Here is a 117,664-nt window from a genome sequence, read left to right as displayed (position 1 = left end):
ACAGTTAGGACAAGTTGCTTTCTGCTTAAGGAAGGTCTTGTTTTTGTCCATTTTACTATCATAGCCCAGCTCATCTCCTTTCCCCTCCGTCCTCCTATATATGACTATCTGTAAAACTTGAAGGATTTATGTCATATTGAATAGAAGTTCATCATGAGATAATAAAATACACTGATAAAGAAGATATGGAATATATAAAGCTATACAAAAATGAGAAATGAGAAGTGGGGATTGTTATGGCCTACTGGGATAATTAGTGGAACTGAGCCATATTTAATGCTCCTATGCTTTTCCTGAGAAGCCAAAATGTCTAATACTTTGACCGCATTACAATAATTTGGGCAGAATGAACACTATTACACATTATGAACAGGTTGTGTGTGCACTATGGTGTGTGTTGCTTGAGTAAGTTAGGTTATTTTAGTACTTATGAAGATTATTAACAGAGAATGGCACAAATTAAGAAAAATCATCAAAAGCAAATTAGTTTTAGAACAAGAAGTTTCACACTCGGCTGCTTTTCATTTGGTTCAAACATAGACTGTAAACTCCACTGACTTGGGAAATACACTAACATACAGTAAACTGTGACAACAACACTGCTAGACAACTGTTGCCGTCTAGAAAGCGTTGAGGCTAAAATGTATAACAGTCTAACTCAATATAAGATACGCAAAGGCACAGTGAAATTCGATTTAAATATGAATAGTTTTCTTAGGTATATTATAAAATTATTATTTGAGACAACTCTATGCAAGTAAAGTCACAACTTATGAACTCTTAGACGTAAGACGTCTTGAACACCACAAGAGGGAGACGTTCATATGGGTTTTTCAGGGTAAAACCACAGTCTATGGCCGTATACAGGCCTGTTTCATCTCACAACCTAGAAACAACAACAGCTCCAAATATTTGTCTTTGTTATAACGCAAAGAAGAACATTATGAAAATGCCAATAAAATGTTAATCATGAAAAAGGACTGATAGTTACTTTTATTGGAAAATAATTTGCAATATTTTTTGCACTTTTTTTGTATGTTTGACACTCGTGGTCTATGGGCTAAACACGATTAGAGGTGTCAAACTCTTTTAGTTTAAAACTTTTAGTTAGGGGGGCCACATACAGCACAAACGATCTCAAAAGGGCCGGAGCAGTAACATAACAGAAAAATCCATAAGTTATGACAACTCCAGTTTGTTTCTATTTGTATTAGTGCAAAGAAGAACGAGTAAATTAGGAGAATCAAACCTGATAAAGCTGTGTAAAGTGTTGAACTTTGCATCTGTTGTGTGCGGTGAAACTCATTTTTCCTGACATCGCCTGCACCAACAGTGGGAGGATCTGAGCTTTACACGTTTAAATTAGGAGAATGAATATCCTTTAAAAAAAATAAATGTCATGAGAAACGTAAGTGCAATTTGGGCACATTGCTGTTTGCTGTTTAGTCCTGGGCCTCAGTGTTGTTTTCTTTCCACTTCTCCTTTCCAAAACAGTCGACAAATTAGGGCTGACAGTTATTTTCATGGAAAAACTGCAGTCTTCTATGCAATTTTCGCACTTTGCAAATTCACGCACGCCTGGCGTGTGTTTGACACCTGTGAATTAGAAGCCAGCGTCTGCGCCTGAAACCCTGCATTCATTAATTATTTAATATTTAAGTAAATACCCTGCTATTCATGCTTGTAACGCTTGGAGCGGTACGTTACTGCGCAATACTACTTTAACGGCGAGCTTAAATGTGAAACTTTTAGTCTGAATGTTGACGAGGACGCGTTAAGGACTTCACTTTGTAGGTTTTTTGTAAAAGAAGCACGTTTTTGGTTTTTCTTTTTTTTTTTTCCTGGTTGGTTTTGAAAGCTACAGGGGGCGTGCCGTGACCCCGAGGCGGTGGGTGATGCTCTGCCAGGAAAGTAAACACACCATTCCGCCAAGATGGCCCCGCAGTCCGTGCTCCGAGCGGCGCTCCTGGTGTCGTTTTCAGTTTTCCTCACTGTTCTGCTGGGCTTCGGGCTGCCTGTCCTCCTGAACGCCGTCATGAGGATGTTGGGTTTGCCGGAGACGAGCGTGACTGAGTGCATCGTGGTGCTCTATGTCATTTTTGTGCTGTACGTGGCGACGCCTCGAATCCCAAGAGGACTGGTGGAGGTAATGTTACAGTACGGAGCGGAAACGAGCCTTTGTCCTACATGAAGCCACGACATATAGTAGTATGCAGATGTTAGTTTAGTCAAGTATGAAATGCAACGTAGAAAAGTTAAAGGGTCGGAACTGGCAGAGTAGCCGATAGAGGCTACAAAGGTTATGCATTAGCGATATAAATATTGCTGTAAAAAGTGCTTTTCCGTTAACAAGCTACTAACCTGTTGATTATCATGTATACTGTGATATACAAACCATGCATATTATGTCGTCTTAAATGAATTCATTGTCCTTATTTAGCCTTTCTGCATTGTCCTCTTTGTAGGTGAAAGGGAAAGCTGTGCTTATTACAGGCAGTGACACTGGATTTGGACATGAACTTGCAAAGCATCTGCACAAGCTTGGCTTCACTGTCTTTGCTGGATGCCTTCTTAAGGTAAGGTTTATAATAGCATGCTGTAGCCTCTGTGTACATACCATGAGGGCATTTTCACAGCCCTGTACTCTGCATTTCCTGGATTTATCCAAAGCACACAGGCGAAACATTTCACAAAACCTCTCCCTTGGAGAGAAAGCGTCCATTCCAAAGATAAGGCAGCTAAAGCCAACAGAATATGACTCAACAGGCCTACAAATCCCACACACATGAGTGTCAGAAAGTCCCGTCCATGCTCGGTCTGTTCTAGAGGGGTACAGAGTCTACTTGGCTGCAGCCTGCAGGATGCAGGTTTTACACTTCCTTAATTTCTTTCCTTCCTTAATTCTGTTGATCATTTCATCAAAACATTGTTGGACAAAGTTTAATAAATGTGTCTCACATTAATGGCTCAGCATCACTGATGTCTTTCATCCCTTTAAGGATAAAGGCGGAGAGGGAGCAAAGGAGCTTGAGGAGTTTCATTCAGATCGCATGAAAGTAGTGCAGCTGGACGTCTGCAGCGAAGAGCAGGTCAACAAGGCTGTGGAGTACATAAAGGACAACCTGGGGGACTCTGAAAGAGGTAGTGCACGTTGCATATTTTGGTTAAAAATTCTTGGCCCCTGTTCAGCAGGTCAAAACAGACCAGCAGTCATCAATTCACACTTCTTAACAGTAGGTGGCGCCTGCCATTTCACACCATAGAGGATCCACAAAAGTTGTTTACATATGCTAATTTAGCATAGTAAAACACAGGTATATGAGATGTGGATTTCATCTGTTGTGCATGGAAACAACAACTGAGTCTGTTAAAAATGGCTGTTGCCATGTTGCCGGAATTTCCTGATTGTCATGTCAACCTTATGATGTGACTGAATAGTTTTAATAGGATATATATATTCAATGAGTGGGTACTCAAGTAAAGCTACATATTTTGAGTCTTTATGAAACTACTTCTCAGTCATTTTTTTTTTATTTCATGTTTGAGCATGAAAGCACTGTTGAGTTTGTTTAAAAAAGGTTGAAATTACTGAAGTAAAGAGTTCTGTTTTGAATTAAAATGCATACACAGGGAGAACATGCAAACTTTACACAGAAAAGCCCCAAACCCGGATGCTGTGAGGCATCAGTGCTAACCACCACAGTACTGACACATTTTTATTGCTTATTTATAGATTTTTTTGTTTTCCCATTTTATTTTTATTACTTGTTTTAGTTAGTTTATTATTATTATTATCATCATCATCATCATCATCATCATTATTATTATTGTATCGTATGCGGATTACCTGTACATTGCTGCTGCAACAGTGAAATTTCCCAGTTTGGGATTAATAAAATATCCATTTATCTTATTAACTCCGCCCCTCGCCCCGGGAGACACGCCCACAGGCGGAAATGGGTAGTGTTGCCCCGGCAACCATTCAGCATATCGGTTAATTTACTGTTCCAATAAAAAACTTTGGAAAACATAAATGACAAAACCACTACAGCTAAACCACTTCAGTCGGTTAGCATACATACTAACATAGTGACGCACTGAAGGAGTCCGTCATCCAAATAATAGCGGCATGTTTAACACGGCCTTAGCATGCTAACTTAGCCCCGTGGTTAGCTCCGCTCACCACCGCATAGTAAACCACCACGTTAGCAACGCTAGTCTCGTTTTATTCTGTCGTCAATTCAAAGTGTCCACACAGCAAACTCATACAACACGCAAATGACATTAGGAAACCATTCTGCGGAGTGTAAACTATTAACATCATGCAATATTAGCGTTAGCCGGTCCGGTTATAGTTAGTACCTCGGATGGTTGTGTTTGCAAAGAGTTAACCGAAAGAAACTTTTTTAAATAATACTTACATCTCTTGTGAGGCGGATGGATGTCTCGGGTCTATCCTTTCAGCACAACGTGGATACGTATTGGCCCCATTTTCGTAAAACAGTCCGTTTAAAAGTGAAAGTTTTTGCCCACTCTGCGGGAACATTTCCCTGATGAATAAAACCCAAAAAAACCCAGCTTTCTCTTTCGGTGTAAAGATGCCACTGATACGCCGCCTTTATATCTGAGCTTCACTGGTGATGTGAAACCAAATGTGGTGTGGTGTGGCGTGTCTTCCCTTGGTTAGCATCATAGCTACCTGCGCACATGGAAGTAGGGGGCGTGTGAAACCGTAACCATAGGGATAAGGCTCAGGGGCGTGGTCTTATGTTCGGAGCCAACTTTTTACGTCACAGGTTCGTCGAATGCCTGGCTGGACATGTTTTAACTCCCACATCACTCATACCAAACTATTTTCTGAAATGGCAGACATGATGAACACCCTGCTGAATAAGGTTAAAACTCTCAAGTAAATTAAAGACGATGTGCTCTCTCTCTCTCTCTCTCTGACTTTCTGTCCCTGTCCATGATTCAGGTCTGTGGGCCGTGGTGAACAATGCCGGCGTGTCAACCTTTGGAGAGGTAGAGTTTACCTCCATGGACACCTACAAACAGGTGTCGGAGGTCAACCTCTGGGGAGCCATCAGGGTCACAAAAGCTGTTCTGCCGCTAATCCGCAGGGCGAAAGGTAAGCCACTGGAAAATACAACTGTTATTATATTACACATTACCTCTATGCGACATCTAAACTCAGTTACACAGTGTCCAAAAATCTGAAAGGGACAAACACCTACAACTCTACAAAGCTGAGTTTCTCTTTGTGGAGGATTATGAACATTGTTAGAATTCCTTCCTGAAAGGAAACAGAGCAGCTAACTAATAACTTGTGTCTCATGATTTCTGTGAAGAAGCATAACAAGCAGGGCATTGAAAGAACATTTGAAGGCCTTTTAGTGTAATTTCAAATTAAGCTACTAGGCTTAATAGGATAAAAGGCTAAATAGAAAGAAATGGTGAAATTATGAATGAATTCTAGTCATCGAGATTCAGATTGTATTTTTAGTTGACATTTAAAGGAAAATACAAATGGGCCAATCATTCACGCAGCTTTGGTGTGATAACAGCTCCATCATAAACAGGAAAAGAAAGAGCATGGAGAAAAAAAAGCTAATCAGTAGCCAACAAAACAGCCAGTGTGATGCAAGACTGCATACAAGTTCATAACAAGTGACTCATCAACAGTAATGTAGTTAAATTATTACTTAGAAAGCAAAGATCCAGGTTATTTAGGGATGTTGCTGATCTGAAAGCTCAACGGCTTTAAAACAGCAGCAGTTGCATTTTACATTATGTCATTACTGATGTTGCTGATAGGACATTTATTCAAAGAGACATATCCTTAGAGCGTTGGAGTATTAAATCCTGGTGCCTTATGTCTCCGACTGCAGGCCGTGTGGTGAACCTGGCCAGCATGTACGGGAGGATGGGTAATGTACTGCGGTCACCCTACTGCGTATCTAAATTTGCCTTGGAAGCTTTTTCCGACTGCCTCCGCTACGAGATGAAGGCGTGGGGCGTGAAAGTGTCCATAATTGAACCGGGAAACTTCATTGTGGCGACCGGCATCCTTACCCGTGACATTGTGGCCACCACGGCCAATAAGCTGTGGAATGAGGCGCCCTCAGACGTGAAGGAGGATTATGGGAAAACCCACTTCGAGCACCACATGGCTCTGATGCGCTCTTACTGCAACAGTGGGCAGAAGGATGTGGTCTCGGTTCTGGAAGACATCACCGATGCCATCATGTCCAAGCGTCCCTACACGCGTTACAACCCCATGGAGCCGCACTGGTGGATCAGAATGCAGGTCATGACCCATCTGCCCGGCGCCATATCCGACCTTCTCTACTTCTAAAGCTCTTTGCGTACTAGCTCCCTCTGTTATATATCCGATAGCAGCGCATTCTACGTAGTTACGCAGATCTACAGACTCTCTGCTATGTTTTCCTCAGCACTTGAAATCATTCACTGATTGCGCCTTAAAATGTAATGTTTTTTTTAAAACTGTAAGTAAATTATTGAACTGTTGCTTTTCCTGTTTCAGATAAGCCACTTTATCTATACAGCTATTTCCTCTGATGAGTAGAAACTACTTAGTGTTATCAGCGGGGCTAAGATAGCGCTTGTTGCTGTATATACCACATCACCTTTTTGTCTTTTTACTTCCCGACGCTGGTGACTTGTGGGGGAACTTCTGGAGCTCAAGAGAAGGCTCCTGCTGTTCTGTTGTGGCCGTCGCCGGAAACAAACCAAGGTCAGCTACTGTAAGACCGTGGTGAGAGTTTGGCCCGGCTCGCCCCAAAGTTACGCAACACCAGCACAATCCCACTTTGTCTCGCATGCTCCACAAAATCCTGCGTGCCACTGTGACACCGAGGTCCGGTGATGCGATTAACGGCACAAAGCGCTTGTCCCCGCCGCAAGTCTTTGCCAGTGTTTTTGTACATACGCGACACTACGAATGAATAGAGCATTATATTTTAAAAATATTACACTATCGTTTTATCAAGAGTGACTTGAAATAAAGTGACCGAAATGTGTTTTTTTTTTTTTTTTTTTGGTTGAAGGTGTCCTTTTGAGACCGGCTTAGCCGTTTCCAGTAAATGCAGCTTTACAAATAGCCACCAGGTGGCACACACACATCACACAAAGCTTTCAGATAACCTTCACGTCTCAGTTTCAGTTCTTGTTAGCCATTACAAAAAGAGAATGAAAACCACCTTTGTTTTAAAGAAATATTAATAGCATCAACATACAGGTTTAAGAAAAAAAAGAAAGAAAGAAAAGTACCGCTTAATAATTCACAGCGAGTGTGCATTCAAGCAGCTAATATTCAAACCCGGTGACAGATTAAAAACAACAGACATCCGTCCTTTTTATGCCGTTTATTACGTCTTTTGAACACTCTAATAAACTCTTCTAAATTATTACACCTGAAGACGATCTCCCCTCCATAAAAACAGTATTAAGAGCATGACATTAAATTTTCACAGCACTGCCTTTATCATTCCACAGCATGAATTCTTCACTCTCTCATACAGACAGGAAACAAAAGAAAAAAAAAAAAAACAAAGACAAAAAAAAAAAAGCGTTGTGAGACAAAGAACACCATAGAAATGTAAGCAGCACAAAAGCACCAAAGTTGAAACACGGACCACTTGCTCTGAACATCATCAAGAAATCTGCAGAGATCAATCTCAGGCTCGTTTCGCGCTCGGCCACAGTGCAGCTCACGAATCGGTTTCTCAAACAAATCTCTTGATAATATCAGTCACAACTGGCTGCAGTGTCTTTCTTTTTTTTTTTTTTTTAAATGCAGATTCAAATTTCTGTACAGCTACAAGGCTCTGCTCATGCGGCCTCCGTTCGTTTGTAAAAATGAAAAAAAGATCCCAGTAACAATATCTATGCAGGGGAGAGATACTGTAGTTCTGTATGTGGATATCAAGTAAAACATTTAAAAGGACTTCTTTTATATATTTAAGTGGCTAAACTGCAAAAGTGAATGTCTTACACTAGTTTTACATACAGACATTAAAAAAAAAAAAAAAAAACTATCCTCAGAAACCATGACAGTTTCTTCACAACCAACAATATGTGATACCGTTACTTGATGTGCTCATACATGAGATTCAGGTCATGATTACATCACACCTGGGGTTATGTTTCTGAATGAACATCAGCACATATATATATATTTTTTTTTATTATATACTGTACATGTAGGCATTCACTGTTCACTGAAGAAGGTATACTTTATGAACTCGGCTATGGTAAGGTCACTTGAGACTACACACGAGAGCAACTTATGGACATTTTGTGCATGAGGATGAAAAATAAATAAATAAGTCGGCCTATGTCAACGTGAGCGTTAGATGAGGAAATACGCTTCCCTACGAGGATGTTTTCACATGTCACTCACTAATCACTCAACTGACGCGCATGCAAAGCTTTAACCAAATGGCTGCGCAGCACCGGCGAGAGAAGTGGGAAGCGCGGGGGTTTAAAAAAAAAAAAAAAAAAAAACGGAAATAAATGGGACACTAAACCTTTGGTTGACAAAAAGCTGTGAAGGCACGTTAAAATCTCCTCCTAAATCCTTCAAACTGGGGCACATTGTCACTTTAATGCTGCAGAGGTGGAAGTCGGGGGAGGAAATTTTTCACCAGATTACAACTGTAGGCAAACGAGAACTCAACGTGAAGTGGCAGCAAAAATGGCAACAGCACAACAGCCGGGGCCGACTGAGGGGCGTAAGGTAAACGTTAATCTGGTGGGTGGAGATGAACGCAGGCACGGGTAGAAATTAAGATCTGGGACCCAGAATTCACAAAATAATAATAATGATAAAAAAGTAATAATAAGTCACTCAAGCCATGCTGATGAACAATCCTGTGGTTTACACTTTCAGCCATGCATTTAGAAATCTAAATATTCCTAATCCTGGAATGTCGTTTTTTAATCCCGTTTAATAAGATCTCGCTTCGGTTCAGATTTCAGCTCGGTGCCGTCAGGGGTAAAATTAGCACTTGGCCTTTTCACCCCCCGTAAATCAAACTGAAAAGCAATTGTTTCACCGTTTATGTAATTGTCCGTCACCTGGGGAATGGAGGGCGAAAAAGGTTCACACCCATTTCTTTCTTTTTTTTTTTTCCATCCTTTGTGGCATGAGATATTTTTTTTTAATGCTTGTATTACATTAAAACCCCCCTCCAACACACTCCCATCTAAAAATCCGTTACTCCGATGCTGAATAAGACGTGGGGCTCCTCCAAGTCTCCTCCCCCTTCAGTTTTTTTTTTTTTGTTGTTTTTTGTTTTTTGAATTTCCATCTTTTCCTTTCCTCTTCTGTGAAATCCCTCTTTCTTTCTGCGCTCCGTTCCAACTGGCCACAGCTGGAGAACTCATCATCGCAGCCGTCGTGATCATCGTCTCCCTGAGCCCACTGCTCCGGTGGCTCCACGCCAACGCTGCTGCTGCTGCTGCAGCTCTGATTGCTGCACTTCAACATTCAAACGCTACTTTCACCAAATAACCATTAGCTACAGACCCTTACTGTAAATATAAGCTGCTGATAACTACTCTATTAACACTCGCCATACATTTAGACTCATGGAAATAAACGGCCCGAACCGCCGGTTTTCCTCGGGAGATCTCTTGCCATTAGGAATTGTTTTGTGAAAATCCCCCCGTGCCTGCTTAAGGAAGAAGGGCGTCTCCTGACGTGATCTACGCGACTCGCAACCGCACAAACACGACCCCCGGGCGACCTCTGAGTCCTCCGCTCCCTCCAGTGATCACTAATTCAGGAGGAGTGACATCATCCTCTCGACCGGTCCTCCATTTCCCCTCCGAGCTCCGCAGAATTTGTTTGTCTGGAAGCTTTTCTGTTGTCGGCGAACGCCCCCCCCTTCCTCATTCCCGCTCTCCTCCTCCTCCTCCTCCTCCTCCTCCTCTCCCTCTTGACTCGCCTCCATCCTGAGAATCATCCCCTTTGGCAACATTGGGAAGACACATCAGCTGTAACCCACACACACACACGCTGGGGCTGGAGGGAAACGGGATGGAAAAATACTTTTTGACTCTTCACATGACCTCGGCACGAACAAATAAACTCCCCGTCGCCCGTGTGGACCGGCAGTGTCCCTTCTGGTGAGTGGAGAGTGGAGAGTGGAGAGTGGAGGGGGTGCGGGGAAGGTGTTAGGACACGATCCGAAGTCATGGGACCGTCTGCGGACGCCCCGGCTTTGTAACATTCACATGATGTGGATACAGCAATATGTGAGACAAGCAGTTCTGTTGAAAGGAAGATGAATATCTTAGCTTGACCTTGCACAAGAAGAGGAATTCTCTGAGAAAAAATAAAAATAAAAAATAAAATAAAATACTAATAAGAGAGATAAAGATGCACAGTGTCGTATTCCAATCTCTACAAACCTAACAGAATCATCAATAAATATATTTTGGTCACTTAATTTTTATTCATGATTAGCAGAGAGTCGTGGATTAGTGTGTCCACAGCGACGACAGAACGCGTTAAGACAGACAACACAGAAAAAAAAAAAGGTTTGAAATGTAGACCTCTAGGCTCTGAAATTTGCTAACATCTGAAAAAAAAAAAAAAATATCTCAGTCAGGTGTTTGTGTACAGTTAAAAAAAAAAAAAATCACATTTTAAAAGAAACTGTTAAAAAAAGATTATATATTATCAACAGAAAAAGAGAAAACTAAATGCAACTCTAATAGATATCAAGGTGGAAATACATGGCATTGCCTATGACCTAACACATCTGGATAATTTAAAATAGGCGACCAAGAGGTCTGTAGTCAACTCTCAGGAGTCCATAGTCTTTTGTCTCCCCCCTCCAAGTCTCTCCCATGCTTTTTCCATACCTCCTCTTGGAATGCTCACAAATCAGCCATTTAAGTCCTGATGATGTGTTAAGTTCTCAGGCTTGGAGTTGAAATGTTAGTGTGAGTATCTGTGTTATATATGGATGCCATTAAGAACGTGTAGGTGTGTGCGTGTGTGTCGGTGTGTTTATGTGTGTGTTGGTGTGTGTGTGTGTGTGTGCGTGTTTGTGAGAGTCGGATCAGGAGGCGGCCAGGGCCTTGATCAGGTACAGTTTGTCTCCCTGCTCACTGGTGAAGATGGGGGCCTTTTTGTAGTGTTCGACAAGCTCTTCCATAGAGTTGAACTTGCGCTGTCCGATGCAGTAAAGGTTTTCCTTCAGCTGCACTTTGAAATGCTTGTTCTTGCTCTGCGCCTTCAGGGAGATGGAGAAGTCGTTTGGCTGAAAAGGGGAAAAACGGTGATTACTTAGAGAATTTCAAAGCAAACACGGATGCCAACGGATAAGAAACGAGGTGGTGTAGGCCACACTCACCGATGACTCGCTGTCTCGGATGAGGAAGTCTCCCTCGGTGCCTCTCTGGTTGAGGGCCACCTCTGCTTGGTGGCGCGTCACCTTTCCGTAGTACCACTCCTTCCCCGCGAAGCGCCCGCTGGCCGAAGGCGAGATGTAGTCACAGTCCGGCGTGGGCGGCCCAGCGGGCCCCGCCGCGGGTTTATGGGAGGTGGAGTCCAGCACAGTGACGTAGTTCTTGGGCACCAAGCCCAGCTGTCCGTCCCCTTTGCGGCACTTCCACCACTCCGGGTCGTTCTCCGGCTTCTCCACCACCTCCATTATCTCCCCCTTCTCGAAGTTCAGTTCCTCCACGTTGTCTGAGCTGAAGGGGTAGAGCGCCTGCACCGTGTGCAGCACCCGGTTTCCGTTCGCCGTGCTGTTCACCACGGCGGCCAGCTTCTCCGTCAGCGATCCGGCCGGGTCCCCGAGACCCCCCATGCCCCCGCCCCCCGCCGTCCCGTCCACGTCCTCCGTCACGTAGTTGGACGGGAACCAGCCAGACCGTCCGTTGTAGCTCCCCCTCCACCAGCCGTCGCTGCACTTCTCCATGACCACCACCCGCGTGCCCTTCACCAGAGACAGCTCGTCCTCCCGCTCCGCCGTGTAGCTGAACTTCACCAGCGCCGGCAGGTTGAGGTCGTACAGCCGCTCGTCTGTGTACGGGTCGGTGTCGGCGTTTGAGGCGGTGTCTCTCATCCCTCCTTTTCTGCTCTTCACCTTCCCGATTCCTAAAAACAGAAGCGAGGAAAAGGTGTTAAAGTTTGCAGAGCCAAAGTGGATTTTTTTTATTATCACGTACGGATAATTTCACTTGAAACAAAAGGATTTTTCTCACAGTCTTGCATTGAGGTAGAACAAGTCCCAACAACACGCACACCATTACCTCAGAAATTTTAAGGGAAGAAAAAAAAAATCCCAGACAAATACCAGGAAGCAATAATAAGCATTATGGGCTGTGCTGAAATACAGCGAGAGTGGGTAATCAGGGCTAAATATCACTCCTTTTCCACATTAAAGTGGCCCAACCAAAATCCAAATACATTCTTGGGGATTAGGTCTAGGTGCTGAGGAAACAAAAAAAAGCAAGGGTGGCATGTTGAAAAAAAAAAAAAAAAAAAAGGAGAAAAAAAAAAAGAAGGTGAGATGAAAACTTGTTTTGGCATGATCTTATAATCCTGTGGACACTAAAAAATGTGAAGTAGTGCTACTGGCGAACAAACCACACTTCCCTTTAACTCTGCAGGCAACGAGCCTCGGCCCCTAATCACGTCGGACTAATCACCTCAGCTGCCCCGAGGCCTGCAGCTCCCGACCAAACCCCGTCCCGTTCCTGCCAACCCTCGGTGCAGAATGACGGGAGGAATGAGCATTGTACGAACTCCAGTCCCTCCCAGTCCCATCGCTCTCCAAGCCTCTGACCCCAAACTTCATCAACCGCGTCAGAAAACTAGCTTTTCCTCAGCCGTGGACATGAACACGAGTGACCACCGTCGACCTGGCATCGTTTTAAAAAAAAAAAAAAAAAAAAAAAAAACCTGCGCCCCGTGACGCCGCCTCTCAAACAGCAGAAGGATTACCGTGCCCTTGAGCCTTTTTCGTGGGTTGCGGGGCCCTGAGGCCGAGCGCTGGAAGCTCTGTGGTCATCGTCTTACTGGGCAGGAATTTCCACTTGGCAGCCTGGCATGCTAACAGTTGTAGGGGAGACATGTGTAAGCCAGCCAGTGGATGCCTTGTTGAGATCATATGTTCTTCCAACTTTCTAAGAAGCTCTCAACCGTCTATACATCACTGTCAACTGTTTTTTTTTTTTTTTTTTTTTTTTTTACTTCTTCCAAAGCTACATTACTGTAATCATCACAGCCCTTACTGATGATGTAGGCAAACCAGGCTAAAGCCAAGACCGTTACTAGACACTGAGCAGACCGAAGCAGGGACCCTAGTTCTGATTACGTTCGCAGGGTATTGTTTGCATAATCAAAAGACAGCTGGGTGAAATTATACAGTCAAACAGGGTGTAGTCTCCGGGACGGAGAGAGGGGACATGACTAATGTGTCGCAGCTTCGCGCTGGATGCGCTTCGCCTCGGATAAATTGTCACTGAAGGGTGTCTCTGACTCAAAAAAGGCGCAGACAAATTTCACGGCGGCGCACAGAGTCCGACGTCAGATCGCTTCCAGGTAGACCCTGTTATTAGTCACACCACCGTACATAACTACAGACTCCAGACGGGGTGTTAAGCGTTAAGGTGGAGGTTAGGCGCATCCATAACTAGCATCTGCGCAGACTTAATAACTAAAAAGGCAGAACTGCAAAAAGACACGGCGCGTATATTGGGGGGGGGAATTGAAGGAGCGAACACGGTGAAACTGAATCCACATCCACAAACATGACACGCTTTTTTGGGAGGGGAAAAGGAAAACAGCGATGATGCAGGTGTACGCTCCAGGATGTGTCTCTGCGCAGCTGGAAACGGCCTAGTTAGCTCCAAACGAAGGACAAGGGTCAGCTCTGTATAAATAATCTTTTAGCTCCAGCTGAGGACGGACACAAGTGAGAGTTTATATTTTATCTCTCAGGTAACGCGGCCCTTATCGGTGTCCCCGTCAGGGTTTTTTTATTTGCTGCTTCCTGCTCCAGTCAACGCTTTGCATTAAGAAAGCAGAGGAGGCGCATTTGACTAGATGCTCAATCTGTGCCCGGGCATTAAGGGGAAGTTGGGATTTGCCTGCACAGCCACAGGTAGATCATACTCGGAGAAGATAAGGGGGTTGTTATTGAGGGCATCTGCTTCTCTACGGGCCCATCTGTCATGGTGCTGCAGGTTAATTACAAGAATACACTCGTGCGGCTGTGAGCTCGCGCTTCCTTTTTCTGTTCGCCGTCGTCTTTTCCACACGCACGCACACACACGCAAACACAAGGCCACTGTTTTCAGAGGTGGACACAGCTGCATTCTGAATAACTGACAATAACTGGGTTTGTCGAGCGTTTCTTTGATAATCCGCCAGGTTTTCTGTTTGGGTTTTTGAACTTTAAATACACTGACTTCTGTAAGTTATTTCCAGTTGAGTAAAGACATATGAATTTTCTAAACCTGTAGAAATAACTAACTCTGCTCTCATTTGACAGACAACAGATATTTTCCCATTTGGACCCATGTAAAGAACAGATAAGGAGCAGAAAACTACAAATAAACCCCATCCTCAGAAGCTTTGTCTTCCTCTCACTGCAGATGTGCACACTCTCCAACTGAAGTTTACCACAAATACTATACCAGCTACATGAGCTTTTCATCTACATATGCAATGTGGTACTTCCGACCTCCCTTGAAAACCATGCTGCTACCGGGGAAAAGGGCTTTACAAGAGAAATTACAAAAACGTAGTGTGCAATGGAAGAAATGTTTCTCTTTTTGGACGTCACGCGCTTTTTCCTGTGTATTTCCTGAGAGAAGGATACGGGAAGGAAACCATATTGCATCAGATCAGGCAGCAAATACCTGCTTACAGTGACGCATATGTTAAACCCTTCTGAAGAAGGTACTTTCTGTTTACAGGCCAAGCACATGAGGGGGGGGGGGGAGAGAAGAAAGTGAACGGGTGTTTGTTCGGCCACCAGTGACAGACCGGAATCAGTTTGTTTTTTAACTCTGGCCTCCCTACGCCGGCCTGCTGTCCATTGTCTGCTCGGGCCCTTTCGACCTCTTGGCTTCCCTCCATTCCACGGCTCTTCCTCTGTGGACGACAACACCCCGCGTCAGCCTGTCTGACAGCGTCTGAACATCCCCTCCGCTTCGACACCGCACACATTTGCTAGCGGCCTAAATATGGTATTAGTCAGTTCGGTTTCGAATTAGGTTACTACCGCGGCTTAATCTGCAATTCTAGTAAATTTAGCGGTTCCCAATGCCTGACCAGACAGGTGGTGCCAACCAGCAACCCTCAGCCACACTGATTGGCACGAGACTTTCACATTATATGTAATGACAGCAATGCACAGTCAACGCGTGAGTCAATGTAAACTGAAGGGAACGCACACAATGAGTGAGTTGGCGTGTTCTTCAGAGGAGGAGACGTCTGGGAGACACGGCTTCAATCGAGCTGCTAACGTGGTTGACTGATAGCTACGCAGGAAACGTGCAAAGTTCTTTCAACTTCAGCCGCCCGAGACATCAAAAGGAAGCAGACAGCCATCGATCTCTGTGATGGAGCAGGGTTCACGAATAGCCCTGGACGGTTTGGTGTTACCGTCTGGGGCCACGTCAAGTAGAACCACCCCCTCCTCCTCCTTCAGCACACACACCTACGCGACTGTACATCCAAACAATGTTTAATTTCTTTCCACATCCCCAATTATTGTGATTTTATGCGCATCGGTGCAGCAACGTCGAAATGATCAGCTCATCCTCAAGCGAAGCATTTCACGCCAACATAAAATAAATCTACATTAGAATAAGAGTCATTTATAAACTCTATTTAACGTGGCCTCTGTTATTTTCCTCCATTGACCCAAATGTAAATTCTCAATTTTCTATCAGTGCACTCTTATCGTAAAACAAGCCAGCTTTGCCAAGTGGCTGGGATTCCCCTCATTCAATAACTTTCCACAACCACACGCTTGGTCGTGTTGTATTCGGGGACACCAGCGAAGCAGCTCGTTCCTGGTGCGGGACATAATGATTAACCTTTGTGTCCTATTCAGAAAACTCGACATTCAAATTGATTGAAAACGCGGAGGAAGATACAAAAGTTTGAGATGATGATGCCAACGTTCTACTTCTGTACTATGACACACAAACCACCGTCATGATTCTCTACCTAAAGCAAAGTCTTTAATCTCGATAGAGTCTCATACTCAATACAACTTTTGATCAATAAAACTGCAGCACGCTGTTATATTCTACATGAACTAATCGCCACTTATTAGAAATCTGAGCAGACGCGAGATGAAAAGGGGAAATTTCACAGTTCCTTCCTTGTGAAACGGGTGAATTGTCTGGTTTTCCTCTTACTTAATACTAGAAAACACAGAATGTGAGCGGCTGTTCCCTGGTATTCAAGGTGGCAAAGCGTTTGCATTTAGAAAATAACCTGCACATTATCGGATAATGTAAGGGGTCATTTGCAGGAGCTGTGTTGTAGATGTGCTATAAGCTGTTATCTACCAACATATTTACAGCCCTGGCAACTCTTCAACAAACTCACACCATTATTCACTCCATTCACTCCCTTCTAGGTCACTGGTAGGGGAAAAAGAAGCAGGAACACAAAGAAGAGACATCTCAGGCCCGAGCTGCCAATTTCTTAATCACGATTACGTCTTTTTTTTTTCCTTTTTTTTTTTTTTTTGCTTTCGCTGTCAGGAAAGAGTGATTACTGGTTTGGAGAAAAGAAGTTGGAAAAGAGGGAGCAGGAGAGGAGGGTGGGGGGGGGGGGGGACTGCCAGAAAGTCCAACGGACAGACCCCGACACAATGATTCAACTTCCTTCTTACTTCTCACTTCCTCCCTGGCTCGCACTTCTCCAATGCTCAGGGAGAAATGTGGCTCAAATTAGAGTTTCCGCTCGCTGGGGAGGCTGAGAAACAGGAAAACGGAGGGAGGGGACAGAGGGAAAGAGCAAAGAAGACTAACAGCTCTCAGTTTACACAAGCAAAAGTTTTGTTAGCTCATCTCTGTGTTCCTCTCGCCCCCTTTGACGGTCCCTGGATCGGTCGGTGGACACGTAAGGAGGGAGGGAGGGAGGGAGGGAGGGCGGACAAAGACGGGAGATACCACTCAGCGGTTACAAGGTGAGATTACAGCGGGGCCTTTTGAGGGAGGGTGTCGGCGTGGCTGTAAAGTGTCCGCGGCCCCACGGAGCTGCCCGGGCACTGGCATTCTTCTGATAACTGAGCGAGGTGCAGGGGATGGGAGCCTGGGTCCCATCTATCAGCGAAGACCCCTTCCTCCTCTCAGCACAATGACTACAGTGTTCTACATGAGCACCCCACATCACAACTGTAGCTCATGAGTGGCAGTGTGTATGGGGTGGAGGGGGTGGTGGAGGGGGGGGGGGGACCCTCCCAGAAAGAGTGAGCTCGCCCTGAGGGTAGCATAAAAGAAAACACTCGACTATATCCTGAGATATTCCTAAAACAGGGTGGAAAAGAGGGGGAGGGTGGGGGGGGTCTTTAAGTGAAATAATGTCATCCACCAAGTTGCAGCTCACTCGTGTAGACTAGAAAAAACTAAGAGCAGGATCACCGTGTGTGTGTCTGTGTGTGTTTAAAAGAAACAGACAGAGTAGGATTGCTGAGGCAATTACAGGCTTGGGCTCAGCAGAAGGCTTTTCAAACAGCATATCCACCCAGTCTCCTCAGCCGCTCACACAGACACAACCCTCAAAAGCTGTTGAGACACCCTCTCACCCTCTCTCCCTGCCAGCGCAACATGTTAGCACAAAAAAAAAAAAAAAAAAATCACTTTCTGCCTGCTCTAAACATGACACATTCATTTGGCTGAATTCATTCGCTGAAGCAAAGTGAAAAATCAGAAGGATGAGGAGGAAAGAAAGAAAGAGAAGAGAAAAAAAAAACCCTCACAACCGCTCCGCCACAGGAAAAAAGAAAAAAAAAAAAAAGAGAGACGCTTAAACTTTAAACAAAAGACCACTTGCACAACAGCCAACAAGTCGTAGCAACGACAGGGAGCTTCGGAAGAAACGGGCGGGGAAGTTAGAAAACTCACGAAAGAAGTGTTTGAATAGGTTAGCCATGTCCATTTTGGGCTCGCCGTCTCTCCCCGTCTTTCCCGGCCCCTGCTCTCTTCCCACTGCAGCTGTAGAGTTATTCCATGTGAACACCCAGAGAGCTGGGCGGGTAGGAGAGCAGGGGGGCGGCCCACTCGTTTGACCATGTGGTCACGTTTAGCCAATCGGAGAGCGGGACAGAGAGGCCTTCAGTCCAGCTCTGGAAGGCAGCGCACAGAGGCCTCATGGAGAGAGAGGGGGGGTGAGAGAGAGGGAGAGAGGGAAAGAGGAGGAGGAGAGGGGGGAGGTAGAAGCTTAAGACTTAGAGAGAAAATGAAAGAAAGATAAAAGTGAAGCAGCAATTTCCTCAACGCACAGCGGCATATTTAAGAGGGTCTTTTTAGAAGTCTGCAGGAAAAAAAAAGATCTGTGGGGACAGACGGCAATGGCCGAGTCAGTGTCACATGACTGCAGTTGTTTGTAGAGACACACTCATAACTTTACAACAAACCCAGGAAACATGAGTCTCCAAACACACACACACACGCTCTTCGCGAGGCAAAACACAGCCATCTGCAGACAGATCATACCCTCACGCATTCTTTCAAACGATGACACCGCTCCACGCCCAGCAACGGGCCCGTTTAAGAAAGAAAAGAAATAGATTTCCCTCCCACGTAACATATGAAAGTGTGGTGCTGCTGCTCTCGACGCGACTCCCACACGTACGCATGCAAAAAAACAAAAAACATCACAACCACCCACAACGTCCCGGTTATAATGCGTTAAATGTATTAAGGGATCAGAACGATTGTTGGGCGTTTACTAGATTTCTGCGGCCGCGTTTGTGTTTGTTTTTTTATTTTTTTTACGAGACACAACTTGTGTTTGTGTCATCCGTGCAGCTGTTCACCTGAGCCCCCCCCCCCCTCCCCTCCCCTCTGATCAGTGGTTGTAGTGACAGCTCAGACAAATGTCATGCTCTTGACAAATACATGCAACCTACAGCTGGGAGCAAGACAGAGCAAAAAAAAAAAAGTTAAATCCTTGTTAGTTGAAGTCAATTCAACATAGTTTGGAAACGGAAAAACAAACAAAAAAACAAAACGAGAGACCCCTCTTCCTGTTTTCCATTTTCAAAGTATTTTAGTAACAAGCGTTACACAAAAAATGTCTTGCACTGTGCAGCAGGACAGGAAAAAGCAGATCACATGTCCGACAGATAAGTGTTTTGCAAACACTGCAGCGTGTGATACGGTTATAAGCCGATGACACACTTGTGTTTAGAAGTACCGAAAACATCCCCCTCGCTCTTTCTCTCCTTTCTGCAGGGAAATGCCGCATTGGGGTTAAGGGCTTCCTCGCAGAGACCTCCCCACGCACGGGCGCATCGCTGTCACCACACGAGCGCCAAGAAAAAGACATCAGGTTGCCTTTTATTGCAAGTTTAAAGTTTGCAATAAATAGATCAGCACAGCCACGGTCTTTCGTAACAAAAATAGATATAGCATCGTGCATTTGACCGAGATTTGAGACTAAAATATGAAAAGCATTAGAAACCAAAGGCAAGACACTTAATGAAAACACATACGTGAAATAATCAAACGGTGAAATCACGGGTGAAGCAAACGCCGAGCTATCTGGATGCGTTCCAGGCGGGATACCAGCGGTCAGCGGGCGCATCGCAAATTATCATGACTATCTGTCATCGAGGAGAATTAAGCTAAAACAAACGGTAACCTTGGCTTACATACACGGTTACATTTGGCTTGTTCCCGGCAGCGCAAGGCCCCCGGTGAGTGGCAGTGCCCAGAAATATTACTGCGGCGCTGACGGAGCACACGACACCTGTGCTGTATCAATTCCAGCCACAATAAAAAGGCAAGAGACAGATTTTCTATTGTGTGGAAAAAAAAATAAAATAAAATAAAAAAGTATTGAAGCTATAACTGAATGTCATAAAAAAATAAATAGCCTTACCTGAGTAAATGCTTCAAGGTAAACCTGAAAACGCTGGGTCAGAGAGTATGCTACACGCACTCCGATCCGAAGTTTCAGTCTAAGTGCACAGTGAGAAGAAAGTCTCCGTCTAGTGTTGAGCCAATCACACGTCTGTCTGAGACCACCTTCCTGTGGTGACTTTCATATAATTCGTTACATACCACAACTGCGCGGTTTAAGAAAAACAAACAAAGTGAGGTGGCCTAGTTAAAAGATGTCGCTTCGTTTCTCAAGAACAAAGAACAAAAAAACAAAACCCGTCAGGAAAATGATGCAAAGGCCCATAGATATATAAATGTTTAGGCTGCAAATAGCTCTACTGCTCAACGACATTTTGCATAAAAATAGACCAGGATGTGCATCATATCAAACCACCAAATGCAGAACTTGTAAATTGAAGGAACCATAAAGTTTTTTTTTTGTTTGTTTCTTTTTTTTACCAAGTGTGTCTTTGAGGTTCTTGACGATGGACGCTTTCCTCGCGCTGTTCTTCCTCTCCACGTAGTTGGACGGCACGAAGCCCGTTTTGTTGGTGGCGTTTCGAACCCTCCACCAGGACTTGGAGTCGTCGAGGAGCCAGAGGCGCTCGTTCTTCTTGATGTCCAGCTCCTGGTCCTGCTGGGCCATGTAGTCAAACTTGGCGATGACAATCACCTCTTCCGTCATCTTGCACTAGGTTCACTGGCAAGAGAGAATCATCATAAATCATCATCATAAAGACAACTTCAACTCACTTTGAGTCTTAAAAAAAATAAGAAAATAAGATCAAAACGACTGTTAGGTAATCACACGACGTCTACGGCTGCATTTGCACCAGAAGGAGAATAATTCATCATGGTGCCTTCAGGACTAGTGGCGCCTTAGATGCTGCAGTAATAGCAACTTATTTGGAACGCACTTTTCACAGAGCATCCCTCTGAACTGACATATCTTGCCCAAGTATGGATCATGAGTATCTGTTTCCTGTGCCTGCTCAGACTTCACACACATTGTGCTCTCCGGCTGCGCTGTTTGCTCCGGGCACTGAGATAGAAGACGCGCCAAGAGTAAATTTGGAATCTGTCAGAGACCGAAATAGACAGTCGTACCTGTACTGCATCAAAGCTGAGAACTTGAAGGGCTCTGATGCTTCTGTTGACCTGTTAAAAAAAAAAAAAAAGAGAGAGTCACAAAGCGAATCTCCTGACAATGTTTCCCAGAAATGACATTCTCATTTTTTATGTAACAAACCTAACGCCGTCCATTAGTGCATTCATGCCAATTTACGTACAATCTTATCCCAATAAACTAATGTAATGCAGCCAGGCCAGAAACCATTTCCACAGTTTAGTCTCTTCGGGCAGAATTTCCCTCCACCAATTGTATTCTTGAAATAACGGACACAAATGACTATTCTGTTCTCTATTAAACACCGGGTGCTGTTGAAGCGTACAACTTATCTCTCAGTATCTGCATTCTTCAGACATTTACACGGGATGATTTCCTCTCAGTAGCGCGCGATTGTCCTTTGTGTTATGTGTCAAATGTAAACCTGGGAGCAAGGAGGACGGCGAAGATTACTGTATCGGGGCAGCGGAGAAGAATCCCGCCGTACGTCAGCGGAGCCGCTACGTCAGCGAAGCGCTAATGAGGCAGATAATGTTTGAAGTTTAGCACTATAAATATTCTTACGGCTGCAGTCTATGATTTGCTTATGCGAACTACATCACAAGCATGGCTCCATTGTTTACAACGCTGCGCTGGTTTCTCCGGGCCATCTACAATTATGATTTGAGGAGCACTGTGATCCACTGTGAAGACTTCGTGCTCAACAATGAGCACATTCACAACAACTGGTCTTATGACCCTTATGGCCATCAGCACAGTCAGGCTCTGCTTAGGTTAATGCTGCAGATACTTGGGTCGGCGCTGAGGGAGTGAGGCACCGTTGAAGCGGCTGCTCTGATGTCATGGGAGTGGATGGAGTTTCACCTTCCTCCCCTCCCCCCCTCCCCCCTCCACCACCACCTTCGACTGACTTCAGGGACCAGACGCTGACCTCACAGACAGGGAGCTTTGGTTTTTTATTTGAAGCAGCAGCAGCGGCGTCTAAGTTTCAGCTACAGCTGGTCGTGAGACAGGCCCAGAACCTGATCTTAGGCAAACACCGGGAGAGGCGGCCGAGCCAATTTGATTAACAGAGAGGAGCAGAATAAACAATAAATAAAGTATAAGCTGAGAGCGAGGAGCGATGTCGCTCGAGCAGTTCTCAGAAAGACGAAGTGTAAATATGGAACTGGAGGTGATGGCTTCAGCTTGTCCTGGTCTTGATGAGGCTCTGAGAGGTGCGACTGAAACATCCGGCTCAAACTTTTTGACGGGATTGCGTTTCCCCATGTGGGGCGTAGCTGACTTAATTTACAAAAGAAAAACATTTGGGTGTATGCTGCGGTTATATCTCATAGCAAGTTATTGCCTGCTCCTTTTCCATCGTTAATTAAATTAATGAACACTGACATGTTAGGGAGCGGCGCACAGAAACAAAGAGTTGATTTACTCTCCTCAAGTGGCTCTTTCGCCGAGACAAAAGCAACAATCTCTCCACTCCCTGGGCTGGGCTGGATTGCTGCTCTGCCAAAGAGGCGAGCATATATATGCTGCTCCTTCTCCGTTTACAACAGCCCTCCCTCATTATCCTTTTTCCACTTTCTGCTCTCCCCACCACTGCAACGACAGACTCATCGGTGTGGGACCATCTCTTTCCCAGTTATCTCCCGTTTTCAGAAAGCACACTGCAGCCCAGGCTCTCTTTTAGCCGGCTAACACTCCCCCGCCCCCCCCTCACCCACCCCACATCTGAGGTGGCTGAGCACTGAGTGCACATTAACACCGCAGTGACTTACGACGGTGCAGATGTGAGGGAGGATCAAAAAGTTAGGCGACAGATGCTCCGAGCTAATCGCGCAGCCACAGACCGAGCCGAGGCCAGTCGCCACCGCACAACTCGAAACCTGAGGTCAGACGGGTCAAACTGCTCGAACGGTGTCGCGTTCACGTCCACCGTGGACCTCGGTTTACCACGCCGCCCGGCGCGATTAACAGACAGGGACAATCAATCCCAACCCCCGTAGAATAATCTTTATCCATTTGTTTTTTAACAAGAGACTTGTTTTAATCACAAAAACAGACCAAAGATGCAACAAGCTGCGTTTCCATTATAGTTTTTCGCAAAATAAAAGCGATATTTCTGAAATTTTTGAGAAAGTATGTGTACGTGTTTCCATTGAAAGGTGTTTTGGGAATGAGCTGTGATTCTCGTTAAGTCTATTCTGGTGATATCCCACAATTCTCTTAAATTCTCATCACGTGAGACTTCTCTTTGAGGAAGATGGACTTCAAATTAACTAGTCACATGACCTCCTGCATCATCTCCGGTGACAGAGAAATGTAAAAAAAAAAACCTTTATATCGTTACATCTGAAAAAGCACCTCATGAGAGCATAAAAATGTTTTAGCGATGTAAATGTACCAGTTTTTTATTGCAATACTTTTGCGGTTACGGTTTTGCGTATTTCTATGGGTAATGGAAACGAAGCAACAGGTGAGGGAAAAACATCTGCAGGATCCTCAGTAGTTTGACGATTCTGAAAGTTAATATTAAATTTCTGTCTTCTAACATGTTCTCTGATTATTCAGAAAGGCATGTGGAGGAGAGAGGCCTATGCACAAACCGAAGGTATGAAGGGCAAAAGGCCGCTGATCTGGAAATATTTTGTGGAAGAGATCGTCAAACGCAGTGACGTAATGCATCACCACTCCTTGTCAAATAGCCCGTGACCTTTTTATAATGACTAACCAGTTGCGTACGGGTGTTTTGAAGAAGCCAAGGAGTCTGAAAATAACACGGGTGCCAGACACAAAGCAAAAACAAAAAATCTTCATGCACAAGACTCGCGGTTGTCAACAAAGGCACCCAGACTGCATGGAATGGTGGAGAGGTGGTCAGATGCGGTGGTCTGTGGTGAGCGCAGGGTTTTCCCAGCTCGCCGCGACTACTTTTTTTGGTACCATTCCTCGTTTGCATCATTAGAAACCTATCTGCTGACAAAGAGGGAAAAAATTCCTACATTCGCATATTAATTTCATATTTTTAACCAAACAAACACCAAGCCACCCTTTGTTGGTCTGCTGCTACTTCCTATGTTGCTATAAATATTCAGTCAGACTCTCAGAAAGTTGCAGTCCTCTGGTTGGTGGTCAGCGGGTCAGTCAGGAGGCCAACAAAGGGTTAAATTAACACAATGCTTCCTGTATCTGTTTCAAAATAAAAGCCCGTTGGATCAATACTACGATTACAGCAAATTATTTCATCACAGCTCCTGCAATACAGCAAATGAGTCACTACATGAGGTGAACGTCAAATCAAGCAACTTAATACGACTTTAAATGATCGGTTGCGACTAATCGTTATTTTTTAATATCGATTAAAGCTCGGATAGTAATTTAGATTATTCAGGCAGTGGTTTATTTGAATGGTTAAGGTGTGTTTTGCACACTCCTAACATGAGAGCCTGAGAATCTTTGGCAATCTGTGTGTGCTAAAAATGTATTGCATTCACGAGTCGTAGCACAACACAGAATTCTGCAAACTCTGCAGGGTAAAATTACCACAGGTGTGAGAATAGGTTTCCAGAATAGGAGCGTGTATTTGTGCCATCCATATATATAGTATTGTAACACTGGGCGAGCGTTATCTACAGTCATACCAGCAGTGGGTCAGTGACGGGTCAAAATGTGGTTCTATCATTACCACTTATGCTCTCAAGAGGACCAACACTTGTCTCACAGCTGTTTCCCTATCAGCAACACACAACTGACACGAACCTGGCACCTGGCATCACCGCCTTATTCAATCAAGCAAAAGGTTGGTGATGCTATAGTTAGATTTTCAGAAAATACCTTTTAACTAGTCAATAAAATTTGAAGAGGTTTAAGTGATACTGTAAACCGCAAACCACGACAACTGCATGCCAGCGGGGTGATGGAGATGCAGCATGCAACTTTGCGAGGTTCTCATGTTACTATGAAACAAAAGTGACATGAGTTCACCACATCCTGCTGTCTACAGCTGCTGCCATAACCACTTGCGCCTTTGCAAGAGAGAGAGAGAGAGAGGCGACGCGAGCGAGGACCCAGGCGAAGAGCACACCCAGTGGCCGCCGCGGCAACGCACGTCGCCGGGATGCTTTTACAGAAGACGGCACAGGATACAGACAAATCGAATCTGTATTGATGTTTAGAATAAGTGTTTCGGAAAAAAAAAAAAAAAAAAGGGAAGTCATAACAGCTTTAAAAAAAAAAAAAAGACACAAAAAGCATCAATTCATCCATTATACGACGAGCCTACTTTTGCGTTTGTCCATTTCGTTTTATTCTCGTTCGAGAGCCCTTTTTGAATTTGCGTCTACGTTTGAAAGCAAAATAAAAGTTTAAAAAAAAAAAAGAAGCCCGCGACTCCCTTTCTGTCTTGCACTGTGGGAGTAAATAGTGTACCGCTGCACGGCAAGACTGCTGAGGCACTGAGACGGCAACAGCATGAGCTCACAGAGGCGGACAGAGTAACCTAATCCCTGTGACAGCCTGCTAAAATCACAGGGCTCTGCTGCCTTCTGGAATGTGCTCTGTGTGCTCTCTCAGCCCCTCTAGCGCTGCTGCACTTCCTCCCGACTTACACCAAAACTCGCCTTTTAGCCACAGGGCAGCTTCGCAAACTGACCATGCAGGACAGCGTCGGACCCACAGTTGCATACTCTCTTTTTTTTTTTTTCTCCCCTCCCCTCCCCTCTCCTCCCCTCTCCTTCCACACCGAGCCACGGCTACTAAAAACCCATGGGATCGCATCTCATCCCAGCTGTCCCAGATTCTCTCAAAACAAAGCAGTGGCACAGCAGCAAAGGGTCATGGGAGACTTGGCAGGCCAGCTGTGAGACAGGAAGCGCGGACACAAGGGTGACCGGATGATGGGAAAGTGATGCAATCTGACAGAGTGCAGGCTCGACCCCGAGTTCAGATAACTTATCTTCGCGTAGCGTCGGTGCGTGTAATACACCTCGTTAAAAGAGATTGAGCTGAGGACTAGTTTAAACTTTAACACCGGCGCTGTTGAGAAAACGTGCAACTTTCCACATTAAGACGTCCGCAGTATCCTAGTGTCATATTCAGATTTAATCAGGAGGGGCCTCCGGTGTTTTGGGCCGAGCGTTTTACTGTAGGCTGCACTCATGACTGTGTGAAAGCAGTTGGTTATCCACCCCTCGGGATCACTCTCGGCAGTTGGGAATGGCCCAAAAATAGACCGTGGCTCTTGTCCTTTGAGAGAGATTTACTCTTGTAGCAAGAACCGATTGCCAAAGTTCCGAGCGCAACTTTTAAACTAATTTCACATCAAAGGGCTCGTCCTGCGTCCTACACAAATCTTTGAAGAGTGCACACAAATGGCAATCTTTGAAGCAAGTTGCTTTAGCAGTTTACTGAGAAAATGCAAAAGTCCCACGCAAAAAAATCGAGCGTCACAACTCACGTCGTAATTTTAAATGTTCAACAAGTGCAATCAAGTACACAGCTGCATGTTCGTTGAAATACACATCAATCAGGCATAACATTATGACCACTGACAGGAGAAGTGAATAACACTGATTTTCTTGTGACAACTCATGTGACAACATGTTCTGCTGGGAAACTTTTGGACCTGGTATTTATGTGGATGTTACTTAGACATGTAGTACCCACCTAGACCAGACCAGACCATGCGCCCCCCACCCCATAGCCATCTCCAGCAGGATGCAGCCTGACACACACACACAAATGCTTTAGGAACAACCCAAAAAAAAACACGAAGGTGATGAAGAACAGCAAAAGTTGTTCACCTGGTCTCCAAATTCCCTGGATCCCAACTGATCCATCATCCGTGGGATGATCCACAGAGGCCCCTCCCCTCAACACATAGGACCCATAGGCCCTCATTAACAACTTCTTGTTTCAAGACACCACAGGACAACGTCAGAAGGCCCATGTCTATTCTCTGATCAGTCACAACTGTCTAGGAGGCACGTTATTAGGTGGGTGGTCATAATGTTACGCCTGATTGGTTTATAGTATCACTATTTTAATAAACTGAAATATTTTGACATTTAGTGGCCCAGAGGATATTCATCACTAAATTTGATGGTTTTATCTTAGTCGAGGAAAATTAACAACCCCACTCCACGGTTTTCACTTCCCCATGTCACTCGACGGCTCATTTTTTAATGCTGCGTATCCTCCAGTCTGGACTTTACCGTGTAGACCACAAAGAGACGGTAATGGTGAAATTACTTCCTTTTTGAGGAAGAGACGATGCAACGCCAAACACTGTAACAGTGCCTTGGCGTGCAGGACTAACGCGCACATTTTTTTGTTTTGTTTTTGTTTTGTTTTTTTTAAATACGAATACCTCCAAATTTTACCATGCAAGAATCAGAATCAGTGTTCATAGCAAATCAGTATGGCTTAGATAAAGACTGGCACCTCTGGAGTGATGAAAAATGAGCTCAACGGAAAGAGTGATGAAAGAAAGGTGACTTCCTCGGGGTCTCTCATGTGGGCGCTTGCTAAAAAAAATACTCAAAGGAAACCTATCACAATGAAGTATATCAGTGATCTGTATCAGCACTGAAAGGCTTGATGAAAGTATCCTTATCACAAACCACATAATATCAACATATTGCACACAGATAGTCTGTTCTACAACAGTGCAGGCTAAATATAGAAATAATATCACTGCAGAACCACAGAATGTAAGCCAGACTCACACATTATCTAATTAACATTAATTATTTAGAGTTAACAGATAGCATGCAGATGGCCTTAGCAGGAGGAGTTTCAACAGGAGGATGCTTTTGTTCCATCTGCACGGAGAGAACACAACACTAGAACGCAAGACATCCTTTAAGAAAGGAGCCATTTCCTCACACACCTCCTAGATCCTCAACCACACCCCCGGGGGCTGCCGGTTCTCGTTCTGGGTGGCCTGTCCGCCAGGTCCAATGATGACCACATTCAAGCAAACTGGGATCGAGGCGACAGCAAAAATAAACCTTCAGGTTACCTCACGAATTCAGAGAACTCCAGGGGATTTCCCAACGACTAATCCAAGTTTACAAAGCAGAAGGACTCTTAACATCGTTGCGGTTTGTTTTTCCGTGCTACCAGGCTACTTCAGATGAGAAGTAGTAGTAGTATTAAGGAGTCAATAAGAGGGAATCTGTAGCTGTATACCTTGTTGGTGCTGTAGCTTTCAGGATAAAGGGTAATGGGTGCAGACAGGTTATTTTGTAAACTGCAAAAAAAAAAAAAAAAAAAAAAGCCGGTGTCAGAAAGATGAAATGGATACACAGATTTCCTCTCCCTACATCCTGGTAAACGTGAGCCCTAGGGTGCCGTCACAATAGCACCGAACGAGCTACTTGGGACGGAGGCCACGTGTCTGAACTCGTGTACGAGCGTTTTGGGAGCAGGAGGCATTCCAGATTGCATGGCGATGCCACAAAAATCTGGGGTCAGCACAAAATGAGGATCTACAAGATCTTTGATAGGAGACCGACAAGAAAGAAAACATTTACCGCAGAAAGCCTCACCTCTGCGCTGTCGGCCTACACACATCTGAAACACTGGGAAGACTGTTTCCTAATGAAAATGGGTCCTTTTATAATATTATCCAAGTGACTAAAATGTATGTTTTCGTGTCATTTTTTATGAAAAGCCAGTGTCTGAGGAACACAGATGAACAACTGTCTATGTACCTCCAAAAAAATCCAACCCTGATCCAGCACTGAAGGTGAATGTGGCCATGGAGGACATACTAAAACCAATTTGGACTATTTTCAGTTGAAATAACCTTTGAAACTAAAAGCTAATAGATCAATTACAACTAATAGATCAGTTGGTATCTGATGTCCAGTTTGTGGGGGACCAAAACAACGCATTGTCAGAGATTTCGTTCATTATAAACTGTAGTCAGTTTGTTTTAACATGACTAGAGAGGTATGTAGGTAGTGTTTTGGCAAGACCCTGGACCCAAAATTAAACTTTGCTGCAGAGCACAGCATAGACACCACAGAATACTCGGTGGTCATTCTACTGCTACAGAAAAATATTGCCCTTAAGTAGGTTTTAATTATAATAATGTCTCGAAATAGAGCTCGGTTCTTAACATCGCACCACTCGCGCGTGAACCTTGAGTGACGCTGGCGTGTGATGAGGTATATGATTTAGTTTAAGTTGATTGGTCGAACACGTGAAGGCAGCGTCGGCAACTGACGTCTAAAAAAAGAAACATTAGTGTGATGAGGAGGCAGTAGCCCCTACATTTGCCATAAAATGAACAAAGTAAACCATAGCAACGAGACGACAGTACAAGACTTATTACATCTGTACGCTACTCGCTGTAAAACATCAGCCCTGAGGAAAACCAAAGTGAGATGGATCCACAGGAAGTCCAAGCTCTATTGAGCCTCTGACGCTGATGCATGTTGTTTTATGTTGTAGCACGTTGCACACAACTTAGCGACACTGCTATGCAAACTGAGAGTCAGCGCGTTCGGTGCGTTATTTCAGCGTTTCCTATCCGCAGAGTGAAGGCAAATAGGAAAAAACTTGGACCACGTGCAGTTTTCTGGCGAGATGTTCCCGGTGAATAGTTACTTTCCTAGACCACCTGCTGTCTGCATGTGGGATAGTAGCTTCCAATAACAGAATTAGAGAACGCAGGGAATGATCTGAAAGTGATGAGCAACAGGGTCACATCAGAAGAACTTGAATTCAAAGCTTTATGAGGCCAGAGGGCGCACACTGCTGCTGTCTCACTTGGTAAGTCTGGTGAGAACATTGTGGTTGAGAACAGGGCAGCACCTATGATTAGATGAGCAAATTCACACCGAATCTGCAGAGGTGGAAAGACCAGACACCGCCTCAGTGCTTCTTCAAAATGATTGCACCTGAAAAGTCTTTCCTCTCCTTATGAGCGATACGTGAATTTCACAGAACGCGTTATGACACTTTAGCATTTTCAATCATGGACACACAACAACTGCTGTCATAACGATTTGCGGTTTCACAAAGACACACATCCTCTTTTTTCTCTCAGCCTTACCCACTGAGAGAAACCCCCGAACCATAATGAACTAAGAAAGAAAAACACCACTGAAACTGCCCACTTCTTTTCTCCTGTAACAGGAAGTAAAATCACTTACTCCTGATAAAAACCAAACAAAAAAACAACACCATATACCTTGGTTTCACATAGCCCCATGGTTTCCCACAAGTGGGGAGAGTTACATCACACCGACACCTTTAGCAGTGCAATGTTTAAGATTAAGAAACGGTTTGAGGTGCACTCCCGGTGTCAGGAAACAGTGATATTATCTTGAAAACGCAGTTTATCTCCATTTGCACTTTCTCTGAGCAAAAGGAGCAGGTCACGCTTTTCCACAGCTGACCTCAGTTAAAATATAAAAAAGTAGCTCTTTTCTATTGTCTGTTCAAACGCTCCTTAATGCATGGGTAATCACATGAAAACATGTCAGACAGACAAAGAAATGCTAAACGATTAAAAAAAAAAAAAAAAGGAGGAAATGGAAGAGAAATTATGTAGAAGAAAGTCAAGGGGTGGAAAAAAAAATCCCATTTCTCAATTTCATTTGAAACCTCATCATTTGACAAGAGACATTTTCAGCCTCTTTAGTTTTTGGCTATCATGAAATGCACAGTTGGTATTTTCCCTCCAGGCCGAGAGAACAGATTTTTTGCTCCTGGAGGCCACTGGTGGCACAAAATCGGGCACCGGGAAAAGTGGCGAGGGCAAGATGTTACATAAAAAAAAATGGGTCCATCACCTCTTATTCGTTTGATTTATCTGACGTAACGTTCAAATCCGGGTGTCGTTAGCGGGTATGTGAGTCAACAGGAGCTATGAATAGGACGAATCAAAAGCAGAGCCACTTCGCTGCAATATGAAGATGTAAAGCTTTAGTTTAGAGCGAGGAAAGGAGGGAGGGAGGGAGGAGGGACCTCGATCCTGCACATAAGCTCAAAACCTCCCAGCTGACAGGTGCGAATTTTCCACACAAGTCGTCTGATGGCCTCTTTTGTAAATCGAATATGAAAATAAATAGGAAGTCGGGCTTCAAGGTTAAAACGCTCAGATGCATGACAGCTCCATATTTCCCCAGCAAAACTGCAACCATCCTCCCGGTGACTCCCACTCAGGCCGAGCAGACTGTTCTTTTTCTCCTCCCTGAAAACATTAAGCGCGAACAACAACTACCGAAACCACGTTATTGAATAGCCACACGTAAATCCTTCAGATGCAAGCAGACGCACATCATCAGATTAATACACGCGGGGACACAATACTCGAGCTGCAGCAATCTCGCAAACTGTAGCACAGTGTGGCGCTACGATTTTTTTTTTGCAAAAGGCCACAAAAACATAAGGCGAGAGGGAGCCTGCCAACAGTCATACAGCTGCATTACCCATTGTGCTACTACCAAAGCATGACATTTAGTCTGGCTGCAGTTGTGTAAGGTAGAAAAACAATGTCGGGAGATAAACGAGGTGTGCAATCATCTAAGAAAATCTTACACAAAAGCATTTGTCTTCCTGTTACTGCTCTCTATAGGTAGATATTAATTTTCCAGCCTAGTGTGCGGTTGTTTTTATTGTTTGAACCCAGTTTGCCTCATTGATTTTCTTTAAAGTTAAAGCACAGGTTCCCCCCCATATCCCCCCCATATTTTAAGGCATATCAAGAGTTTGGGGGAATGAATAAAAACACTGACATCTCGCAGAAAATGAACCAAAATGAATACTTCAAACAGTGAGTAAACCAGTGGTGATGTTAAAATGGGTACAGGATGAGAGGATGGGCTGTCTGCAATAGCCATTTAGGGCTATTTAAAACCACTCATTAATGTTGGGGAATGATGCCTCCATCGTGACCATGACGAAGCTGGGTTGAAATCACTACACAACTTCAACTTGAGCTATAGCTACACAACGGGGGTTAAAAAAAAACACATACGTATACGATTAAACAATAAACAAGAGGCTACATATAATTAAAATGCAAACATTACAGCCATTTTTTTTTTTTTTAAATCGTCCTCTCCGTTTTCTAACCTGAGAAATGTAATGGTGCAATGCCCGGACGGAATGAAGTGTGGGTACATGTTTTTTAAAAAAAAAAAAGAAAGAAAGAAAAGAAAGAAAGAAAGAAAAAACTCGACTGTGCAGCAGTTTTATTTGCAGCTTTTATCTCACAACTTTAACTGGACGCCGCGTCACGCCAACTGGTTAAAGGGTGTGGGTGTGGGAAAAATAAATAAATAAGCAAATAAACAATCCCGGTAATGCTTTTTTTTTTTTTTTTTAACGGTTACGTTAGCATTTGGGTTACCGTGTGTTGGCATGGCGACATGTCTGGGGTTGAGGTTTAGCCGCTAGCCTACGTGTGCCGTTAACGCTGAATGGAAGGCTAGCAGCGGGAGCTAGTCTGGACGTAGCAGAGCTTCACCATCAGCCTCAGATTTACAGACTGCTCGGTCATACCACGTCTTACCTGACACCGGTGGCCACCTCTTCTTATATCTCCCTCCTGGAAATTTTGTTAAAGCGTCGCGGGTACTGCCACGGGATGCACTCAAATGGTATCCAGAATCCGAGCTAGCGGCCAGCTTTTTTTTTTTTTTTTTTTTCTCGCCACTCCGCGAAGCTAGCCTAGCCCCGTTCAGACGCGGTGCCCCGTTGGAGTAGCATTTCTATATCAAAGCATGTCATTCCTCGGCAGCGCTGCTAGGCTAGGCAGGCAGGCAGGCTAACTAGCCGCAGCTACACGGGGGTAGTTCAGACCAGCGCAGGCCCCGCCCACCGGCTTGCGATTGGCTGAAGGAGACGACGCTCTCTTTTGATTGGACGGCAGCGCTGTCACTCAATCACACTGCAGCTGTTGATTTTTGCTTTCCCACAAGCATCTGTCATGTTTTTTTTGCCTCATACAGACAATGAATCAGGATAATTACTACCATAAAATAAATAAAATAAAATGTTAAGAAGAGAGACTGAGAACAGCATCCTATTACTTCGCTTATGCATTATTTATTAATTAGTAATCTGGCAGAGATTAGACGTCCATAAGAGAAGCTGCAAGAATATTTATCAATGACTAAGACTTCTCCACCAGCCTCACACTGTATAATTTAACATAGCTCACATTATATGTGGCAATCTGGATCAGTTTGGCATCTTTTCACAATTCACGTAAACTTAAGCAGTCAATTTTTGGGGGCCAAATCTGCGCCTCTGCAAGCGAGGCCTTGAACGATTAGTAAGTGACTGTATTTGTCCTGGTGTCGACGAGGGTTTGATACAAACGTGATGTCAACTGCGGCGCACGTAACGTAAAACAGCACTTCATTAAATTCCATTTAAGCCCCTCCTGGGAAATAATGATACATCTAATAAACACGCGTCTGCGGTGAAGAGAGTTGCAGAGTAATTTGGAAGGTTTTGCACGTCTCTGCAGGATGCAATCTGTTTCCTGCTCAAACAGATGGGCCTCCTCTACATGTATTCTCATTTCAGCACCCAAAACCCCATCGCAAAAAACACGACTACAATGCAGCATGCACAGTGTAGTTCACAGTTATTGAAAGCCACACCACCCTCAGTTTGTTTAAAAATGACTGACGAGGTGTGACTTCAAGAATGTCTTCACAAAGTTAAGGGTAAATTCACATCCGTAATGAGTTTATCATGGTAGGAGTCCACATTTTGGATGTAAACAAACAGGACCTGTTGTTTACTAACCATTTTATTCACTGCGATTGTCACTACAATGATTTGACTTCTGCAGCCTTTTTGAGTGTGATAAAACATTTTCTCTGTATATATATCTTGAACATTCAACACAGTGCCATCGGATCTCAACATTTAATCAGGTGCGTGCGATGACCAAGTAAAAAAGGGGATTCGAAAACTGCTCTGTCAAACTGTTTAAATCCCTCCACAGCAACCTCGCATGAATTACAATGAAACTTGTGATGCCGTCTGAGGGAGGGAGCAGACCGTGAATGCCACCTGCTGGGCCGACGGTGCAGCATCCACAGTGTGTCATGTTTCCCCCCTTTTTCACCCGCTTCTCCCTCATCATTGCGTCCTCGTTTCATTCCGTCAGAAGCTTTTCTAAACGGAGACGGGAGACGTCAATGGTGAGTCACTACAGCGCAGACGGATGGTCTCGCGTAGTTAAAGGGGATTTTAATTGAATTCAATGCACCTGCCTGTGGCCATTAGATCGATTTGCATCTGAAAGTAAACAGGAGCAACTCCCAGAGATGTGATCAACTGTTTTTTTTAAAATATCACACGAGGCTGGAAAATACACCAGAGGCAGTGAGAGGAGACGCAGTTGTGCAGAGAATATTATACAGGGCTGACTCTTTTTCCTTTATGTATATAAAAAAAATAACATTTAGTCTTCTATAAACTTGGTTTGTACTTGTAACTTTACATTACATTTGACAGAGCCTTTGTCCCAACACATAAAGACTATTATGTCCTCGTTCGCTTGGAGAAACTGTTTTTTTTTTCAAGCAACATATCACGGCTGAGAAAATCAATACCAGTTATTTTTTATTCGCTCATTCCTTGGCTGTAGCACGGATGATTTCTGGCCTGACATTTACACAGCGAAGCCAGTGTGGCAGTGTGTCAACAGACGCGCACACCGCAACGTGTTCATGTTGTGATTTCACACAAGACCGGATCCAGCGTCCAAGACAACATGATATAAAATGCGGGAGAATGGTAAATAACATCATTCTTCTTATTTTATTATCTTTTTTTTTTTTTTTTGCTTTTTTTGTGTTTGCTGACACTTTGGCATGTGACACAATTAGACATTAAAGCAGTGGTACCGAGGGGGGAAATAGTCACCATGTTACAGTTGTCTTTTATTTCACACACAAATATTAAGACATTAGTTACACAACTGGCACTCTTTCAACAGCACAACGATACAAAAGTCATCAGATGAAGATCCAGACATTCGTTATATTGCACAACCAAGCAACACTGTGAACAAACAGGCCGACACATGTAAATTCATTTGATGGGCGAGTCTAAGATCTCCTGATAATCCTGCCGAATGGCCCTGCTCACCCTGTACAGCTTGACTCCCGTCAGGGTGAACACGCTGATCATGATGACCAGGCCCCCGATGACGTCGTACACGGACGGGATCATCCTCAGAACGATGAGCTGGAGGAACATGGCGACCACGATCTCGAGGTGCTGCACGGTGCTAACTAAGGCCGGATGGAACTTGTTCAGGGCGTAGTAGACTCCCAGGAACGCCACGGTGGAGCAGATACAGATCCCGATTAAATAGCCCCAGGTCTCGGCATCCAGGGGGATGATGGGCTCCTGCATGACAAACATGGTGGAGGCCCCCCACACCGTGCCCGTCCAGCCGAAGGTGAAGAGCGCCGTCCACATGCTGACGCGCTCCTTGATGGCTCTGTAGACGATCATGGAGAGGGCGGCGGTCAAGCCCGCCATCACTGTCATTGTGTAGCCGAAGGCCTCCTTCCAAAACCCCAGCCTGGATTTCTCCTCGTCCGCGACGTTCGGCACCATGACCAGGCACAGGCCGAACACGCTCCCCACCACCGTGACCACATCCGTGTAGCCCAGCCTCTCGTCCAGCAGCAGGAAGGCCAGGACGGCGCTGAAGACCGTGGTGGACGCCCGCCACATGATGGTGCCGTTGCTGGGCGGGACGATGGCGAAGGACGTGTAGGCGCACGTGATCGAGATGACGTTGCAGACGCCGTAGAAGAAGAGACGCAGCCGGTAGCCCTTGGGGCCGAAGGGGGCCTCGTGGTAGTAGAGGACCACCAGGATCGACAGCACTTGGATCACGGAGCGAATGAAGAGCAGCTCAAGAGAGGGAACTTTAGAGCGATCGGCCGCCAGTCGAGTTATCAGCGCCACGCAACCGTGGGCCACCGCCGCCCCAAATAAGGCCATCCAGGTCACCCTGGAGGCCAACACGTTAGCCTCGCCGAAGCTGGCCAGCTGGCCTTCCACCCCCTTGTCTTTTTGCGCGCTCGGCTGCTTGGGCTGGGTCTCCATGGTGCCGAAGAAAGTCCTTCCGCCTTTGCTGTCCGACACCAGTCTCTTTTCCACATTCGCTTCCGCGAAGGCGCCAAATTCCTCGAAAGAGGGCGCGTCGTCGTACCCTTCGTCGCCCGGCTGGGGGAAGTGAGTGGCGTATTTCACCGTCACCGTGTTCGGGTGAATCTTAACCCGCTTTTTGGATCCGTACTGGAGCGAGGACGGAGATACATCCATGTTTTACGGGCGGCAAACGGGGCAATCTGGAAAAACGAAGCGGGAAAATCGTTACAGCGTAATCATGTGAATGAAATACATTTAAACACTAATTAGTCAAAATGATTTAAAAAAAAAAAAAAACACTGTCTGCATAATTCATCACTTGTTGTCTCAGTATCCATCCCCCACACTCACACACAGATGAAACACACTCGCATACATGCAGGTACACAAAGCTCAACCTTTTCACCGTGTAGCTTTACACTGGCGTCACGTTTCCTCTATATTTACATATACATACATATACATACATGTCCTATGTGAGCTCACATGAGCCGAGCAGCAAACATTCTGAGGCTGATGCAGTCCGATGGGGATGAAATTACATAACAGGGATTCACAGAGGAGGATACACGAATGTGGGCCACTTATCAGATGAATGGAGCTGCAGCACCATAAATAACCGAACCCCACAGGCCTCTAAGAGTCTGTGTTAAAGGGTTAAATGCCGGGGAATTAAGACTGGTCCTTGTAGTCCGAAGCGATTTAAATTTTCTTTTAAGAGCGATGGGATTTTTAAAAGAGCAGATTAAAGAATATTATTTTCTAAAAAATAAAAAAATCTAAAAAAATATGTTTTAAAATGAAAACCCTGGAGATGTTTGGAACAAATACTATTATTGATACTTTTATTTTCCTAAAATACAATTACTACAGCATTAATTTTGGCCAAACCCTTTAAACGCAGCATGAATGAATGAAAGCCACAAGGGGGCAGATACACTCTTATTTGCCTCTCTCTTCTCCTCCCCTTTGAAATATATACAACTTAATCGCGGACATTTAACGACAGAAATATAAGGGTTTGGGTTCGGGATGATTAAAATAAAAGACAAATGTTCGCTTTGAGAGAAGAAGAAGAAAAGAAAAGAGCTTAAAAGAGCGATTTTTAGCGTTCAGGTCGAGTACCGTGACCAAATTTAGATTAATTGGCTTTTCAAGCCAGTCAAAACGATTATTTCCACAAACATTTTGAGAGGAATATGGAAAATAACTATCTGTTTTTATTTTCATTTGCCAATTATTCAGTATTATAAGTGCCAGACTGAGTCATTCGGAGTTTAAATTATGTAAAAATTGAAACATGAGACGATCCTATATGTGTGATGCGTGCAGCAAGAAAATCTGTTAAACGTCTTACCTTTTTTTTCTCTTTTAAATAGTTCCTAATGATTGATGCCTATGAACCGGGATTTGTGTCATAAAAGAAGGTTTTGTGGCATTTCCTGGTCCTTACGTTTGGTCATCGGCAATTTCTCCATCTTTTCACCCCCTCCTCAAGTGGAACACCTCCAGGAGATGCGCGCTGCTCGTTCGTTTCCCCGGTGGATGGAGCCAAGTGGAGCCCGATGGAGCCCGGTGGAGTCCGCCTCTGGTCCTGCTGCTAATGAAGCTGAAGCTGCTGAAGCTGCGGTTGCTGAGGCGGAAGATGATGAGGATGATGATGAGGATGATGATGATGATGATGATGAAGCTGAAGAGAAAGAAGGGGGGGGGGGGGGGGGGGGGGGTGGGGGGGGGATTCAAATCCGAGGAGCGGAGCAACTGTCACTGTCACAGGCAGCGGTTTCTCCTCCTCCCTAAAACAGCTTCCCACCTAGATTGGCTCATATTCGTCATCCCTCAGCAGAGAGAGAGAGATGGAGAGAAAAACGATGTGCGTCGGTCAGTCATCATCATCATCATCATCATCATCATCATCAGGTTCATGAGATTAAACCCCCTTCACATCCACAGCAACATTTTCCTGTTTGAATTTTTGAATGAACTGAGTTGAGACGCAAGAAATATCAAAACACAGATTTGGTTATTACGGAGGAGGATTAGGGCCAAATTCTCTAGTTCTGACTTTAATCTCAGAATTCTATTTTTTTTTTATTCTCAGAATTCTGACTAATTAATTTGGAAGCTATGGAAGAGGATCAGTGCCACTGGGAAAAAAATAAATAATTAGTTCTGACTTTAATCTCTGAATTCTGAGAAAAAAATCACAATTCTGAGATTAAAGTCAGAACTAAAAAAAAAGAAAAAAAAAAGAAAAAAAAATTGCTAGAATTTGCCGTAATTCTGAGGAAATTTGAAATTTGTAATCTATGGAAGAGGATTAGGGCCACTGACATAATAATTGTAGTTAGAGCAATTTTTATTTATTTTTTTTTTATTTTTTTTTGGAGTTTTGACTTTAAGGTCAGAATTCAGATTTTTTTTTCTTTTTTTTCTTTTTTTCTCTATTTTTGAGATTAAAGCCAGAATTCTGTGGAAAAAATCCGAATTCTGACTTTATCTCAGACTTGTGACTTTCATCTCAGAATTCTGACCAATTAATTTTGAATCTATGGAAAAGGATTAGGACCACCGGGGAAAAAAATGTGTTACAGAAAATAAAATTAAAAAAAATTAAGTTCTGAGGGAAAAAAAAAAATCTGAATTCTGACTTAGTCTGACTTACTCAGAATTTGGAATCTATGGAAGAGGATTAGGGCCACTGGAAAAAAAAATAGAGCATATACCTTTTATTTATTTATTTTATTTTTTTTTTTCTGAGAAAGGTCAGAATTCTGAGATTAAAGTAGGAACTCAAATAAAAATAAAAAATTATGGCCCTAATCCCTTTCCGTAGATTCCAAAGTAAAGACACATTCCCTTTTTGTTGTTTGTCCTGATTTTTGTGTTTTAAAACAATGGTATTCCCATAATCCTCTCCCTCTTCAGACAAAACTCTCCTGGGACCTGTGGCTCTCTCTTAGTTGCTGTGAACTGCCCCCTTTCTCACACCAAATTATCAAAAAGAAAGCCGAGCCCGCCAGTCGTGACCTAAAAGCACACTGAAAGGGATGACGTGCAGCTTGATTAAAGGCCGGAATAAATTTATAGTCACTCCAAGACTGGAGAGGAAGTTGAAAGCACTAAAATTAGATTGTTGAGTTTACCCCCCAGGCAATGCAACAGGAACCGCAGCTTGTAATATAGATTAAAATGCCACGAGCTGCCTCGGCCTCTGTCACATGGCTGCGATTTTAATTGGTCCACAGCGCAGTGGAAGGTGATTTGTGATGCTGTGTCAATTAAATCTGTGTCGACATTTACATTAAGCTCGTTACAGTCACCAGAAATCGAACCGCAGGGAATAGGAACTTGGAAGGCTGTGACTGACCTATTAGAGGGCTAGAAATGACATAATTTACTATAGTGTGAACAGTTAGAAAAGCTAATGCAGGTTGTCCAATGCACATTAACAGCGAGCTGTGACGTTCTATATGTTATGACTGTGAATGTACTGAAACTTCCTGGGGTTCTCCTATATTCTGCAATATAGTGAGTTTAAGAAGTACTTTTATTGTTAATTTGGAATCTGTCTCTTAAGGACGAGAAACAGCGAAGTGTCTGTCGTCCGTCGGCCAGTGTCGGCCATCGGTGAGCCTCTGCTGCCGTGGTTTTTTGTGTTGTTTTACACACGGTTGGCTTTACTTCGACTCCTGTCGGCAGCTTTTCGTCCAATTGATCATGCTGAACACGTTGGCGTGCGTTGATTTCACCGACTGTGCTCAATTTAGCGAAACCAGCGCACAAGAAAAGACTGAGAAGTGTCAAAAGTGAGCGGGCAACAATGTCAGGAGGACACCCAGGCCTTCAATACCTTCGAAAACACCTCTTAATGCAATGACACCATTGCGGTAGAAATCATCATCATCATACGCAATAAAACAGGAGGTTGCATCCTAGACAGGTATCTCCTGTAACGAGATGGCAAATCTAGCAGAAGCTTCCATGTCAACTCAGGAAAAATGGCAAAAACGGTAGCACAGTCGCTGTCCTGACAGTTTCACCAGCTGGGTCGTGCTAACTATCAAATCCATAGCGTCTCCTCCTTCACCGCTGAGAATTCAGAAAATAGCTGGATGGTTTTCCTTGTGCAGCTCACTACAGACGAACGTGAACAGAACATGAGTCAGAGGATGTGAAAAACGCTGACGCTACCACAGGCCACAGAGGAGGCCCTAAGAACACCAACTTGAAATGCGACTGGTTAATTATAATGTATTTCAAGCTCCATCCGCAGCCTGCAGCTTTAATTGTGAAGTGAACAGCGGAGGCCCAGGCGGATTTCTTTGACTCTGTTTCGATGACGGCTGAAATATGATTAGATGAAAACTCTGATGCAACGTTACGCTGCCAGAAGCACCGCAACTGAAACAGACGAGACAGACAAGACGTAACATGAAAGTAACAGGCTACACAGGAAGTATTTCACAAGATTCATGGGAAAATAGGGATTTTGATGAATATAGGCCAGAACAGAAGGCTTTGCTGATGTCCCTCAGTGTTAATGTGCCGTCCTCCTCCTCCTCCTCCTCCTCGTTACAAATCCAGAAGGATTTTCACACCATTTAACATCTCATCAGCCTCTGAATGTTTTTAATGATCGTGTGGCGGTGTCCACTGCACGCTTCAGTTACTTTTGTGTCCTAATTTACCGAATTATTAAGGGATAACGTCAACAGCAACATTACTATTAAATCAGAAGAGAAAATGTCAGCAGCAGGTAAAGTGGCATGAACGGTTAGTTTTGTGTAATAGTTTGTGTAATAGTTTACTTCTGGCTACACAAAATGAGTTTTAAAGGAGATTTAGCTGCTGTGAGTTTGGCTCTTGTTACCTAAATTGCACTTGTTTCTCAGTAACAAACAAAAATATTAATACAGGCGACTGACAAACTTATTCTGTTTCTGAGTAGGTGGCATTTTAACATCAGTTTAGCCTAGATAATAACATCTGATTAGATCTTCTAATCAATATTCCTTTGATAAATCTCCATATTTTTGCAGCTTTCTATACATGCAGCCTTTACATAATGTCACATTCATAAAACTTTATTTCTTATTTAAGGCACATGTGAGAAACACGACTTGGTAAACACGCACAAACGCACATAAAATGAAGTCAACACTACACAATATATACACAAACGCAAAATTTATAATAACTGCAAATAAAATTGGAATTTGTGCATCTTTCCTATAGTTTCTAAGCTTGTTTCCAGAGGTTTCTAATATTGTTTGTGACTTCTCACATAGGCCTTTTAGTTCCAGTTATGCAAAAATGACCTAATCAATTAAACCGTGATCGAGTTATCAAAAATATACTCATATTATAATCTGCAGAAATCATTAAACCTTATCTTCCAAGAATTATATCATGAAAATCTGAAGTTTACATAAAGTAAAGTAAACATAAAATTAATTCAGTCAGTAACTATGACCAGACTTTTTCTTTTGTTATGTCTTTAGGTTATTTTATTAAGTTCTTATTCTTTCTTATGTCTCTCTTGTTTCCTGGACACATCTTTGCTTCTCTTCAGTTGCAACAGGACAAAACAGGAGAAGAGGAATGAATTCGCTGATCACATAAAAACAAATATTGATCAGAGTGTAAAACAAATTGTGTGTTTACTTCACAGTGCAGGTGGTCACGTCATCTCTTTGGCTCTTTCTTCTTCTGTCATCATACTGTTGTTTCTCCGTTCTAAAAGAAACAAAATGATGAAATTAACTTTGAGAATTATTCTCAACATTCATTGATTCAGTAAATCAGATAAAACGTTCAGTTTCTTCTTCTCTTTTTCCATGTTTCTCTCGATTCATCCTCACATAATTGTCTCTTCTTGATTTCACAGCCAAGGTATCAATCAGTCGTGATCATATAGAGGTCAGTACTCTGCGCTGTGGTCACAGTAACCCTGGTTCAAATAAAGTACTGCTGGGAAGAGTCTTCATCTGTCTTTCTTTTTGGATGATTTCTTCTTCTCTTTGAAATTTCCTCTTTGAAACAGAACAAAAGAAATAAAGTTAATACATTGAAACCATGAGTAAAACATGTATTTTTGGTAGAGTACCATCATGTTTTACCAGAGTTCATCCAGAATACTTCCTCACTGGCTCCTTCCTGTTACTTCTCTGTCTTGTTTCTTTCATTATCACAGCCTCTCTTATTTCTAAAGGGAAAAAATGCCAGAAAATATGTAACAATGACAGAGGCAGTTATTGAACCCAATAGGAATGATGTTAAAATGAATAAAAATGATGATTAAATTCTTAATTAGAGTATAGGCTTACTTCACAGTCCAATGCTTCTTCTTCTTCTCTCCTCTTCACGTCATTGTTTCTAACTCTCTTGGTCTTGTGTTCTCTCTTCCTCGCTCTGCTGTGAAGTTGATATCCAGACGTTAACCAGTGACACCAGCTCTGTAGGTCCATCAAACAGCCGTGACTACTCTGTGTTGTGTCTGCAGCCACCCAGGTTCAAATCCAGGTCACAGCAAGTGCTGTCGAAGGGGAAGAAACTTCTTCTGTCTTGATTTCTGTCCCCTTTAAAACAGAAAAATGGCCACAGAAAAAAAACAAACAAACAAAAAAACATATTAATTTACTGAAACCATGAGTAAATAATGTATTTCTGGTAGAGCATCACAATGTTTTACCACAGAGTTCATCAAGAACACTTCCTCACTGGCTCCTTCTTGTTCTTTTTCTGTCTTGATTCGTTGTTCTGGCCTCACCTCTTTTTAAAAGAAAAATGGCCGTCAACTTGGGGGAATCACGTTAAAATACATGAAAATTATCATAAATTCTGAAATACAGTACATGCTTACTTTTCCATTTTTAATGAGAAGGTTTTGGAGCTCAGCAGGTCCATCAAACAGTGAGTACTCTGTGTTGTGGCGGCAGTAACCTCGGTTTGAATCTGGGTCACAGCAAGTCACTGTTGGAGGGGAAGAAACTTCTTCTGTCTTCATTTCTGTTCCCTTAAAAAACAGAAAAATGACAAAATAAATAATCAATTCACTGAAACCATGAGTAAATAATGTATGTCTGGTAGTAGTAATATCACAATGTTTTACCATAGAGTTCATCCAGAACACTTCCTCACTGACTCCTACTGATTCTGTCTGGTTTCTTTCTCACATTTTGGCCTTTTTTCCATCTATTTCTAAAACATAAAAATAATAATTAGAGAAACAGTTAATGAACCATTGGAATTATGTTAAAATAAAAAAACTAAATATGATCAAATTCTAAAATACAGTATATGATTACTTCACAGGGTAAGTGGTCACATGTTCTTGGCTTCTTCTTCTTTGTTGTTTTATTTCTTCTCTCCTCCTCACGTCTTTGGTTTGGGTTCTTTGTCTCTTCCTCTCCTAAATATTGAGGTTGATATCAGAAGTGGAAGACACTTCTTCTGTATTCATTTCTCTCCTCTTTGAAACAGAAGACTGAACAACAAAATAATGAAATTATTAGAATTGAAACTGTGTAAAAAAAAAAATGACTTTTGGTGGGGAATCAATTGCCATGATTTACCATAGAGTTCATCAAGAACACTTCCTCACTGGCTCCTTCCTGCTGTCTTGATTCCTTGTCATGTCTCACGCCGCTTTTAAAAAGAAAAATGTCTGTCAACTTGTTGGAATCAAAATACATGCAACTTCTAATAAAGTCTGAAATACAGTACATGCTTACTTTACCATTTTTAATGAGAAGGTTGTGGAGCTCAGCAGGTCCATCAAACAGTGAGTCCTCTGTGTTGTGGCGGCAGTGACCCCGGTTTGAATCTGGGTCACGGCAAGTTGAAAAAGGAAAAGAAACTTCTTCTGTTGTTCTTCTTCTTTCTTACTTTTCTCTTTTCCCCTCTGAAACAGAACAAAATGGAACAATCAAATTAATTCACTGAAATCATGTATGAAAAATGTATTTCTGGTAGAGAATGAATCAACATGTTTTACCATCTTCTGTCTTGTGTCGTTGTCATGTCTCATGCCTCTTTTTAAAAGAACAAACAGCTGTGAGTACTCTGTGTTGTGGCCGCTGTAACCCCTGTTTGAATCCAGGTCATGGTAAGTACTGCTGAAGGGGAAAAAACTTCTTTGGTCTCGATTTGTCTCCCCTTTAAAACAGAAAAATGACAAAATAAATACTGAAATTAATCCACTGAAACTATGAGTCAAACATGTATTTCTGGTAGAGCATCACAATGTTTTACCATAGAGTTCATCAAGATCACTTCCTCACTGGCTCCTTCTTGTTCTTGTTCTGTCTCGTGTCTCGTTGTTATGTCCTCACCTCTTTTTAAAAGAAAAATGGCTGTCAACTCGGTGGAATCATGTTAAAATACATGAAAATGATCATAAATTCTGAAATGAATTTTAATGAGAAGGTTGTGGAGCTCAGCAGGTCCATCAAACAGTGAGTACTCTGTGTTGTGGCGGCAGTAACCTCGGTTTGAATCTGGGTCACGGCAAGTCACTGTTGAAGGGGAAGAAACTTCTTCTGTTGTTGTTTGTCTTTCTTACTTTTCTCTTCTCCCCTCTGAAACAGAAAAACATGGAACAATCACATTAATTCACTGAAATCATGTATGAAAAATGTATTTCTGGTAGGTGATGAATAAACATGTTTTACCATAGAGTTCATCAAGAACACTTCCTCACTGGCTCCTTCTTGTTCTTTCTCTGTCTTGTCGTTGTCATGTCTTCCACTCTTTCTAAAAGAAAAAAAAATATATGGACCCATTTCAATCAGTTTTGAATAAGATAAATAAAGATGATGATAAAATAAAATGAAATAAGGTTTATGTTTACTTCACAGTGCAGGTGGTCACATCTCTGTGCTTCTTCTTGGCTTCTCTTTCCTCTTCTCCTCCTCTTTCTACAAGATAAAAGGTAAATAATAGAAAACAATTAAATTTCTTCTTTATTTCTTCTCATCTTTCTAAAAGACTAAGTGAAACAAAGTGAAATATATTGATAACTCTGGATTTTTTCATAATAAATAAATAAATTTGTCACTTTTAATGAGAATGGTTGTAGAGCATGATGTTTCAGTTCTGCTCTACTCTCAAGTCTTTTTCTTTTTTCCATTATGGAAGGAAATAATGTTAAAATAACGACTAATTATCACGGATATTTTGATAGAATTAAGAAATAAATATATACTTCACAATGCAGGTCTCTTATCCTCGAGTTCTTCTCCTTCTCTTTTCTCCTCTGCTCTTCTCTTTTCTGCTCTTCTTTTCTCTACTGCTCAAAGGACAAATGTCAAATTATTTCAGAACAGAAAAGTGACTAAATATCAGAAAGAATTATCATAACACCATCAAGTAGATTTACTAACCAAAGAAGTTGTGGGAATGTTTCCTCTTGTCACGTCTCATCTAATCTCTTCTTCTCTCTCTCTCTCTCTTCAGGAACAAGGAAACTGAGATAAAATGCAAATAAATAAGGAAAATGACATCAAAACAACAACATAAATGTTTGATTATTCAGAGGAAATCTTACAAAGACATAAAACAAAGGAATATTTATCATTTATAAAGAGAGAGATTATAGTAGATAGGTTTTTTCTAAAAGACACAAAAGGAATAGTAACAGTTCAAACTTCCAGATGTAACTTCTCGCTTGCGTCACATGGATTTGTATTTACAGGAATGATCTGCTCACCTTGTTTCTTCGCACGTCTGGAGCTCATCTTGTCTCCGTAGCTCCTTGTAGGATCAGACACACAGGCCAGCACCAAGAAATAAACGGTGACAGGACGCACCAAAAAAAAAAAAAAAAACACTGACCTGTGTGTCGAGCAAACTATTTACAAATGTACAAAAAATAATCCCCCGGTCGATCGAAATCTTCGACGTGAGTCTCTGTCCAGGGGATTTGACGGTGTTGAAGCACAGGCCAGCACCAAGAAATAAACGGTGACAGGATGCACCAAAAAAAAAAAAAAAAAAACTGACCTGTGCGTTGAACAAACTATTTACAAATGCAGAGGAAGCTTGACGTCCACGTCAAACTCGAGCTCTCTTTTTAGGAGGAGAAGTGCTGCTGGCGGTGCTGCTGCATTCCTCTTCCCGTCTTCTCTTTGAATTTGCCAGTCGCACCGAACATCTCTTGAACCGGCACAGGGCGGACATGACGAGCTCGCCAGATGAGTCGTAGTCGGTCACTCTCCACCGGTTCGTCAGCTCCGTGTCTTGCGGACGGTAAACCGGGGAGATGACCCTCGTGTACGTGCTCTCATCTCTGTACTCCATGGTGCGAACACAGTTCCTGCGGTCCCCCCTCAGCACTTCCATATCCGCCGTCTCGGGAATAGCTGGAGTGTATATCTTTCGGACAGGAACGCCAGGGGCCGGGGGAAGCGGGCCCGGGGGTGGGGCGTTCTCCCAGTTGGGCTGCTTCATTGTTTCGTGAAGCGTGGACTCGAACATCAAGCCCATGCCGACGCGAGCCTCGATCAAAGGGTAGTCTCTGCGTCCCGTCAGCAGGTTGTGATAGAGGCTCAGGACCGACTTGGTCAGAGAGTCGATGTTGATGACGGTCAGAGGACGGTTTCTCACATTCGTGACGAACATTTGCAGGACCGTGTCCGGCTCTATCAGATCAACTACAAGGAGACAAAGACATAAATCGCGTTAATTATGACATGATCGGAGCAATTAAAGGCTGAGTACAAAGGTCGAGGCGGCTGTGTAGTCTTAACTGTAAATCATTATTCTTCACAAACTTTGTTTAAGTAGACAAAGATATTAAAGATATTCAAGTTATATAATAATATAATGCATAATACATTTAATCTTATGTGAAATATATATATATATATATATACAATAGTATCAGCACTGACTAAAATGGGGTTGTTAAAATAATGGAAACACAATAGAAAACATGGAAACAGTAACACAAAGAAACTCATAGAGTAGGTGGATAAACTTAAAGTTTCTTATGTGTTTCTCCATCAAGAACTGAAACATCATATAATGATCACATGTGGAAAACAGGCTTTGACTCCACTGCGTTCAAACAATAACAGGCGCCATGTTGACCACACTGAGGTAAACTGCAGCACGTGTTTGGTTCATACAGAATTTTAGCATCATTCAAAAATGAGCCAGGCTCCATCTTGGCCCTTTATTTTTAATGTTAAGTCAACGACCTCAGTGAAAATAGAAATCCCAATACATATACAAATATATAAATAAATAAAACATGGTGTAATTAAAAAAAAAAGGTAGAAAAAAATTATTATGTCAGGTTATCCCTGTGTTTTTACCATAGCGTTCATCCAGAACATGCTCGATCTCATACTTGAAGAGTATTTTCTCGCGCCGTAAACGATGACTGGCCATTTTTCAGACTTTGGTCAATATCAAGTGAAGAAATCCACACTACAGATGCAGTTTCGTTGGATTATAGACTTCTCTCGGGCTTCTCTGAGTTTTTTCAGCAACGAAGTTGAAAACTTTCATCGAAGGTCAATCGAAGAATCGATACAGAAACGTAACCGCGACGGTCGCCATAGTGATTCTTTCAATTTCACATAAAAATGTTTTTATTTAAACCACACAGTGATTAAATTGGAGAGGGTCATTATTTTTGCAGTTTTTTGATATATTTGAATATTAATTAGTCACTAATCAATCTGTTTATAAAATAAAAATTTGTATTGGTTTTATTTTCATTTTATTTTCATTTGATTTATTTTATTTATGTTCCTCACAGATATGAAATAGAAATAGTCATGAACTTTTTCATTATTATTATTATTATTATAACATTTTTTCCAGATTTAAATATTTTAGGAGTGAAGTTGATTAGGCAATAATTAGCTGGTTGATATAAATAAATAAAATCAAGGACCACTATAACAGCAGAGACTCTTCATTGTTTTTTTCATGGACAACACAGTAAATTGTTAAATAAAAAATAAAATTGACATTTTCTTAACCTACAAACACCCCTCTTCAGCATCTTTGCATCTAGATCTGTCAGTATTTTTATTTATTTATTTATTTTACAAAGGCTTTAGTTAGGATTTTTGTACTATTTACTCTACTTATTGCACTTCTGGTTTGATGCTAAACTTCATTTTGTTGCTCTGCACCTTTACATGAGTATTAACAATAAAAAGTCACATTTGAAATTAGGACAAATTACTAAGAATTACACCCTTGCAATGTGTCATGTCCATCAATTCTGTGTATAAAAGCCAAACAGATGCTTCAAACACATCTTTGTTGTCAGAATGTGCTGATTTTGTGTAAAGTATCAGCCACACTAGAGCATAAACAGACAGTTAATTAATATGAATAGACACATAATTAATCCGTAACTTCACAGTAAGTTATTCCAAGAGTAAGAGTAAGTCACCCTCCATATTGATGAAAATATTAGAATTACTTAATAAGGGTTAAAAGACCTTTATAGAAAGATCTTAATACGACCGCTATGAAAGAAACCATCAACATCATACGGATGGGACCGTACCTATGTTCCCTGCGTTCTATGTTCCCCGGGTCCTAACCCTAAACCTTTTTAAAAAAAAGGGTCCTACGTTCCCCGCTTTGTATGTGACCGGGGAACGTAGGACCCAGGGAACATAGGGATGATCCCAGCAGCAATGTACAGGCCCTCAATACCATACATATATAACAGGAAAAATCAAAACAATCAAAACAATCTACTATATACACATTATTTACAGAATTCTAAAAAAAAGTGAATTGAAATAAGTGAATATTTCAAGCTTCAGCCGCCTGCTTTTGAGTATTCCTACATGGAAGAAATGCACAATCGTGTGTCCATGTGGAGTGAAAAGGACGAAGAAAAAGGAATCAGCACTAGAGGCTAGTTCTGTGCAATGGTTTGTCCGTAGTCGTAGCTATTTTCGGTTTCCTTTCATGAATGAGAAATCGAGGGTTCATGCTGCTCTGGAGAGTTATTTCCTCTCTGCAGGCACAAAACATACACGTTTGTTGGCCTTCAGTGTTCAAGTTTTTGGCCCAGAAAAAGGCGACTCTTTGGAGCTTCAGTAATTCTTGGATGATGGCTTGGTGTTTTTTGGCCTTTTAAATGCAAGGGGCGAGAAGTGATTAACATAGCTTAGCATAAGTACAAGAAAAAGGTACAAACAGCAAGACTGTCTCTGTCCAAAGGTTAAAGAAATCCACCCACCAGCACCTAATTAAGATTAAGAAGTTATATCTCATTAACGCAGCCTCTTATTTATTTTAACTACGCGCGCAGAGCCAGTCTAACTCAGTCTTTTCAATAAATTAGCTCATACATAAGTCAGATAGGAGAGTTTTAAAAAAAAAACACATCCTTCGGCAAGAAAGCAAAGAGACATCTAGCAGCATTAAGGAAGCTGCGACTGATTAGGCAGTTTTGGTCGAGTCGCTGCTCGAGCCCTCAGCGTGTGCATCAGGAACAACTCAGGGGATGAAAAGAAAAACCTCAGCAAACTTTCTCACAGCTCATTGAACCACAATGAAAACTCACAATGGTTTCCATGCCTCTTTGCTTTAGCGTTCCGGGTGCATAATCTTGCCATAAGACATTCAGGGGTGGCTTTTTCTGACTATTGAGGAGATGCTCAAGGAAGTGAAATGCTGGGGGATTTTTATTATCTCCTCAAACAGGAAAATGACGCTACTGAATATCTCGAGGGAGATAAATGATACGTTAAGTCCCCTTAATCCTGACAACACTCATTTTAAGTCTGGCTGCTCAGGCAGAGACTCCGTGAGTAGAGCACTCTTTAAAATAAGTGTACAGATTAGCTGTTTTGTATTTCAGGGGTCGTGAGCAATATTGAATGTAGAATCCTGTACCCCAATTCTCTTATTCTCAGATATGCACACAAGGAAGGTGTAATTTCCCACGCATCAGCAAACTGATTTATAAAAACTCTGCACTGCATGTGGCAAATCAGTGGAAAAATCTCAGTGCAAATCGTTGTAGCTATTTATTTCTGCCTGTATTCACACGGACACGGTTGTGCAGCGATTTGCAAAAAGCAGCAGCACTTCATTATTTTCACTTTGTGATATTTGTGTCGATAAAAAGCCAGTGGGCAGAAATTGAGCTTGACGGGATATTAATTCTTCTTACAAACCTGTTGCATCGACAAACGGAAAGGTCATCTGATGTATTTCACGATCTCTGCTATCTGTTAGAAACGTATACTACAGCAGTAATCTGACATTTCAGGCATTTTCATTTTTCTGTCCACAGGCTATTTCGTTCTGCTTTCTCGTATTTCAGCAACACTCTGAACACAAGCTATAATTCTTTACCTGTCTCTGCCTAATACAGCATGTCTCTCCCAGTTAAGGTGTTTTCAACCAAAAATGAAATTTTGTATTCCCCCTGCTGATATTTTTTACTTTTCAACATATTGGAGAAAATGTGAGAGACGAGAACTGGGTTTTGTATTGATCACCTGTGGGTTTCCTCCCCCTGCTTGTCCGATCCTTTTAAAAGCATGACGGACATGTTGCTCATTTATTTTCCCTCTGCAGCTCTAGCCATCTGTCATTCATTGAGCAGTTATACCTCTGTTTTACTGGCAGAGCTGGATTATTCATCATTTGTAGATAGGTGGCCAGAGAATAGACGTGGTTCTTATTTTGTTTTAATTCAAGGAAACCACACAATGAGTGGGATTTATCCCATTTATACACATAATAACTGCAGTGTAAGCGAGACGCACTTGTTATTAAAAGGGTACGCTTCATTGTACCCTGTGAATACAAAGGTTAATCTTCATGGATTTCCATTAAATGAATCCAGAAACAGAAAAAACTACGGCAATTTTCAGCCAGCTGTCAAGGACCAAGTCCGACCCTTTTCCAGCCTGATGGTTCATGGAGAAACTGCTCTGAGAATAGCTCATCTCTGCTGGCAAGCTTCTGCCACATTTCATTTCTGTCTATTTACTGAAGCCAAAATAAAACAGAGGTATTTCCATGAATCATAAATGGGCCAACTCAGCAGTTTGTTCTAAATCAAGTTTTTCATTTTAATTATGTCTGAAAGGTTTGAAGATTCATTCTTATATTCTCCACTATTGTGACCCAAAAAGAAAACAAGACGGAGGCAACAATTGCTCATCTGTCTCAGTTCATTAAGAACAAGAATAATCTGCTCACCGATCCTCATCTCTTGTCATCTTCTACTACCACTTATCCTCACTAGGGTCGCGGGGGGGTTGCTGGAGCCTATCCCAGCTGTCATCGAGCAAAAGGCGGGGTACAACTTGGACAGGTCGCCCGTCTATCACAGGACTAATACAAACAACCATTCACACTAGAATCACCAGTTAACCTAACAAGCAGCATGTCTTAGGATGGTGAGAGGAGGACTCAAGCCAGACTTGAAACCAGACCTTCTCGCTGGGAGGCATCGGTGCTAACTACAGAGCCACTGTGCTGCCCCTCATCAATCCTAGCTTCAAATAATGGATCTGATAATATGATGCACGTCATGACTTTTCTTTTCTTTTACTGTTAATAAACCATGATGACAACCATGCTAGCAGCCCTGTGAGCTACACAGAGGCGTGGTGCTCCGAGCATGTGCAACTCACTCGCAATGGATTTTTTGCAGACTTTTTGAATAGTTATGATCAGGTTTTTAAAGTACCTCATTTTTGGCTTTGACAAACCTGCACATGCTGTTAAAGTTATCTCAGATTGGGACACCGAAATAGCAATAAAAGCATCTTATTCTGAGTGCGGAAGATACAATATTTTGCCTTAGGGTAATGAAGAATTTAATACGTTTAGCAGTTTGCTATAATCAAAGAAGCTACAGGATGCTAGTTACCAAATATGTGGAGAATGATAAGTGCAGTTACGATGGAAGAGAAACATTGTTACATGGCCAAAGAACAAAAAGTTTTTGCTCATTTCACTGAATGTATTTAATTTTGTATGTATTTTTTCCCTGTCAAGATTTACAGACAGGCACATCCACTGGCAGCCTGTGCTGCTGGAGACTCTGCAGACTGTTCAGCACATATGTTTCCCCTCCCCCACTAGCAGAGTGTGTGCAGTGAAAATGCTTGTCCTCTTAGGCATTTTTAAAAAAAATCTATTTACCTTATCACTTAGCACCAACACATTACAGTCGAATCAACAGCCCCACCTTCCACTGTTGTTGTTGTAAGCTAAACATACATGTGATTTCCATTGAGAAGGAGGTGACTGAAAGTCAAGTATACAAAAGTAATTGACAGATTTGCCTCTCTTTAGATGAGGCGGAATAGACTGTAGTCTGTAGGGTCAGCTGAGTCCAAAAGGAGAGACAAAGGATAGAGGAGGGGGCGTTTATGTTGTTGGTTTAATTAAATTGAGATTTTAACTTGTTATCACTGTCATTTTTATCATGTAAATAGAGGGAGAAAAAGCAGTATCAGCTCCAAGTATCGGCTCAGAAAAATCGACAGCGCGTATCGGGAATCGGCCAATGCTGATGTAAAATAAACCAGCATTGACCCTAAATAATCCATATTGGTTGATCTGTACTTCAATGAAATCGCTCAGTTTCTTAGTTGCATGTAAATGCTACATCCCAAATATGTTCAAAATTATTAGGATAGAGGTACACATGGAAACATAATCAATCATAAAGCTATAGTAGTATATTAGCATGATAACCTTTGCTAATTATCACTAAGCTACTGGTAGTTTCCTCCTTGACGACCACACTATGCTCCCCTCCAAACGCCTCCATCACCTGTAGGTATAAACGGTCCAATAGTCGCAATAGTTTCAGTAAAACTCTCCTCTATCAAGAGCCCAAACATACACCAGAGGAAGACAGTACATGGAGGAGTTAATCGACCATGCGTCAAACCTATTTTTATCTGACAAGACAATGAGCACGTACTGTACCTCTCAAAATTACTGCTTTGAATTCCAGCAAAGCATTTCAAATATATTAAACGCTGCACGGATATCCGAGTAATTATTCATCCCGCCCCACAATAGTGATCCAGCCACATTAGGTTTGATTAGTTAAGGGAAAAGTGTCTTACAGACATTTCCCACATCCTTTCTACATTGCCAAACGTGTACCCACTGTTGCAGTTGATGAGACTTAACACATAATTTTTTCTCACTCGCTCTGATATTATCAGCTCCTTTCAGCAGTCGAGACTGAACATAATTAGATGTTGTAGCTCCGGCAGCTGTTACTTATTTATTTTTAAACTGATTTGCTGTGAGACTTCACTTTGCCTGCAGGAAAAAAACTTCCCAGCTCAACAGTAAAGAAAGTAATGATAACTTTTAAGGAACTTTTCTAATCACAACATAATGTAGGAACGCAAAGATTTGTCCTGTCTTTAATTTGAAGTATCTCGCAGAAAGCTCACAGTATGACTAGTGCACTGTTTGGATGTGCCGTGATTAGCTTCGGTGTAAGGCCTTCCATGTCTGAACTGTGCATATTTACGGGCATATATATGGTCATCTTCTTAGGGCAATGACCTACCAATCTAACAGTCGGCCCAACTTGCGCAGTTGCCACCAGTGCACCTCTAACAGTGGCTTTTTTGACAGTTCAACACGTTTTAAGTTGTGGAACAAACTAATCAACATGATTCACGAGAGGCCAGCTCCGTAGTTGTTCCTTGTCTAGTCCAGGAAACCGGAAGAACTAAGATTATCTTAGAGGCTGCTTCATGTGACGCAGAATGTGCCAGCTGGCCTTTGGATACTGTCTTTACTGTGTGTCAAATCCAACGTTTTAGTCCAGATTCAGGCAGCTTGAGGGGACATCTCTGTTGGCTTTTGTTGCTGGTAGGTCTTTAATGTCAGTTTGGCGTGGGTGTACCTTAACGTTGGCACTGATTGACACTCTTACCGGGCCATCTTGCATGCATTTGGTAGCCAAAATTTGATATGAGTTGAAGGAAATTTTAGCATTCCATGAGCATGGTTTCCTTGATTAACTGTGGCTAAAAAACATGGCGAAAACTTTCCTAACAATAGCATTAAAAAGCTCATCATCAGTCGGAAAACTGGGTGCTGGCTTAACACAAGAACTTCAGTTGATACCTTTTCTCAGCGTGCGCGAACTTGTCTTTGAGGATTGTCCATCGTCCTACACTGTCCCATCTCTATGCTCTATACAACAGGCCCAAGACAAGAAAACCAGAGGACTGACTTTGACATGAAAACATGAGTCATCAACAGGTGACACTTGTATAAACAGGTGCAGCACATTTCCTTAAAACACCTTTCGTCCGAGATTCAAACTGAAAAGAGTGCGTTGAGCTGTCGGGCTCAATGAGATGTTAAGGTGAGACACGGAGCCCGGATATGACAGCTGTGCTGCAGGCTGTTGTGGGTAGGCTTGACAAACCCAAATGCACGATTTCACAAGCATCATTTGAGAGCGTAGAATTGGATGTGACGTCTTGAGTTTTTTTCATGGATAGACAAATCCAACACGGGAATCTATTAACATTTAATGTCACTGAAGAACAACCACATCTGAGAGAAAATGCTCATCTTAAGTCTTCTGTATACTTAAAAATCTGTTCCTCTCCTCAGCCTCAATTCTCATTGAAGAGACCATCCAGTGATGCAACATCCTCGTGTGCCCCGGGTGATTTAACCTTACGTCAGAGTCTGTGATTAAGGCACGGCCATTTCTGGTTTTGATTAGCCTCTTCCTCAACCTTTTCGGACTTCTGACTGGCAAAGCCCAAAACAGCAGCCTTTGTGTGCGCCTGTGTGTGCAGATCGAGTGCATCTCCGGCTGGATGCCTCATGCCCTTTTATTGGCATCATTCTGCCAAATAAAATGTTTCTAGACCTCTGACCCCAGTTAAAAAACATTCTCGTCAATACATTAGATTTTTAATTAAGCGTATGTGTATGAATGTATCGTGTCTGTTTTACAGCTCGGTGTAAAGCTAGATTGAGAGAGATAAAGAGAACAAGGTGTTGCTTTGTAGTGCAGTAATCCAGAGCTTCAGAGATGTAGACAATGAAGAAGCAGAGAACAATAACAACTCTGATCAAAGTGTTTTAAGTAGGCACTGCAAATGCAGTCGGTGTGAAACTGTAAATTGGCAACTTACACTTGCTGCAGTTTGAACTAGATGCTTCTGCACCAACAGTGGTATTAATTATGAATTCAGTCAGTTGGCTCAAAAATAGGAATCTGTATCCAAGACACAAATATGATGCCAATGGAAACATGTAAACATCTTGAATTTTCAAACATTTGTTTTCATCAATTAATCTTGGGAATAGTTATTACAAAAGTAGATCCAAAGATCTTATCAGTCTTTATAGATTAGTTCTTGGTGTATTGCTCTGTTAGAAAGATAACCTCACTTCCATTTGGTTTCTGGGCTTGGTATGAAAAAAAAAAAGAAACTGTGGAATCGATTTGAATAATGTGCAAAGACATTTGACAAGAACTTCACACTACTTCACACACCAGATAGCAGCCGTGTCTTTAGTCACTGATGATTATTCAGTGGTTTTAACTGAAGCTTCTCATCTTCATCTACTGGAAAGATACAGAGCACCAAAGACTATTCTTTAACATTTTTGAGTTTCCTAATAATGTTCCACCCATACCTGACATCTAGGATATCAATGGAGACCATAGTTATTCTAAACCTTTCGTTCAGAAGTCACGGGGGAGTTACAAAGGTTGCAGACAGCATGGGGCTGTCACAGCACGACAAAGACACCCGTAGATAACACTGGAACACTTGTTTGAGTAAAGAGATGAAAATCCCATTTCAAACATGACACAGCAAATGACACAGCTTGTGCATATGTTTATGACTTACTAGCCTTCCTTGTACTGGGAATGAAACAGTAGTATCATTCTACTATCATCCTTCTTCAAAACCATGCAAAAGGTAAATGGATCAATAGGATATTCTGTTTTACGCCTCAGAGAATAGCCACTGAGGCGTACCACACCTCTGCGGAGGGCCTAAATAAAATCAATGTCAAACAACAGCAAATGGAAATCAGACTGACTGCGGCACCTGAGAATAAATGTGTCCTTCAAAGAACTTTGTGGAGCCTTTTGTATATAAAAAGGTCAGTATTTATTTATTTAGTCAACATTTGATTTCTTTTTGGAATGACGGCAGAGAGGGGGAGAGGAGATGCGTTACAATTTGATGTGCGACATCTCCAAACTGAGATATTGCTGCTGTGTCGGGACTGTGATGCACACAATGGTAATTACAGCACAATCTGTGTTCACATTATCACTGGAGCACGATCCATTATTTGATAGGAAATTAATCATCATCTGCATCCGAGCTGTGTTGTCTGGACATGGAGTGATGGGAGCGAGGAAGGCCAGAGATCAAGGTGATTTATTAGGTAAGGGTTATGGATTCACTGGAGCCCCCACATTAAACAGACACTTAAATCAATATCGTGCCATTCATCTTTGCGCGCACTCTTACTGATGTTGCCACTCCATAAAATGAGAATATATGTTGATGTAGCTCAGACTTTACAGACAAGTTGTTTTATGACGAGCGTAAAGCCTGGATCACCAATGACGCTTGTTGTTAGTAGAGTGATCTGGATTCCTAGCAACTGCTTTATTTTAAGGGTCTTAGTGTCACAAATCCCATGAAAAGATGGTAACCAAACAATGAATTGGTACCATTAACAGGTATGGCTAGTGGCTATGGGAAAGGGAACTTTCAGCTAAATGCTAATATGCTAACAATCATAGACGGAAATGGGAGCTATGAATGCTCCTCAAAAATGAAGCCAAGTGAGTATGTTGAGGCGTCCCCTGGTGTCTGGGTGCAGAAAAGGTCATAAGCGCCACATCCTCCATGTTATGAGTAGGAGAAAATAAATAAATAAGCACACTGCATAATGCAAATTTCTTTGTAACTGGCACAGTGCAGTTAAACAAAAACGCAAGTGAGTCTAGAGGAAGTCTGGGTAAGTCGTCAATGATGTGGCTGAACATTTAGTGTGAGTGACTACCTCCTGAGCAGAAACTTAAGCACAAGGAGGAAGTGCCAAAACAGCAGTTCCTTGAATGGCCACTAGAGGGTGGCTCCAAAAGCAACCGCAGTCTTGAAATTCTCAACTTTACATAAGAGGTAAACTTGCCAAGTTCAGTCTCCATAGCTAATTTCCACACTCATGATGTTATGGGATAAATGTGAAGGTAACTTAGCTTAGAATTAAGCCTTAAAGTCAAACATTAATAAGGCTCTTTTGATTGCCAGACTCTGTCAAGAAGCTGTTGAACAGAGCCACGACACAGAGCTTTAAAACTGCTTTTTAAGTACCCTACGTGTGACTTCATGAACGATTTATGGAGGATCCCGCTTTATATACAGCCCATGATGTCATGGTTATCCCTTCAACACATAAAACTACAAATGTGAGTCATGGGGCCACATCAGTATCAGTAGGTTTTGTCCTGTGAGCAAGAGATAACTCAGTCTGAACCAAACCACTTGGCACCAAAAACACAAGTGAGCCATTCCATTGTACATGGTGACATTTTCCTTCACCGCTATGAAAATGGAAAACGTAGTCTATCTCCCGTATGCACAGTCAAATTGTCCATTATTTCACAACTGAAAGTAGTTCTCAGTAAATGCACATTTACTGCATTTTGAACTACTTCTAAGAAATTGTTTGATTTTAAAACATCTATGTAAAAAATTATATTCAGAATAAGATAGAAAAGCTTTACATTTGTCCTTTGAATGTGTCAATTAGGAAAAACATTTTTATGTCCCCTATTAGCTATTGTTTCACAGGCTATTTGTTTTACATGGGAAAAAAGAACGAGGGAGGAATAAAATGTCCCATCTGTTCATTAACTCTGACTACACACATCAACAATTCAGCTTTTAAATTCAGCAAGACACCTTCCACTTCTTTTATTGCCTCCTTGGAATATCTACCACTATATTATCTCAGTGGATTAGACCATGACCAGAGGCAGTTTGTTTTGGTTTTGGCTGAAGGGAACATTTTCTCCAAACCCTCCCTGTCGCTGGATACCACAGAATATTGATTTAAGTGGTCAGGCCAACCCATTACATTTATCTCGGCAAACACGGTTGCCATGACATAAAAGCCACTGCTGGGCTAATTTTGTATAACTGCTGAAAAGGTTGACAAGAATCAGATAATGAGAACGAGAAGAGGAGGTAAAGGATGTGAGATAAAGCAGTTAGTGTAAACAGAAATGTTTCGGTCAGGAATGGAAAGGACGGGTGACATTTGTTTTGTCAGTAGCAGAGATGGTTTTGTAAAGTGTAATAAAACACGGCCTCAAATGTCATCACTACGTCAAACTGTAACTGCATTGTGCGCTTCATTTTAACCTATGAATAACACTGAAACAAGGACATAAATAAAAAAATAAAATAAAACTACATTTAAGCAGTTTCCATGCACACAGCACAAGACAATTTGAGAGAGTTTAAGTGTGTTATATAAAACTCTTAGAGATGTATCTCTGCCAGTAATGAGACTAAAAATAGGTCTCAGCAACACTTTCCACATGCCTGATGCTCTCAGGAATTTGCCATGTGAATTTGAAAAGATTTTAAATCCACTTTACATGAGTCTGAACAAACTGACTCCAGAGCTTTGTGCATATCCCCTGGAAGTCTTACCACCAATCACTCAAGGCCCCCCACAACACACTGTAGTTTGTCATTGTTCGTACGCCTCAGAGCCAGCAGAAAACCTTATCGACTTGTAGAACAAGCTATAGCCCTTATTGACTGGCCACCTCTCCCAGTGGCCATTATCTTTACTGCCTTGTTGCCAGATGGAGCCGGTCAGCACTGGCACACAAAACAACCCTGCACACCTTTTTTGTGTGAACAGATGGACCCAAGAGGAGATGGGTGATGTCACATGGAGCGAAGACGCACAAATAACAGAGGAGGGCTTGCTGACTGTGGGTAATCTGCAGTGAATTAACAAAAGGAAAAAGCACAGATCCTGGGAAATTACCAATTCAAAAGGAAGATCTAGGTCAAATCTTGAGAAGGTGTGCATGCAAAATAACAGGATACGCTAGGGATGCACCGATCTGCCTTTTTTCACCACCGATAACAATATCTGAGGTTTAGTATCAGCTGATACTGATCCGATACAGAAAAACAGCGCGGAATTATGGTGACAAGCGGTAAGTTTCATTGTGTGGAAAAGAATGGGATCATTCTTCTGTGCAAGGCAACATCAGACTTGACTTAAACATTTCTTTCCTATTTTTTTAAAAAAAAACAAATGAAACAAATGTACTGAATTACTTATTTATTTAATAATTGTGCACCAGTAAAACAATCTTAACCATAAAAATATAACAAGTGTAACTGGTTCAGTCAGTGCAATTAGGGATTCAAAATGTAAAACAAAATAAATATTAAATAATAAATAAAGGAGCTCAAATTGAGAAAAAACAATAGCATAATAATAGTATGTAGCTTGGTTGGTAGACTTTCAAAATAAATAGCAATCAGCTCTTAATATAGTTTAGTGCAAATGGGAATCAAACATCCATTACCGATATGGGTCGGCTCATTGTCACCGATACCCGATCTAGAATTTTCTTCGATATCAGTACCGATACCGATACAAATATCGGATCAGTGCATCCCTACACTATACCATCATTCGTCTAGTTGTAGTGGTGAACAAATTAACTATGCCTTTTGTTTGTATACAATAGTATATCCTTGTTTGATGTGTGTGATTGTGGGGACATTACCGATTACTTAATTGTCTGCAACAGAATTTGCTGCCACTAAGCTCAGTTGGCGACTGAGTATGAAGAATCATCAGTGTTTCGGTGGAAGCGATTGCTTTGATTGGATGTTAAGCGACATAAAAGCAAATCTAGATATCTGGAAGGCACACAGGTCTCGTTTGACCATACCAATGTGCAATGTGCAACGTTTTCACAATGGCACTTCCCTTGGAACAAAACAAGAGCAGACGGAATTGATCATTCAGGAGTAATTTCTAGGGGTAATGGAAACACAGCAATTGACGATGGCCTTCACTGCTGGTGGTTCTTCAGTGTCGTTTGTTTTGCCTTTACACTTTAGGTCTTTTTGGGTTTTATTTCAACTTTGTCCATATAAACTAATATACTAAATTAAAATGTATTATTATTATTTAACAGTACTCTTATGATTTTTAACACTTTATGAGCTCACCTCCGAACAGTCTCTGGTTCTGAAGTGTGGATTAGTTTCTTCCCACTCACATAAAATCTGCTACTGATTAACATTAGTCACAGGGGGCCATGTCTGGATTCCCATCTGCCTCATACTGTTATCAGCAGAAAAGCAATTTTAAAATATGCTCGGATGCTTAGAAGGAAGAAGGTTTTTCACTGAGACAGGAAAACTATCGTAGAAGAGACACTGTTGCTAGAGTTATTGTTGGAGCCAGCACAGCCGTGTCTGCCGTCTGTGGGGGGATTTGTTGTTTTATGCGCCACTTCATCCCAAAATGGACTCATTAGAGAGGATTCTTCTCCAGCAAATACATTCGTCCTCGTACTGACTCACAACACAAGGAAGTATCGGGGTTTACTGAAAAGATTTTTGAAGTACTACCTGCCCTAATTTCTAGAACACCTCCTCCTGGTACCGTGAAACGACCTGAGCACATGTTAAATTGAGACGGATCTACACCCTGGCAACTGTTGTCACTATGTTTCTCTTTCTCATTCTCCCAGTCTCATTATTCTGTGGATCTGGCCTGGAGAAGCCTATTTATGCAGCTGTCAGCAGGGCAGTATGGGAGACCGCGGAGCAGCCTGAAATGTGAAATGCTTTATCTAGGACCCTACAGAATACAAAATTTGAAGCTCGGGAGAGAGGAAGCCACGCCACACACTGAACAGCATAGACACACAGCGTCTGTGTAATCAAGTTATGCAGCTTTATTGTGCTTTCAATAACAAGTCAGTCAATGTTTCCCCTCTGAAAACATCAGTTGTCAAATTGTCGTGTCAATACATCTATTTGCTGTGATTTTGTTTTCAGTCTGTATTAAAGACGTGTAATAAAAAAAGAAAGGAGAAGCATGAGCGCATACATTTGTGTCGGCGTGTGCAGTATTGTGTTTACAAATGCGTCCCCGACAGAGATAGGAACAGAGCGGGGAGGGAAAAGAAGAGACGGAGCGAGAGGAGGGGCTTGGGAAAGCGAGATCTGATAGTCACGACGAAACGAGGCATGAGTCATGTTGATGATGACGGGGACAGACGGGTCAGGTAAGCAGCAGCACCCGTGCCATGTAATCACTGACCCAGAGGCTGCAGGTGGGAAGGCGATATGTCACATTATCCGAGCAATAAAAAGAGGCAAGAATCCTGGATCGATATCCACCATAACTCTCACTGTTATGTCAGTTTTATGGTGGTATTTTACTGGGTGTTTGATATGGAATTATCTCCAGTAAGAAGAAGTCTTATCGGAGACTTACTTTCTAGACGTGTGTATTGCTGCGTATTACACTTTGAAGAAAAATATTGAAAAAGAAAAAAATGATGGACCAGCGAGGAATTTATTTTAGAGCAGCTCTAATCAATTATCATCACATACACAATGGATCCTGTGAAACAAATTGCTTGCATTGACAAACCCACAGAGAATTTTCACCTATTTTTGCAGCTGCTTTCATCTCCGTGTTGCAGCGTTGTTGCATCTTTTATGTCACTGTTTTAATTTAATGGTCCAGAATGTCTCACCGCCGCGGCCAACCGGGAGGTGGTTTCCTCACAAAGAGCTCCCATAAACCCACTGCAGGCTACTTTAAACCCAAGCTGACAAAGAGACAGATTTAACAGCTAGCTAATGAATATAGTATTATGCAGCTGTGGCACTCAATATTCCTTTCAGGCACTAGAGGAGAGCAAAATTGGGAAAGAAGAAGAATGTATAATGAGTTTAAATTCATGATATGGTCAGAAACACAACGCCACGTCAGCTGGATGCATAAATAGGTATTTCTTTGATAACAGCATTGCAAGGCGTTGCTACTGGACTGGAGAAAAGAATAATAATTCAACCCATCTTACCCATAATGTACATAAAATTTATAATTTTAAACATCTATAAAACACTTAAACTCTAAATGGTTAAAAATACAACAAGTGACAAAAACCAAGAGGTGTTGCGTATACCCCAGAGCATAGCCGCCTTACATTTTCATTATCCGTGGCTCAGATCTTTCAAGGATTACAGAGAAAAAAAAATGAATGTGTGAAAATGGAAAAAGAAATGAGGTTTTAAATGCAGCTGACTCATGCACTGAATGTAATGTAGCAAATCACAGGGTAAAAAGTAAGCCGCTTAACTACACCTTCCTCTGCCAAGTGATTATTGTTGTGTTAAAATCTCAGAAGGATCCTCTGCTATATGTAAAACTGTGAAGCATCACAATCTTCAAACCCATCAACCATATTGTTCGGATTGGACGTGTAATGGAAATAAACATAACGTAGTGAAGATAATTCTGATACTGCAGGTGATAGATAGAGCTGAAAATAAACTAAACTGATAACAGTGGCTATACAGTGTCATACCTGGAAATAAAACTAAAACGAGGGCCTAATTAAAAAACCTGCTTTCACAGTGTTTCACAAATGATCGTGTTCATATCGTCTATCTTGCAATGATTCAGATGGAAAAACAGCGAGGGGGTGAGTGTGAATGGGACTCATGAAATAAAATGTAATTTCATGACGATGAATACAAAAGGTCAGGAAAAGCATGACATTTGTATCTCTTTGCTTTCTTAATCATAGTTATGTCTCGTACATTTCTTTCATGACTGAGCCACTGATATTACATAGTCCCCATGTCTGTGTTAGCATGTGTGTGGTGGCGAGTGGACATTATAGTAATTTTATTAAGTTAGAGAGATAAAAGGCTCCTTTGCCCACAGTGAATAGCAGACAACAATTAAAGCTTCTGGCATCTGTCTGACAGTAACATTATAAGAGTAGGGAAATCCAATTAACATGAGGCACCTTTTTTTCTACAGCATAACCTTCAGACATTAGTATGTCTCTGTTTAGTTGCTGTGTGATGAAAGATTGAAAACAGACTTATTTGTATCACAACTGCCTTTAATATTTTCTTTTATCTAGATCAAATTGCTGGCACAAACAAGCACAATATGATCATCTTAGTCATCAGGAACATGAAAGCCAGGTCTTTTGATCGTGCAGCCTTTTTGCATCATTTAAGGAAAGTGATTCCTTGCAATTGTGACGCTCTCTTTGCTGAAATGCTAGTCTGAAAGCATCTGTTTAGACCTCATTCTCTAGCAGCTGTGTGAGACCTATTTCCGTCTAACTTCACTGCTTAATAACTTCTCATGTAAGTATTGAGGAGCTGCAGTTAATGGCTTGAAATGTAGTCGCGCCATTAAATGTTAATCTGTTTATACGCATAAAAATACTGGAACTCAATGAACGTTTTGGAATAAAAAACATTTCATTATTTTGGAAAGTATTCGATATATTCTTGTTGCCCTAATAGATGTTTTTCATTTTCTGCTAAATTAACCAGCTAGAAGCTACAAGCTCTAAACACTATAAGACAGATGTCAAGTAGACAAGGCACTATAATAAGTTGTAGCTCAAGAAATGCACCAACATATCTAATTTGTTTATTTTATACAGAAAGTCAAAATGCAAAAGACACAAATTCATGTTAGTCAGCTAGCTGCTGTTTCTGCTCTGTGTGCTAGGCTACCTATCCCACTGTGGGATAAATGAAAGGATTATCTTATTTTATCTTTATGTGCTGACCTCAAATAGGGTCGTAATTAACCGTGTATGTGGAAATCTGCAGTGAGGTCAAGAGTTGTGACATGTTTGTATTCGCCTTCAGAAATGTTGGAAACCGATGTCAGTCAGTATATCGTAATTTAGTAAGTTAAGGGTTCTTTCTTTTCTTTTCAGGAAAATGCTGACATTTTTAAGAGCCTCATTCTTTTATTATGCCTCTGCATTTCCTACACTAAGATCTGTGACCTGTGTTTTTCACTCAGACGTTGATGTGTCTGCCTGTTACATTCTGATTTTGACAGCTCGTCAGACTGTATCATTGTAGAAGCTCCAGTCTCTATCTATCTATCTATCTATCTATGAGCTTTAACATCCTGTCTTTAAGCTAGCTGGCTAATATATAGTTTCACATATTAGGTCATTGGTTTATGAAGAGTATCAATTAAAACTTAAATTTAAACTTAGACAAATTCTAGTTCAACTAACATATAATACCTTGGTCGTTTATCTTGTACATATAGTAGTCACTACTACTAGTGATGAACTGCACAGTACTTTCTTGGCTGTGAGTCCACACAAGCATTCAGCAGTGACATAGAAAGTCTTAGCACACTATTTTAGTAGCTTCAAGCCCTCTGAGTCTACATCCAGCTGCTCCATCTTTAACCACTGTCTGACTGTTCACTTGTCGTGTTCATAAGCATCGCTCCACTGAGGAACATGCAGAGCAAGGCTGCTTCTGTCTGCCAGAAGCCATGCCTCGGATGCTAATTATTTCTACTTTTCGATCCGTTGGTTGTCTCAGACCAGAGAGCAGCCTGATTTCAGAGGTTATTGATGGGTCAGCAGAAAAGGCGATAAGAGGGGACCACAGCGTGAATGTGGCCAATGTCAGGATTAAAAATGTAATACTGTTTTGCATTTTTAATTAAGCAGCACTTTCTGTTCTGTATTGGAGAATATATTCCATACTTTTACTCAGATTTTTGAAGCTTTGAATATGTGATGCCTAAACAATAATATCTGGATTGAGAAATGAGAGAAAGAGTAAGTGTGGTGTTATTTTTGAAATGCTAATCCAGTCTTTTGTTGAAGGTTAAGTGCAGATTTCCTTTTCACGATTTCTTACTGGAATTGCATGCTGCCTGAAATGTCATGTTAGGAATCAAGCGTGGTAATCTAACAGTGGAAAGGACGGGAAAACTCAGCAGCTGGCAGCTGGCTAACTTCAGGGCACAGTGCTGTAGTCACGCCTACCAAATGAGCAACCTTATGGTGTTACTAAGAAAAAAAATATCCTTTTGCACACTATAAACATCTATAGGGCCGATCTCTGACCCTCTATCTCAGTGTCACCACTTAAGAACATTGTGTTCTAGCTACAGCCAACTTTCTGAAGGTAACATGAATAGAAAATGACACAGAGGTGTCTAAAAGTAAGAAGTTCAATAAAAGTGACAGTTTCATGAATACACATTGCAGAACCTTGTAATTACGTCCTTCATGGTAATTTGCCGTTGCCATGGGAACAGAGACAAAGCAATCAATTAAGGCACTCATGTTGGTCTGAAGGAGACAAAGTAATTATTTAACAGATTAAAGACACAGCATGCTGCTTCTGTGACAAAAACAATTATTGTTCAGTTTTGTTTTGTTTTTTTTACTCAAAACCTGCACTTAATTTGACCAATACTGGAATATAACATTGACTCACCATCATCATTATGAAGTTTTAAGTAATTTAATAAGCTTGCCCACCTTTTCCAAGTCTAATTTAGATGACGGAGTGTGATTACTATGATTCTAAGGAGTTAATTAACCTCTTCACCGTTACTATAACCAGAGCTGTACATATGTGACGCTTTGTCCGCTACAGCAAATGTACTGAGGAGAAACACGCATCCATAACAGTGAAGCACTGCTTTCAGGGCTTTTCTTCTTGCTTGTGTGACACATGTCTCTGCAGGCAGAGCTGGAAAACTGAGCAGCCCACAGTTACGTTGTGCAAGGATACTAGGTGACCACGGTGGAAACTTGCCATCAGCGCTCTAAAAGCCTCCCGCCCACACACAGATGCACACACATCCAGATGCATGCATATTCGCAATGTTCCCTTCCACTTGTGTCTGATGGACTGGTGTTGACAGTCGGAGCAGCTGATGACTCATTCCCCGATAAGCGACGGTCCGGCCCCCTCTGAGTCACCTGAGTGCTCAGATACCCATTTATCACAGTAATTGCAGTCACAGGTGGAGGCAGCGACCCAAACCCAGCCGACATTCTCTGTTTGCCTCTCTCTAGGTAAATATAGTCTTCAATTCATGTGTTCGCTCTGCACTGACACAGATGTGTGGTCTCTCCCCTCCCTCGCTGCTCCCTGCGAACAAATCTGAATTACGCTATCTGCCAATGCAAAACATGCCCATTCATACAGTCACTGTAATTATGATAGATGGTTAATGCGATCAACCGATAGCTCTTCACGTTGGCTCTAATAGCAATTTAATGGCTTGCATAACAAATGATGCATTTAAGGGTGCATTAGGATAAAGGTTCAGTGGGAAAGCGCTTGACAGAAGGCAGACCATTTAAAAGCAGGAAGAAGAGGCGCATTGGGCTTTCAGGCAGAAGGAGAAAGGCACCATTGCAACACCCCCTGCTCTGCAAAGTAATTACAAGAAAAAAAAAAAAAAAGAGATCTCAAGGGGGATATTTGTACAGCTCACATGTTGTTGGGGAATGTGAATATGGCATAAACAGATAATGGGGCATTTTCACTTTAGCACAGAAACAGGACATATTCCACACACACATTTTCCACTTGAATTTAGGCTATTTGTTTTCATTGGTTCTCCTGTGTGTCCCCTCTCAATTTTCACTCTCTCCATGTCTGAGGGTGAGGCTTCTTCTTTTTTTCTTTTTTTTAAATAATGTGTACACAGAGCCACAGTACAGCGGCTTAGCTCAAAAACTGTCTCTGCCAGCCCTCGGATGTTTACACAGGCATCACTTACCTGCAGCTACTCCAATAACTGAAATTAGGTTTCTGGTATATTCTGTGCAGCAGACTGAACAAACAGAAATCATAGACAGTGAATTATATTGTATTTGTGCCTCAGTTAATGGATTTGCAATAAGTATATAGAGGTGTTACATATTTCATCTGTAAGGTGAATTTGTGCTTGTTTTACATCTTTGAATAGATGTAGACGACATGCAAAAAATTGCATGCCGTCACCCATCCTCACTCCTCCAGCAGCTCTACTGGATAATTTTTCTCATTTCTTATCAGCCCACACCGCTGTTCCCTCTAATCCTTTCCTGCTCCTGCGCTGTAAGATGGTGCCTGTACTTTAAAAAAAAAAAAGCTGACACAGTTCATTCCCCCTCCATCAAACTGGTACCACTATACCCTGAAGGGACACGCCCCCTTTACCTTTTACCCACAACCCATTGTGTCAGGTGGGTCAGTGGTTTTCTAGCTCGACAGTGACACAAGCTGAGTGACGCTCATGCTGTGTTGTCAAATTCAAGCTGTCATCTGAACACAAACATGCAGAGCAGAGCAGAGCAGAACCAAATGCTGATTGAAGGAGCTACGATTGAAAACAAGTGCTGGGGCTGTTTTTGTAAGTGGATGATAAAATACAAGATTATTATTTGTCATCACTGGAAAAAAATGGCACGGCTAATTCAGGGGTTACAAAAATGTAATGATTTTTTTGTTGCCTTTGTTTTGGAGCACTGACGTTAAACTGGGATTTATGCAAATGAGAGGGTTTAGTAATATGTCTGTAGCACTGCAGCTGCAATATTTGGACCACCTACCTAAGGACTGTGTCACGCTGCAGTTTTACAGCTTTAATAACAAGGCTGATATTCTCTAGAATCAAGCTAACCATGCAAACGTTCATGCTATGTTGTGTGTGGGTTTGTATATGTCGACTGAGGAGGGTCAAAAGCAGGCATGCGCTGCCCGTGGGGCAAAAGTTAAAAGTAAATGAGGTTAACTCTAAGAGACAGCTCCCTATCGGGTCAAAACCAAGCCGGGGTAGTAGTGGTGGTGTCACAGCAAATATGTCACAGGCACAGGAAAACAGCAGGGAACGTGCTGAGGCTTGTTCCTCCATCCACCTATGTTCATTATCCCTCTGCCTCATCTGATGCTTCCCACCCGAACAAAAAGGCTTCACTATCAGTCAAACAAAAAAGATAAAACATCCGGCTGCAGACACTATGCAGCTTGAGACTTTTGGGTAACATTAGAATAGAATAGAATAGAATAGAATAGAATAGAATAGAATAGAATAGAATAGAAAATCTTTCGTCCACAATATTTGGGATTCACTGAGCATCCAAGTGAAAATATTTTGTGGTTGAACATACATTTAAAATATGCACTGATAGTATCAATAATAACTTTGTCCCTTAGATGTTTGTAGAAGACTGACATAATGGTGGCAAATGTAGGAGTGAAGCCTCTTGTTCAGGCTTAGAGAGAGTGGCAGCAGCAGATGGGCTGAGGCCTGACATCAGCAGGGTCATCCTGACAGAAGAACAATGTGTGCTGTCCTGTGTGGTCAGCCCCTTACCCCTGCTGAATGGCAATTAGTACTGGGCATAAAGCAGGGTTCCTATTGGCTGCCTGTTTGCCTTATGTCTGGCTCGCCTGTTATCGGGAAGCCATTGTAAACAGCACCAGGTTAAAGATTTATTTGAAGTAATTCTGCAGTCTTTGACGACAGGAAAGGAACAGGGTGAGTGAGAGAAGTGACAAAGATGCCAGATAGTGGCACAGTTAGCCAAGCGAGTGAAAATGGATCTAAAGATGTCAGTCAGTCTGTCAGTCTGCTAGTGTCTTGGCTGAAACATTTCCACAGTGACTTTGGTGATTTAATGTCTTTTACTCTAACAGTATATCTCACAATCTACTGGATGTATTGGCACATAGATGCTATACAGAGAAACATGGTTCCCAGAGGGTGGTTCCGATCACTTTGGTTATCCCCTGACTTTTCCTGCATCATCATGAGGTTGACTTATAGATTTCAGTGATTAGTCTTGTTAAATTGATTCTCATAACATGTGACTTTTCCATAAATATACCCCTCAAAATGAACTGTCAGTCTTGAGATCTTAACCGATTTTTATGTATTGTCAAGTCAGAAGAATTGACTATACATAAACCTATGGGTTGTATAAAGAGTTGTTCTGAAGCTCAGTGTAGTTGCTCCGGTTCTCACCATCTTGGCAATGCCTGACTCCACCTAATGTGCCAAAACATAGTACCAAGGCACCAAGCTCTGCACCCTACACCGTATCCTGACATGGACCTCCCAGGACTTAATTTCCTTGTTGACGTGACTCAGGGACCAGACAAGCACAGAAAGATCCCCTCTGTTCATGCTCATACACACAGTCTTCTCAGACTGTCCCTACGTTCTGAGCTGTAGTGGTTTTAGTGAAAATAACTGATGCCGATCCATAAGTGTCATCACTAATAGAAGCGCATAGGTGAATTAGCCACGTTTGGGAAATCGTACCAGGGAATCTTGAGCTGCGCATGCGCAGCTGTGTTTATATACCGCTTGTATAGCAATATGGCACATTTTTTAATCGACCATGGCAGCACACTGGCAAGACCGTTAGATCCGTGAGCTGCTCTGTATCCGTGGTGAAGAGGAGATTATGACCTAGTTTTGTCTTTTTCCTCTTGACAAAAAATTAAATCCTCTGGGGGATTTGATCCAAAACCTTTAATCGCCATCTTCTTCTCAGGTCCTAAATCTCACACTAGCCAGATAGTCAACTTGATTCATCCATTCATCATGCAATGAATGGTTGAAACGTGAATTAGCTACTGGTATGTTACATACATTAGCCGAGCTAGTGATCAGCCAATCAGGAGAGGTCTGGGGCCTTGAACTTCAGGCCCCACTGCCCAAACAGAAGTGTGGCTGTACAAGCGCATGCGTGTGCAGCCGTTCACCAGTCCACAACACTGCAGACCAAGGCTATCTCGGCTGTGCTCCAGCGAGTGGAAACAGAGATGCAGCATCAGGCACAACGAATTATTCATACACAACAACACTACAAAAGGTGTCTACAGAGGGAATTTCATTCATCAAATGCGGACATTTCATTGGAGACAAAGTCTTTTACTTATTAACTTATGCGCATATTTGACCGGCCCCTAAAGCAAAGACGCCTGCGCCCTCTAATAAAAGCCTGCCTCCATTAAAGGCCGGATATTGTGGGCGGCTGAGTAAATAAAGGCCCGGGCCTCTATTAGAGATACTACGGTACGTCTATGGCGGCGGAATGGCGCCTTTTAAGTAACAGCAGCATCTTTTACACAAATTGATTTACCCTTTTTCAATAACACAGTATGCATTTACTACACCAGTTACATTCACATTCACAACAACTCCTTAATAAAAGTGAAAACCACCAAACAGTTTATATTACAATTATATATTATTAACGTTAGCTCTCAAAGACGTTGAGCTAACGTTAGCTCAGCTAGTACAAACTGCACTTACTTTTAAGTAAAAAAAAGAGTTAAAACTCACCAAAACCGATGTGGTTTAAGTCGTATGTACTCTTCATAAATACCCGACCAGTTGGGGGTTGTTTTACAGATCCAAACTAGATTTTTATCAGAACAATATTCCACTCATTATTCTCCATTTTCTGTTTTCCTCGTCTGCTTCTTCTTCAACGTTTTTTTCTGTCGCATCACTTTGGCGCCGCTAGTGTCTTAAAGGGACAGTAACTGTTTTCTATAGGCATACTTTTAATTGTCCGCAATAAATTATTGTTATTATTTTACCTCACGTTGATCAATCAAAGAAAAAAAAACTTTACTTATTTAATTATAGCATCTTATCTTATTGATTTATTTATTCCTTTTTTTAAATAAAATTTTAACATGGGTTACTCGCAAGAAACTCAGAATAATTCAAAACATGGACAAGTCATATGTCAAATACAGCAGAAGCATCAATGTCGACTCAGGAGAATGGCATAAAGATACATAAAAGATGTAAATATAATTAATTTTACTCACCAGAACTTAAGAAACAATTTAGAGTTTTCCTCTGAGTCTGTTAGCCAGGGTACTGCTCCTAGCTAGTTGACTGAAAGTGGCTAACAACTTTTCTGTAGTTGCTCGACCTTTCTCCATGATGCCCAGTCGTAAAATGGCCTTGACAGTAAATCCTCAACCAAATCAATTTCTTCTTCAGCCATTGTGCAGTGGCAAAGCAGCTAATAAATCAACACACCTACATCTATCTCACAACAGATGCAGTGTGCTAGCTAGGGTTAGCTCACTCTCTGACTATCCAATCAGAGGGTGTGAATATGCTGACGGCTCCATCAACTCAAAATCTGATTGGTTAAAGTAACATGTCGGATCAACACTTATTTTATGTGCAGAACTGATTCTGAAGGCCTCCAGGCAGATTTATTTGCCCCTAGCAACAAATCATGGCTGAAATGTGATTGGATAAGAGCTTTTTAATGAAAATACATGTTTGGAAGCAGCACAACCAGGGGAAAAGCTATGGAAGGAAGTGAGCGGACCTTTAGGAATTATTTAATGGATATTCATGGAAAGTATAATTAAGTATATTAGTCAGATATTTTGTTAGGCAGCAGAGAAGGCCCAGCACTGCCCATATAGACAGCAAAACAACAGATTCCTTAGCTCCGCAGTTGCCAAGATGACATCCAGAACTTCTAAACCACTCTTCATACAGCCTGTGGGTGACTTTATGAAGGGTCCACCCATCAAAACGAATTCTCATCAGGTTGAGCTCCAGCTTATATGTCATCCTGTAAAAGAATGGTTAGCAAACTGTTGTGCACAGATTTCTAATGTACACATCACACAGGAAGGGGACAGGAGAAGAGTGCTCTCAGTCCCAAAGGGTTAAAGTATGTAAATACTGTTAGTGAATAATGTGTCCATCAGTAATTTGACATTAAATCGACGGGAAGCAGTTATATTTACATGGAGACAATCTAATCTTCCATACAATTAGAAGCAAACCCACACTCAGCTGGTAATGGCTGCATGAGATGAAAACAACTTCCTAATGATTTTAGACCCCTCAGAGTGACAGTCTTCTTGCATGAATGAATATAATTACGGCCTGTACATTGGTGGCCTAACACAGACGGGCACTTACTGAGATTATTCCCAGCCTCTGGTGTGCACACTGTGCAGAACACAGCATGACGCTTACATGCACCTCGCAGCATTTCCAAATATAAACACTACCTCGACAAGATATCTGTGATTAGGGTGGGAAGGTGACAAAACCAGACAATAGAAGTCTGGGAGTGAGGCGGGCAATTTGTGGCCACACAAATGAACAGGAAATAGGCTCTTTGTAGTGTTTAGTCTCACTTGTACATGCAATAAATATGTCCCTGATTTGCTACAGTGACTTTTATTTCACTTGAGCAGAAATATTTTCCTCAGCCTCCTATCTATACCTTTTCCATCTCTCCCATCCATCCCGGCCTCACCCCCCCTTTTATCATTCTCCGTAGTTATTCCCTCTCACAATTTGTCATGCTGCAACGATGCTGCCGCCTGTGAGCTGAGCCTCTGGGCGGTTGAGAAAAAGCCAAGCTGACAAGTGGGTTCGGCTGCGTCACAGTGTCCTTTGAAGCGGTCTCGGGGAAAGGGAGGAAAGGAAGACAAGGGATACAAGGCGCGTTCCTCCAAAAGGTGGGCCCCCCTTTACACTTCACCTCTCGGCTCCCTCCCGGCTCGCAGCTGCCGGCTCTTGCTTTTTGGCTGCTCCTTCAATCAAAAGCTGCCTTCATGTCGCAAACCTCACACGGAGGCAATGAAAAAGAGCTTTCATCCTGAGGGCAAATACAACAACCAAACGTAAAGCATCCAACGCTGCACTGAAAAGGTGTTCATTTCACTAGCTGGGGCTGTTATTAATATTTGTGGAATGTCGGCATTGCTGTTTTTAAATTTCATATATTCTTTTAAAATAATAATAATAATAATCTAATGAACATCCTCCTCATTTAAAATGCACTCACAGGTGTGCCAGAGGAAATCTCACTAACGAACACCACTCCATCACTCGGGCAGAAAAAGAAAACCCGTCTCCCTCTAGTCTTTCATCCCCCCACACAGTCTTTTCTCTCCCCTGATGCCCATCCCCCTCCTTCATCTGAGAAGTGGAGTGCCCTGGTAAATAATTGAGGCATATTTTCCTTCTGCTACTGTAGCTTCCCCCACTTAAAGGTTTTTGTGTTTGTTTTTTTAGCTTTTTTGCAAATCAGGTTTGGTGATTCTGACCTAGAATCAAAAAACGTGATGCAAATAGAGATATTAAAAAGAGGCTGAGGATTTTAATGGCTGCTTAATGTACGGCCTAGTGCATTTTAAGTATGGAACAGGAGAAACACAATTGAGCATATTACTGTATATTTTTAAATCAGTGCATACTTATAATTTAAGATTTGATTTTTCTAAGTTGTTCAATTCACCAAGTACATTAGGCAACCAAGCCTGACAGCCAGTGCTTAATATATGGTAAAGTACGATATATAGTTCTTGGTAACAAATATAAAGGAACGAATTATATGAAAGCTACAAATTATACATCATGTCACTGGGTCTGAGAGACGCCAACGTTGCCAGGTTTCTGTCTCTAACGTCCGTTCACTACGAGGTCAGACTAATAAATCCCATCATCGACCTTTTTAATTCCTCAGACGAGCCGTGATTACCTTTAAGAACATTGCATGGAAACGCCGCAGGAGTTCATTAGCAGCAGCAAATGTGAGACCCGGTCTGAAATAATTATCCGAGGCTGAAAAGATGTAAGCGTGCCAAGTCGGGAACCAGAGAGAGGCCGTTTGCTGACACCTGCTGTCTCAAAGCGTGAACACGAGAACGTGAGAAATCTACAGGTTTGCATGTTTTCATTTACAACTGATTTGTGCAAGTTGTCTTTTTAGCAACTTTCCAGTCTGATCATTTGATAAAAAAAAAGACAAACAAGATAACTGAAGGTTTTTTTTGAGCATCTTCTTTTTATAAATATCTTCAAATTTTCATCCTTCCATTGAAACCAGAAACAACTTAATTAAAATGGGTATAAAGAGAAAAAGAAAAACGCACACAGCTCACTCATTCACACCAATCAAGAGCCAAACTTACATATAAAAAATTAGGATTTTTCAAGCAAGACATGAAGGCATAAATGGTAAATACCTCAGATTAAAAACTACATGAGTACCCTCAAAAGTATAAATAAAAACCCTACTTCCAAAATGTAAAAAAAAAAAAAAAAGAAAACTTCATGATGCATCTGTTTGTTTTTTTTTTCCTACAGTGTTTATACTATTTTGGAGATGGTAACGGTTATGATATTTTTCTACCTTTGGCATTTTTTTTTTTTTTGTGCAAACAAGGATGTTACTTTAGCAGCAACTCAACATCCTGCATGACGTTAAAACAGCCTACGTTCATATTGCATCAACCATCTCTATCTTCTAGTCCTTCCAGTGAACATAACGACGTTCTTAAATGTGCAATTCAGCATGCAGCAGTGGCACTGGTGTATAAATAAACTTCATGGAAATTAAAAAGAGGTGCAGTGATTCAACTTACAATCATATGGGGAAGCTTTTTCTGCATCGTGGTGTGGTACTTAGCTTAAGAGTTTCTTGTTCTCTAGTCTCTTCTAACTGAGAGGTGCAGCGGGCTCCGCCATCTCCGCCATCTCCGCCGTCTCCTCCTCTATAATATGGGCTGAGGTCTCTGATTTAGTATCTTGCATCTCTGGGACACTTGTGACACTAAGGTTCTCCGTGGTGACTTGGAGGACAGCAACTTCATCTGCAGCCTCTACTTTTGGAGAGGTATTTGTGGTCAGGTCTGTGCCGTAAGTCTGCTGGGCTTCCTGGACGTCCGGTTCTCCTTCGCCCTCTGGAGACGAAGGCATTTGGTCGACAGATGAATTTTCTGCGAAGTTAAACCACAGGGTACGATTACACAGGTGTTTCATAATGAAGTTCCTGTTCTGTTATGCCAAAGATCTTGCTTTGACTTTAAACAAGGAAATTTGTCACTGCTTATTATTGAATAAATAATTATATCATTTGATCGGTGGAACTGACAATAATGCACCAACAAAGGGATTAAATGAACCTGCTACTGTGAGGCATGTTGACAGTAGCTGGATTTAACTGTGCTTATTTTTAATTTTTCCAGCAGGACAGCATAACGAGCACACAATAACAGATAATTGCTCTATTTAACCGGACGATTTGATCGCATGCAAAGTACTTACCGAGGCTGAACCGATCACCCGAGTCGTCTCCGTAATTAGCGTACATGGAGCTGTGGCCCTCGTCATTAGGGGAAACCACGTCCGACAGATTTAAAGTCATCCCTTCGGCGATGCTGGAAATATCTGGAAATGGCAAACGCCGGTCATTTAGCGGGAAAACGTGCAATATTCCAAAGAGGTCAAGGGGTCTACGAATAAGACGTGGTTACTTTGGTGTGCGGCCTGCTGTGTGGGTGAGACTACACCTTCGGCTTGATTCCAACTCGTCTCACTAGAAGGCTCGGGTATTGAAGGCACCTGAAGCGAGAGAACAAGAGATTAAAAAGACTCTACCAGAGCGCATTTCATAAATAAATAAAAGAGATGTGATAGCCTGTACTTCAGAGCGGTCAGCTGGCTCTTCACTGCCGCCAGTAACCATTGATTGATTCTTGTCCTGGGCGTCGGGCTGAGCCGGACGAGTGGGAATCCTGTGCAGGTAGCCATAGCCGATACCGCAGCCTAAGCTGAAAGAAGACATCAGACATTAAGCAAAGACAACACGCTGTCGGCTTAAATTATGAGACAAAATGAACTCCTACCTTCCCTCTCCACCCCACGCTCCATTGGGAGTGACCACTACCTCTCTGCACTGCTCAGTCTGTGTGTTATACACCAGCAGCTTCAGAGGTTTCCCCTCACTGACTTCAATCAGAGAAAAGAAATCCTCAGACTGCAGGGATCACACACACACAAAAAGATATTTTAGCATGATGTTTTAGTATTTAAATATACAGTACCGGTCAAAAGTTTTACAGCAACATGAAGTATCCTCTGGTATAGTTGGTCAGGGCTTCCTCCCTCACACAGCAAGATAATGACCCAAAACTTTACTTCAACCTTCAACCAGAACTACCTCAGGATTAAAACTGGATGGAAAACTTGAAAACGTGGAGTCTCTAGACTTTAACATCCATGGAGCTGGTTTGTGATTATATTACCACACATTTCTGGGAACTTCTGACCAATGTGGAATCAAAAACATTTGATTTCCACTTTAGAAAGAAAGAAGTGTGTTCACATGTTAAAGCAGCCAAAGATGGTAACTGTGATGAGTCCAAAGTTTAGAACATATTTTGGGTTATACGTTGAATCCTACTTCAATTGTTTATTTGATCTATGCTTTAATTTCACAGTATAATGAGACATTAAACTGGATACATTTCAATAAAAAAAATGAAAGAAATACTGGAGTGTTCAAAAACTTTTGACTGGTAGTGTATTTACTTCAAAAGTTAGAAGATTAAAAGTAGAAGACAAGAAATCTTACATCTTGCAACACCTGGTCAGCACCAACGATAAAGTCAATGTGCGCATTAAGGCCGGCCAGCGCTGCAGGAGAATTTGGTTCCACGTCCTATAAAAAGGTCAAAACCACAGTTTGAATCACATTAATTATGATTAAAATATAGTATTTTTATTTGGGAGAATCAAACACAAACATTTGTCCAAATATTTAAGTGTTAATTGGCAAGAATTACATGCAAATTAGCCACAGAATAAAGTGTGAATTTAATTTCCTTCTACCTTACAACACAATTTAACACAATCGGTTTCCTCCTGCTTAACATGAAGGTCCGCCAGAGGTCAATAAGAGCAGACTTGACTTACCAGGACGTGCCACACGTTCTCACTGGCTCCTTCAAAGCTGCAGAAGCGGACGCTCGCGCCCAGCAAACCCTGGCCCCCCCACATGTTACTGGGCGTCACCTCCAGCTCCCTCACCCGCTGGGTTTTAGAGTTGTACACTTCGAGTTTCACCGCCTTTTCCATATTGGCCTTCAGCAGGTCTTTCAGCAAGTCGCTTTCTTTATTCTGGGGGAAACAGAGGAATATCGCAGCTGTGACGGAGCAAAGATTGATTTTGTGTAAAAGGACATGAAATGAGATTACGGCCGGCGTGGAACCACTCTGGTTCCTGTCGAGGCCGTGATTCAAGCCCGGTGTTTATTGTGGGGAAAGAAATTGTGTGTCGTGTTGGGTTCGCAGGAAAACACGAAACAATAATAATGTAAAACACACCTAGGCAAAACAAAAGACACAGAGCTCAAATTTCAGTTGTCACGTTGCAAGAAAAACCTAGCTCTATATTAAAACTTAAGGTATAAGGCCTCAAAGGTCCTCTGAGGGATGGTACATCATGGTACGTCATGGTACATCCAAAAACAAAGGCTTAAAGATATGTCACCACTAATCCAAGCGACTTCTTCCGTCCTGCCTTATGCTGCACTGAAAACGAATGAAGGGGAAAAACAAAGAAAGATGTTCACCTGCTCTTGTTTTAGCTTTGTTTTTGGATGTGGACGACAGAGTTCACTTCTGGTGTTCAACACGACGAAGTGTCAGGTTGTGAAAACTCATGCAATTTTCATGCAAGTCATGGTACACCTACAATAATGCTGAAACAAAGACTATCGGACTCGCTTTAGATCTTTGAAGATGTTTCCTCACTTATGGAAGATTCTTGCAAATGTGAATGTCCCACAGATGTTAGAAAGTAAAAACTTGGAAGGGCATTGAAACTTCATCAAGAAACAAAACCTCTCTTTGTTAAATACAGTCTAAATTACATAAAATTAACTTTTGGTGTTGTGTTATATTATAATGCTGTTCCAAATGTCCGGGACCTTCCTCAACATTTTCAGCGACTGTCTTGTAAATTTTATTGCAAATTCCTTTTTGTTTACTTGTGTTACCTTTGTTTATTTGTGTTATCTTTGTCTCACATTTAAATTTGTTTGATGATCTAAAACAATTAGGGGTGACAAACATGCAAGAAAATAATAAATCACACCACTGTTTATGCAGTGACATGAAAATTAAGTCAGATGCATCCACTCTGTTATTTGATAGCCCACTTATTTGGAGCTATTTTTAGAATTTATTGCAGCGGCACACAAAATCACTGCTGACTTTAGCATCACAGGTGTTTACTCACGAGTCGGGTGTTTCCTATAGAGAGAATGAAGTCAAAGAAGGGCTCCAGGCCGGCCTTCATGGCGGGGGAGTCCTGCTGAACCTGAATTGAAAATAAACACAATTTTAGATTTGGTTTCAATGAGTTACATTGTTATCACCGCCCCCTGGTGTCCACTCGAGACACTGCAGCTGGTTCACAATTTTGGGGGGGGGAGCTCCACATTGAGAGGTATCACACAGCCGGCGTTTTCTCGCGTGGCGAATATATTACATAACACTCTACTTTTAATAACATGTGTATTAAATTAAGTGGCACGTAGACTTTCTGGAAAAGCAGAAAAGCCTGGACACGTGCCAAATGCCACCTCATCATGGGCGGACACTGCTAAAGCTGAGCAGTTTTACGACTTACTACCGATTAAACTGACAATAACCATGATGCTATTGATAGATAAACGACATTTCTGCTCAGGTCTAGCATAGTTAGTAAGTCTGTGACCTATAAACGATTAATTCGTAGCCAGTAATAATAAAAAAAAAAGGCGAGCTGCAGGGCACGAGGAGCACAGTATACATAACCTTGCACTACATTACAACCTACCCCATGGACGTGATATCCACTATTAGTTTCCCCGTCCGACAAAAACGAGCTCTGCGGCAACCCCATTGCCTTCAGCGGTTGCGTTGCACTGACACGGACTAAATGTCACTGAGGTAGACTTGTGTTAAGAAGTCATTACTGGAAGATGCACACCCGGATTTGAGCCAGCTAGCCCTTGACAGCTGAGGCGGGTTGACTTGAGTCTGTTTCCTCCTCGTGCATGCATGGTGGATGCGCGTTCACAGCAAAGCTCGTCCACGAAACGTTTGGCTGATATGAGCGTCATGACTCCACGCGAAAAATAAATACATATATAAATAAAAAAATAAAAAGTTGGCGCTTGGTGACTATCCTTGTCTATGATCTTAACCACGTCCTTACGAGCAAAACATTTCGTGGGCGAGCTGTGCTGTGTACGCGCGTTCACCACGCGCGCACACACTCTGACACGAGACCTCCGGCTAGACAAAGCTAATAAATAAAGATAGCAGAAAAATCGATCCAGAAAAGCAGAAGGCGGAAAAATAGATAGATAGATAGATAGATAGATAGATAGATAGATAGATAGATAGATAGATAGATAGATAGATAGATAGATAGATAGATAGATAGATAGATAGATAGATAGATAGATAGATAGATTGATTGATTGATTGATCACTCAGAAGCAAATATGAAAGATACTGAAGATATATGTAACCGGTGTAATTCTTTCTAATTTCTGAGAAGGAGGGAGGAGTAGCTTGCAATCATGGTCAGGTATGTAAACCAAAAAAAAAAAAAAATAATAATAATAATTACAATTATACAGTTGTATTGCATAAACCTTGTTGGACAGGTGGCATCTTATCATAGTACCACGATGGAGTTCACTCAGCTCCTGAGAACGACCCATTCTCTCACAAATGTTTGACACCTGAAATCAGTTATTCGGAGAGGTGAGTGAATACTTTTGGCAATATAGCGTATATTTGTATTACATTAATTAAATATCTGCATCTTGCTCATTAAATAATTATTAAAAGTGTTATCTTTCGACAGTTCGATATTAGGTCACGTAGCGCAATCTGAGGAACATTTTCTTCTTCACGTTGGCTGTTCATCTGTTTATCTATTGGGAACATTGTGTCTGGCTCCCACCTTTCCCAGATAGTGTGTCTGACTTCAGTGTGACCCCCCCATCCAAGTACTACACCTGTTCTTTTCCCACCATGAACCACCATTAGAAACACTTCACATCTCTTTCACTCCTACTAATATGATGAATACACTAATTATGTGCATATATCTGAATGGATTTTGGGGACAATCTTTTACTGTTTGTTCCACATTGGTCAGAACAACACAACATAGTTTAAAGTTGATCTGGAATAATTGACATGGATTGCTGATATCAGCGAGTAACTGAACCCCCAGCCTTATTTGGAAGAACTTTTTCAACGTCTTCCGGTGCCAAACTGATATGAATAGTTAAACACAAACCCCTTCTTGTCAGTGCTCCAACATGATCTGGTTTGTGGCTTTTCTGTCCTGCATTGGTAAGTTGCCAACAGTATTATTTTTTGACGACAGGGATATTGTGAACATAAACACAATGTTGTCACTCTGTCCTGTTTGTATTTTTATGCCAAAGGGCTGACTTGCGCTGAAGTGCCCTTCAACTATAATGTGCACAATCAGAGAGTTATAGGAGGCCATGACGCTACACCCAATACATGGAAATGGCAGGTAAAACTCGTTTTATTTTTTTATGACACTTTATGATTCAAATCTTTCACTTTTTCTGTGTCTCTGTTTGGTTTCAGGCGTCTCTGCAGTATGACTCATACAATGATGGTTCATTCTACCACATCTGTGGAGGCTCTATTGTTGATAGTTTCCACATCATGACAGCAGCTCACTGTATCCTCAGGTTTGGCCTCCGTCCAGTGCTCATCTGAACATGTAACATCCAAAAGTGCATTGTAATTGTCTGCCTGGCTGGATAAATGAGTGTAAAAAAACTCTTTTTTTTGTCTTATGTCTTTGTTAGCATGGATGCTAGTCTGTACCGGGTGGTGGTGGGTGAGTATAACCTGTATGAGTATGACGGCAGTGAGCAGTTCGTCCGTGTGGAGACAATTGTTGTCCACCCTGGCTGGACTGGTGACCTTGGCAACGGGTAAAGTGACGGCGCGTCGGGCCGCATCTCTCTTAACTCTTAATTCACATTTTTCCCTACATTTAGATGGAAATTAACTACTGCCTTTTCCCCTCCAGTTTTAAAGTTAGTTTGTCACCCATAAGGCTTTTATTGCAGTAAATAAGCTGCTGCTACAGTAAAAGATAGAAATGTAGTAAGAAAAAAAGAGTCATTCAGAAATGACTGAGTATCGTGATACTGTAATAATTGTAACATATCACGATAATATCATATCGCGATTAAAGCATATTGTGATAACTTTGTATCATGATAATATTTTATAGTAGTGTATTGTGTTAAAACCATATTATGATAGTACTGCATCATGACGCCAGGGCTGTTTTAAGACACTCTGGGGCCCCCAGGCAGGAGGCACCTTGGGGCCCCATTAAGGAGAGTGTCTAAGGGGGTATGATATGCACCAATATCAGCCTTCTCTGGGGGCCCCCTTCCAGCTCGGGGCCCTAGGCAATTGTCTATAATAATATTATTGTCTCATGAGACATATAATATTGTATTCTACTAATATTGTTTGATGACAGTACTGTATCATGGTACAGTCGTATTTGGATAGTATTGTATCACATATTATCATATCACACGGCCTCTGGTGATTCCTATACCTAGTAGGTGATTATGTTTTTATATTTCTCCCAGAAATGATATTGCTCTTTTGAAATTGGCCAATCCCGTGTATGACAACGGTTACGTGGCAATAGCTAACCTCCCCTACCCGGAACAGATGCTTCCTCATGGCTTCACCTGTTACATCACCGGTTGGGGATTAATGGATTGTAAGTGGACACGCAAACACACGTGCACTTATGAATGCACATGCACACCTTATATGCAAATTCTATTTAATTTCCTCCACAGACTCAGGGGGCGTTCCTGCCGTCCTGCAGGTGGCTCCCATCGCTGTGGTGGAGCATTCGGTCTGCTCCCAGCCTAACTGGTGGGGCAGCCTCGCTCTGAGACGCATGGTGTGTGCTGGGGGGGATGGAGTCACATCCGGCTGCCAGGTAGAGTAGACAACATAACCGGTTTTCTCGACCACAAATTAAAATACGTGAAACACTGTCTGTCTTTTTCCATTGACGTCGTGCACCTTATAGAGTAACAATAGTAGAGGATCCTGAATAATAGTGCTGGTTCTTATAACAAGGCAAAAGGGAACAGGTGAGATTTTTTAAATACCTGACATGTTTTGACTGTCACCCGCGGTCTCTGTCAAAGGCCTCTGGAGGAGACTGCAGGTGACAGTCGAATGTCAGGGATTTAAAAATAAAATCTTACAAATCTTAGAAGATGTTTATGACATGGTAGAGGATCATTCTGACAGCTGATCCTTGTGACCCAGAGAGGGAATGTCCTCCTTTGCCCCTTGCATTGTTTTCATCTTATTGCTATCTTTTGCAGGGTGACTCTGGAGGTCCTTTGAGCTGCTTTATTGATGGAGCTTGGAGAGTCCACGGTGTGGTCAGTTACGGTCCAGCCGGCATGTGCAACCAAGAGTCCAAACCCACTGTCTTCACCAGGGTGTCTTACTTCCAAGACTGGATGTACTCAGTAAGCCTCGTGAAACCTCCACGATTGTAACTGACTTATATGAACTTAGAATGTGACTTATGTCTAATTATTATTTCTTTTTGGTATTTTTCAGGTCATCCAGAGTCTATAGATGCTTTTTTTTCTCCTTCAACTGGAATGTGAAATAAACTCAATCCGTCATATGTTTACTTGCAGTTCTTAAATTAGCCAAAGGGTGGCGAAGGTGCATCATGTTTTGACTAAACAACACACTGAAGCAAATTTAGATGCATTTCTTGGCACTCCTGTACTTTCCCACAGTCTCTGAAATGCATGTTTTTTTTTTAATGCACGTTAGCCTGGCGTGCACACGGGCCACAGTTAAAGGCTCATTGGTTGAATAGCAACAAAGTGGGTACAATCATGATCTTCTGACCTCCCAAGCTGCAGCCTCAGATGATGGAAAAAATTCCTGAAGAGGTTGTTAACCCATGACCAAAGGGAACGGACATCTGTCACACTCAGAAGGCTAGTGATCCAAGGAGGTAAATCTTTTTTTGACGTTGTTGGAATCAGGGAATACGCGGAGATTCTTGTAATTTCCAGTTAACCAGAACCACTTCTTCTTAATTGTGGCCAAATGTGAGGAGGTATACGCACTCAGACTCTGCATTCCCCCCCCTCTGTCTGGAATTTGAAGCCATATGTTTGTGGTGGTAGTCAGGAGACTGCAGCATGACATCACATTAAGTGTTTTTCTCTTAACCATGGAGACCAGAAACCACAGATAAATTCCAGCGGTCTCCGCGAGAATCTAAAAATACTGCTATTTAATTAGATCCGAGGTTAAAATGTACCTTTTTAATAATAGAGGAACATAGAATGATTAGAGCGTGAAACCTTTACCGGCAAGACTACATACAGTATATGTGCATATCCTTAGCCTCTGAACTTTAACTTCATTCACTATATAATTACTTAATTTGAAGCTTAAGGCACTTTGATTTTATCTATTTTATTATTTCATACTGCAGCTCAATCCCATTTTAAAGGGAAATTAATGTTTTACTCTACAATTATTGGACAGCTTCTGGTTAACCGTCCAGGGTGAGACTTTACATAAAAGTATTTGATAAATTTATATCCAAGTATTCTTTCTGGCTTTTGATGACACTTGTATAGACACCTTCATGGCCTACGTCACAGTGATGTGACGTCACAGTGTTAGCTGGAGGCAAACGCAGGGAAGCTTGAGGCAAACACTGTCACGTTCAACCATGAAAATGTCATCTTGCTGTATTTTTGGCTGCTAAAACCGAAAAATCTGAACACTAACTTTAAGTGTCATCACATACCAGCCACTGCCAGTCGTAGACAACTTTGGTTTGGCGATTAAAAGAAGGGATTGAAGTGAGATAAGCAACAACAACCTTCACATCAGGTCAGATTAATATGTAATGCATCATAAGTTTCAGTCTGGATTATGGGTTAGACTAAATCGTGTCTGAAATGACGTTAAATTAATCGTTATTTAGGGGATTCTTGTTACAAGTTAATGCTAATGCTAACCGCGAGCTAACGCGAGATTAGCTGCGTGTTTCAGGGGTGTCCAAGCAAAAGATGCATTTGCTACGTTACTCTCCACAGTGGTTCCACTTACTTCTTGTATTATCTTATACTTGATAAAGACAGACTAGACTTCATCCCCTCTGTGTCCTCATTTGGTCAAATCGTCCATCCAGGGAGTGAGAGTGCAGGGGTCGGTGTCAACTTTTTTAAAACAACACTCACTGTCTCTAATACACGCACGGAGAGTGGGTGTATCATTATATTCTCTAAAATATGTGTTGTCCTCGTCCAGTCTTGCCAAAACAGCCCACTGAAATATGCTAAATGTCGTTTATAGGCTGTAGTGCTCGAGATGTGTGGCATCCAGTTAAGCCCCGCCCCCAAAAAAACCCTGAAGGGGTCTATATTTAGCCAATAATAACTTTAACTTTAAATAGCCTTCTTCCACCAACACATAAAGTTCAATAAGCACAAACAACGAAGTCAAGCATTTAGAAAATGTTTTTTTTTATTGTTATTTGGAGGGACAGGCTGTCAAAATGGCTTAGATGACAGAATCTGTTTTTGAACAGCAGGTTAATGTGTGAATATGTAAAAAATAAAGCAGCTTTGTTTGCTCTGCAGGACCATTCAAGCAGAAATATGTACAACACAAAAGGCGAAAAAGTAAGACACGTTCTTTGAAAATAAACTGTACTGTAATACATTACACTGATAAACACTCACTGTTGCCATTTCTTCATGAGATTCAATGTTTTGTACAAGAGAAACAAATGTTTGCAAAAAGGAAAAAAAAAAATAAGATAAAAAAATTAGTGCCCTCTTCGCGGCGTATGAACATATCGGATGGACTTCAAAGTAATCAAAAAGGCAAAAAGCGAATAATACATTTCCGATGTGCACTCTGCACTTTTCAAAGTATACAATTAATCAGAACAAGTTTTAACAAACAGGACCTGCATGCATAATTTCTAAAGGGTCCAGAAAGGCTGTTGAAACAGCTGTAGAAAGGGTGAGATATGTACATCAGCTCTCTAGTGTCCCTCAGCTCTTCACATAGGCGACGGCACAATCGCCGTTGAAAGGTCTTGTTCTACAATTAACGAGGCAACTCTTCAACTTTCAGGGTTTTTTTCCCGTGCGATAAAAACCGTATAATATATGCAGCTTTTATCCACAAAAAAAAAAAACCTTTACGTGTGTCATTAATTATAACATATTGTAACCCAAGTCACAGACTTCCAAAACAATTCAGAGTACAATCAAATTGATCTATGCAATTTACTCAGTTTTTAGTGGCATTTCTCTAAGATATCTACCCATAAGGCTGCCTATGAAAAATACTTCAGAATGCTGGAGAGCAATAACCTTCATAAGTAGACATTTCTCTTTAATTCATATATTACAAAGGTCGTCCCAGATTGAAAATGACTCATTTTCGATTTCTTAATAAAATACTCAATTTGTCAGTGATTAGAATTCTTTTTGTCATCCTACATAAATTAGTTACAAAATATTAGTGTAATTTTCTATGGTTATATTATAGGCAGCGATACAATAGACCCATAATTTAGTTTCAGTGATTAGGGAGATTCCACAGTTTTCAGTCCCAAAGCTTAAATGGAAGCACTGTGCACACACCGTGGGCAGGCATGGCTCCCCTGATAAGCAGGCACATCCAGTAAACTTTACAACAGCCCATTTTTTTTTTATTGCCAAAATGTCTTAAATTAAATAACTAATGAAATAATGTCATAATAAGTTACCAAAAAAAAAAAAAAAAAAAAAAACAAAAGGAAAAAAAAATGTTAAAGAGAATAGATATTAAATACTTTCTGATGGACTCTTGGTCCCGTTTCCCATAGCAATGCCTAAATGTGATATGGAGAAAAAGGAAAAGGAAGATTGCACTTTCAGGTGAAAATATCAAACCACAGTGCTGCTTGTGTGAACGTAGGCTTTATCAGAAATAAATAAAAATCATAAAGGAAATAATTTAAAACAAAAGTAATAATACAGCTTTTTAATGGTATGAGCGTTACGTCTAGTTACCCAGCTCATAAATAAGAAACTCCATAATTTAGCGTTGAACTGTTGAATCGATCCCATATGACCAAAACAATGCCTATTCATACATAACTATTTTCACAGATAAAGTGCTGATCGAGGAGCTTTTTTTTGGGGGGTGGGGTGGGGGGGTATCTTTTTGTACCATATAAGACCTTTTCGAAGGTCTTCAGGAGATAGCTTCAGGATTTTACACAAGGAGGACCCCACCTGCTCAAGTGATTTGGATATACGCCCAAATACGAACAGGACTTAGTTGCAATTTGACTCTGGTTTCATACGAAGGCCATCACAGCAATGGTCACCATACATTGCCTCCAAAAGCTAGAAAGCTAGAAAAAAATCCCTGAGGTGCACATTCAGCTGTGTTGAGATTCCCAACCTGGCCCCAGTTAAGGTTGATTCCTGTTTAGCATATGGTTGGTGATCTTGGTTTGGTTAAAAGAGCTTTCTTAGGAAATGAGAGCCATCATTGGTTTTCTATGGGCCTGTTCAAATTGATCTTTTTTTCTTTCTTTTTTTTTAAATATATATATATCTCTTCACTTTTAACACTAGCTGCCATCTCACACAGCAATAATCCCAATCTGCTTTGCTAACGTTTTGAAGGCAAGTCTGGAATTTGAACATTTATTAGGCAAGAGGGAAATCACAGCTTCCTCCAACTTGTTGACATCTTATGTGCATTTTCAGTCCCCATCGGAAAACTCCCGTTTTTTTCTTGCACCGTCCACAGATTTTTCACGTCGTGTCAAACTTTCACAGACTCCATCACAGACAACTTCATGGCTTCCTCCAACAGCTGATTGTCTGTAAATGTGGCAGGGGGCTCTGGGACGGACTCTGAAAGGCCGATCAGTGACTCTAGAAGGCAGGTCCCAGGGTCACTAGCTGCGGGGAAACTGGGGTAACTAGGCAACTGAAATTGAAAAAAGTTGTCCATGTGCTCGTACTCCTTGAGGGAGTTGTAGAGTGAGCTGGGCCCCAAGCAGGGGAAACCGTCGAAGAACTCCAGGTCTGACTCTGAGGAGAGGCTCAGGTCCATGTTGTAGCTCGCGGAGCGGTCGACGGTGGGGGAGGGCGTGTGCGGCACGCTACTGCTGTGGAAAAGGGCGTTTCCCTGGTTGGCGTTCTCGTCCAAAAGTTCCGAAATGGCCGTCGCTCGATTGTCCGTGTGATCGCCCAACAGCGCGGCGTCTATGTTGTCGTTCTCGTCGGCGAAGTCCACCATGCTAAAGCTGCCGAACGCCTCCGTGGACGGCAGCTGCTGCTCCTGCTGCTGATCTGGGCACCGAGCGTCCGTGTTGTTCTTATCCCCGCCGTCCCTGCTACTCCTCGAGCAGTTCTCCGTGTCGCTGAAGCAGAGGATGCGGCTCAGGCCTTTCTCGTCGACGTCCAGCTGGGTGCGGTGCGCGCACGGGCTCCCGCCAGCCTCCGAGTCCTCGCTCTGACCCGAGGAGTCCGATAAGTCCGTCATGTCGCTGCTGCAACTGTTCTCTCCGCCCGCCGCCAGCTCCGAGCTGAAGGGGAACGAGGGCACTGCTGGTAGCGGGGCGGCACCTGTCGCTTTCTCCTCCTCCTCCTCCGTGCTCGACTGCTCCTCCAGCCTCTTCTCCAGCTCCAGCTTCATGATAGTGTGGATGTAATGCGTCTGTACCCTGGTGGAGTTGAACTCTATGCGACCCTCCGTGTTTCCGCAGCCGTCCTTGGTGCAGCCGCACGGGAAAGAGGAATGGTCCATCTATGGGAAACGGGAGGAAGCGGTTAAATCTCAGGCCGCATGAATGTAACGGAAACCCTCAGGTTGTGTTGTGTGTGGTTGCTCTTATGAGCGTAACATTTTAGGGGCTTTTTCTTACCTGACATTTGATGCCAGCCAGGCTGCAGCTACACGTCTCGGGCTCGCAGAAGCCCTGGCAGTCGCAACCACAATTCTCCCTGGAGAGCCTCAGCTCGTGCAGCTGCCTCTTCTCCTCCTTGTCGATCTTCTTCACACCAGCCGCCCGGAGCAGCGCGTAGCGCCGCTTAGACGGGTACGGCTGCAGGAAGGAGCCCTCGTCCAGGTTCGCGCCGCTGATGTCGATGTCCTGCTCTGGGATGTCGTCCACCGTCAGCTGCTCGGCCTCCTCGCTCTCCTGGGTCCCGTTCTTTGTCAGCTGAAGCGAAAGCAAGAGGGACCGCGTTTAGTCGTTGACCGCTACGGAATTTGACCCTCTAGTGACCCGTTTACTTGTACGTTCCCTCACCTTCAGTTTGAGAGCTTCCAGCTTCTCTTCCCTGAGTCTGTTGAGGAGTTTTTCCCGGCGCAGGAGACGCTGCTCCACGGCGAACTCCGCGAGGGTGTACGTGCGCAGGGCACTGTGGCGCTGCATCATGCCCAGGGTGCAGCCGCCTCGGCTGGGAACGCTGGTGAAGCCCTGGCACCGGGGGAAGAAGAACACCGTCACCTGGTCGAACGTCACGTTGCCCCGTCGCGCTCTCTTTGATTTCTTAAGGATGGACGTTGCTGCGGAGGAAAAAAAAACAAAAAATCATTAGATTAGATCACACACTGTCCAAGTAAGGAAGGGTAGGGGGGGTTGTGCCTTCTTCTGTGCCACTAGGTGGCATAACGGCCCTCCGCTTGACTTTTTTTTGAGCTGCGTGCGAATGCTGCTTGAGCGGACTGTAAAAGGACACCCCTCTGATTCATTGCCCCGGCCTTATCATGTACCCAATTAAAAGACACTGCTAACAGGAGTCCAACGCACTCACATCCTGTAAAGTGAAACCTAAACTACCAAGAATCCATTCAGCTTTGTCCCACGACAAAAAAAAAAACAAAAAAAAAAAAACACCCAGCCCAGGAATTTCCCTTTGGTGGACAACACAGTGGAGGAAGCAGAGCAGCCGGGGTCACGAACGAGTGGCGAGTAAATGCTCGAGTCTTCCTGATGGGGTGAAGGGTGGAAACTCGCCCACCCTAGTCTCTCTGCTGGCTGTCAATCCCAGCAACTGGCAGGAGTCACGGGTTCACCTTTCTATACCCAGACAAACACAATGAAACTATATGGGAAACAAAGTAGAACCATATGTGTGCTTTATTATAAATTCCACTTCCTCTGCCCAGGAATACTCAAAACAGGACTTTTTTTTCCTCTGCTCGAGCCGCCAGAGAACATTTTTCTTCATTTTTTTTTTTTTTTTATGCGATCATGTCAGGAAAAACATGATAATCCACAATCCACATGAGTCGGGCACTACCTTTATGATGATGTGGTGGGAAACTCCTTGTAAAGTCCCGTTTTTCTCAGCCAGGGAAATTTCTCACGACACACCCCTGAACGAGCAGCCGTCGAAACGCACTCGGTGTGATAATTGAGGCTCAGAGGAAGAATAGGAGCCTTTTGCCTCAGCGCGACGCACAATAACCTCACTGTGTTGTCTAATCTGCCGCTAGGGGTAATACAGATGAAACGAACTGCCAGCTCCGGCTTTCGCATCCATCAAATCCAGTCGGGCTTATGACACCCACAGGAGACAAACGACACCTTTTCTCCTGCCTCTAAAAGAGGTGCTGTTTTTTCCCCCCTCTCCTTCACTTCACAATGGCAAACAACTCCGCATCCAACACAAACACCAGATCATAATGGCCCACTCAATCTGCTCCTCTAGCTGTGTCTGCATGCGATTCTTTTCTTGATTGTCTTGCCCCCACTTTTCTTTTTTTTTCTTTTTTTTTTTTTTTTTTTTGGTGTGTATCCCCTTCACCCAGCCTCTTTCAGCACCTGTGCTGGGTGCGTGCCCGGGCTTCAGACAAGGCGCTGTGTGTTCCCGGCTTTGGCAGCCCGCCATGCGTCTCTTCCTGGCTCCTTGCCCCACCATCCTGGAAACCTCACAACTGTTTGCCCTTCTCCTGTACGCCACGGCCCCTCTCCAACCATCGCCGGCCCCCCTTAAAAGACCCGCAACCCCGGGGTCCGGACAGAAACAGCCCAAATGCTGCACGACCCACATTTCTTAAAAAAACGACAAAGAGAAAGTCAGACCCTGTCTGTCTGTCTGTCTGTCTGCAAGGAGGAAGGTGGGGATGGAGCCAAGGTGAGCAGTCACTGCATAATGCGATTAGCCATTTTGCAGCTTTAGGGCATGAAATCAAAAGAGGTATTCATTGCAGAAGTCTGAAATCATTTCTGCGAAGTGTTTCATGGGCTGCCAGCAGAATAAATTCCTTAACCTCTCCCCCGTTTTTATGGCTTTGTTATCAGAGCCTTTTTGCGGATGCTGAAGACAAGGTGAGGGAACACGTTTAAAAGCAGCATGTGCCATCGGCCCCCCCCCCCCCCCCCGTCCGTGATTTATCGGCGCTGGAAGAGGACACTCACTGTTGAAATGCGTTGCCGGGGAGCCGGGGTTGCTGGGGGTGGAATCCAGGGTGTCCGAGTAGCAGCTCTCCCCCTCCGAGTCCCAGCCCGAGCAGGCGGAGGAGAGGGACGAGGGCGAGGGCGAGGAGTAGCATGGGTCCTCGTCCACCTCCTCAAACTTCCTCTTGAGAAGCCCACTCATGGCGTCAGTGCGTACAATCTGCAGACAGGAGCAAAGACAGCGGTTGTTAGCGAATCATTCTCACTTATCTGGCCATATCTCAACAGCTAAAATAAATGAACACCATCTGTACGCTGCACGGACGCTTTTGCACACACGCTCGTTTTTCTTTTCTTCTTTCTTTTTTTTTTTTTTCTCTCCCCCCACAGTGATACAAATGAGTCCTGTGCTCGGCCATGTGAGACTGTACGCATCCAAGTCTCGTGTTGCACTCAGCTGAGAGTGGGAGTTCACCGCGGCACAGGAAGCAATCAATCAGTCAGTCCTATTCGCCCAAGTCAACAATTACTGGACGCTTCACCCTCTCCCAGACCCCGTCAGCTCGGCTCGAATGCATTGATCGGAGGCCGAACAAAAGGTGACCCGGTCGCCTGTGCACAGGCGTCTCGCTTTGCTTCGCAATCAAGCGCGCGGGCCCAACGCCAGGCTTGTTTGCATAGCTCTTAGTGTATGTGCACAGCTATGCATCGTCAAGATGATTTGTTATGCAACTCCTGCATTTCTTCAGAGGTCCCACGAGGGAGGCTGCTGGTTCAGCAATAAAAACAATCAATCCCCGAGCAAAAGAACATGATCGCCACTTAAAGCTCTGCCACTTCCCCTCGAACCTGTGAAATCTGCTCGAGCCTCGTCGATCGGATAAATCCCCGCATTGTTCCAGAGGAAGAAAAAAAAAAAAAGATAAGAAGAGATAAGAACCCACTTGCATGAAAGACGAACACGTGTTACGAGAAGGAAGGGTACTGCTTGTGTATTTTACGGTTCCGGGACACAAACGTTCCATGCGACTCAAACAAACGACAGGGCAGACGACGACTTCTGGGAAGGCGGATAGCGGGCCGCTGCACGGGACAGTCCATCATCGCAGCCAGGGAGCCGAGCTCCTGCTAACTTAAACAAGGAGGGACGGAGCGAGGAAGGAAGTGAGGGGAGAGGAGAGACATGACTGGGCTCCGCTCCAGCGCAGACACTCCCAGCGATGATGTGGAATTGGGAAGGCAGGCTTTTCGCTTTAACCATAAAGAGATCATTTCGCCATCTAACTGTTTACTGTCGTCGGGAACCGTGGCCAAATCGCTCGCAGCTGCTGCAGCTTGAACACGGCCCGTTTCTGATTATTTTTAGCCGTGTTTGTTTGGTAATACCTATAATCTTGCAAAAAAAAAAAAAAAAAAGTTCATAGTCAAAGGTAATTTTCTGCTTCGGCTTCTTTCTTTCTTCCTCTTCTTTTTTTTTGGATAATTGCAGAGTAGGGATCTTTACATACATTTGCATCAAGTTAAATATAACTCAACTGGGTCAGTTATTAGACGGAGCGGACGCGCAAACACCCAACTGTCCTGTCAAGTGTCACCGCCGGCTCCTGAGCAGACGGCTGAACGCGTCATAAATCCTCCAACGACTGGAGGAACTTTAACTCCCTGTGTGACCTGCAAGCTCGTCTTATCAGCGTGTTACGCAAGGGTCAGCACTCGAAGAAACGAAAAAAAAAAAAATACCTCAGAGTGTGTGCAGGGAGGGGTTGCTTTTCAGCACGCAACAGGGAGCAATTATGCAAAACGAGTCCTCCTCTTGACAAGGATGAAGGCGAAGGGCAAGAGGCTGACACCTTCGTATAGGCGCTGGGGGCAGCTCTGCAGGCGTGCAGTGGGGTTATTGCTATTGCTGCAGTCAGATATTGTTGTCCCCAGTGCACGTATGATGAATGATTCACCTTGCAATAGGTCAGGCCGGCTCATGCCGTCCCCTGCAACAAACAAAAAGGCGCCTCGGTGCTTCCTTTTTTTTTTTTTTTTAACGCCGCAGCACCAATGAGCAGAGGAGACGCGCAATTCCCATGCATCAAGTCGCTCAAGCGCAAAATAATCTCCAAATGCTTTTTCACAGCTACTGATATTATCACGTCGTGGGATTTGCCTTGAAACAATTTAGAAACACCTGGGCGCAGCATCTGTTGCTTGTGTGTTCGCATGTCTGACGACACATGTGCGCCTTCCGAATGCTGCACCGTTGCGCCTCCGCCGCGAGAACAGAGGCGGCGGAGGAGTGCACGAGGGTTCACCTTACATTTTTGCCATCATCCCCATTTCCCTGCACTAAAAAAAAAAAAAAAAAAAGGAAAACAAAGCTATGAGGCATCCTCCAGGGAGTGCATAGCGCCAGCTAAGCAAAGTCTTTTTAATTAAAAGCTGCAGTGAGGCAGAAGAGAGAGGAGAGGGGGAGAGGTTGCAGGGAGGGAGGGGGGGGGCAGTGGTGTCAGAACTGGGTCATTGTCTCTTGACTGCAGTCTACCTGACACATTGATTTGTTAATCCTGTTCAACGGGCAGAAACAATGGCGAGAGGTTAATCCTGGCAAGGGGACGGCTTGTAGTCAATCTGGAGCTTCTCAGCCCGCTCAGCTGCTGCACCCACAGAACAAGGCCAAGAGAGCACGGAGAGCGGATGGAAACGGGGGACCCGCGGTAGAGGGAAGAAAAAAAAAAAGACGACATCAAGCAATGTCTCATTTGCAGGAGAGGGCGGAGAGAGAGAGAAAGGGAGAGAGAGAGGGAGAACAAAGATAAAAGAGAGGAATTCGGCGCTGGCTCCTCAAGAAAGCGGCGCCTGTGAATGGCTGCTCTAAACGGAGAATGGATGTGATCGGACAGCCGAGCCCGGAGAGGCAGCATAGCATGTTTTCAGCGCGCACTAAATTATGCATCACTGTCATTCCATCAACCACACACAGGCAGGCGGATAAAGGACGCATCCACCGAGGTGCTCCCATGCCAGTTGTCAGAGTTGGGAAGATAAATCTCCGAGCAAAGAGATTTGTCACCAGAAACGCTACACGGCTTAAGTCAGATGCGGAACTATGTCAGTCGAATAAGATTATCTTGATACATGCGGCTACAGGCTGCTGATATACATTTCTATTTGAGGTGGAGACAGCTTATCAAGGAGCCTCGAGTTATTATTACGATTAATTATTCTTCCTCAAGTTCTTCACTTGTGGCAACAGCTACACGCGAAGAGGACTTCAAAGTTTGCGCCGCTTCTGATTTACTGTAATGTTTGTGCATCCATGGAAACGCAGAGGTCAGCTAGCAGCCTGTTTAAACTGCCCCCGTCTGCCCCTCGAGCCCGACAGGACAAGTCACAGTTGACTTTGCCCCCTCGCGCAGCCTGTCCAGCCCCTTTCGCAGCTGATAACAGTGTGGGTGGGAGCCACAAGTCCCACTAATCTTAGCCAGCTGAGAGCGTTTACATGGCACACTGACAACCTTGTGCAGCGTCTGAATGACTGACTGAGTGCTCATAAAATGTGATAATCATGAGCCTGGGAGTCTTCCCGCGTGAGTGGAATCGTGCCTGGGCAGGCCCCTCCACCCCACCTCCACCCCCACCCCCTTTGCTCCAGGCTCCGAGGCATCGCACCTCCCGCTTCCCTCCCCGTCGCCGAGGAGGACGGAGGTAATTGATCAGAGCCATCAAGGTGACGGCGGGCCGGGTTCCAGCGCCCGCACAGCTGGGGAAACACTGGCTCATTTCTTTTCGGCTCAGCTGTTAAGTCAGAAGCGCTCCACCTGCTGGAACAATGCAGGGAGAGCTCCTGCTTCGCTTCACCCTTCCCCTCTCTCCCCCTCCCATTCCCCTTCCCCTCCTCACCCACCCACCCACCTCTCTATGAGCCTGTTGTTCTCACTGGAGCCCAAAGCTCGCTGTGACTGTGCCACAGAAACATTCTGTTCCTCTGCCTTGACCCGTGCACTGGCTGATTCCAAAAAGGAGAGGTAGTGGGAAGAAGGAGGGAGGATTGTACAAAACAAATAAATAATGTCGTGTCTCCAAGCCGCAGGAATTCCATTCTGGCAGCGACTGCTCTCGCTGTAATAGTGGGAGAAGAACACAGGCTCTATCTAACCCAGATGTATTTTCTGCTGCTAACCACTGGAAAGCCCTGCTCCCATCAGGCACTTGAGCAAAGCTGCTACCTTTTCTATATAACCACACCTGACAGGGTATTAGCTTACACGTGGGCCTCACATGACCTCAGCTGTCATTAATCTGCCATGCAGGCCAAACTTGAATGGCTAGGTTGATGCCTGCATTAGACTGATTTGGGATAGTTTTCACCTACATAAAGATTTCTCTTCCATTCCTCGGAAAGGCGTGAGAGTCCTTACGCGCCGAGTGAGATTAAAAAAAAAGAAAAGAAGCGAACGCATGCAGCTGTGATTTGTGCAAGGATCAGAAACTGAAAAAAAATAAAAAATAGCAAACTTGAGAAAATCTGTTTTGCATAACAGCCCGCGAGCAGAAAGCACGCAGCTTTTGGGTGTGTGTGAGCGAGTGTGGAGGAAGGGAGGAGGCGGCTGTGGGTTCAGGGGTCGTGCTCCAGTCTGGGACACTTGCTGTATGGAATGCTGGGAGAGGACAAAGCAGATGGGAGCTCTCTGCTGCTGTGTTGGAGACTGTCGGCAGGCTCCCTGCTAAAACCTCCCCCCCCCCCCCTCCCCTCCGCCTCCCACACACACACACACACACACACACACACACTCCTCTCTCGTCTCCAGGCACAAAAGCGTGGGGCCATCCTGCGTGACCAAAACGAAGCAGGCACAGACAACCTCGTCTGAACCCAGCCCGTGCTGCCGCCTCTCCCGGCTGGGGACACAGATACTAAAAGTGTGCACGGGCTTCCTGAGGTTGTGAAACATAAACTGCAGCACACAGGAAGCGGCCATCCAGATTATCTGCGCCGGGTCTGACAGCTGCAGGCACCACAAGGTTAGCCGAGCACAAGATCACATGATGGAGACGGGGGAATTATGGGGCACGGGTGGCATTTGTTCCAAATTCCTTCAAACGTCCCCTTCATTTCATTTCATTCTTACGCGGCTAACTCCAGGGTGATCAGTGCCTCAAACTGGAGGTAAAAATAGAAAATCGTCTTATATAAGTGGAGATAAAGAGCCATGTAACATCTCTGAGCACTCCTAAGAAACGCAAGGCACATTAAATGCACAGCACCAAGTGCTGTGTTCCTTCTCAGTAAACAAAGGATCATTCAGCTCTCTCTGTAGCCTAATACCAGAAAACATGATTTCCAGAAATGATCCGGATGAGGTCGCGCTAGAGACGATTACACCGATTCAGTCGCTTTATTTAAGACAGACACCTCTACAAAAAAAAAATAAAAAAATAAAATAAGTGTCAACCCCTGGGATATTCATATAATAAACAGCTTCGGGTGAGAATAGCGATAAATAAATTTCTCTGGTGGGAATTAAACGGATGCACGTGCGATCTTTTTTGTATCAACATTAAAAAAAAAGAAAAAAAAAATGTTAAAGGGAAATTGATGAGACAATGAAAGAGGTTCATTATCCCCACCTGTCTCTCAACGTGATACCTGCAAGAGGTGAAATGTGTTTTTGTTTTTTTGTTTTTTTCTCCCCCCTTTTTCTTCTCACCAATCAGAAATCAATCATTAAACCCGTCCGAACATGCGCAATCCCGGGAGCAGCCAGCCCACTCCGTCTGGTTCCCCGTTGACCCGATCATTTCTCATGATTAATGCTAATTCCGATGACAGCGGCTCTGTCAGCTGTGCGCTCGGATGTAGTGCCTTCAGGAGTCGCTCGAGTTACAAGAGGCGCACCAGCACCGCCGAGGTGAACAAGAGCAACTCCGGCACACAGTGAACACACAAAGCCGACCTCATCAACAGTTCACACAAATGAACCCGCAACCAAAAAAAAACTGAAGGAGGAAAAAAAAAAACACGGCGATGTAAAGTACAAATAAATCCGATGTGAGTTTCTTCCACTGGAGAAACCCAAGTGTTTAAATCTCGCTTAAACGAACAAATCATTCCGTTTCTCTCAGTTTTTCTCGAGTCCGAACAAACCCCAAAATCAATGAGTTAAAAGTCACTTTAAACAAGCGTGTCAGCGCCTAGAATGAAAAGGTTAACGCGACCGTCTTAGGTGTGAAGTCTTTCAAAAGAGACAGAGAGAAAAGGGAAGAAGATATAAACACAGCAAATAAATTCCCCACCACACACAACAGCAACACCACCAGCAGCAGCAGCGGCAGCAGCAACAGCAACAGCAGCAGTATTTCTCACGCGTGGATATTTAAATGACAAACTATTATCTGCCTCCCTTCCTCCGCCGGGGTTAAACGCGTTCATTTGCGGCGTTCAATAACCCGAGAGCGAACTCCTCGGTTCTGTTTGTACTCACCACCAATTCAAGTATCCGATCACCATTAGGGACCAAATAGCGTCGGGTGAACAGTCGATGAGGGAAACGGTGGAAGTAGTAATCCAAATGGCACGAATATATAGGTATATGTATATATATAAAAAAAAAAACAACAACCATACACACACACGCGCGGAGAGAGAGCGCTTTATCCCCGCATATAGGCAGCTCTCTCGGTGCTATTGTCTTGTGTCTGTGTGGCCGTACGGGGCTCCGTACCAGCTGAAGCGCTTCCCTTGTCTGTAGCAGACTGCCGAGAAGCGCAGCCTTTTTCGTCAGTGGAAAACTCCCTCATGGCGTCTGGTCTGACGCAGGCGGTGACACAGGGAGGCAGCCCACGCCGCTTCCTGCATGTCCTCCACTGTTACTGTACCCACTCTACCTGACCGAAACACAGGTCACCGCCCCTAATAACCACCAGGACCATTAAATAGTAATGCTCCTTATAATTATTATTATTATTATTGTTATTATTAATAATAAATTACTGTCAGAATCATAGATAGATAGATAGATAGATAGATAGATAGATAGATAGATAGATAGATAGATAGATAGATAGATAGATAGATAGATAGATAGATAGATAGATAGACATTAATATAGACATATGTGGGTGATAGACAGACAGACAGGTGGGAAAACAGAAAGATAGATTAAAAGACAGACAGACAGACACACATGACTGGAAAGATTGACAGATAGACAGACAAAAACGACAAATACACAAACAGACAAGTTGGAAGACAGAAAGATAAAGACCTACAAAGTTAAAAACAGGCAGACACATAAGTAGAAATAGAACGAATAGACAGACAGACACCAATATAGATGGGTGGGTGGATAGAAAACATATCTAGAAAAATAGATAGATGACAAACAGACACACTGACAGTCAGAATGATTAAAAAAAACTGTAACAACTATAATGTGGTGTCTTTTATCATTTACTGTACATGTTTCGCGTGAGTCTAGTACGAACGAGAGGGCAGCCCCCTTCGTCGTCGCCCTTTGTTTTCAAACAAACCTCCCCGGGTCTGATGGACTTCTAGGGATCCCCCACGTTCTCGCTCACATGAGCCACTGGTGATCAGCAGCAGCAGCAGCAGCAGCACACAGATAACATCATGTGTGTTTGGGAGGCGCAGCAATCCTGCGTGGCGTGGCTTGTTTCCAGTTAAAGGAACACACTGACTAAGCCGTATGAAATTATGACTCAACTGTCTTTTTACACGAAACACAAAAGTGAAGGCTGCTTTCAGAGGAAACGCCGCCTCTTACCATAACAAACACTCAGAGCTGCTGTGTGAAAAATGATTTAGGAGAAGTCAGGTTAATTTCCCGCCGCCAAGTATGTGCCGTTCACAGGTTAGACGTCCTCTTAGCTACTGTTTTTTCGTTGTTGTTGATGTTTTTAGGCGAAACTTGGAGAAATTAAGGTTCAAACGAGGCCAAATGTTACATATCAAAAAAAAAAAATGAGTAGATAAAACTTTCAAACAATAAACCAGGGACCACACTGGATGATGTCTGTTAAACATATGGTTAGCAGCTCGTTGTTTAGATTGGAAAACAATGAGCCTATCAGCACCTCTAAAGCTCCCTCATTAGTACTCTGCCTAATTAACGTTTGCTCAATGTCCAGAAACAATAAAAAAAAAAAGTGTATAAAGAACAATATGCTATTTAACTTGGGCTCATGTGATTATGATGATGTTTATTAGAAGCAGTTGCCAGGCAACAACTGGGCTATCTAAGAAGTTACTGCCGGCAATTTCCTGCCAGTCCTGTTATGCCAGAAACTAAATAAATAATAAATAAATAATTCCCTTTTTTTTTCCATTCAACACGTTGCGCGTGAGTCTTTCATTTGCACTAATTTCCAAGCCTTTTGAACAAGCCATCGTTTAAACAAACAGTGTTGCTTAACCATTTATTTAATCGATTACAGCTGCTTTTACAGACGTGTGCTGATCTTCAAAGAACGCAATATAACAGATAACTCAGCTTGCTGACGAATCTTTTCACGGGGAAATTGCCAAAAACCCTGCCTAGATCCCTGAAACGTAGACTCATGAATGAACCGTCACACTTATCGCACATCAATGACGTTACATCATCGGTTTAATGTTTGAAATCCCACGGTGTTGTAATCGCCGATGAGGCAAATTCAAGCAGCAGCGGCAGCAGTGTTGCACCCTTCCCTTCCCTTCCCTTCCCTCCTTCTCTGAAACCTTCTCAGGTATTTACGAGCCTTGCTGCCCACGGCGAGCACACTGAGATGCTTTGCTTTCATTCTCAGCTGGGCCCGAACACTGAGGCAAAGTGTTCTGCCAATGTCAATACAGGTGCTCAACTGGAGATATTTGAGGAGAGGACTCCTAAAGCTGTGTACATAGACCTATGCTAATTGTCTCCTGCTAATAGAGGGGCCCCTTTCTCACCGGCTTGCTGCGCCTGAGGGCCCCCCATTTAGGGCGTCACCCTCAAAGGCAAAACAAGCACATCAAGCCGAATGACGGCAGAAACACCGCCGGGGCGGCTGACTCCCAAATGAAGACGAGTTAATAAGTGCGACAATAAAAACAGTATGCAAGCATGTGGATTTTCTTGATTTTCTGTCGCTTTCCCTCGGAGGCAGCAGTTTCACTTGATTAGCATTTAAGCGAGAGGCTTTGTGATGGCGTTAGATAACACGCATTAGGTCACACCGCTTGTTTTTTTGCGGACCCAAAACAAGTCATTTTGAAGCTATGCGAGTTATGAGGCCGAGCGAAAGAAAGAGAAAAACATCCTCACTGATTAACAGATTCAAGATGTGTTTTGATTGTTTCTTTTTTTTTTTTTTTAGTGTCCGGCAGTAAAAGTGAGAGCAGATACAACGAGGTCACGCTCGAAGGTAAATAACACAGCCACCTCTTCATGTGCGGTTACAGCTATAATTAGAATGAGGGAGTGTAGCCTTTACATTGCTGTATGTGCAAAAAAAAACAACAACAACAAAACAGGAATCCCAGGGGTTTTGAGATCATTAAAGGGAGACAGGAAGAGGTATTCTTGTGTTATTTATTTATGACAGACTTTCTCCCGCTTTGCACATTTATTTGTGGAATACGGGACAATTTCCCTGTCTCTGTACCCAAATTCCTTTCCCGTACTTTGAGAAGAAATCACGTTTGTTGAGCTGCTCACCGCACCGCTTTGGCAATAAAATACAAGGTTCAGCAAAAAATTAATGTTTCATAGTGGCAACAGTTATCTTTGTTGTTATCTCTGCACGTGTTGCCGTAATGACGACTTTCTAGGTTGCTGTTTTTTGCCTCGGTGCGTCCAAAGGTAATAGAAGAGGCAGGAGTCAGTGTGTCCAGACGGACTCCACCCAATTAGCTTCCCTGTCGCCCTGCGACTCTTTAAGACACAACAATGAAGCATCCACCGCCGGGGAGGACGAAGCCGGCAGTCACATGAGCAGCGAGCAGCAGTCGCGGCCGTCACTGAGGAATTCTGCCCTCTTCACCAAAAAAAAAAAAAAAAAAAAATAGAAAAAATACCTAATAATCACTAACAATTAGCCCTCTGTTTGACAAGACCCAGAGAGCTCGGAGACATTCTCGCTCACTCTGCTGCCTCTGTGGTTTGGTTCAGCGTAGAGCCTAATTATAGCAGCAGCGTTGGTAAACGCCGGATCACTGACACAGGTTCAACAATGCTCTTTCGACACACATTATGCAACAGGAACATTAACATAAAAAGTAAAAAAAACAAAAAAAAAACAGTCATCTCGAGTTTGTGTTTTTTTTTTTTTTTTTAGGTCTTTGATGAAGTGACTTTAGTGAAGTTCTCTTGAGATAAACAGGAAATGTCTTGGCGGTAGAACTCATGCTTTTTATGTTGCCCTTTGAAGTCCCCTGTCAGGCCCATCAGTTCCCTTTTTGATAAACAAGGAAAAGTTCCAGGGAACACTGCGACTCGCACATGTTTACCCACTCTTCTAAGAAAAAGAGATCTGTATATGTGTGTGTGTGAGTGTGTGTGTAGGACGAGGGGGATGGTAGCTGTAAGCGCCAAAGCCACTGTGAATCAGGCCTGAATACATTAAGGCCACTCTCTTTAAAAGTGTGCCAAAGAGTTCATGGTGGAAGACGCCCCTCCAAGAGCACAATAATGGGCTTCAATGCTTTCCATCTGCGGAGGGAGAAAGGCCCGTGACTGCACGTGCTGCGTGGAGTGGGCTCAACAATGTATCAATTTATGGCCATCGCAAGCATCATAAAACGACTTCTAAAGGCTCCAGCACGGTGCTGGTGCACGGTGTTTGGTGCTACGTGCAGCTTCGTAGACGCATGTCTAACTGTTGCTGCTATCCGCTGTAATAAATATGTGGATCAAACGGAGTTGCAGGCTACTCCTCTTGACCGTATTTGTGCTGTTACTGATGTTAAAGCTTTGCCGCACACACACAAAAAAGACAGGACAAATAAATTCTATGTAGCAGAGTGACGCTGAGTTTCATTTGTGCAACTTTGTTATTATTATTAGAATTTTTTGATGCAGTTCCGGTGGTGAACTATAGATGTTCAGCCAATTAGCATTCGACCTACATAATCAAGCTCAAAATCCAGGTTATTATTCAAAAAATGCAATAACTGACGGAAACATATCTTATTGACCTATTACATCATGTAATAAACAAGAGTCGTTCGTGTGGCAAATCTGCATTTACAAACAACAACCACTTGGATAATAGTACAACCTTTTAAATCTCGTCTCTTTACATTCTCCTTCTGCGACTGGCTGTTTTGGACGTTGGATGCGCATTGTCCAGTTAAAGTCCGATTAAGGCGTATACACGGCGGAGAAAATGGATTTCCAGATGCATTATCTGGGCGTCTTAATCGGATGAGGAGAACTCCGATTTTAGTCGGAGTAACGTGTTTACATGCACTTAAGTTGTCCAGTTTAAGTCCGATTAAGGCAATAATTGTTTTTTTTCCACATGCATGTAAATGTCCTGATAGAGTCATCCAGGGACGAGTTGTGGTTGGAGGATATCTCTGGATGAATTCCTATAACTGTTCACTCTATGCAAATGGACTAACCCTAACCACTAACCCATAAAATTCAGACTGGACTGGAGCAAAATGCCATAAAAGTCCTGGAAGAAAAAAAAAAAGTTGGCTGAGAACAAGACAGCTCATCTCGAAAGCCTGGCAACAAGAAAAGTTGTTCGGAACAGCGTGGAAGTCGGGAAGTGTTCCCCCAGAGCAGCGACAGACCAGATGAGACAGTCTGACGTTGCGTTGTTGTGGTGAAACCGACCCACAAAACAGGGCCAAAGGAAGAAGGAGCAGGAGGGGAGGGGGGTGCAGCTGATTGATGGCTCCAGCTGTCCCAGAGGAGAGGAACACAGGCAGACAGCTGGTCACCTGTAGCCCCAGACATGACTGTGATAGAGGCGCATGGCATTGTGTTTCACTGCAGAGGGCAACCGGTGCAATGCAGAGTTCAGGCCGCTGTTCATCACCGCAGAGAAGACAAGCGGCGGGGCTACAGGGGATGAGACTTAAGGAATAAAAGAACTCTCGAGGAAACCAAGGAAAGCATGCATAAGGCTAATTTATTGGATTTAAAGCAGGAAGAGCGAGTCAACACCTTTTGTTAATAAGATTACTTAGGACCTGTGCAGAAAACACACACCTCATCATCTTCTAATCACAAGACGCCCCAGAAATCCTCCAGTTTTGGATTACCCAGACCACATTAGGCATTACTGTCGAAGTTACACAACAGAAAAAAAAGAGAAGAAAGAGATGAGCTCACCGAGGCACAGGCATTAATCCACAAGCAAGAAGGAAAATCACCCTCCCCCCTCTCGCTGCCGGTCGGGCCAATCAGCACGCCGAGGAGCCGGTTTACTTGGAGACCAAAGAATCTGTGTAGTGATATGACATCATCAGCTACCCATTAAAGGAGAGGTCACTTCTGCTTTTCCTCCACCTCTCTGAAGATGAGGGAAGAAACAGGATGCAGTTTTCCAAGAACTTTTGAGGAACAGAGACCCTTTCAAGTGTCTCTCCAAGCCCTTCCTGCGTTTTCCCTTGTTTACATAAAAGGATGGAAGTAGTAGTAGCTGTGGTAGCGTGTTACGGATTCAACTCCCAAGACTGTTCAGCTCAGAGACAGGCACGGTTCATAAATCGCCTCTTCTGGCCTTCTTTGTCAGCACTACACTGTGACGAGAAATGCTCAATTATCAGTGCTTCCATTCATTCACCAACAAACAGGCACTATGTTTTGGTCGCCCTCACTGCACACAGTATGTGTGTTTGCTCTTACGGGTTGTGTCTGCAGCTTTAGGGCAAGAAAAGCTGCCAGTTTGTGTTTTGTTTACTCGCTGTCTAACTAATGCACTCCGGATTGTCTCTCCCACAACGTTTGTTCTATGTTTTATTCATTGGTGTGATGTGCTATAGACTCCCCCACGACATAATATTATTGATTTCCTGATAGACTATCAAAGGGATGGCTGCACTTAAGGCATCAAGTTGAATGGAGTTGAGGGTACTTTTAGTTTTGAAGAAAAGAAAAAAAAAAAACAGGCTGCAACAAATGGCGATTATCGGAAGTCATCTATCAGCACTGACGTTGACTGACAAATAGTTTGGTCTAAAAAATGAGGGAACGGTCAAAATTCAACTTATTGAAGCCTAAAAAAAATTAAATATTCAATCCAGTTCAATTATATTCATATAGCATCAATAATAATACGAGGTTTCTCGTAGACACTTTACAAAACGCGGTCAGCTTGAAACCCCTGAGGCAAGCACAAAGGCGTCGTCAGCAAGGAATTACTCCCTTTGAACAGGAAGGAACCTTCAGCAGAACCCAGCTCATACTGAGGAACCCATCCACCTAAAGATTTCCATATTAATGTGTAGGATTTCAGTGTTTACCTTTTGGGATGAGGTCATGAGCTTGTGGCTAATCTTTATGGTACAGGGCATATTATATTATGGTACTCCTACATAATGTGTGCGCTACTTATGGTGCAGATAAGATGCTACTCTCCCTCAGGTGGTTCTTCTCCCGACTCTGTTTACCTTCTTCTTCTTCTTCTTCTGCAACTGGCTTTCTTAGATGTTTTTTTTTCCAGGGTCGTAAGCCACACACGTTGTCTAGTTAAACTCTGATTAAGGAGTATACATGCTGGAGAAAAACGATTTTCAGTCAACTAACGTGTTTAGTTTAAGGCAATAATTATTTTTTTCCACATTTATGTAAACGTGACGTGTCAGCCAATCACATCCATTTGTTTCACCAGTTAGCTAGCTAGCTAGCAAACGCCTGTTTTGTAACTTTTGCCACTCGTAGCATGAATGCAGCGTTAACGGGGTGGACCAATCAGTGCCCTACGAGGAATAAATTAATAAAATAAATGAATAAAAGTGTCTTCTATAAATCTTCCTTAGAGAAGATGACCATGCTCGTTCACCATCATTCTAACAGCAGAGCTAGCTACACTGACTGCAGAGCTCCTGGAACTTGTTATGTGATGATGGTGACATACGTTTCGTCCAAACTCAAGCATAATGCACAATAAAATGATGAGACTAGAACACTTTTTTCCCTCAGACCCATTTCAAACATATAAATAAAATCTTTATACAGCTACACATAGCCACCACTTTCAGAACGCAACAAGAGGGCGGCATTCATATGGACATTTTAAGTGATCATGATCCAGCTTGTTTCACCACGTGGAACCATTTGACACGTCAGATCAATCTAACTATTGTTCCACTAATCAGTTCATCCGCTAATTGCGTCAGCTCTTGAAAAAACACACAGCCTGTAGGCCTTTAAATGTAGCTACCGACAAACATAGAAGAACTAAAGTGTCAAAATATGTACGAATGGTGCATGATTGTGTGCGAACTTTGCGCAAGACTGTGTGCGGGGTTGTTCCAAATTGCCGACATAAAGCAGATGGAGCCTCAGAATCTCAATAGGCTGAACGTGTTACCGAAGTGTTTTGAACTATGAAGCGAAGCAGCAAGACATGGCCGGGAACAGCAACTCGGCGCACGGAAAACTATGCTGCGAAACGTGTAAAAAGCGGTCAGTAAATCTGGTGCTGAAGGGTTAATGATGAGTGAGTATTAGTAAAGGGGTTTCCTGCTTGCAGCACGCGGCCCATCCAATCACATCACTCAGCAACCCTCAGGGTCATCCTTCACACCAGTGGGCTAAACCTCACTTCCACACGGGACCCCGCAATTGGCCACTTCATCATGGAGACGTTGTGATGATTGTGGACCTCTAAGCTGCCATCACACTCCTCTCAATTGCTGTGAAACTACTGTCAGTGCTCGGGCAGCAGTGTTGTTGGGACACATGTCTTGGAGAAATTTACAGCTCTTGATGGCTCCCTGCATTGCCCAGAAATCAATACGTGGCGTCTCGTGTTTTATGGCTACATAACAGTTCTTTAAGATGTAGTGTAGGAGTGCACAGAGAGATATTAGCTCAGTAGAGTGCCAGACAACAAAACCGAAACCCCTCATCAGCTTATTTTGCTTTGACTGCAGCACTTCCTCATTCAAATGTTTACATGCAGCACACGTGCTTTCAAAGAAGAGACAGCTTCCGAAGCACAGGAAACGGTTGGCTGCAAGTGATACTGATACAGGGCTGATCACAATAGAGCGGTCCCCCATGGTAGCTCATTATTATTATTATTATCATTATTATTTCTGACCAGTAACAGCTTTTTCGTCACACCTCCAGCGAGTCACACTGTTGCTTTTCCACGCTATTAGTGATTAGGAAACACACTGGCTCAGATGAGCAACAGCCGTTTCTTGAGAACTTGCCCGAATGTAATGGAAGTCCCTCGTCACGTCACACTCTCTCTGACACAAGGAGAAGGAAATCACACGCTAGCATGTTTCCAGTCACAACCTGAGCACTTCCCCCTTTTCGCGTACTCACTGTCTGCGTAGCAGTTTTTCGAAGCATATTGCAAAAGGGTTAATAGGTAAAGTCTGGAAAAACCGTTTCACTGAAAGCCGCGCGGAAAGCTGACGATGAACATTTAAGAGCCATACTACGAAAAACAGCAGCACGTGGCCACGGTTTAACTTGCTGTGAATAATATTTTACAGATAATGAAATTTCTTCTTGCATGTTTGTTGTGTGCAGATTCCCCTGAAAGTACAGACAAACTGCATGCAGTAAGTATGAAAGTAGGAGAAACAGGAAAATTTCCAAGTGGACATTAAACACAACTTTCTTCTTTGTCGACTGTGTGGACTGAGTCAACACACAGGGGAAACAGATAGCCATTTGACCTCGTGGTATCTACTAATTTGTGCTCACATGCAGCGTGCAGAGTCATGTGAGCGTCGAACTGCACTGAAGTCGTCTAATCCAGCCTCTGTGGGCTGCGGTGGCTGTTGTCAAACAGAATCACCACGTAACTTCTAATGAGTGACATTTCTTCACTTGGAGGGGGGATGGAGGACAATGAGGCGGCGCAGGCGACGGAGGGGGATGAGGGAAGGAGCGGGGGGGGGAGGGAAAGACGTGCAGAGTCGCGGAGGCTTGGGAGGAGAACTGACATCACAGAGCGTTGTCGTTACCACGGCTACGGCGACACGTAGGCCGACTGCAGGTGCCAGGCCGGCAACAGCGAGGCCCAATTAGAGACCCCGGGAGAGGGGGGAGATAATGAAATCCAGCCGCACACATGACGTGGGTTAACTGAGTGCGTCCGGAGAAGGCGAGTGGGTGGACGTCGGGGCGGGGAAAGTGGCCGCGGGACCCCTGGACGCTCGTTCAAATGCACCGACTGACGTGGATTTCGATAGCTATGTGGGATTGATTTGATTAGCACACTTTCTCCATCTTCAATAAATGGTAATCGCACCCACACCCCCCTCAACCCCCTCCCTCCCAGTCCACTCTCTCACACAGCCTCCGGGCTAGCCAGCGCTGGACGGCCTCCGAATGTGAGAAAGGGACAAGTAGCAGTGTTTACCGAGCACTACTGTCCACACATCCGTTCCCACAATGGCCCCATTGAGGGTGGGCCCAGGTTAAAGCCTATTTAAAAGGCTTGTTTAACACCGAGGAGAGGGGCCGCATACCCGAAACCGCAGGGAAGAGGAGGTTGGGGTTGAGGGAGGGGGGGGGAGCGAGAGGAGTTTCACAGCATGCTCCTCACCCTCCACCTCAGATTTTTCTTGAAAGCCAACACTTTATCTTTTTTTTTTTTTCCCCCAACCTTCCTTTCCTCTCGCTGCCATTTTTCCCCCCGTGTTTTAATTTTTCCCTTTTCTCTCTCGCACACGTGCGAGAGCACATGTGAACGTGCCACGGCTGGAGAACAGAGGACGGGGGCCAGCGGAAAGGGGGGAGGAGGGCGAGGAGGGCGAGGAGGAGGTGGGAGCAGTTGTAAAAGCAGGATAGTTTTTAGGGAAGCAGGATGGATGGGCAGAGGGAAGGAAAGAGGGAGAGCAAAGGACAGCGAGGGAAAATTTTTCCCCTCCACCCTCCTCCTCTCCTCCTCCTCCTCCTCTCCTCCTTCCCGCCTTTCTCTTCTCATGTGAAGGACAAGCCTGGCGGGGCTGCGGTCTGGCCCAGTGATTGTGTACGGCGCCTTGCGGTGCCTCACACAGGAACCCCATTAATCACTGGAGCAGGTCTCTCACTCCTGGACACAAAGACCCCACACGCTGACACTGCATACACTTGCACATGCCAACACACAAACACAATAAATACTTGCATATCTGCAAGAGAGAAAGAAAGAAAGAAAGAAAGAAGGAGATTCCGAAGTGCATTCGCAGGAGTGCATGTAATTATTTCTAACATTTCTAATGCTCTGGCAGAAAGAACGGAGAAAGGAATGCCAAATAGTTTGGAGTCACACCAAGAGAGCAGTCTTGAATTGGTTTAGCATCTAGTCGTGGAGCGAGTCCGCTCCTCCAACGCAGCCCACTCCTGATATTTCGAGGCATTAAAGCGCTCCCATCGTGCTATATCAAAAAAAAAAAAAAATGCTTCATTACTATTTTCCTCGCGGAGCAAGTGAGGACCTGATTTAATTAAGCGAGGGAGCTCAAAGACGACTCGGCTGTCCTGAGATATTAGAGATCAGGGCGGCGACGCGCAGGAGATACACATATTTTCCCACAAGTCAAGCGGGTTTTTCAAGCAAGCATGTTTTCCAGGTCATTTGGCGGAGGGATCCCCGCAGCAATTCTATTTCCAACGGCCGACTTGAGCGCGCGTCCATGTGTGCACGGTGCGTCTATAGCAGGAGCCGAGGAGAGGACGCCGCTGAGGTCACCCCCTCCTCCTATATTAAGACCACGGGCTCCTCTTACCCCCCAAACATGCGCTGCAAACGAGTCATTCACTCGCATGTGCACGTTCATAAAGGAAAACGTGGAGGAATGCACGTCTTAATTATCCAGCGTGTTTCTGTGAACAGATGCAGAACTTTTAAAACGCACCGTGCGTGTGTTTCCAACCTGTGCACGTGCTAAAAAAAAAAGAAAAAGCTAAAAGCAGGAAATTGGATTGATTGATAGCACAATCTGCAGGTGGAGGAGCAGGAAGAGCAGTAAAACGTGGAGCTGTCTGGCATACGAAGAGACAATCATCTGTGTGGGTATGCTCTCTCTTTCTACGGCCTCCCACACCCTCCCCTCTCATACCTAATCCCGGCCAAGCCACTGTAATTTACTGCCTCGTCGGTAACTGGCCATCGACGGGGAGGGAGGCGAGGGAGAGGGGAGGGAAAGGCGGGAGCCAGAGGCAGGCTGAGGGTCAATGGCTATATCGAGCACATAAACCCCCATGTAATGAGCAATATTTGTGTACCAGGAGGAAGGTCGTCGGGGTGAAATAAGGAGGGAGCCGCCGCCGCACATCGCATGCAGAGACGGGACTCCATTTGTCAAGAGCGACGGAATCTGTGTGCGCGTTTTTAGATCTCCGCTTTAATGAGATTAAAAAAAAAAAAGACGAAACTGGAAACAAACAAAACAAGAATGTGTTAAAAAGGCTGAATCGATCAGTGAGTTTATCATAGATTTGTTTTTATCTGAAATCCCGCATCCACTGTCCATCAGACAAAAAAAAAACCACACAAGTGAATCCAATCAGCCTGAGCTCAGTCTGCGTAAACACGTTTTAATGTTTTTAGAAGGAGTGCCTGTTTTTCTTGTGTGTGTGTGTGGAAAAGCTGATCCGTCCTGGGGAGCTTAAGGCAGCAGATCTATTGATGTGTTTTGAGCTTTGTTGCGCATTGTGGCTACTTTAATCATCCCCGACATGACATCACACTGCGCCAGCACAACTCTACATATGCATATAGATCCTCCGGGATCCCCCCCCCACCCTTACCCCAACCACACACACACACACACACACTCCTCCTGCTGGGCTAGGCCCAACGTAAGCCCCTCTCTTTCGGAGGCTGGAGTGATGTGTTTCACGATGATTAAACTCGTAGCGAGGAGCCCATCAGTGGCCACCGGCATCACCCCTCCAGGTGTTGTTAATCACCTGAACAAAGCCCCCCCCCCCCACACACACACACACACACAATGGATCCAAATGCACAGGCATTCAGCCGTGAATCTATCATCAGTGCGCGGTCATTCACGGTAACTGACAACGTGTTTGTTTAGCCGGGATAGGTGCGAATGCGGGCAAATTGGGAGCTGACTGATCCGCGTCACTGTGCTAATGGCACTCAGATACTCTGATAAACATTAATAGAAGAGCATTCATTTGATGCATGTATTAATATTTCTGTGATAGATCTGTTTAGGGACTGACTGTAATTAAACTAATCATTTTTATAGCTTCCTGGGCTTCTGGGGTGCTATTAGAAGGTAAAAAAAAAACAAAAGCTAACATGTGCTAACATGTGTCAACTCAACCTACATAAGCAAATAAGCAGTAACCAGTAAAGGGGTGGTTGTGAATTTAATAAGAGACAGGCATTAAATATGCAGCCTGTAAATCTTTTATAATCTAATCACAAGCAGTTTAGAAATCCTTTGCACACCATTTATACAAGCACTCTTAATTCGAGCTAAAAACCTTCAGCTCGCCTGAATTATTCAGACACCGGCGAGAGTTGCAAAGTGTTTTAGAGGAGTTTTCTTGTTGTTTTCTCGAAGAAAACAAAACGCGTGACCCGTGTCCCGGCTGCAAAATTCAACAGCAGTGGCTTTCAGAGAAGAGGAGGCATTACGGAATAACATGTTTCCTCTCTGTCTGATTAATGCATCAGTGACAGATGCTGAGGGGATTACGTCTAGATTAGTATCCTTTCCACCGACTCTGTTTTCCTCTGTTTGCCACATTGCCTCTCCAATGGTCCTTTTAAAGAAACAAACAGCATCAGCTTCCCCCGTTTTTCCTCCTCCTTCTCCTCACTCAGCCTGTCATTGTTTTCCTGTTGTTGTTTTCGTCAGATACATCTCGTACCCAGACTAGATTATGTTTCCCACTTTCACAAATTGACCGCCGGACCTCGGCGGTACGCGTCGAAATGTCAAACTGTTGCGGCTGCAGCAGCCGTCTAGCAAAACAGTTTCTTTCCTGCGCCGTGTGATCGTTTTTTACTTCCTCGCTCCGGCACACTCTGCACTCTTGTTTTCAGGCGTGACTCATCACTTCACCTTTATTAACCCGACTCATCAGTCTTGCCGACCGTATCGGGGCAGGATACAGGAAGTTTTTTTTTTTTTTTTTTTTTTTTATTTCCTGCAGAAGCTGGCAGTGAGATGGGGCACTTCAGGGCAAATCCAGGAGCCTGTTTTGCTAGGCGGAGATAAAGCTATCAGCGTCAGGGGCTGTGCTCCATTGTTAGGAAGAACACCCAGCGCCTAATGAAGTTCATGTCAGCAGCATAAAAGGAACCAGGGTGTGTCTCTTCCCCTGTAACCTAAAGTAACGCCAGTTTTCTCAGCGTTCGCCGAAACCGCATTCACAAGCAGATGTCTGCTGGCAGAGCCTGCCAGATAATGACAAAGGATTAAATCGCTTGATTCCCACACCGCCAGCCCACTGTGTTTGTCTACCCTCTTTAGCCACAATTTATGGGCTCTGCAGAGCTGAGATAGATTGACTATTGGAGTATAAGCCTCAGAGGAATAAAAGGGGGGAAGCTAATCGGTGAGGAATAATTCCAATTCAAGGCAGAGATTTCAGATTAATAAAAATGCAAATTTGCTGAGATGTGATGGAATGATTTTTTCTTTCTTTTTTTTTCTGTTGGTTATCTGTCAGTCGCCACTGCGCCATGGAGACGACATGCTCTGTAGATTGTTACAGTATTTTTTAATGTTTTAATTGATAAAAATCGACGTACATCTTTAGTAAATCAGGGATAGTTGGGCAATTGTTTGCTTTCATGAGAAGAGCTGAGGGGGACTGATACTATTCTTTCTTCAGTGAGCATAGCTTAGCATACAGGCCGGAAACAGGGGCTAGCCTGGCTCTGTACAAAGCATGACATTTAGGCTAGCTGTTTCCCATCACTTCCATACTTTAAGATAAACATGTGTTATTTTTTTGGACAGATAACATTGCTCCTTATTGCTTCTCTTATTATAATTGTGTATAGTTGTACCAATTCGCAGAAACATATAAACATCAAGATGGCGACACGGCGGCTCTGCTCTCTTCTTATCTCTCTTTTATTTATATATTTATGTTTTACAGCTACGGCACTTTCAAATTGAATATGAAGAACTGCCACCTCACTTTCATTTGTGCTTTGTGCAGTTACAATAAAGTGATTCTGATTCGTCTCAGTTTACACTGATGTCACGAATGCTGCACGATACTTCGGTTTCAGACCATGTGTCATTCAGATAAATAAAGAGTAACCACCGATCTGATAGACAGAGTACAGAGGAATCTCCCTTATTAACCCACTGTAAAACTTTTTGTAGATAGGACTGACAGTGTGCCCTTTGTATTGACACGAGATAAAAGGAAACTTGTAAGCTACACTTAAAAGCAACACGTCTCCTTTCTTTTATAACTGTATATAAATGACTGTCTGAGCTTCCTTTTGTTCCACCAGATTGCATCTGAAAAGCCACGCTTTTTGTAAATACAAACTGAACTGACACAGTTTTAATTAGAGAGGATCAGAACGGTGCTCCGTGCTGGGCAGGTTAAAATGGGCCGTCTTTCAAAAACAAACCGAAGAAGAGCCTAAAATAAACAGAACAAAACCAATCACACGCGATGATCTGCCATTTGAAATCAAAACAGACTTTTTTGCTGATTTATTTGTAAGATGGAGGCAATTTTGTCTGAGCGCGAGGGCGCTTCGGATACACACTGCTTATTTGTAGTGGATGATTTGTGTCCCTAACCTGGCAGACTATCATTTGTGTGTGTTTTAATGGAGAGTCCTACTGACTCCCGCAGTTTTGCGGATCACCCGAAATAACACTGTGTGTTTGTCATTTGGGGATAATGTAGCTGGCTGGCAAAGTGGAGCCGAGCAGCAAAGCAACAATTAGAGAACTGTTCTCCCCGGCTCATGAACGGGAGACGAAAGGGAGGTCACTGTTTTCATTCGGTCAGGTTGTGCTTGGCCGCGGCGCAATAATCAGCTGGCAAACCGTCTTACTGTAAAACAACACCGGCCAGCGGGTTGAGATCAGGACACTCGTTTATTTGGAGACGGCGCTGGAAAAAGAAAGATTTATTTAAGCTGCACTGACTTCGCCGATTTCTATTCATAACGTCAGTAACGCCGGCAACACTTTCCACCACGGTGCGCATGTGGCGAGGACGGTATCCTGACAATCCCGTTCTTTGTTTTGAGTAAACTGCAGCGCTCACCTGTGACTGCAGTGGCATTGGCTGCTTTCCAAAGGTGCGTGTGTGTGCGTCTGCGCGTGTGTGTGCGTGCGGCTAAGTGCACAAAAGACAAGAGAGAGCGAAGGCCAGTCGGGCGCCTGTGCGTTGGTTTGCCTGTTTCCACACAGTCTGGGCCCCAGAGGAGGATTTGCAAGCCAGATAGGATTAGGCTCCCTCTCTTTACACAACAGTGATGGGGATAAGGAGTCTGCAGAGCTCAGGAGAAGCACTCCAAAGCCCCATTAATACACAGCAGCAGAAACCGCGCAGATGAGTACCTTAAAGAGCAGAGCCCACTCTCTCCACGGTTGGTTATCGATGCTCCGCCGCTGTGCCACTGGTCAATTATGCCCCAAACCTGCAACGCACTGTGGAAAACACACAGAATGCACCAATTATCAGGGACATTTTCCTCTTTACTGAACTGCAGCCGCTTCTTATCAGTCACAGCACATTCAAAGCCTAAAATCGCCCTGTAAATCATTTCCCCGCCGTGTTTAATAGAGCTGTCAAAAGGTATCATGTTTGGCATCTTCTGAGAACACCCAATAAAAGTAGGACGTTTAATGTTTGCCACGTTATTTAATCGGCGTGCTACAATCCCCACGCCTAAAACACTGGTGCCACAAGTCTGCCATTCATGCACAAACCTGTCCTTGACACCCCCATGCCTATCGCTAATTGCAGTTTTCATCCTTAAATTCATTCCGCGAGTATTGCCTCATTATCCCTGATTTTCTAATGAAAAGCGTACGCTTCGGAAGCCAAAGTGAGCAGAACGATCTCAGCCCCGTGCCGAAAGCTTATTGGCGAGGGTTACATAAGTGAGGGGTCCTCGGTGTCCTGTGAGAGCTCTAATCACATTAAGACAAGCCACTTATGTCTCGAGTTCAGTCTCACTGCGAACTGAGCTCAGATCAGACCTCCACAAGCCATTTAGACAAGACAAGCGGCGTCAGAAGCCCTGCCTCTGCACTGTGTTTGCTTCACTTTTATCCACTTCGATCAAGTCCTTTTGGTTCGTCGCTCGCTTCGACTCATCTTTGCCATCTTACGGTTTTTATTTTTTTTAATTTTTGCTGACCTCCATCACTGGCTACCTCCTGCAGAGCGCCTAGATCTCAGTGCAGTCTGCCAGCTACGCCTCACCCAGCATCCGTCAGGCGTGCTGCACAAGCACTCAAAGTTAAAAGAGTGCAAATGTGGGCTCATTTTCTGCATGTTACTTGTTCATAATTTAAATAATAAAATGCACCTTCCTATATAAAACAGTAGATAAAATGAGCCGCTAGACGAGAACATCAATATTGCAAAATTCCACTTCAGTACGTTTACATGCACGTGAAAAAAAAAACAAATTACTGCCTTAATCCGACTTTAACCGGACAACCTAAGTGCATGGAGTTCTCCTTATCTGAATAAGATAACACGACTGGAGATCGATTTTCTCTACTGTGTATAGGCTTAATCGGACTGAACAACGTATGACTCCAGAACAAAAACATCCAAGAAAGCTGGTCATAGAAGAAGAAAAAGGTAAACAGAGCCGGTAGAAGAACCAGCAGGAGTAGCGTGCACATTACGTACGAGATTAAAAAAGTTGCACTAATATCCGGCTGGTTGTTGTTTGAAATGCTGCTTTGCCGCATGAACTACTCCTCTTTATTATAGACGTAATAGGTCAACTGGAAAGGGGGCCGTATTAACAGGCTGACAAGACACATATCGCCACCTAGTGTGGAGGAGGAGGACATGTTCCCGTCTGTTATTCGATTTTCTCCATTGCATGTAAACTGGGACAAGGAACACATTCAGAAAGTCAAATTTTAGGCATAGCTCGATTAAGCTGTGCATGTAAACGCACTGTGCGTGTGATGTGAAAGGGATCAGTCACATCAACAAGTCTACACAGAATTATCATTCAACACTCTCAGCTCTATAGAGCATTTTAGTATGTTTTGGCTCATTTATGCCCTGCATCTTAATTGTTTTGGTTCAGTCTGGCCGCTTCTCATCAGCGTAATTTCCAGGCATAGCAGCCGTGTGTTTTAAGTGGAAAAAGCTCTCGCCATAAACTGCCAATCCAAAACCAAACAGCGTGCAAGCGAAGTCAGCAATTATTCATCAGGTGACCAGAAACGTGGCTCCAACTTAACTCTGCCTTGTGTCTGTCGTCAGCTTAGAAGGTGATAATTTGCTTTTCTCCACGGTTATTTCAGCCGCCTCCAAGCAGCCAGAAAACATTAGTTAATGCTGGTTTAAGTTCAGGCGAGGGTGTGATTACGGCCTTGGACCTGGACTGCAGTGTCGCACGTTCAATTCCTCCCCCACTCTTACCTCAACAGCCGCTTTTTCTGCTTCTCCCTTCACTCGATATTGACATAAATCATCCAATACTAATATAAGTCCTACGGATATTGGGCTCGGATTAAACTAATCATTTTACAATGTAGCTTTGGTGTAAATGACTTGAATGATCCATAATTATTCCTAACAAGTCCCTCAACCGCCTGGGATCAGTCAAAAAAAAAAAAAAAAAAAAAGTTCCATTTGTCTGCCACTAAATCCAAAATTTCATGCCACTAAAATGACTTGGTGGTTGCAGAGTGCTGATGCACAGTTTTCTCTTTGATTCAGCCAAAGCCGAAGAGATTGACATGCAGCCAGTTACAGCTCTCTGCTGCGATAACTACTACTCCTCTGGTCTGTTCTGCTGTTCAAGATTAAAAAAAAAAAAAGAAAGCATCCACATGTGGACAGAGAGAACATTACCAACCAAGGTGTTGCTGCAGAGATGTGCCGAGGGTTTAATTTCTGCGCCTCCTAAGTCTCTATGAGTATGCTAAAAGCTGATTAGCGAGCGCCGCTCAGGATCCAGAAAGGCAAAGAAAGGGTGTAACTCCAAGGCAGCCCGTGAAAGAAGAGGGAGGCTGTTAAAGAATCCCGTTTCCGACGCCGCAGACCGTGTCTCTATCGTTTTACAGGGTCTCCACCACAGAGGGTCAGGGGGGTCTCGAGTGGAGCTGTGTCTGTGTGATTATTGAGTGGGTTCAGACCACGGTCACGAACGTTTACAGACAGAAATATATGATCTCAAAACAAAAGAGCAGCAACAAAACCTAAAACCGAGAGCCTATTAAAACTCACAGCTGTGGGGAGATGGAGGGATGGCGAATTAGCAGAACAGACCAAAGGGAGGCTACTTTCACTGTCTGTTCTGTTCTGTGTGCAGACCTGAAGAGGGGAGGGCGGGAGGGAAGGAGGGGAAGAGGGGGGGTCAGCTGAATTTAGCAAGAGGAGCTTCCTGTGCGTGGGCCTCATGGCGCCGAGCGGGGGACGGCATCCACAATCCAACTTGCTGTCTCCACAAAACACCCTTTGCTACAAAACACACACACACACACACACACACACCCTCTGGCACCGATTCTGCTCTCAATTTCCTGCCTGTAATTCTGGCTGCCGGACAGAGAAAAGCGACTTCCTAACAGTGGCAGAGCCCCGGCAAAGATTCTCCACTCAGATCACGTGTAAATGACGCTTTATGGTACAAGAGTTGCGTAAGAGCATATGAAAAGGGACGAGGAGGAAATCTGTTTAAAACAATTAGTGGCACCAACTGACGGAAATGAAATGACATAACCGGGAACTAATTGTTACCTTCAACATTTTCACAACTCAAACTACATTAAAAGTCTTAATTTTTCAGTGACTGGTCACACAAATAAATAAAAATCAGGTAAGATTACGGCGCCATCTCTGTCTCTATCATCTGTCTCTATTGTATATGTTCTATATTAGACTCCGTCTAGTGCTATTTGTAAATGCACATAAAATATATTGGATTCATGTTGATGTGTAGTTAAAGAACTACCAGATACTGTCACAACCCGAGGTGTAAAAGTTTGTGCGAGTATTTGCAAATTAGAAGGAGCAGAAGCCTCCAAACTGTACAATTTAAAATCATTCAAATCAGTTAAGTTTCAGACAGGGAACAAGGTTTCAGCTATGACGGAAATAACTCCTGTGTTCACCCAAGCATCATTCCTTTTGTGGTAAAATGTTGCTCATGTTTGCTCATGTGGTTAATGGTGTATAGCATACACATATATTGTATATGTAAAAGTGTAAAAGGGATACACTTCTGCATAAAGTGTGTTTCTTATGCTTGTGGCAGCTAACGTTAGCTCTGTAGATTAGTATATAAATAAATAGTAAATATACAGTAACATATACTGTACATGTGAAAGTGTAAAAGGGATATACATCTGCATAAATTGGGTTTTAGTATCGCTACCGTGTTATCTTGTAGCATCTTCTGCTTGCAGCAGCTAGCGTTAACTTAGTAGATTAGCTGACTAGCTAATCAAATCCTGCATCCTTTCTGGTGCATGTGCATGAGCAGTGTGCACATAAATATATAATATAATAATA

At 43.2% G+C, this 117,664-nt stretch overlaps 7 protein-coding genes and 1 long non-coding RNA gene across 11 annotated transcripts; 2 read left to right on the top strand and 6 right to left on the bottom strand.

Annotated features, from left to right (window-relative positions):
- The first annotated feature begins 1,245 nt into the window (after positions 1-1,245).
- bdh1 (3-hydroxybutyrate dehydrogenase, type 1) lies at positions 1,246-7,040 on the top strand. Its single transcript, XM_047568639.1, has 5 exons — positions 1,246-2,146; positions 2,466-2,576; positions 3,000-3,141; positions 4,976-5,128; positions 5,889-7,040. The coding sequence occupies exons 1-5, from the start codon at positions 1,934-1,936 to the stop codon at positions 6,353-6,355; spliced, it is 1,086 nt and encodes a 361-aa protein (XP_047424595.1). The 5' UTR covers positions 1,246-1,933; the 3' UTR covers positions 6,356-7,040.
- A 330-nt stretch (positions 7,041-7,370) lies between these two features.
- On the bottom strand, positions 7,371-33,053 carry nck1b (NCK adaptor protein 1b). Of its 2 annotated transcripts, XM_047568636.1 has the most exons (5): positions 32,772-33,053; positions 21,226-21,276; positions 20,578-20,818; positions 11,388-12,136; positions 7,371-11,294 (listed from the first exon to the last, which is right to left on the bottom strand). In XM_047568636.1, exons 3-5 carry the CDS (start codon positions 20,801-20,803, stop codon positions 11,094-11,096), a joined length of 1,176 nt encoding a protein of 391 aa, XP_047424592.1. In that variant the 5' UTR covers positions 20,804-20,818; positions 21,226-21,276; positions 32,772-33,053; the 3' UTR covers positions 7,371-11,093. The 2 variants fall into 2 exon arrangements, with proteins under 2 accessions (XP_047424592.1, XP_047424593.1); XM_047568637.1 differs by lacking the exons at positions 20,578-20,818; positions 21,226-21,276; positions 32,772-33,053 and adding an exon at positions 18,136-18,288.
- Positions 33,054-35,044: 1,991 nt separating this feature from the next.
- Positions 35,045-38,057, bottom strand: slc35g2b (solute carrier family 35 member G2b). 3 transcript variants are annotated; one of them, XM_047568730.1, is made up of 2 exons: positions 37,749-38,057; positions 35,045-36,591 (listed from the first exon to the last, which is right to left on the bottom strand). In XM_047568730.1, exon 2 carries the CDS (start codon positions 36,563-36,565, stop codon positions 35,315-35,317), a length of 1,251 nt encoding a protein of 416 aa, XP_047424686.1. In that variant the 5' UTR covers positions 36,566-36,591; positions 37,749-38,057; the 3' UTR covers positions 35,045-35,314. The 3 variants fall into 3 exon arrangements, with proteins under 3 accessions (XP_047424686.1, XP_047424687.1, XP_047424688.1); XM_047568731.1 differs by having other exon boundaries at positions 35,045-36,593; positions 37,752-38,057; XM_047568732.1 differs by having other exon boundaries at positions 37,845-38,057.
- A 3,640-nt stretch (positions 38,058-41,697) lies between these two features.
- Positions 41,698-45,661, bottom strand: LOC124995831. The gene is made up of 16 exons (XR_007110756.1): positions 45,600-45,661; positions 45,246-45,312; positions 45,067-45,148; positions 44,881-44,973; positions 44,648-44,729; positions 44,391-44,551; positions 44,133-44,297; positions 43,969-44,041; positions 43,702-43,880; positions 43,506-43,594; positions 43,257-43,409; positions 43,086-43,165; positions 42,721-42,972; positions 42,514-42,599; positions 42,256-42,426; positions 41,698-42,130 (listed from the first exon to the last, which is right to left on the bottom strand). It is a non-coding gene; the product is annotated as an uncharacterized LOC124995831 (long non-coding RNA).
- Positions 45,662-46,088: 427 nt separating this feature from the next.
- LOC124995821 lies at positions 46,089-70,946 on the bottom strand. Its single transcript, XM_047568517.1, has 2 exons — positions 70,817-70,946; positions 46,089-47,046 (listed from the first exon to the last, which is right to left on the bottom strand). Exons 1-2 carry the CDS (start codon positions 70,851-70,853, stop codon positions 46,448-46,450), a joined length of 636 nt encoding a protein of 211 aa, XP_047424473.1. The 5' UTR covers positions 70,854-70,946; the 3' UTR covers positions 46,089-46,447.
- Positions 70,947-74,252: 3,306 nt separating this feature from the next.
- LOC124995726 (Golgi reassembly-stacking protein 1-like) lies at positions 74,253-79,576 on the bottom strand. Its single transcript, XM_047568360.1, has 9 exons — positions 79,140-79,576; positions 78,558-78,638; positions 77,231-77,434; positions 76,890-76,976; positions 76,162-76,292; positions 75,960-76,086; positions 75,790-75,877; positions 75,581-75,703; positions 74,253-75,252 (listed from the first exon to the last, which is right to left on the bottom strand). The coding sequence occupies exons 1-9, from the start codon at positions 79,203-79,205 to the stop codon at positions 74,972-74,974; spliced, it is 1,188 nt and encodes a 395-aa protein (XP_047424316.1). The 5' UTR covers positions 79,206-79,576; the 3' UTR covers positions 74,253-74,971.
- A 1,028-nt stretch (positions 79,577-80,604) lies between these two features.
- On the top strand, positions 80,605-83,054 carry LOC124995531 (elastase-1-like). The gene is made up of 8 exons (XM_047567943.1): positions 80,605-80,677; positions 80,773-80,867; positions 80,945-81,051; positions 81,172-81,300; positions 81,979-82,115; positions 82,198-82,343; positions 82,741-82,890; positions 82,985-83,054. Exons 1-8 carry the CDS (start codon positions 80,644-80,646, stop codon positions 83,000-83,002), a joined length of 816 nt encoding a protein of 271 aa, XP_047423899.1. The 5' UTR covers positions 80,605-80,643; the 3' UTR covers positions 83,003-83,054.
- Positions 83,055-84,903: 1,849 nt separating this feature from the next.
- Positions 84,904-97,579, bottom strand: csrnp1b (cysteine-serine-rich nuclear protein 1b). The gene is made up of 5 exons (XM_047567942.1): positions 97,304-97,579; positions 90,852-91,050; positions 88,734-88,993; positions 88,347-88,643; positions 84,904-88,228 (listed from the first exon to the last, which is right to left on the bottom strand). The coding sequence occupies exons 1-5, from the start codon at positions 97,442-97,444 to the stop codon at positions 87,239-87,241; spliced, it is 1,887 nt and encodes a 628-aa protein (XP_047423898.1). The 5' UTR covers positions 97,445-97,579; the 3' UTR covers positions 84,904-87,238.
- Between the last annotated feature and the right edge of the window lie 20,085 nt (positions 97,580-117,664).

This window comes from Mugil cephalus, chromosome 18 (genome assembly GCF_022458985.1).
Source record: "Mugil cephalus isolate CIBA_MC_2020 chromosome 18, CIBA_Mcephalus_1.1, whole genome shotgun sequence".
NCBI classification, from domain to species: Eukaryota; Metazoa; Chordata; class Actinopteri; order Mugiliformes; family Mugilidae; genus Mugil; species Mugil cephalus.
Note: the sequence above shows the minus strand (reverse complement) of the source record. Positions and strands in the feature narration are given on the sequence as shown.

Coding starts and splice junctions, on each gene's coding strand:
- bdh1 (XM_047568639.1), top strand. CDS start 1,934: ATGGCCCCGCAGTCCGTGCTCCGAGCGGCGCTCCTGGTGTCGTTTTCA. Junction 2,577..2,999: donor TTGCTGGATGCCTTCTTAAG/GTAAGGTTTATA, acceptor CATCCCTTTAAG/GATAAAGGCGGAGAGGGAGC. Junction 5,129..5,888: donor GCTAATCCGCAGGGCGAAAG/GTAAGCCACTGG, acceptor CTCCGACTGCAG/GCCGTGTGGTGAACCTGGCC.
- nck1b (XM_047568636.1), bottom strand. CDS start 20,803: ATGACGGAAGAGGTGATTGTCATCGCCAAGTTTGACTACATGGCCCAG. Junction 12,137..20,577: donor GAACCTCAAAGACACACTTG/GTAAAAAAAAGA, acceptor TTCTGTTTTTAG/GAATCGGGAAGGTGAAGAGC. Junction 11,295..11,387: donor TCCGAGACAGCGAGTCATCG/GTGAGTGTGGCC, acceptor TCCCCTTTTCAG/CCAAACGACTTCTCCATCTC.
- slc35g2b (XM_047568730.1), bottom strand. CDS start 36,565: ATGGATGTATCTCCGTCCTCGCTCCAGTACGGATCCAAAAAGCGGGTT.
- LOC124995821 (XM_047568517.1), bottom strand. CDS start 70,853: ATGAAGAGTACATACGACTTAAACCACATCGGTTTTG. Junction 47,047..70,816: donor CTTAAACCACATCGGTTTTG/GTGAGTTTTAAC, acceptor GTCTCCTTGTAG/TTGATCTGATAGAGCCGGAC.
- LOC124995726 (XM_047568360.1), bottom strand. CDS start 79,205: ATGGGGTTGCCGCAGAGCTCGTTTTTGTCGGACGGGGAAACTAATAGT. Junction 78,639..79,139: donor GTGGATATCACGTCCATGGG/GTAGGTTGTAAT, acceptor TTTTCAATTCAG/GTTCAGCAGGACTCCCCCGC. Junction 77,435..78,557: donor CTATAGGAAACACCCGACTC/GTGAGTAAACAC, acceptor TGTTTCCCCCAG/AATAAAGAAAGCGACTTGCT.
- LOC124995531 (XM_047567943.1), top strand. CDS start 80,644: ATGATCTGGTTTGTGGCTTTTCTGTCCTGCATTG. Junction 80,868..80,944: donor CCAATACATGGAAATGGCAG/GTAAAACTCGTT, acceptor GTTTGGTTTCAG/GCGTCTCTGCAGTATGACTC. Junction 82,344..82,740: donor GAGTCACATCCGGCTGCCAG/GTAGAGTAGACA, acceptor TATCTTTTGCAG/GGTGACTCTGGAGGTCCTTT.
- csrnp1b (XM_047567942.1), bottom strand. CDS start 97,444: ATGGTTGTTGTTTTTTTTTTTATATATATACATATACCTATATATTCG. Junction 88,994..90,851: donor CCCGGCAACGCATTTCAACA/GTGAGTGTCCTC, acceptor TTTCCTCCGCAG/CAACGTCCATCCTTAAGAAA. Junction 88,229..88,346: donor TGGCTGGCATCAAATGTCAG/GTAAGAAAAAGC, acceptor CGTTTCCCATAG/ATGGACCATTCCTCTTTCCC.